Source organism: Bombina bombina, chromosome 1 (genome assembly GCF_027579735.1).
Source record: "Bombina bombina isolate aBomBom1 chromosome 1, aBomBom1.pri, whole genome shotgun sequence".
NCBI classification, from domain to species: Eukaryota; Metazoa; Chordata; class Amphibia; order Anura; family Bombinatoridae; genus Bombina; species Bombina bombina.
In genome coordinates this window covers 1,136,120,581-1,136,264,759 of record NC_069499.1, presented here as the reverse complement: position 1 = coordinate 1,136,264,759, position 144,179 = coordinate 1,136,120,581, and the positions used below count along the sequence as shown (strand labels likewise).

The window sequence follows — 144,179 nt, the reverse complement described above, 5'->3', positions numbered from 1 at the left end:
AATAAATAAATAAATCAAGTCAAAGGGAGCAATTCAAAAGAAGCAGTACTATTGCTGATACATATATATATGGTCAAACTGGCACAATTACGAGTCTATACAACATGATAAAATGAACAAATTCTGCATATGGAATGGAATATCATAAGCATGGAAATAATAATAATAAATAAATTGAAAAGGCTCAATTCCGTATAGAGCTAAAATAAAACTTTTCCTTTATTAAAATGTCCGATGCTTATGTTGGTAACCACCCTCAATCTCTGTATGCAGCGCAGTGTTCATACACACTGTTAAACCGATTTTCACAGTTAAATAAGTGGGGGTAAACAGATAAATAAATGAATGAAATGTCAATCAATACAAAACAACTCTCTTATTTTGGTTGGTATTAATAAACAGTAAAGATGAAAATATACTAGAATGGAAGGACGTTAGTGTAGATTACAGCATAATAATAATAGTCATATGTGACTGTACGTGTATACACTAGTGAAAAATGAATATAACACATTTTAGTATTTGTATTTTGAAATTTGTAGTTGTATTTGGTATTGAATGTTGACTGAATATACAATCAGCCCAAAGGTGGACACAGATATGATAAACCTGATCTATTTCCAATAATTGATTAAGTCATATTCTGAGTTGAGGCCCTTGGGCACACGTGTTTGCAATCTAAAGATCCAAAACATTTCGCGCTTCCCCAAAGCCTCATCTCTATTACCACCTCTAGGGGGGTGTTTAACCCATTCAATAGCTTGCCATCTTAGTGTGTTATTATTTTTATTATGTATGTTTTTGAAATGTTTCACCAAGGGTGTGGTTGCTTCACCAGTCTTAATAGAGGAAAGATGATTCCTTATCCTCGTATTGACATCTGTCGTGGTGAGACCCACATATTGAAGGTTACATTGGATACAAGTCAGGACATAAATGACATAGGAGGATGTACAGTTAAGGCAGGAATCAATGCTAAACTCCTCACCAGTCACTGTTGACTGAAATTTGTTTGAGAGGGTAGCAAATTCACAAGGTCTACATCTAGACTTGCCAGACCTGTACATCCCCCTATGTCTAAGCCAAGACCCACTCGGGGGATCAGCTGGACTAGGAAGTTCAGAGGGAGACAAATAGTTCCCTATGGTCTTACTCTTTCTGTAGGAACAGCGTAATCCTTGTTCCACACATTTAATCAATTTGTTATCAGCCACTAGAAGTGCAAAATGTTTTTTCACTATTTTGCATATACTTCTATATTCTTCGCTGTACTCAGTTACAAAAGTAACCTGGTCACTTTGAGTGGAAACACATTTTTTGTTTTTGGACTGTTGTAACAATGTCTGTCTGTCAAGTCTGTCTACTTGTGTTTGTGCTCTCTCTAATACATGCTTCGGATAACCTCTATGTTTTAATCTCTCTTTCATTTCAGTTCTTTGTTTTATATAGGCTTTTTCCTCGGTACAGTTTCTTTTGATCCGTATAAGCTGTCCCTTAGCAACCGCAAAAGGCACATGCCTGGGGTGACAACTCCTAGCATGTAAAATTGTATTTCTGGTAATGGGTTTTCTATACAGATCACTGACTATCTGTCCGTTACTTTTATTCATTAAAGTGAGATCTAAAAAATTGATACAGGTTTCATGTTTTTCAAATGTAAATTCAAGTCCCATCGAATTGTTATTCAGACCTTGTACAAACAAATCCACAGATTCGGTTTCTCCCTGCCAAATAAATAGCAGGTCATCGATATAACGTCTATAAAAAATTTGCCCCCTCTTACGCCAACCTTTTTATGGGTTGGTGGGAGCTGTCCCACATCTATGGAGATAGAAATGCCTACAAGAATAACATCGTCTTTTATAGACGTTATATCGATGACCTGCTATTTATTTGGCAGGGAGAAACCGAATCTGTGGATTTGTTTGTACAAGGTCTGAATAACAATTCGATGGGACTTGAATTTACATTTGAAAAACATGAAACCTGTATCAATTTTTTAGATCTCACTTTAATGCATAAAAGTAACGGACAGATAGTCAGTGATCTGTATAGAAAACCCATTACCAGAAATACAATTTTACATGCTAGGAGTTGTCACCCCAGGCATGTGCCTTTTGCGGTTGCTAAGGGACAGCTTATACGGATCAAAAGAAACTGTACCGAGGAAAAAGCCTATATAAAGCAAAGAACTGAAATGAAAGAGAGATTAAAACATAGGGGTTATCCGAAGCATGTATTAGAGAGAGCACAAACACAAGTAGACAGACTTGACAGACAGACATTGTTACAACAGTCCAAAATCAAAAAATGTGTTTCCACTCAAAGTGACCAGGTTACTTTTGTAACTGAGTACAGCGAAGAATATAGAAGTATATGCAAAATAGTGAAAAAACATTTTGCACTTCTAGTGGCTGATAACAAATTGATTAAATGTGTGGAACAAGGCTTACGCTGTTCCTACAGAAAGAGTAAGACCATAGGGAACTATTTGTCTCCCTCTGAACTTCCTAGTCCAGCTGATCCCCCGAGTGGGTCTTGGCTTAGACATAGGGGGATGTACAGGTGTGGCAAGTCTAGATGTAGACCTTGTGAATTTGCTACCCTCTCAAACAAATTTCAGTCAACAGTGACTGGTGAGGAGTTTAGCATTGATTCCTGCCTTAACTGTACATCCTCCTATGTCATTTATGTCCTGACTTGTATCCAATGTAACCTTCAATATGTGGGTCTCACCACGACAGATGTCAATACGAGGATAAGGAATCATCTTTCCTCTATTAAGACTGGTGAAGCAACCACACCCTTGGTGAAACATTTCAAAAACATACATAATAAAAATAATAACACACTAAGATGGCAAGCTATTGAATGGGTTAAACACCCCCCTAGAGGTGGTAATAGAGATGAGGCTTTGGGGAAACGCGAAATGTTTTGGATCTTTAGATTGCAAACACGCGTGCCCAAGGGCCTCAACTCAGAATATGACTTAATCAATTATTGGAAATAGATCAGGTTTATCATATCTGTGTCCACCTTTGGGCTGATTGTATATTCAGTCAACATTCAATACCAAATACAACTACAAATTTCAAAATACAAATACTAAAATGTGTTATATTCATTTTTCACTAGTGTATACACGTACAGTCACATATGACTATTATTATTATGCTGTAATCTACACTAACGTCCTTCCATTCTAGTATATTTTCATCTTTACTGTTTATTAATACCAACCAAAATAAGAGAGTTGTTTTGTATTGATTGACATTTCATTCATTTATTTATCTGTTTACCCCCACTTATTTAACTGTGAAAATCGGTTTAACAGTGTGTATGAACACTGCGCTGCATACAGAGATTGAGGGTGGTTACCAACATAAGCATCGGACATTTTAATAAAGGAAAAGTTTTATTTTAGCTCTATACGGAATTGAGCCTTTTCAATTTATTTATTATTATTATTTCCATGCTTATGATATTCCATTCCATATGCAGAATTTGTTCATTTTATCATGTTGTATAGACTCGTAATTGTGCCAGTTTGACCCTATATATATGTATCAGCAATAGTACTGCTTCTTTTGAATTGCTCCCTTTGACTTGATTTATTTATTTATTTATTAACTTGATACATAATTACTAAGTATTATATAGATCTTAAGTTTAAAAGTTTATGTACATTACTCATGTAATTGTCCTTCAGGCTAAAATGTCTATAATTTAAGTATGCATTTTTGTATTTATGAAAAAACGATGTGCAAAGTTTTCTATGTATCTTTTTGGTAACTAACGGGTTAAATGTCTGAATTCACACACACTTAAAATGAAGCTTCATGATTGGTTTCTATTTGACCTATCATTGAACAGATGTCCCTTTAAATGCTTCACACGCTTGCATTACTCCAGCTACGACTACGGCATCAGGCCGAAACATGTTAGCCTATGCTTTCGTGTGATTATTCTTTTTATGTGTTTTGGTACCTCCTTATGCTTTTACCACAAGTGGAATCTAATAAAGACTTTTTGTGCTTTTAAATACCTCGCCTGGGATCAAGTTCTTTACCGTTGTCTATATATATATATATATACATATATATATATATATATAATTTGCCAGTAGGTTAAATCCCAAGTCCTCATAAAAACACTGCAGTGAGCAATATCCCTTAGTATAAGACCCAGTGCTGCTAAAAACAAACAAACTGTGACTACACTGACACATGATAATATGATAAATACAATGAAAATATATATATATAAACATTTTCTGTAACATTCCTGTGCAACCCAGGGAGAGTGGGGATATTTACATTTACAGAAAATGTCAGTCTGTTATTTACTCCCACTTTATAGATACTAGTTTTAGTGCAGTATAAGAGTACTTGTACAACTCATGTAAAGATATCCTGCTGAAAAAGTATTCATGTATTGTTGATATTGTGTCAGCAACAGGACATTTTTTCATAAGTTGCACAAGTATTACTACACTGCAGAAAAACGAGGATATTAATTGGCAATAAATCATATGGGACCACCAGACGTTTTATTTATACATTTCCTGACCTGTTGGTAACTGCTTGATGACCGTCACCTGAACTGAACACCAAATGTTACAGACTGTTCCCTGTTTTCCAGCGGAGATTCCACTGTCTCCATACTCTTCACACCTCACAGGTGTGGGTGGCCGCTCAAAATGTGATAGACGGATAGCTCCACTCCTGCAACTAACTAAAGCATAGTTCAATTCTCCTAACTGGCTGACTTATGACTCATCGTAATCCAATCCCACCCACTTTACTCTATTCCACTTCACTCTATTCCAGCCCCAGTCCCAGTGGAGCGGCACCGGCAGTAGGTCCACCCCTAATCCTAACTATTGTTTAATAACATATACCTGTATATTGAAAAATTTGTTTATTATTATATACTAGTCCTAAAGCCCGTTCACACGGGCCATTTTTTGCAGTACAGTGGTCCCACCCCTGGCGTTCTCTCCCTCCCACTCTCTTTTGCTTTCTCTCTCTCCCCCCTCTCTTTTGCGCTCTCTCCCCCTCTCTCTCTCCATCTCCCCCTCTCTCTCTCTCTCTCTCTCTCGCTCCCCTCTCTCTCTCCCCCCTCTCTCTCTCTCTTTCTCTCTCTCCCCCCTTTCTCTCTCTCTCCCCTCTCTCTCTCTCTCTCCCCTCTCTCTCTCTCCCCTCTCTCTATCTCACCCCTCTCTCTCTCTCTCCCCTCTCTCTATCTCCCCTCTATCTCTCTCTCTCTCTCCCCCCCTCTCTCTCTCTCTCGCCTCTCTCTTTCTCTCTCCCCTCTATCTCTCTCCCCTCTATCTCTCTCCCCTCTCTCTCTCCCCCCTCTCTCTCTCTCCCCCCTCTCTCTCTCTCTCTCCCCCCTCTCTCTCTCTCCCCTCTCTCTCTAACCTCTCTCTCTCTCCCCTCTCTCTCTCTCCCCCTCTCTCCCTCCACTCTCTCCCTCCCTCTCCCCCCCCCCCTCTCTCTCTCTCTCTCTCTCTCTCTCCCCCTCTCTTTCTCTCTCCCCCTCTCTCTCTCCCCCTCTCTCTCTCTCTCTCCACCCTCTCTCTCTCTCTCTCTCTCCCCCCTCTCTCTCTCTCCCCTCTCTCTCTCTCCCCCCTCTCTCTCTCCCCCCTCTCTCTCTCTTCTCTCTCTCTTTCTCCCCCCTCTCTCTCTCTCTCTCTCTCTCCCCCCTCTGTCTCTCCTCTCTCTCTTGCCCCTCTATCTCTCCCCCCCCTCTCTCTCCCCCCTCTCTCTCTCCCCCCTCTCTCTCTCCCCCCTCTCTCTCCCCTCTCTCTCTCTCCCCTCTCTCTGTGTCTCTCCTCTCTCTCTATCTCTCTCCCCTCCCCCCCTCTCTCTCTCTCTCCCTCTCTCCCCCATCTCTCTCTCTCCCCCTCTCTTTCTCATTCTCTCTCTCCTCTCTCTCTCTCCCTCTCCCCCCTCTCTCTCTGTCTCTCTCTCTCCCCCCTCTCTCTTTCCCCTCTCTCTCTCCCCCTCTAACTCCCCCCTCTCTCTCCCCCCTCTCTCTCTCCCCACATCTCCCCCCCTCTCTCCACATCTCCCCCCTCTCCCCACATCTCTCCCCATCTCCCCCCTCTCTCCACATCTCCCCCTCTCTCCACATCTCCCCACATCTCTCCCCTTTCTCCACATCTCCCCCCTCTCTCCACATCTCCCCCCTCTCTCCACATCTCCCCCTCCCTCACTCCACATCTCCCCCCTCTCCCCACATCTCCCCCCTCTCTCCACATCTCCCCACATCTCTCCACATCTCTCCCCTCTCTCCACATCTCCCCCCTCACTCCACATCTCCCCCCTCACTCCACATCTCCCCCCTCACTCCACATCTCCCACATCTCTCCACATCTCCCCCCTCACTCCACATCTCCCCCCTCTCCCCACATCCCTCCACCCTCTCTTGAGCTGTTTGAGCTCTCTTCACGGGCCTTCACGCTAGGCTCCGCCCCTTCACGGGCCTTCACGTTAGGCCACGCCCCCTTCACGCTCGGCCACGCCCACTTTTGCTCAGCGCAGTCGGCAGAACAGGTAGGGACTTAGGCCAGTGTGTTTGTCGCGTGCTGTCTCTACTGCGCATGACAGCTTCGGACAAACACACTTGGCCTTTTATAGTATAGGATGGTAGTTTATATAATATACATAAACAAGAAAGTACATTTTATTGAATAAATTTATGATAGATTATGTAGTAAATAATTTATTAGAACATTATTTTGGGAAATTTATATCAAGGATCAATAATAGTTACAATGAAATGTGCACATATGCTTTACACATTTTAATAATGTTTTATTTTAAAATATTCTTTCATTATCAAATTTTTTTTGTAGGAAGATGTATTACTGTTCAGCAGCATACAAACATATGTTATGGATGGTCTGCACAACTATAATCAAACACCACACATTTATAGAGTGCTAAGACTCATTAACTAATAACACTAATTAAGCTCTAATAAGTTGTGGTTGAAAACATGGTATGCACAGAAAACATATGTTTGTCACTGATACAGCTTTTATTATAGTAATTTCAGGTAATACAAACTTTATATTGCAAATAAAAGGACACTTGTACAAGTTTAGTATTTTGAAACATATATTTCTTTCATGTAATTGGCAAGAGTCCATGAGCTAGTATGGAATATACAATCCTACCAGGAGGGGCAAAGTTTCCCAAACCTCAAAATGCCTATAAATACACCCCTCACCACTTCCACAATTCAGTTTTTACAAACTTTGCCTCCTATGGAGGTGGTGAAGAAAGTTTGTGCTTGATTTTTATGATTTCCTATATGATAAGCGCTTCTAAACATTCTGAAGCCCAGTTCCTCTCAGAGTACAGTGTTTGTCAGAGGGATGAGAAGAGAGTATCGCCTATTTGATTTTATGGTTTCCCTCGTGGGAAATCTTTTCAATGGTTCTCTGTTATTGGTCGTAAGGATTCATCTCCTACCTCCCTTTTCAGATCGACGATATACTCTTATATACCATTACCTCTGCTGATAGTTTTCAGTACTGGTTTGGCTATCTGCTATATGTGGATGGGTGTCTTTCGGTAAGTATGTATCATTATTTAAGACACTTTCAGCTATGGTTTGGCGCTTTATGTATTATTATAAAGTTTTAAATATATGTATTTTACTTATATTTGCCATGAGTGAGGTCTTTGTATATTTCCCGTTATGGGAATCATGTTTTAGGAAGTTTGTCTTACCTGGGGTATAGTCTTTTTTTCAACTTGTTTTTTCTTTGGAAAACTTGCGGGCAAATTAGGCTTGCGAGGGCGCAAAATGCTGTTATTTATTGCGTCATTCTTGGCGCGAGAATATTTTTTGGTGCGAATGTGCGTCTGTAATTATGCAAGTTCGTCATTTCCTGCGTCTTAGTTAATGCTCGGTTGTTTGGCGCAAAATTGTGTTTGTTATGACGTGAGTTCCGTCATTTCCGGATGTTTGTTGGTGCCAAAAAATGTCTCAACTTCCTTTTGCGTCGTGCGTAATACTTGGAGCCAAAATTTTTTGTTTTATTTAACCCCACTTCCTATATGCTCCTTGTCTTCTTTATGCTTAGAGGGCTATGCTATTTGCTTTTTTTTTGCCAATTTTAGCATTTACATTTTGTCCCATTCCTGAAATTGCTATATGTGGAAATAAGATATTTCTGTTTACATGTTATTTTTTCTTTTTTACATTTTACAAGATGTCTCAATCTGATCCTGTCTCAGAAGCTGCTGTAGGAACCATGCTACCGGAACACAGTTCTACCAAAGCTAAGTGTATCTGTTGTAAGCTAGTGGAGATTATACAGTATCTCCAGCTGTAATATGTCATAGTTGTCATGATAAGCTTTTGCATGCAGAAAAGGTTTCTATTAGTGCTAGTACAGAAACTGTTGTTCCTTCAACATCTAAAGTACATGATATCCCTGTTGATATGAAAAATTATATTGCTGATGTGATGCAGAAGGCTATGGCTGCTATACCGCCTTCAAATAAACGTAGAAGGTCTTTTAAAACTTCTCATAATACTGATGAAATATGTAATGACCGGCAATATACTGATATATCCTCCTCTGATGAAGATCTCTCTGACTCAGAAGATCCTACTTCAGACATTGACACTGATAAATCATCTGATCTTTTTAAGATTGAGTATATTCGTTCTTTGTTATAAGAAGTGATGATAACTTTGGATATTGAGGAGTCTGGTCCTCTTGATATTAAATCCAGTAAATGTTTAAATTATGTATATAAACATCCTGTGACTACTCCTGAGGGTTTTCCTGTTCCTGATGCTATTTCTGATGTGATTACTAAGGAATGGTCTAAGCCTGGTACTTCTTTTGTTCCTTTTTCAAGGTTTAAAAAGTTGTATCCTTTACCAGTGGCTAAATTAGAGTTTTGGGAAAAAGTCCCTAAGGTACTCTTGCTAAGCATACTACTATTTCTATGGAAGATAGTACTTCTTTTAAGGATCCATTAGATAGGAAGAACCATTCATTTGTTTTCAGATGGACAATATCACAACTGTGGCATATGTTAATCATCAGGGTGGGACTCGCAGTCCCCTAGCTATGAAAGAAGTATCTTGGATACTTTCTTGGGTAGAATCCAGCTCTTGTCTAATTTATGCAGTGCGTATTCCAGGTGTAGACAATTGGGAAGCGGATTATCTCAGCCGTCAGATCTTACATCCGGGGGAGTGGTCTCTCCATCCAGATGTATTTTGTCAGATTGTACAGATGTGGGGTCTTCCAGAAATAGATCCTGATGGCTTCTCATCTAAACAAGAAACTTCCCAGGTACCTGTCCAGGTCCGGGGATCCTCAGGTGGAGATGGTGGATGCTTTAGCAGTTCCATGGTTTTACCAACCTGCTTATATCTTTCTGCCTCTAGTTCTTCTTTCAAGATCATTATGGAAGAATTGTATGTGTTTTTAATAGCACCAGCGTGGCCTCACAGGTTTTGGTATGCAGATCTTGTTTGGATGTCCAGTTGCCAGCCTTGGTCACTTCCTTTAAGGCCAGACCTTCTGTCTCAAGGGCCATTTTTCCATCAGGATATCAAATCGTAAAATTTGAAGGTATGGAAATTGAATGCTTAGTGCTTTGTCATAGAGGTTTCTCTGACTCAGTGATTAATACTATGCTACAGGCTCGTAAGTCTGTTTCAAGGAAGATTTATTATTGTCAGGCGAACTAGAACACTAAAGAAATAAGTGTTACATATATTGTGAGCCTCAGCTGCTGAGATACTTATAGTATATGGTTTGTAGCTAGAATGTGTGGGATGAGCAAATGAATCACCTGAGAGGTGATTTGCAAACCCCATTAACAAATAGCAGTTGTTGTAATTGGAATAATGGTAAATAGAACTCTATTCCTGCATCAAGTATCACAGTGTGAAATATGTGCAGCAGGAAACTATTCTGCAAACCAATAGGAAAAACGTAATATGCAAAAGAAAAAATAGGCAAAAATATATTAAGGCAGTAAATGTATTCTTAACCGGCATTAGTAGTAACAATCTTTCTTAAGGCAAAAATAAGAGAATATGGTATGTCACTAGATTTATATATACACAGGTCGTAGGTGGTGTAGCGATAATTATGACAAGAGAAAAGCTAGCGAGTACTAGAGAGTTTTCTTCGGTACTCAGGAAGGCAAGAGGACTGACCTGTGTGAAAAAATCCGGAGCGGTAGAAGCAGTGAGGAGCTGGTGAGTTCCGTGAAGCTGGCGTGTGACGTCACCGCGGAGGAATCCCAGTACTGCTGGCTGTAGAAGGAGATCCGGAAAGGAACGTAGTAAAGGTGCTACGTATAGCGGTAATAGCGAAGCCTGAGTGTGGTAAGCAGGCGAGTGAGAACAATAACTTTAGAACTTGTCAAAAGTTGAATTACACAAAGTTCAAGGTGGTTTTAAAGTAATAACAACTGTGAGTTGTTCAGTAGCTAGATCAGGAGAAAATCCAATACCAAGCAATGAAGTAAAGGATACTGGGAAATTTATAGGCTGGATGGAAAAGATAATTGAAATTTAAAGAAACAGTATAACGACACAGAAAAATAGGTTGTCAGCTAGGAGGATCCTGACAGGACCCCCCCTTCAAGGAGCAACTCCGGTGCTCAGGGTCGAGGACGATCTGGGTTCCTACGATGGAACAAGGCAACAAGTCTGGGAGCAGATATGTTGCAGGCAGGCTCCCAGGAGTCATCCTCTGGAGAATAGCCCTTCCAGCGAACCAGATATTGGAGAATTCCACGGGAAAGTCTTGAGTCCTGGATGGAGTGTACCTCATATTCGGTATTTGGATCCACTACCAAGGGAACAGCCAATGAAGAAGGAAGAGAATCCCTGAGAGCTCTGTATGGTTTTATCAGTGAAACGTGAAAAGTTGAATGAACCTTGAACGAATCTGGAAGTCAAAGACGAACAGCATTCTGGTTAACGATATGTGATATAGGATAAGGCCCAATGAACAGAGGAGAGAGTTTTTTAGAAGGAGTGTTCATGTTGAGGTTTTTCGTGGATAACCACACCAAGTCACCTACAGAATAAACCGGTGGTGGAGTCCTTTTCCTATCGTAGTAATACTTTTGAATTCTTTTAGCCTCATCGATACGGGCCTTTATGGTAGTGAAATTAGAAGAAATCACATCTGCTAGTTCTGAAACAATCAATGAAGGAGTCTGGAGATTGGGTAGAATTTGAAACCTCGGATGGAACCCATAATTCACGAAGAAGGGGGTTTCTTTTGTAGTGGAATGGACGGTGTTATTAAAACAGAACTCAGCGTATGGTAGAAGAGTGGACCAATTTTGAGGTTGAGATGAGCAGTAAGTCCTGAGAAATTGCTCCAGCCACTGGTTTGACCTTTCAGTTTGGCCGTTTGACTGAGGATGATATGCGGTGCTTAATCTTTTATTTATTCCAAAGGTTTTACAAAATTCAAACCACAATTTACTAGAGAATTGAGTTCCTCTGTCACTGGTGATGCTATCAGGTATTCCGTGGTATTTGAAGACATTAGAGATGAGAAGTTGGACGGATTCAGATGCTGTGGGAAGTTTGTGATATGGAACAAAATGACACATTTTGCTGAATAAGTCAACAATAACCAGGATGGTTGTGTTATTGAATGATTTAGGTAAGTCAACGATAAAGTCAACGGCAATATCTAGCCAAGGCCTACTGGGTGTAGGAAGAGGAATTAACAACCCATAAGGAGAATGTTTTGACCTTTTTGATATGGTACATTTTCTACAGGAGAGTATATGGGTCCTCACGTCTCGCGACATTACCCGGCCACCAGTAATTCCTTCCTAAAAGTTCTTGAGTCTTCCTAACACCAGGGTGACCTGTGAGTACAGAGTCATGTGAGGATTCAAGAACCATCTGACGTAGAGTGGGTGGAATGTACAATTTGTCCTGAAAATAGTAGAGACCGTTATGTCTTTTCTGTAGTAGCTGTAAAGGTTTGTTTGTATCATGTAGTTGTTCTCCTTTTAGGTAGGATTCAGAGTCAATAACGAAGGAGATGAAATTTTCAGGAGGTATAATGCTTTCTTCTGAGGATTTTGAGCGGATATAATTCGGAAGCCTTGAAAGTGCATCTGCCTTATGATTTTTGTTTGCGGGACGGTAAACAATCTGATAGTTGAATCTAGAAAAAAAAAGGTTCCATCGTACTTGTCTAGCCGAGAGAGTCTTTGTAGATTTGAGATATTGCAGATTACGGTGGTCCGTATAAATTAAAGTTGGTATCTTGGTACCCTCCAAGAGATGTCGCCAGTGTTCAAGTGCCATCTTAATGGCCAAAAGCTCTTTATCTCCAATAGGATAGTTTTGTTCAGGAGGGGACAAACCGTGAGAATAGAAGGCCACTGGATGTAGAGGTTGATCTAAGGCTTGGCGTTGAGAGAGGACGGCTCCCACGGCGACATCAGAAGCGTCTACCTTGAGAACAAAAGGCAAATCAGGATTCGGAAATTTGAGGATAGGAGCTGTTGTGAACCTGCTTTTCAAATGATCAAAAACCTCTTGAGTAAGCTGATCCCAATGGAAAGGTATATTTTGTTTGGTAAGATTTGTTAAGGGTTTAACAATATTAGAGAAGTTTTTGATAAATTTGCGATAGAAGTTCGCGAAACCGAGAAAACTCTGAACCTCTTTTCTGCATTTGGGGATAGGCCAATCAATAATAGCCTGAATCTTAGCTTCCTCCATACGTATACCCATAGAACTTATTTCGTAGCCTAAAAAGGTTATTTTATTCGAATTGAATATGCATTTCTCAGGTTTTGCATACAGGTAGTTAGTTCTTAATCTCGAGAGTACCTGTCTGACATGTGATATGTGCTGAGTTAGAGTTTTTGAGTAGATCAGAATGTCATCCAAATAAATGACTAGGAAAACGTCAAGAAAATCTCTGAATAAGTCATTTATTAGGTGCTGGAAGGTGGCCGGGGCGTTACATAGCCCAAACGGCATTACGGTATATTCGTACAGACCGTAGCGAGTACGAAAAGCCGTCAGCCACTCATCACCACTTCTTACTCGGATTAGATTGTACGCTCCCCTTAGATCTAATTTTGTAAAAAATTTAGCCCCTTCCAATCTCTCTATTAACTCTGGGATAAGCGGTACCGATTTTTTATTGTCACCTTATTTAGCTGTCGGTAGTCAACTATAGGGCGTAAACTGCCGTCTTTATTTTTTACAAAAAACATACCGGCACCTGCTGGTGAAGTAGATGGCCGTATGTATCCCTTCCTTAAGTTATCCTCAAGATAGCTTTTAAGGTGTGTAAGTTCAGGTTTAGATAGAGGGAAAATGTGGCCATAAGGAATCTGTGCTCCAGGGACTAGCTCTATGGGGCAGTCGTATTTCCTGTGGGGTGGAAGTGTTTCTGACTCAGTTTTGGAGAAGACATCAGCAAAATCCCTATACTCATTAGGTAGGTGGAAATCTAAATCAGTGGTGGAAGTATGCATAATACTGATTGGGAAACAAGTTGTTAAACAGAATTTTGAGTCAAAAGTTACAGAGAGAGTATCCCAGGAGATACTAGGATTATGTAAGGTTAGCCAATTTAAACCAAGTATAACCGGAGATACCGGAGAGGAGATTACATCAAATGTAAGGTATTCTCTGTGATGATCTGTGGAACTAACTAAGAGAGGGATAGTTTGATAGGCTACTGGACCTGATGAGATAGGGTTACCATCAATACCTCTTAATAAAACGGGAGACTTTTTCTACATAAGTGGAATTTTATTTTTAAGGGTATATTCTTTATCAATATAGCAAGCAGTAGCTCCTGAGTCAATAATTGCGGGGACGTGGAGACGATGGAGATCCCACTGGAAAAGAAGTGAAAGTTTACAGTAGGCACTTCTATTATCATAAGTATTGCAACAGGTGGAAAATAGTAGGGACTTACCCCTGTTAGATTTCTGGAGAACTGGGCATTCTTTTACTGTATGCTCATCTGATGCACAGTAGAGACAAAGGTTATTTTCTCTCCTTCTGGTCTTTTCTTGTGCGGTTAAAGGGGCTTTGAGAAACCCAATATCCATCGGTTCAGAGTGTGACTTAGCAGTGGAGATAGAAGGTGTAACACTAGTGGTTTTCTTTGTGTAAGAATCAGGATATGATCTTTCATGTTGTCTTTCTCGTAAGCGTCTATCTATTGTGATGCTTAGATTTATCAAACCCTCTAGAGTGGGGGGCATGTCAGTTCGGGACAATTCATCCTTAACCGCGTCTGAAAGACCCAGGCGGAACTGATTCCTTAAGGATAAATTGTTCCACTCTGAGTCTTTTGCCCACCTCTTAAAGTCAGCTATATAATCTTCCACCATTCTTTTTTTCTGTTTAAGTGCCCTAAGGGCAGTTTCTGCAGTTTGTTGTTTGAATGGGTCTTCGTATAATTGACCCATTGCAGAGAAGAAATTCTCCACAGAGTCTAATATGGTGTCATTAGATTCAAAAAAACTGTTTGCCCAACTTCGTGGTTCCCCCCTTAGGAATGATATAGTTGTTAGGACTCTAATTCTGTCAGTGGGGTAAGATTGAGTTTTCAATGTAAATAAAAGTAAGCATGAATTCTTAAAGTCCCTATAGTGTGCCCTATCACCATAGAATTTTTCAGGTAAACTGACTTGTGGTTCAGGAGTATGTAATTTTGTCTCAATATAATCCTTAATGTAAGCTTTAAGTGCAGTGTTTTCAGCTCTAAGTGTATTTAAACCTTCAGTCAAGGAATCTACTCTTTGAGTTAGAGTCTGCAGAAGTGTAGTCATCTCAGCTGGGTTCATTTTGTTAAATGGCTTGGTATTCTGTCAGGCGAACTAGAACACTAAAGAAATAAGTGTTACATATATTGTGAGCCTCAGCTGCTGAGATACTTATAGTATATGGTTTGTAGCTAGAATGTGTGGGATGAGCAAATGAATCACCTAAGAGGTGATTTGCAAACCCCATTAACAAATAGCAGTTGTTGTAATTGGAATAATGGTAAATAGAACTCTATTCCTGCATCAAGTATCACAGTGTGAAATATGTGCAGCAGGGAACTATTCTGCAAACCAATAGGAAAAACTTAATATGCAAAAGAAAAAATAGGCAAAAATATATTAAGGCAGTAAATGTATTCTTAACCGGCATTAGTAGTAACAATCTTTCTTAAGGCAAAAATAAGAGAATATGGTATGTCACTAGATTTATATATACACAGGTCGTAGGTGGTGTAGCGATAATTATGACAAGAGAAAAGCTAGCGAGTACTTGAGAGTTTTCTTCGGTACTCAGGAAGGCAAGAGGACTGACCTGTGTGAAAAAATCCGGAGCGGTAGAAGCAGTGAGGAGCTGGTGAGTTCCGTGAAGCTGGCGTGTGACGTCACCGCGGAGGAATCCCAGTACTGCTGGCTGTAGAAGGAGATCCGGAAAGGAACGTAGTAAAGGTGCTACGTATAGCGGTAATAGCGAAGCCTGAGTGTGGTAAGCAGGCGAGTGAGAACAATAACTTTAGAACTTGTCAAAAGTTGAATTACACAAAGTTCAAGGTGGTTTTAAAGTAATAACAACTGTGAGTTGTTCAGTAGCTAGATCAGGAGAAAATCCAATACCAAGCAATGAAGTAAAGGATACTGGGAAATTTATAGGCTGGATGGAAAAGATAATTGAAATTTAAAGAAACAGTATAACGACACAGAAAAATAGGTTGTCAGCTAGGAGGATCCTGACAATTATCGAGTTCTTCTCATAAATTTTCCTGGCATTCTTTTATAATTCCTAGAATTTTACAGTTTCTTCAGGATGGTTTGGATAAAGGTTTGTCTGCAAGTACTTTGAAGGGACAAATCTCTGCTCTCTGTTTTATTTCATAGAAAGATAGCTAAGCCTGTTATTATATCAATCTCTCCTCCTTGGAGTCTTAATTTGGTTTTGAAGACTTTGCAGGCTCCTCCTTTTGATGCTATGCATTCTTTGGATATTAAACTACTTTCTTGGAAAGTGTTGTTTCTTTTGACTATCTCTTCAGCTAGAAGAGTTTCCGAATTGTCTGCTCTCTCTTGTGAGTTTCCTTTTCTGATTTTCCATCATGATAAGGCTGTTTTGCGGACTTCGTTTAAATTTCTTCCTAAGGTTGTGAATTCTAACAACAATAGTAGGGAAATTGTTGTTCCTTCCCTGTGTCCTAATCCCAAGAATGCTCTTGAAAGATCTTTGCATTCTTTGGATGTTGTAAGAGCTTTGAAATATTATGTTGAAGCTACTAAAGATTTCAGGAAGACTTCTAGTGTATTTCTTGGTTCTAGGAAAGGTTAGAAAGATTCTGCCATTTCTTTGGTATCTTGGTTAAAGCTTTTGATTCATAAAGATTATTTGGAGGCGGGACAGTCCCCACCTCAGAGGATCACAGCTCATTCTACTAGATAAGGCTCCACTTCTTGGGCTTTTAAGAATGAAGCTTCAGTTGATCAGATTTGCAAAGCAGAAACTTGGTCTTCTTTGCATACATTTACAAAATTTTACCATTTGATGTATTTGCTTCTTCTGAAGCAGTATTTTGTAGAAAAGTTCTTCAGGCAGCTGTTTCAGTTTGATTCTTCTGCTAATGTTTTAAGTTTTTTTTCTTTCAATTTATGAGAAAAACTTATTTTTTGTGGATTTTATTTTTTTAAGTGGAAAATGGCTGTTTTTATTGTATCACTCCCTTTCTGGTGACTCTTCTGTGGACTTCCACACCTTTGGTATTTGTATCCCATACATCACTAGCTCATGGACTCTTGCCAATTACATGAAAGAAAACATAATTTATGTAAGAACTTACCTGATAAATTCATATATTTCATATTGGCAAGAGTCCATGAGACTCATCCTTTTTCTGGTGGTTATGATTTTTTTGTATAAAAGCACAATTATATTTCCAGTTCCTCTTTTTTGTATGCTTATTTACTCTTTTTTCTATCACCCCACTACTTGGCTATTCGTTAAACTGAATTGTGGGTGTGGTGAGGGGTTTATTTATAGGCATTTAGAGGTTTGGGAAACTTTGCCCCTCCTGGTATGATTGTATATCCCATATGTCACTAGCTCATGGACTCTTGCCAATATGAAAGAAATTAATTTATCAGGTAAGTTCTTATATAAATTATGTTATCTCCCTACCCCCAAAGAAACATCCTGGGTTGGCTGTAGGAGGGATAGCCAGATCAGTTTTATATACATAGATCTGAGAGCGGAAGCAACAGTTCTGGGGACTGCTGAGAGTTGAATGTTGGAAAGGCAGTAGCTTTGGGACAGTGCAGAGTTGAACTCCTTAGAGAACCGTGAACCAGATACCAGTCCTAGAGAAGTCCATACAGCTCAGAGACCCACAGCCAGGAAGTCTAGGAACACTAGCCCATCAGAGAATGAAATCCCAAAAAGATATTGGTTTAGAATTAGTATTTATAAAGGACTATTATAGAGGTAAGGTATCATATTAATAGTTTTGTTAATGTAGTATAGTTGTTTATATTGAATTGCACTATTTGTATGTTATTTTGTTTCTTCTACATAACTCATGTACCAGTCTTTTTAATGACCACTTGTTTGTATGTCTTGAGTTTGTCACCTGTTCCTTAAAGAGCAATAGTAGTACTAGAACAGGTTGTAACTCAGCTCCACTGTCAGGTGCAGGCCAAAATGATTATTGTATGATTAAGGGTGTTCCACCCGAAAAGTCACTGTTTTATTCCAGCATGTGGAAATAAAGATATATTTTTATACTGCAAGGTGCTGCCTTCTTCTGTGGATTCATTGTTCCTTAAAGAGTGGTAATTTCTTACAATATTTAGGTCAAGGAAATCAATCTGTGATGCCTTATAGTTAATAATAGTGGGATGTACTCTGTTCAGATTCTCAAACTATACTATTAATTCCTGTTCTGTCCTTCTCTATAATAGGAACCGGTCTTCTATATTATTTTAATAGTATTACCCATGTTTACCGAAGCAAGGTGGTACAAACTATTTCAAACTTTGTCATGAATATATTGCCATATTGCCATTGTTTTTCAAGTACAGTGCCTTCCCATTCTAACTTATCTACATTTTTTTGAAGTGTATCCCTGGTGACTGAAAGGACTCTTTCTTTCATGTAATTAGCAAGAGTCCATGAGCTAGTGACGTATGGGATATACATTCCTACCAGGAGGGGCAAAGTTTCCCAAACCTTAAAATGCCTATAAATACACCCCTCACCACACCCACAATTCAGTTTTACAAACTTTGCCTCCGATGGAGGTGGTGAAGTAAGTTTGTGCTAGATTCTACGTTGATATGCGCTCCGCAGCAAGTTGGAGCCCGGTTTTCCTCTCAGCGTGCAGTGAATGTCAGAGGGATGTGAGGAGAGTATTGCCTATTTGAATGCAGTGATCTCCTTCTACGGGGTCTATTTCATAGGTTCTCTGTTATCGGTCGTAGAGATTCATCTCTTACCTCCCTTTTCAGATCGACGATATACTCTTATATATACCATTACCTCTGCTGATTCTCGTTTCAGTACTGGTTTGGCTTTCTACAAACATGTAGATGAGTGTCCTGGGGTAAGTAAATCTTATTTTCTGTGACACTCTAAGCTATGGTTGGGCACTTTGTTTATAAAGTTCTAAATATATGTATTCAAACATTTATTTGCCTTGACTCAGAATGTTCAACTTTCCTTATTTTTCAGACAATCAGTTTCATATTTGGGATAATGCATTTGAATTAATCATTTTTTCTTACCTTTCAAAAATTTGACTCTTTTTTCCCTGTGGGCTGTTAGGCTCGCGGGGGCTGAAAATGCTTCATTTTATTGCGTCATTCTTGGCGCGGATTTTTTTGGCGCAAAAATTCTTTTCCGTTTCCGGCGTCATACGTGTCGCCGGAAGTTGCGTCATTTTTTTGACGTTATTTTGCGCCAAAAAAGTCGGCGTTCCGGATGTGGCGTCATTTTTGGCGCCAAAAGCATTTAGGCGCCAAATAATGTGGGCGTCTTGTTTGGCGCTAAAAAAATATGGGCGTCGCTTTTGTCTCCACATTATTTAAGTCTCATTATTTATTGCTTCTGGTTGCTAGAAGCTTGTTCACTGGCATTTTTTTCCCATTCCTGAAACTGTCATTTAAGGATTTTGTTCAATTTTGCTTTATATGTTGTTTTTTCTATTACATATTGCAAGATGTTCCACGTTGCAACTGAGTCAGAAGATACTTTAGGAAAATCACTGCCGGGGCTGGAGCTACCAAGCTAAGTGTATCTGCTATTCATTTTTGGTATCTGTTTCTCCAGCTGTTGTTTGTATTGCATGTCATGACAAACTTATTAATGCAGATAAAATTTCCTTTAGTACTGTTATATTACCTGTTGCTGTTCCGTCAACATCTAAATTTCAGAGTGTTCCTGATAAACATAAGAGATTTTATTTTTTAAATCCATTTAGAAGGCTATGTCTGTTATTTCTCCTTCTAGTTTACATAAAAGTCCTTTAAAACTTCTCTTTTTTTCAGATGAATTTTTAAATGAACATCATCATTCTGATACTGATAATGGTTCTTCTGGTTCAGAGGTTTCTGTCTCAGAGGTTGATGCTGATAAATCTTTGTATTTGTTCAAGATGGAATTTATTCGTTCTTTATTTTAAAGAAGTATTAATTGCTTTAGATATAGAGGATTCTGGTCCTCTTGATACTGAATCCAAACATTTAAATAGGGTTTTTTAAATCTCCTGTAGTTATTCCAGAAGTGTTTAATCTCCCTGATGTTTTTTCTGAAGTAATTTCCAGGGAATGGAATAATTTGGGTAATTCTTTTACTCCTTCTAAACGTTTAAGCAATTATATCCTGTGCCATCTGACAGATTAGAGTTTTTTGGGACAAAATCCCTAAGGTTGGAACAGGGACTAGGGTTTTATTTTATCTCTTCATTGTACCAAAGAAGGTCAATTCCTTCAGACCAGTTCCAGATCTATCAATATTGAATCGTTATGTAAGGATACCAACATTCAAGATGGTTACTGTAGGACTATTCTGCCTTTTGTTTAGTAAGGGCATTATATGTCTACAATAGATTTACAGGATGTGTATCTGCATATTCCGATTCATCCAGATCATTTTTAGTGTCTGAGATTCTCTTTTTAGACAAGCATTACCAGTTTTGTGGCTCTACCGTTTGGCCTAGCCTCAGTTCCAAGAATTTTTTTCAAAGATTCTCGGTGCCCTTCTTTCTGTATTCAGAGAACGGGGTTTTGGTATTTCCTTATTTGGACGATTATCTTGGTATTTGCTCAGTCTTCTCATTCGAAGAATCTCATGCGAATCGATTTGTGTTGTTTCTTCAAGATCATGGTTGGAGGATCAATTTACCAAAAAGTTCATTGATTCCTCAGTCAAGGGTAACCTTTCTGGGTTTCCAGATAGATTCAGTGTCCATGACTCTGTCTTTAACTGACAAAAGACGTCTAAAATTGATTTCAGCTTGTCGAAACCTTCAGTCACAATCATTCCCTTCCCTTATGCATGGAAATTCTAGGTCTTATGACTGCTGCATCGGACGCGATCCCCTTTGCTCGTTTTCACATGCGACCTCTTCAGCTCTGTATGCTGAATCAATGGTGCAAGGATTACACAAAGATATCTCAATTTATATCTTTAAAAACCGATTGTTCGACACTCTCTAACGTGGTGGACAGATCACCATTGTTTAATTTAGGGGGCTTCTTTTTGTGCTTCCGACCTGGACTGTAATTTCAACAGATACAAGTCTCACAGGTTGGGGAGCTGTGTGGGGATCTCTGACGGCACAAGGAGTTTGGGAATCTCAGGAGGTGAGATTACCGATCAATATTTTGGAACTCCGTGCAATTTTCAGAGCTCTTCAGTTTTCGCCTCTTCTGTAGAGAGAAGCGTTCATTTGTTTTCAGACAGACAATGTCACAACTGTGGCATACATCAATCATCAAGGAGGGACTCACAGTCCTCTGGCTATGAAAGAAGTATCTCATTTTTTTTTTGTTTGGGTGGAATCCAGCTCCTGTCTAATCTCTGCGGTTTATATCCCAGGTGTAGACAATTGGGAAGCGGATTATCTCAGCCGCCAAATGTTCCATCCGGGCGAATGGTCTCTTCACCCAGAGGTATTTCTTCAGATTGTTCAAATGTGGGAACTTCCAGAAATAGATCTGATGGCGTCTCATCTAAACAAGAAACTTCCCAGATATCTATCCAGATCCCGGGATCCTCAGGCGGAGGCAGTGGATGCATTTTCACTTCCTTGGAAGTATCATCCTGCCTATATTTTTCCGCCTCTAGTTCTTCTTCCAAGAGTAATCTCCAAGATACTGAAGGAATGCTCGTTTGTTCTGCTGGTAGCTCCGGCATGGCCTCACAGGTTTGGTATGCGGATCTTGTCCGGATGGCCTCTTGCCAACCATGGACTCTTCCGTTAGACCAGACTTTCTGTCGCAAGGTCCTTTTTTCCATCAGGATCTGAAATCCTTAAATTTATAGGTATGGAGATTGAACGCTTGATTCTTGGTCAAAGAGATTTCTCTGACTCTGTGATTAATACTATGTTACAGGCTCGTAAATCTGTATCTAGAGAGATATATTATAGAGTCTGGAAGACTTATATTTTTTGGTGTCTTTCTCATCATTTTTCTTGGCATTCTTTTAGAATGCCGAGAATTTTTTTCAGTTTCTTCAGGATGGTTTAGATAAGGGTTTGTCTGCAAGTTCCTTGAAAGGACAAATCTCTGCTCTTTCTGTTCTTTTTCACAGAAAGATTGCTATTCTTCCTGATATTCATTGTTTTGTACAAGCTTTGGTTCGTATTAAACCTGTCATTAAGTCAATTTCTCCTCCTTGGAGTTTGATTTTGGTTCTGGGAGCTCTTCAAGCTCCTCCCTTTGAACCTATGCATTCATTGGTCATTAAATTACTTTCTTGGGAAGTTTTGTTCCTTTTGGCCATCTCTTCTGCCAGAAGAGTTTCTGAATTATCTGCTCTTTTCTTGTGAGTCTCCTTTTCTGATTTTTCATCAGGATAAGGCGGTGTTGCGAACTTCTTTTGAATTTTTACCTAAAGTTGTGATTTCCAACAACATTAGTAGAGAAATTGTGGTTCCTTCATTATGTCCTAATCTTAAGAATTCTAAGGAGAAAGCATTGCATTCTTTGCATGTTGTTAGAGCTTTGAAATATTATGTTGAAGCTACTAAGTCTTTCCGAAAGACTTCTAGTCTATTTGTTATCTTTTCCGGTTCTAGAAAAGGCCAGAAAGCTTCTGCCATTTCTTTGGCATCTTGGTTGAAATCTTTAATTCATCTTGCCTATGTTGAGTCGGGTAAAACTCCGCCTCAGAGGATTACAGCTCATTCTACCAGGTCAGTTTCTACTTCCTGGGCGTTTAGGAATGAAGCTTCGGTTGATCAGATTTGCAAAGCAGCAACTTGGTCCTCTTTGCATACTTTTTCAATTCTACCTTTTTGATGTATTTTCTTCTTCTGAAGCAATTTTTGGTAGAAAAGTACTTCAGGCAGCGGTTTCAGTCTGAATCTTCTGCTTATGTTTTTTTATTAAACTTTATTTTGGGTGTGGATTATTTTCAGCAGGAATTGGCTGTCTTTATTTTATCCCTCCCTCTCTAGTGACTCTTGTGTGGAAAGATCCACATCTTGGGTAATCATTATCCCATACGTCACTAGCTCATGGACTCTTGCTAATTACATGAAAGAAAACATAATTTATGTAAGAACTTACCTGATAAATTCATTTCTTTCATATTAGCAAGAGTCCATGAGGCCCACCTTTTTTGTGGTGGTTATGATTTTTTTTGTATAAAGCACAATTATTCCAATTCCTTATTTTATATGCTTTCGCACTTTTTTTATCACCCCACTTCTTGGCTATTCGTTAAACTGAATTGTGGGTGTGGTGAGGGGTGTATTTATAGGCATTTTAAGGTTTGGGAAACTTTGCCCCTCCTGGTAGGAATGTATATCCCATACGTCACTAGCTCATGGACTCTTGCTAATATGAAAGAAATGAATTTATCAGGTAAGTTCTTACATAAATTATGTTTTCTGTATTTATGAGTGCTTAACCCTCAGCTGGATTTTATACATACATGTACAGATACACCATTGACCCATTCCCAGTCATAATAAACCTTTGTTTCCTAAGTATTAAAGGGACATGAAATCCAAAAATTTTCTTTCATGATTTAGGTAGAACATAAAATTTTAAACAACTTTCCCATTTACTTATATTATCAAATTTGCTTCATTATTTTGGTATCATTTGTTGAAGGAGCAACAAGCACTACTGGTTTCTAACTGAACACATGGGTGAGCCAATGACAATCGGTATATATATATTTATATATATATATATATATATATATATATATATGCAGCCACCAATCAGCAGCTAGAACCTAGGTTCTTTGCTGCTCCTGAGCTTAGTAAGATAAACCTTTCAGCAAAGAATAACAAGAGAAGGAAGCAAATTAAATAATAGAAGTAAATTGGAAAGTTATTTAAGCTCACATGCTCTTTCTAAATCATGAAATAAAAAATTTGAGTTTCATGTCCCTTTAAGTGTAAATATAACTTAAATACTTTATTTTCATAGCATTTTCTTGTGTTTTGTTATGCAAACCAGCAAACGATAGTTGTTTAGCTCAGGTCTCAAAAAGGGAACATTTTTAAAGCAGTATTTTGGATTGTGCTCGAGTACAACGCTTAACTTACCACTTGTAATATGCTAATAGCGCCCTCTGCACTAACCATTAAAAGTATAGGGTGCGCTAAAAAAAGTTCAAGCTGCATTAAAGGGACATGAAACCCAATAGGTTCCAATGTATTTTTTGTTGAAGAGATACCTAGGTAGGTAGCGTGCACATGCCTGGGGCACTACACGGCAGGAAAAAGTGCTGCCATCTAGTGCTCTGGCAAATGTATAACATTCTTGCAAAACTGCAGCCATATAGTGCTGCAGACACACGCACACTCCTCAGCTTACTTTACTGCTTTTCAACAAGAAATACCAAGAGAACGAAGAAAATTGGTTAATGCTTTTAAAATGGAAAGTTGGAAAATTAAGTTTTTTATCTAAATCATGAAAGAAAAATTCTGGGTTTCATGTGTCATTAAGATGCATTGGTAAACATTTTAACTATTCACTAGTAATACCAGATTGTGTGTTATTCTTTGCATGAGGATGAGCGCAAGATAACGGACCCTGCCATTTTAATTAAGCTCCACTTGTAATTTAGGCATATGTGTATTATATATTGATATTTGCAAATTATAAAACAATTCTTTTATGAGCTTTCAATCTTTTATTTTGTAGTTGCACATCAAAATTAGAGATAAGTGTTGATTTGTTCTTTCTGAGCAGTATACTCTCGAATGTTGCTGAGTCCAGATACCACACAACAGCTTAGAGCACTGCGGTAAACACTCATATCATGGGCATTATACCACTCACTTTTCTTCTCATCATAATATTCCACATTAAAGACTGTGGTGAATCCGTTGAAACCTCCAACTACAAAGAGCAGATCATCCACCACTTCAATGCCAAAGTTGCTACGTTGGTTGAACATGTTTGTTATATTGCGCCAAGTGTCAGATATAGGACAATACGCTTCAGCAGTCCGCAGTCTGTTAGCACCATCAAAGCCGCCTACCTAGAATAGATTAACAATAAAATTTTAATTGAACAATATAACAGAATTTGCTTGTAAAGTCTTACAGCTAGATTTAGAGTTTGGCGGCCAAAGGGGTGCGTTAGCTACGCGTGTTTTTTCCCCCCGCACCTTTTAAATAACGCTGGTATTTAGAGTTCTCTGAAGGGCTGCGTTAGGCTCCAAAAAGGAGCGTAAAGGCATATTTACCGCCACTTCAACTCTCAATACCAGCGTTGCTTACGGTAGCGGCTAGCTGGAAAAACGTGTTTGTGCACGATATCCCCATAGGAAACAATGGGGCAGTTTGGGCTGAAAAAAAACCTAACACCTGCAAAAAAGCAGCGTTCAGCTCCTAACGCAGCCCCATTGTTTCCTATGGGGAAACAGTTTCTAAGTCTGCACCTAACACCCTAACATGAACCCCGAGTCTAAACACCCCTAACCTTACACTTATTAACCCCTAATCTGCTGCCCCCACTATCGCTGACCCCTGCATTATATTATTAACCCCTAGTCTGCCGCTCCGGACACCGCCGCAACCTACATTATAGCTATGTACCCCTAATCTGCTGCCCCTAACATCGCCGACCCCTATATTTATTAACCCCTAATCTGCCGCCCTCAACGTCGCCGCTACCTACCTACACTTATTAACCCCTAATCTGCTGACCGGACCTCGCCGCCACTATAATAAATGTATTAACCCCTAAACCGCCGCACTCCCGCCTCAAAAACCCTATAATAAATAGTATTAACCCCTAATCTGCCCCCCCCTAACATCGCCGACACCTAACTTCAAGTATTGGCCCCTAATCTGCCGACCGGACCTCGTCGCTACTCTAATAAATGTATTAACCCCTAAAGCTAAGTCTAACCCTAACACCCCCCTAAGTTAAATATAATTTTATTCTAACGAAATAAATTAACTCTTATTAACTAAAGTCTTACTATTTAAAATGAAATACTTACCTGTAAAATAAACCCTAATATAGCTACAATATAACGAATAATTATATTGTAGCTATTTTAGGATTTATATTTTTTTACAGGCAACTTTGTATTTATTTTAACTAGGTACATTAGCTATTAAATAGTTATTAACTATTTAATAGCTACCTAGTTAAAATAATTACCAAATTACCTGTAAAATAAATCCTAACCTAAGTTACAATTAAACCTAACACTACACTATCAATAAATTAATTAAATCAATTAACTACAAGTACCTACAATTAAACAAACTAAACTAAATTACAAAAACAAACACTAAATTACAAAAAATAAAAAAAGATTACAAGGATTTTAAGATAATTACACCTACTCTAAGCCCCCTAATAAAATAACAAAGCCCCCCAAAATAAAAAAATTCCCTACCCTAATCTAAATTAAAATAGTTAACAGCTCTATTACCTTACCAGCCCTTAAAAGGGCTTTTTTTGCGGGGCATGCCTCAAAGAAATCAGCTCTTTTGCCTGTAAAAAAAACACAATACCACCCCCCAACATTACAACCCAACACCCACATACCCCTACTCTAGCCCAAACCCCCCTTAAATAAACCTAACACTACCCCCCTGAAGATCTCCCTACTTGAGTCGTCTTCACTCAGCCGAGCACCGATGGACCAAAAGAAGACATCCGGAGTGGCAGAAGTCTTCATCCTATCCGGGCAGAAGAGGACACCCGGACTGGCAGACATCTTCATCCAAGCGGCATCTTCTATCTTCATCCATCCGACGAGGAGCAGGTCCATCTTCAAGACCTCCTGCGCGGAACATCCTCTTCCTACCGACGAATGAAGGTTCCTTTAAGTGACGTCATCCAAGATGGCGTCCCTCGAATTCCGATTGGCTGATAGGATTCTATCAGCCAATCGGAATTAAGGTAGGAAAAATCTGATTGGCTGATTTAATCAGCCAATCAGATTCAAGTTCAATCCGATTGGCTGATCCAATCAGCCAATCAGATTGAGCTTGCATTTTATTGGCTGATCGGAACAGCCAATAGAATGCAAGCTCAATCTGATTGGCTGATTGGATCAGCCAATCGGATTGAACTTGAATCTGATTGGCTGATTCAATCAGCCAATCAGATTTTTCCTACATTAATTCCGATTGGCTGATAGAATCCTATCAGCCAATCGGAATTTGAGGGACACCATCTTGGATGATGTCACTTAAAGGGACCTTCATTCGTCGGTAGTCATCGGTAGGAAGAGGATGTTCCGCTCCGGAGGTCTTGAAGATGGAGCCGCTCCTCGTCGGATGGATGAAGATAGAAGATACCGCTTGGATGAAGATGTCTGCCGGTCCGGATGTCCTCTTCTGCCCGGATAGGATGAAGACTTCTGCCGCTCTGGAAGTCTTCTTTTGGTCCATCGGTGCTCGGCTGAGTGAAGACGACTCAAGGTAGGGAGATCTTCAGAGGGGTAGTGTTAGGTTTATTTAAGGGGGTTTGGGTTAGAGTAGGGGTATGTCGGTGGTGGGTTGTAATGTTGGGGGGTGGTATTGTGTGTTTTTTACAGGCAAAAGAGCTGATTTCTTTGGGGCATGCCCCGCAAAAAGCCCTTTTAAGGGCTGGTAAGGTAATAGAGCTGTTAACTATTTTAATTTAGATTAGGGTAGATTTTTTTTTTATTTTGGGGGGCTGTTATTTTATTAGGGGGCTTAGAGTAGGTGTAATTAGCTTAAAATCCTTGTAATCTTTTTTTATTTTTTGTAATTTAGTTTAGTTTATTTAATTGTAGGTACTTGTAGTTAATTGATTTAATTAATTTATTGATAGTGTAGTGTTAGTTTTAATTGTAACTTAGGTTAGGATTTATTTTACAGGTAATTTGGTAATTATTTTAACTAGGTAGCTATTAAATAGTTAATAACTATTTAATAGCTATTGTACCTAGTTAAAATAAATACAAAGTTGCCTGTAAAATAAATATAAATCCTAAAATAGCTACAATATAATTATTTGTTATATTGTAGCTATATTAGGGTTTATTTTACAGGTAAGTATTTAGTTTTAAATAGGAAGACTTTAGTTAATAAGAGTTAATTTATTTCGTTAGAATAACATTATATTTAATTTAGGGGGGTGTTAGGGTTAGACTTAGCTTTAGGGGTTAATACATTTATTATAGTAGCGGCGAGGTCCGGTCGGCAGATTAGGGGTTAATACTTGAAGTTAGGTGTCGGCGATGTTAGTGAGGGCAGATTAGGGGTTAATAATATTTATTATAGGGTTTTTGAGGTGGTTTAGGGGTTAATACATTTATTAGAGTAGCGGCGAGGTCCGGTCGGCAGATTAGGGGTTAATAAGTGTAGGTAGGTGGCGGCGACGTTGGGGGGGGCAGATTAGGGGTTAATAAATATTATGTAGGTGTCGGCAATGTTAGGGGCAGCAGATTAGGGGTACATAGGGATAATGTAGGTGGCGGCGGTGTGCGGTCGGCAGATTAGGGGTTAAAAAATTTATTAGAGTGGCGGCGATGTGGAGGGACCTCGGTTTAGGGGTACATAGGTAGTTAATGGGTGTTAGTGTACTTTAGAGCACAGTAGTTAAGAGCTTTATAAACCGGCGTTAGCCCAGAAAGGTCTTAGTGGGTAGAGGGTCTACTGCTCACTTCAGCCAAGACTCTAAATACCAGCGTTAGGAAGATCCCATTGAAAAGATAGGCTACGCAATTAGCATAAGGGGATCTGCGGTATGGAAAAGTCGCGGCTTGTAAGTGAGCATTAGACCCTTTCCTGGCTGACTCTAAATACCAGCGGGCGGTAAAAAGCAGCGTTAGGAGCCCTTAACGCTGCTTTTGACGGCTAACGCAGAACTCTAAAACTAGGCGTTAATTTGTGTGGTCGTATCGTAATCAAACCATTATTTTTTAGTGACAATGTTTGTCACTGAATAACACCCACTCCTTATAGCTGGGCACTATGAACAATCCGGGAAGGTGCTTGCAACCCAAACTAATATAAGACCAAAACCCCAACTTTAGTGGAACTAACCATAAATCAGCCCCACTACACATCTATTAACCCAAATAGTGATCCAGCACCCACCATAATAGAACCTATTATCCTGCCACCACAACAATAGATTTCAGGGTTTATTAGAGTTTTGCCTAAATGTTCTTTAGTCATATTTTGGGAGGTTCAGTGCTCCAAAGGTAGCCTTTAGGTTTTGGGAGTGCTTAGTTTTTGGTGGTTAACATAATGGTAAAGGGGCAGGCTTGTTGGACTAGGTTGAGTAGGGTTATCGAATTGTGATGGGGACAAAGTTGTGATTTGGGTTAAAGGGACATGAAACCCAATTTTTTTCTTTCATGATTCAGATAGAGTAGACCATTTTAAACAACTTTTCCAATTTACTTCTAATATTGAGTTTGCTTAACTCTCATGGTATCATTTGAAGAAGGAGCAGCAGTGCATTACTGGGAGCTAGGTGAACACAAAAGTTGAGTCAATGACAACAATCATATACGTGCAGTTACCAATCAGCAGCTAGCTCCCAGTAGTCTACTGCTACTCCTGAACCTACCTAGGTACGATTCTCAACAATGGATACAAAGAGAAGGATGTAAAATAGATCATTGGAAAAAAATCTGGATTTCCTTAAAGGAATTTCAAAAGCATCATCACAACAGTCTATATATGAAAATCTCTGTGTATTACAGTGTATGATAATTCCAAGCAAAGAAACAGATTTGATGCTAGCGGACATATAAACAATTTACATACAGCATAGACATGGTTTCCATAAGCAGTCACTCCTACTCCACTACGTCTGCTCTTCATGTTGGCGATCAAACTCCACTGGTTGTTCATGGGGTTGTAGACCTCAGCTGTGAATAGGTACTCTTTGCCATTAAACCCTCCACATATATAGACCTGAACAAAAAAACAAAATTCCATAAAATAGCAAAGAAGTTAATTTCTGACAAATATGTCTGCATTGTCGATATTAACATTTCTAACTACACGTGTGGCTCATTATTATTTGTATCGTTTTAAATTATGGTAACAAAATGGTTCTGACCAAAGGGTTGCATATGTTTAGAATTAGGCTTAGGTTGGGCTTAAGGTAATGTTTGGGTTAACTCCAAATTTGCAACCTTTTCTGGAAGCCAAGTGGTTAACATAAGTTTGCCACCTTTGCTAAAGTTTTAACGTAACGTTAAAGTCCTAACTAATCATAAGTGCAATTATATTAGATACAACAGTCTTAATTTGTCTTCAGGACTCAAAGCTTACATCATAATTAATGGACTGAACTGGGAATAAAGAGGAAAAAGCAGGAGAATAGGAGCTGGAGGTAATATAGAAATAATTGTAGATGAATGATGACAACTGAGATGAGGACAAGAGAGGAGTTACATCATACTGAATAGCTGAGAAGAATGTGAAAGATGATATTGAAATTATGGTAACAGAGGCGATAAATAAAAATGAGACAGTGGCAACATATGGTTGGTAACTATTACTAGGACACTTAGGAATAAAAAATGGAGAGGGAAATAGAAAGCTGAGAAGAGGAAAAAGATAGACGAGTGTCAATATTCAGGAATGGAGACAATGTACTTACAGCAGCATATACAAGAAAGTGGAAAATTTCACCCAGGGTATAGCTCAGGTAACTTATAACTAGACTGTGCATAGAACTAAATAAATAATTGTTGTGCGGCACATTTTGAGAGGCTTAGCAATATGTAACTTGCCCCTATATTGCTTTTATTATTATTATTTTTTATTAGAGGCCTCAGGCCTGTAAGCATCACCACTGTTTTATTTTTTAATGAAGCAACTCACCAGCTCATTGCTTTATAAATAGCTGGCAAAATATAAATAACTACAATATATATTTTGCTGGCATTAGTTGGGAAGGTTTAATCACTGATGTATATGTGGCTGACAGCTGGGATTAATCATGTTCTATGTGCAGAGGTAAAATAGAGTTTGTTAGTTGTATGGAAGTCTCAGATAAGGGGTTAATCACTGTTCTATATGTGTCTTAAAGAAATGTGTACAGTTGTAAAAAATAAGTTTATGAAGCAAATTTAATACAAAATATGTGGATCAATAAAGGGGCAGAAATATTTATATATTCAACAGAATCTTACTTTTCCATTGAACGTGGTTGCACTGGCATCACTTCTCTGCTCATGCATGGGTGCTATCAAAGTCCACTGGTTGTCCTCTGGTTCGTAACGTTCTGCTGAGCTGAGTCGTACATAACCATCAAACCCTCCCATAGCATAGATTAATTTATCCAGAATAGTGACACTAACATAACACCTCCGAGAATGCATAGGGGACAACTGATGCCATGTTTTCTCGACTGGGTCAAATCGTTTCATGCTGTTGAAGTAGTCCAAGCTATCAAACCCACCAATGACATAAACAAAGCCGTTTAGGTATACAGCACCATGATATGCTCTTGGACTCTCGTCTTTACCTGTAACATTTACCCAGCAATTAGCTCTGATATCATAAGCTTCGATAATGTTTGTTGGACTACTACCACTCCAGCCACCAATAGCAAACAAGATGGCAAAAGGGAGGCGTGGCCTGGAGAAGTGGGTTGAGAAATTCAATGTGGATTGCCCATGCATATTGAGGTTAAATAAACTTTGCAGTGCATTGATGATAATGGGTTTGCATTCCTCACAGTTTTTTACATAATCATTACTTTTGACGTTGTTCATAAAGAAATCTGCGTGCATCAATCCAAAGCGAACCTGCCAGACAGAAAATAATTAAATTACTTAATGATAAAAAAGTTTGAAATGGTCCACTAAACCCAGAGTAAACCATAAAACATGTTACACAAGAAGGCTTTCAATATGCACAGGTGATAAGCAACTAAATAATTATTTCTTAAATATAAATTAAATGTGTTAAAAATAATAATAATGGAACAGTTATGAGTAATATAACAGAGAATCCTTATATTGCATTAAAGTTTTAAAACTTGAGTGGCTATGGATACCGCAAAACATGGCCCCACTTGACAAATATTTGATATAATAATATATATAACGGCCTAGTTTAAGAGTGGAGCGCACTATTGCGCTTTTACAACGTGATATTTGCTCTCCACTCAGTAATAACATCGCTTGTAAATTACAAGTTAGGCGCAATGTGAATGCGACCTCAGGTCCAATGGGAGCCTTGTTCTCATGCCATGAGACACAGCAAAGCACCTAGCAGAGCACAGGGGTAATTCACGCAGCCAATTAAAAATATATATGTATATGAATATATAAATATATATTTATGTGTTTATATGTGTATATACACACATTAATACATAAATATATATTTATATAAGCATATACATATAGATTTACAGTGAAAACACAGTCCCCATTCACCTATATTTAAAGACACTTTTCAGTGACTTTTTTTTTTAACACCCCACATCCACTCCCTTTAACCCCTTGTGCAGTTTTTTTTATGATTTTTTTTTTAAAAAGGTCATTTCTTATTTATATAAAACAACTATCCACTTTATTTTGGGTGCAATTAGGCCACATTTTTTAATTAACCAGAGGTCTGACTTCTGAATTGCACTAAGCACAAAGTGATTCCATGAGCTTGTGGGTGCATTAACCAGCCACTTTTAATGGCTGGTTATTTAACGTGTGCCGTTAAAGGGGCAGATTTGCCTTTTTACGGAGCGCATGTTAAAATAGTGCTCCACTTGTAATCTAACCCAATATTTATTAACACTGTGGATAGCTCCAGAAATTGCCTTAAAGGGACACTCAATCAAAATTAAACTTTCATTATTCAGATAGAAAATGCCATTTTAAACAACTTTCCAATTTACTTCCATTAACAAAATGTGCACAGTCTTTTTATATTTAAACTTTTTGAGTCACCAGCTCCTACTGAGCATGTGCAAGAATAAGTGTGTATGCATTTGTGAATGGCTGATGGCTGTCACATGGTATGTGTATGCATTTGTGATTGGCTGATGGCTGTCACATGGTACAGGGGGAGTGGAAAAAGGCATAACTTTTAAAATTGTCAGAAAAAAAATCTACTACTCATTTGAAGTTCAGACTAAGTGCTATTGCATTGTCTTGTTATCTTGCATGTGTTGATTATGCAAATCTACTGTGTTGACTGGTCCTTTAAGTATAACGCTTAAAAACAAGAGGGGTCAATCCAAATACATACATACATATACAAAAATACATAAATAAATATGTAGATAAATAAATAAAATAAGAGTGAGAAGTACCTGCAAGACCACCACTAGAGATGTTGGAGCTTCTTACTAAACCATTTATTGGGGCCCCCTTACCTCCCCTTTTGAACTGTGACTAAAATGTGTGTGGACTGTATTCTTGAGTGTAGTCATACTTGAGAATGTTGTAAAAGGTAATAACACACAAACAGAAATACACCCAGAACACACTCACACAGACACCCAGAAACACACAAACTCACAGAAACACTTATAGAAACACACACAGACACACTCATAGACACACACACACAAATACATTTAAACACACACCCAGAAACACACACACTCACAGAAACACTCATAGACACACACACACACTCACACACACGCAGAGACATTTAAACACACACACAGAAACACTCACAGAGACACTCAGAAATACACACACACACTCATGGGAGCATATTTATCAATATGCAAGCGGACATGATACAAAGTAGCGTATCATGTCTGCCACACATAGATAAATGCCGATAGCATACGCTGTCAGCATTTATCATTGCATCAGCAGTTCTTGTGAACTGCTGGTGCAATGCCGCCCCCTGCAAATTTGCGGCCAATCAGCCGCTAGCAGGGGGTGTCAATTAACCTGATCGTATTCAATCAGGTTAATTTCTGCCCGCCGCCTTAGAGCCTTAGACCGCTGCTTCATAACTTCTGTTTCCAGCGAGCCTAAAGGCTCGCCGGAAACAAGGGGCATCAAGCTCCATACGGAGCTTGATAAATATGCCCCATGATCTCATCTCATCCCTGGTCAAATCATTAAACTCAAAAATAACTTCACCTTCCAGATTTGTCTCAGGAGGGACACTAATTAAAGGGCACAGCAGCCATCAATACTATCTACTTAAGATTATGCTCTTACGAAACATTACTTCATCTCCACAGACACAGATCTACAAATATTATAACACAGAAAACAATCTACATATTTCTTTGAGGGCATTGTTAGTGAAAGCCAAACACAGGCCCACATTTATCATACTGCAGATGGACAAGTTTCTGCTTTTGGGGCGAGCAGCATCTACTGGCCATATCATTATTGCACATGCTAAGCAGGTGCCCCATAAAGTGTGCATATAAAAAGACTGTGAGCAATTTGATAATGGAAGTAAATTAAAAAGTCTCTCTTAAAAATTCATGCTCTATCTGAATCATGAGAAATTACTTTCTTTCTTTAGTGTCTCTTTAAATCAAGGTTGCAGACTCGAATGAGCGAGCCTGCTCATATCATAGGTAAAGGTTTCTTCATTCTGTTTGGGTGATGTCTTGGGGTGATTGGCAAAAGAGAGAATAATCTTAAAGGGACACTGAACCCAAATTTTTTCTTTTGTGATTCAGATAGAGCATGACATTTTAAGCAACTTTCTAATTTACTCCTATTATCAAATTTTCTTCATTCTCTTGGTATCTGTATTTGAAGTGCAAGAATGTAAGTTTAGATGCCGGCTGATTTTTGGTGAACAACCTGGGTTGTTCTTGCTAATTGGTGGATAAATTCATCCACCAATAAAAAGTGCTGTCCAGAGGTCTGAACCAAAAGAAAAGCTTAGATGCCTTCTTTTTCAAATAAAGATAACAAGAGAAGAAGAAAAATTGATAATAGGAGTAAATTAGAAAGTGGCTTAAAATTGCATGCTCTATCTGAATCACGAAAGAAAAACATTTGGGTTCAGTGTCCCTTTAAGGATATGGCCACATTCTTTGCAAAATGTACATGCAAATTGTCTCTATTAGAAATTATATTTATATATATTAATTTTTATTTATTTTTTATTTTATTTACGTGTACACCATGTACACACCAACAGTATAGGATTAATGAAAACAAATATTAGATCAACAATGAAATCCATTGGAACTAAATTCCTTTGTTGGGTCGCCACAAGGAGTGGTTCAAGAAGACTTTAAAGGGATATAAAACCCAAAATGTATCTTTCAAAGTCTTTTTCTAAGAAGCCCTTTCAGTTTTATCCCTTGTGGAGGGAAGAGGAGGCTTTATCCGGTGTTAGAGAAATTTGACAAAAGTGTTGTCTACTTTGAGATTTTCAGGATGTGTTATCTTTATTTTTATTTATTTATATTTTTTTTCTGATTTCCTTTTTTGTCAAAATGTAATTGCATAGGTTTAGGATATATAAAGCTGTAAACTTGATATTTATAGTCATTTAGCCATAAAAGTTGTAAGGCTTCCATAGTCCTTTACTATACTAAGTACTTTATAAGCTAAAGGAAGAGAATAAGTAAAGTAAGCAGGAGTAAAAGGATACTTGAAAGTAAAAGTCATTGACCTAGATTTGGAGTTTGGCGTTAGCCGTGAAAACCAGCGTTAGAGGCTCCTAACGCTGGTTTTAGGCTACCGCCGGTATTTGGAGTCACTCAAAATAGGGTCTAACGCTCACTTTTCAGCCGCGACTTTTCCATACCGCAGATCCCGTTACGTAAATTGCGTATCCTATCTTTTCAATGGGATCTTTCTAACTCCGGTATTTAGAGTCGTGTCTGAAGTGAGCGTTAGACATCTAACGACAAAACTCCAGCCGCAGGAAAAAAGTCAGTAGTTAAGAGCTTTCTGGGCTAACGCCGGTTTATAAAGCTCTTAACTACTGTACTCTAAAGTACACTAACACCCATAAACTACCTATGTACCCCTAAACCGAGGTCCCTCCACATCGCCGACACTCGAATAATTTTTTTAACCCCTAATCTGCCGACCGCCACCTACGTTATCCTTATGTACCCCTAATCTGCTGCCCCTAACACCGCCGACCCCTGTATTATATTTATTAACCCCTAACCTGCCCCCCACAACGTCGCCTCCACCTACCTACACTTATTAACCCCTAATCTGCCGACCGCAAAGCGCCGCCACCTACGTTATCCTTATGTACCCCTAATCTGCTGCCCCTAACACCGCCGACCCCTATATTATATTTATTAACCCCTAATCTGCCCCCCTCAACGTCGCCTCCACCTGCCTACACTTATTAACCCCTAATCTGCCGACCGGACCTGAGCGCTACTATAATAAAGTTATTAACCCCTAATCCGCCTCACTAACCCTATAATAAATAGTATTAACCCCTAATCTGCCCTCCCTAACATCGCCGACACCTAACTTCAATTATTAACCCCTAATCTGCCGACCGGAGCTCACCGCTATTCTAATAAATGTATTAACCCCTAAAGCTAAGTCTAACCCTAACACTAACACCCCCCTAAGTTAAATATAATTTACATCTAACGAAATTAATTAACTCTTATTAAATAAATTATTCCTATTTAAAGATAAATACTTACCTGTAAAATAAATCCTAATATAGCTACAATATAAATTATAATTATATTATAGCTATTTTAGGATTTATATTTATTTTACAGGTAACTTTGTATTTATTTTAACCAGGTACAATAGCTATTAAATAGTTAAGAACTATTTAATAGCTAAAATAGTTAAAATAATTACAAATTTACCTGTAAAATAAATCATAACCTAAGTTACAATTAAACCTAACACTACACTATCAATAAATTAATTAAATAAACTACCTACAATTACCTACAATTAACCTAACACTACACTATCAATAAATTAATTAAATACAATTCCTACAAATAAATACAATTAAATAAACTAGCTAAAGTACAAAAAATAAAAAAGAACTAAGTTACAAAAAATAAAAAAATATTTACAAACATAAGAAAAATATTACAACAATTTTAAACTAATTACACCTACTCTAAGCCCCCTAATAAAATAACAAAGCCCCCCAAAATAACAAAATGCCCTACCCTATTCTAAATTACTACATTTCAAAGCTCTTTTACCTTACCAGCCCTGAACAGGGCCCTTTGCGGGGCATGCCCCAAGAAATTCAGCTCTTTTGCCTGTAAAAAAAAACATACAATACCCCCCCCCAACATTACAACCCACCACCCACATACCCCTAATCTAACCCAAACCCCCCTTAAATAAACCTAACACTAAGCCCCTGAAGATCTTCCTACCTTGTCTTCACCCTACCAGGTTCACCGATCCGTCCTGAAGAGCTCCTCCGATGTCCTGATCCAAGCCCAAGTGGGGGGCTGAAGAGGTCCATGATCCGGCTGAAGTCTTCATCCAAGCAGGGCAGAAGAGGTCTTCCATCCGATTGAAGTCTTCATCCAAGCGGCATCCATCCGGAGCGAAGCGGCAGCATCCTGAAGACCTCCACCGCGGAACATCCATCCTGGCCGACGACTGAACGACGAATGACGGTTCCTTTAAATGACGTCATCCAAGATGGCGTCCCTCGAATTCCGATTGGCTGATAGGATTCTATCAGCCAATCGGAATTAAGGTAGGAATATTCTGATTGGCTGTTCCGATCAGCCAATAGAATGCAAGCTCAATCTGATTGGCTGATTGGATCAGCCAATCGGATTGAACTTGATTCTGATTGGCTGATTCCATCAGCCAATCAGAATATTCCTACCTTAATTCCGATTGGCTGATAGAATCCTATCAGCCAATCGGAATTCGAGGGACGCCATCTTGGATGACGTCATTTAAAGGAACCGTCATTCGTCGTTCAGTCGTCGGCCAGGATGGATGTTCCGCGGTGGAGGACTTCAGGATGCTGCCGCTTCGCTCCGGATGGATGCCGCTTGGATGAAGACTTCAATCGGATGGAAGACCTCTTCTGCCCCGCTTGGATGAAGACTTCAGCCGGATCATGGACCTCTTCAGCCCCCCGCTTGGGCTTGGATCAGGACATCGGAGGAGCTCTTCAGGACGGATCGGTGAACCTGGTAGGGTGAAGACAAGGTAGGAAGATCTTCAGGGGCTTAGTGTTAGGTTTATTTAAGGGGGGTTTGGGTTAGATTAGGGGTATGTGGGTGGTGGGTTGTAATGTTGGGGGGGGGTATTGTATGTTTTTTTTTACAGGCAAAAGAGCTGAATTTCTTGGGGCATGCCCCGCAAAGGGCCCTGTTCAGGGCTGGTAAGGTAAAAGAGCTTTGAAATGTAGTAATTTAGAATAGGGTAGGGCATTTTGTTATTTTGGGGGGCTTTGTTATTTTATTAGGGGGCTTAGAGTAGGTGTAATTAGTTTAAAATTGTTGTAATATTTTTCTTATGTTTGTAAATATTTTTTTATTTTTTGTAACTTAGTTCTTTTTTATTTTTTGTACTTTAGCTAGTTTATTTAATTGTATTTATTTGTAGGAATTGTATTTAATTAATTTATTGATAGTGTAGTGTTAGGTTAATTGTAGGTAATTGTAGGTAGTTTATTTAATTAATTTATTGATAGTGTAGTGTTAGGTTTAATTGTAACTTAGGTTATGATTTATTTTACAGGTAAATTTGTAATTATTTTAACTATTTTAGCTATTAAATAGTTCTTAACTATTTAATAGCTATTGTACCTGGTTAAAATAAATACAAAGTTACCTGTAAAATAAATATAAATCCTAAAATAGCTATAATATAATTATAATTTATATTGTAGCTATATTAGGATTTATTTTACAGGTAAGTATTTATCTTTAAATAGGAATAATTTATTTAATAAGAGTTAATTAATTTCGTTAGATGTAAATTATATTTAACTTAGGGGGGTGTTAGTGTTAGGGTTAGACATAGCTTTAGGGGTTAATACATTTATTAGAATAGCGGTGAGCTCCGGTCGGCAGATTAGGGGTTAATAATTGAAGTTAGGTGTCGGCGATGTTAGGGAGGGCAGATTAGGGGTTAATACTATTTATTATAGGGTTAGTGAGGCGGATTAGGGGTTAATAACTTTATTATAGTAGCGCTCAGGTCCGGTCGGCAGATTAGGGGTTAATAAGTGTAGGCAGGTGTAGGCGACGTTGTGGGGGGCAGATTAGGGGTTAATAAATATAATATAGGGGTCGGCGATGTTAGGGCAGCAGATTAGGGGTACATAGGGATAATTTAAGTAGCGGTGGTTTACGGAGCGGAAGATTAGGGGTTAATAATAATATGCAGGGGTCAGCGATAGCGGGGGCGGCAGATTAGGGGTTAATAAGTGTAAGGTTAGGGATGTTTAGACTCGGGGTACATGTTAGAGTGTTAGGTGCAGACGTAGGAAGGGTTACCGCATAGCAAACAATGGGGCTGCGTTAAGAGCTGAACGCGGCTTTTTTGCAGGTGTTAGGTTTTTTTTCAGCTCAAACAGCCCCATTGTTTCCTATGGGAGAATCGTGCACGAGCACGTTTTTGAGGCTGGCCGCTTGCGTAAGCAACTCTGGTATCGAGAGTTGAAGCTGCGTTAAAAATGCTCTACGCTCCTTTTTTGGAGCCTAACGCAGCCTTTATGTGGACTCTCGATACCAGAGTTATTTTTATGGTGCGGCCAGAAAAAAGCCGGCGTTAGTTTTTCGGGTCGTTACCGACAAAACTCCAAATCTAGCCGATTGTAAGGAGAAGTAAACCCCTACATACAGTATATAATTTAAGACACCCCGTGTATTTTTTGGGGCACAGTTAGCTTTTTTTTTTTTACACTAAAAGAAACCCACAAAAACCCTCCCCTGTACTACATTCACAGATTTAGGGGATTATTGTTTTTTGTTTTTTTTTCATCACTAATATCACATGGAAAGATTTGGATCACTCACCAAAACAAAATCTCCAACAATGCCACCAAAGAGCAAAGAAAAGTTAGCAATACCAGGCCTAGCTAACCAGGCTCCTAAGAGAATATTGGAGTGGATATTTCCTCCCCAAATGTTGGTTAAGATGCACAAATTATTATTGTAATGCTCGTGGGATATTTCCCTATCAGACCAAACTTGGCCAGTAGTCTTCTTATCCAGGCGTCAAGGGGAAGGTTAAGGAAATATCACAGAACAAGAGAAGAGGTAAGTAAATGAGGTAAGCAGTACTCACAGTAGAGAGGGCAATCCTTCACAGCACTACAGAGGATAACTGGAGAGTAGTCAGACAAGCAGAGTTCGGCAACAATAAGGCAATCCAGAATACCAGCAGTACAGGGGTTAAACAGTAGAGAGGTCTGGAACAGGCAGAGTTCAGCAACAATAAGGCAAGCAGCAGTTCAGGGGTTAATCAATAGAATGGTCTTGAGACAGGCAGAGTTCAGCAACAATAAGGCAGTCAGCAGTTCAGGGGTTAATCAGTAGAGTGGTCTTGAGACAGGCAGAGTTCAGCAACAATAAGGCAAGCAGCAGTTCAGGGGTTAATCAATAGAATGGTCTTGAGACAGGCAGAGTTCAGCAACAATAAGGCAGTCAGCAGTTCAGGGGTTAATCAGTAGAGTGGTCTTGAGACAGGCAGAGTTCAGCAACAATAAGGCAATCAGCAGTACAGAGGTTAACCAGCAAAATAAGCACCCAGGAGCACAAACAGTAACACCTATACTTGGGCAATGTAAGTGAGGGAGAAAGTACTTATATAGACCCAGGTTCGTGCCAAGGGAGACATCCAGGAGTGGTGGTGATGTCAGATCCAATGCGATAGACCACCGCAAAGTACATGGCAACAGCCAGGGAACAGGAAGAAGCCGCCTGAATCCATGGCAACGGCCATGGGAAGTGGAAGGAGCCGCCTGTGTCCGTGGCAACGGCCACAATGGAGCAGGCGGCCTGGCAATTATTGCTAAGATAACAGATATAATACTACCCCAATTTGATAAGGTCAGACAGGATCTTGCATCTTTGTCTGCTGAGTAAGTAAGGATTGTCTAAAAACTTATTCAAACAGCACTTGCCTTCCCAGCAGCTACACCTCTCACAGGGTGCAACCCAAAATGACCAACAGCTCAGAATAAAAGAAAGATTGTGGGAGGCGCCCAAGGCAGTCTGTTCACTATGATCACCGTTTTAAAAAAACCGAGCTACCCAATGGGTTAATTTATATGCAAGAAAGTTCAAATTCTACTCAATGTTAAATAATTTATTGTACACAACATTAATAAATACAATATTATGAGTTAAAAAACACAATTTATCTTCCTAATCTTATTTAAAAATGTATCGACACCGGTGTCATAATCTCTCTATTCACTATCGGCTAGATTTAGAGTTTTGCGGCCAAAGGGGTGCGTTAGCTACGCGTGTTTTCCCCCCCCCCCACACCTTTTAAACAACGCTGGTATTTAGAGTTCTCTGAAGGGCTGCGTTAGGCTCCAAAAAGGGAGCGTACAGGCATATTTACCGCCACTTCAACTCTAAATACCCGCGTTGCTTACGGTAGCGGCCAGCTGGAAAAACGTGCTCGTGCACGATTCCCCCATAGGAAACAATGGGGCAGTTTGAGCTGCAAAAAAAACCTCAGACCCATTGTTTCCTATGGGGAAACACTTCCTAAGTCTGCACCTAACACCCTAACATGAACCCCGAGTCTAAACACCCCTAACCTTAAACTTATTAACCCCTAATCTGCCGCCCCCGCTATCGCTGACACCTGCATTTTATTATTAACCCCTAATCTTCCGCTCCGGACACCGTCGCAACCTACATTATCCCTATGTACCCCCTAATCTGCTGCCCCTAACATCCCCGACACCTACATAATATTTATTAACCCCTAATCTGCCCCCCCAACGTCGCCGCTACCTTACCTACACTTATTAACCCCTAATCTGCCGACCGGACCTCGCTGCCACTATAATAAATGTATTAACCCCTAAACCACCGCACTCCCGCCTCAAAAACCCTATAATAAATAGTATTAACCCCTAATCTGCCCTCCCTAACATCTTTGACACCTAACTTCAAGTATTAACCCCTAATCTGCCGACCAGACCTCGCCGCTACTCTAATAAATGTATTAACCCCTAAAGCTAAGTCTAACCCTAACACTAACACCCCCCTAAGTTAAATATAATTTTTATCTAATGAAATAAATTAAATCTTATTAAATAAATTATTCCTATTTAAAGCTAAATACTTACCTGTAAGTATTTAGCTTTAAATAGGACACCTACATCTAACGAAATTAATTAACTCTTATTAAATAAATTATTCCTATTTAAAGATAAATACTTACCTGTAAAATAAATCCTAATATAGCTACAATATAAATTATAATTATATTATAGCTATTTTAGGATTTATATTTATTTTACAGGTAACTTTGTATTTATTTTAACCAGGTACAATAGCTATTAAATAGTTAAGAACTATTTAATAGCTAAAATAGTTAAAATAATTACAAATTTACCTGTAAAATAAATCATAACCTAAGTTACAATTAAACCTAACACTACACTATCAATAAATTAATTAAATAAACTACCTACAATTACCTACAATTAACCTAACACTACACTATCAATAAATTAATTAAATACAATTCCTACAAATAAATACAATTAAATAAACTAGCTAAAGTACAAAAAATAAAAAAGAACTAAGTTACAAAAAATAAAAAAATATTTACAAACATAAGAAAAATATTACAACAATTTTAAACTAATTACACCTACTCTAAGCCCCCTAATAAAATAACAAAGCCCCCCAAAATAACAAAATGCCCTACCCTATTCTAAATTACTACATTTCAAAGCTCTTTTACCTTACCAGCCCTGAACAGGGCCCTTTGCGGGGCATGCCCCAAGAAATTCAGCTCTTTTGCCTGTAAAAAAAAACATACAATACCCCCCCCCAACAGGACAACCCACCACCCACATACCCCTAATCTAACCCAAACCCCCCTTAAATAAACCTAACACTAAGCCCCTGAAGATCTTCCTACCTTGTCTTCACCCTACCAGGTTCACCGATCCGTCCTGAAGAGCTCCTCCGATGTCCTGATCCAAGCCCAAGCGGGGGGCTGAAGAGGTCCATGATCCGGCTGAAGTCTTCATCCAAGCGGGGCAGAAGAGGTCTTCCATCCGATTGAAGTCTTCATCCAAGCGGCATCCATCCGGAGCGAAGCGGCAGCATCCTGAAGTCCTCCACCGCGGAACATCCATCCTGGCCGACGACTGAACGTCCGAATGAAGGTTCCTTTAAATGACGTCATCCAAGATGGCGTCCCTCGAATTCCGATTGGCTGATAGGATTCTATGAGCCAATCGGAATTAAGGTAAGAAAAATCTGATTGGCTGATTGAATCAGCCAATCAGATTCAAGTTCAATCGGATTGGCTGATCCAATCAGCCAATCAGATTGAGCTCGCATTCTATTGGCTGATCGGAACAGCCAATAGAAATAGGTCTGCATTGATTTATAAGCGTTTTCTTCTCCCAAAACTGACTTATTCTCAGATGTATGTTTAGTCACTTAGATAACATGATAATGGTTCATTCCATGAGCAGGGTTATAAATAATAATTGCAGATTTTTAGCAGATTGCTCAGTTTCTACCATAAGGTTATAAATCTGTTATTGTGATGATCTGCTGTAGCAGATATTGTTGCAGTGAAAATATTAAGTTTGTATCTCTTTTCCTGAATATAGTCAAGCAATATGGTCTTGATAACCTGACTAGTCAGTAGTGAGAGTTACTGTTATAGATATAAGCGTAAAGTCTTAATCTGAATTGTCTTTCCAGATTACATAATATAAGTGCATCAATAAATAATAAGACAAGTTATGATAAAGTACAGATCAGATGAGATATGATCACACAGGTGGTTAAAGAATTAACTTCAGCCGAGATATAACTTCTGTTAAATATGTATCCTCTTCACGCACTCACACATACAACCATAAAATATATACAAGTCCAATCACATATCCTTTCGTCAGGTATTTAGGCAAACGTAGAGATGATGATTATTTAGATTCCTGAGGTAAGTAACATAGAATCAGGATAAAGATATATGCAGCGTTTTGTAACAGAGAGAACTTGTACCTGACGACAGGTTCGGTCGGCGTCTACAGTGTGAGTGCGGCTTCCGGATTGCGGTAAGTAGTTCCGGCGGCTTCGTGATCCAAAAAAGCAAGTTAAGTCCGAAAAAACAGACAGGTTATGAAAGCTGAAAAGTTTGTTACAACTAATGATAAGTGATAACGAAAACCAAGGAGAAAGTAACAGTCCAATAATGAGAATATATTATGAGAGTAAAGAGTCAAGTAGCAAATATTAACTAGAGAAAACAAAATCACTCTAGTAACAGCAATTTCCAGACAAGGAATGCCTGACCCAAAGGTTCTATAAATAGGGAGTTACCTGTAAAAGGCGGGATATACCTTAAAGGTATATCACACACTCCCCCCTTCAAGGTCTCCCCACATCAGCAATGGTTGGTTTTAATGGGTACCGTTTGTGAAAACACTGTATCAAACGCAGTGCATGGATCTCAGATTGTCTTTGCCATGAATTATCCTCAGGTCCAAAACCTCTCCACTTCAGAAGGTATTCCAGGTGACGACCACGAATTCTTGAATCCAAAATCCTCTCAATTTCATATTCCTCCTGATCATCTATTTGAATAGCAGGGGGTTTAAGGTTTTCATCCTTATTTGTTGCTTTGTATGGTTTTATTAATGATACATGAAATGTGGGATGTATCTTATAGGAAGGTGGTAATACCAATCTGACAGTAGAAGGATTTACAATTTTGTCTATCTCAAAAGGGCCAATAAACTGGTTTGCTAATTTCTTTGAAGGTACATGCACCTTTAGGTTTTTAATCGATAATAAAACCTTGTCACCAATTTTATATAAAGGACTAGGTCTATGATGCATGTCATAATACCGCTTCTGATAATTCTTGGCTTCCATGAGGTGAGTTTTAACCAATGCTAAACGTTCCTGTAGCTTACTTGAGTAATCTTTGGCAACTGTTGAATTCACCTCAGTATTGGTAATCAATATGTTAGTTGGATGATATCCATAAGTTACATAAAAAGGAGTCATTTTTGTTGATGTTGAAATTGAGTTGTTATATGAAAACTCGGCCATAGGTAAATAATTAATCCAATCATCTTGAAGATGGGATACGTAACACCTTAGATATTGTTCTAATGTTTGGTTTAATTTTTCTGTCATTCCATTGGTTTGTGGGTGAAATGCTGTTGAATACCTGGAGTTTATTTTCAACAACTTACATAAGGATCTCCAGAATGCTGAAGTAAATTGTGTTCCCCTGTCTGTGATAATTGTTGTTGGAAGCCCATGTAACTTTACAATATGGTTTAGAAAAACATTGGCAGTGATGTAAGCGTTAGGTAAACTTTTCAATGGTATAAAATATCCCATTTTTGTTAAGTGATCTATTACTACTAATATTGTATTATATCGGTGTGATAGAGGTAAGTCTACAATGAAATCCATTGAAATTGTGGACCAAGGCCTATCAGGAACTGGCAGTGGGTTTAACAATCCAATCGGTCCCCTGTGATCAACTTTATTTCTAGCGCAAGTATCGCAAGAGGTAACATATTGTTGGATGTCTTGATCCATTTGTGGCCACCAGAAACTTCTTCTTGTTTTTTCTATTGTTTTTTGTATACCTGTATGTCCAGATAAGGGTTCGTCGTGAGTGTTTTTTAATATATGGGTTCTCATTACTTCCGGAACATATAACTTGTCTTTGTGATAATAAAGACCTGTTTCTGGGTTTTTAATACAATTCTTAGGATAATCATCCTCTTTCTGTATTACCTTTATTATTTCCTTCTCCAGAGGAGTTAGTACTCCAATGAATCTTTCAGATGGTATAATAGGAACTATTGCATCATGATGTGATTCTTCTTGTATTCTCGATAGTGCGTCTGCCTTTACGTTCAAGTGACCGGGTTTGTATGTGATTATAAAATTGAATCTGTCCAAAAATAAGGACCATCTTACTTGTCGAGCAGACAAGGTTTTGCTTTTCTTTAAGTATTCTAAATTCTTGTGATCTGTGAACACTTTGAATGGTTTCTCAGTTCCTTCTAATAAATGCCTCCATTGTTCAAGAGAAGTTTTTATGGCTAATAACTCCTTATCTCCTATGCTATAGTTAATTTCAGCAGGAGAAAATCTTCTGGAGTAGTAACCAACTGGGTTCATCTCTGTCTGTTCCTTATTGTATTGTGAAAGGATGGCTCCAATTCCAGAACTGGAAGCGTCTACTTCAAGTACATATTGAAGATTGTTATCTGGTATGTGTAGCAGTGGAGCTTTAGAAATTTTTTCTTTTAAGAAATCAAAAGCTATCTGTGCCTGTTCTGTCCACTTATACCTTTGTTTCTTACTGGTTAGTTAAGTCAAAGGTTTAACGATGTTAGAAAAATTATCAATAAATTTTCTATAGTAATTCGCAAATCCGATAAATCTTTGCAGAGCTCGTATCGATTTTGGTATAGGCCATTGCAATATAGCAGATACTTTTTCGGGATCCATTTGAATCCTGTTGGGTGTTATGATATAACCGAGGAACTTTATCTTATTCACATGAAAAAGACATTTTTCTTGCTTTGCGTATAGTTTATGCTCTTTTAATCTTGTTAAAACCCATCGAACATGTTTTTCATGTTCTTGTGGATTCTTCGAGTAAATAAGTATATCATCTAAATATACAATGACACAAACATCCAGTAAATCATAGAATATTTCATTAATGAAATGCTGAAAGGTCGCTGGGGCGTTGGTTAACCCAAATGGCATAACATTGTATTGATATAAACCGTATCTGGTCCTAAATGCAGTCTTCCACTCATCCCCTTTTTTGATCCTAATAAGGTTATACGCACCTTTCAGATCTAGCTTGGTGTAAATGTTTGCTCCTTTCAAACACTCTATGAGCTCTGGAATCAATGGTAATGGATATCTGTTTTTTATTGTAATGGCATTAAGAGCCCTATAGTCAATTATAGGTCTTAACGATTTATCTTTATTTTTAACTAAAAACATGCCTGCCGCTGCTGGGGAAGTTGAATGAGAAATGAATCCCTTTCTTAAATTCTCATCCAAGTATGTCCTCAGGAATTTTAATTCTTCTTGGGATAATGGATAAATTTTCCCATGTGGTATCTGCGACCCTGGAACAAGGTCTATAGGACAATCGAAACTCCTATGTGGGGGCAAATTTTCTGCTTCCTTTAGATTGAAAACCTCTGCCAAATCCTGATACAAACCTGGTATCCCTTCTTCAAGTGAAGCTATAACAGTATGAGGGTAACAAGTTTTATTGCAATAGGAAGAGGTTAGTGTAAGTTCTGAGTGTTTCCAGTTTATTACCGGATTATGTAGTTGTAACCATGTGTACCCTAAGATTAAGTTATGTAATGCAATTGGTATTACATCAAATTTTATGTATTCTGTGTGACCTGTATTGGATTTGACTAATAAAGGTACAGTATGATGTGTAATAGGACCTTTTTTTTATCAAAGTTCCATCTATAGACTTAACATACACAGGTGTTTGCTTGCACACTAAGGGTATTTTATTTTTTTCAACAAACACAGAATCAATATAGCTTCCTGATTCCCCGGAATCAATCAACGCCCTGGTTAGAATATTTTCCTGATCCCACTGTAAAGAGAGAGTTAATGTCAATTGTTTATCATCTGAGATGTGACAAATGTGATTTGGGTTTTTATGCTTACCCTTCTTTTGTTTCTGAAGTATTGGACACTCAGACACAGAATGCTCCTTGTTTGCACAGTATAAACACAATTTTTCTACCCTCCTCCTTATCTTTTCTTCATGACTGAGAGGTCCTTTAATCGCTCCAATTTCCATAGGTGTGGAATATAGTTGTGGTTTTTCTGAAGTTGAATTATAAGTGATGGTTCGCCTTGTTGATGAATCATATGACACCCTTTCTGCACGCCTTTCTCTAAGCCTTCTATCAATAGATGTACTTAATTTTATTAGAGCTGGTAAAGTATCTGGCAACTCCTGACGTGAAAGCTCATCTTTTAATGTTTCAGATAGACCCAGCCTATACTGATTTTTAAGGCTAACCTGGTTCCATTGAGAATCTACTGCCCACATTTGGAAGTCAGTAGTATATTCTTCTACTGTACGCTTCCCTTGTTTAAGTGAGCGTAACTTGGATTCAGCTATTATCTGTGTGTCAGTATCTACATATAAGTTAGACATGGCTTGGAAAAATTCTTGTAATGAATCCAGTATGGGATCATTGTTCTCATAATATCTGTTTGCCCACGTTCTAGGTTCCCCTTGTAGAAAAGAAATAGTGGTGCAAACTTTGATGCGGTCAGTATGGTAAGTACGTGGTCTTAAAGAGAAAAGAAGATGGCAAGCATTTTTAAAATCTCTGAATTCATGTCTCTTGCCTGTAAAAGTTTGTCAGGTTTAGCAGTTACATAGTCTTTGACTATAGTTTTTAGTGCTGCATTTTCTGCTTGAACCTCAGTTAACCCTCTTGCAAGATAATCTAATTTTTGTTGGATATTAGTAAACTGATTTTTTATTTCAGTTGTATCCATTGTATGAAAATCTATAACAGTATACAACTTAATTCACTGTGGTCTGGAAATTATGTGATGATCTGCTGTAGCAGATATTGTTGCAGTGAAAATATTAAGTTTGTATCTCTTTTCCTGAATATAGTCAAGCAATATGGTCTTGATAACCTGACTAGTCAGTAGTGAGAGTTACTGTTATAGATATAAGCGTAAAGTCTTAATCTGAATTGTCTTTCCAGATTACATAATATAAGTGCATCAATAAATAATAAGACAAGTTATGATAAAGTACAGATCAAATGAGATATGATCACACAGGTGGTTAAAGAATTAACTTCAGCCGAGATATAACTTCTGTTAAATATGTATCCTCTTCACGCACTCACACATACAACCATAAAATATATACAAGTCCAATCACATATCCTTTCGTCAGGTATTTAGGCAAACGTAGAGATGATGATTATTTAGATTCCTGAGGTAAGTAACATAGAATCAGGATAAAGATATATGCAGCGTTTTGTAATAGAGAGAACTTGTACCTGACGACCGGTCCGGTCGGCGTCTACAGTGTGAGTGCGGCTTCCGGATTGCGGTAAGTAGTTCCGGCGGCTTCCTGATCCAAAAAAGCAAGTTAAGTCCGAAAAAACAGACAGGTTATGAAAGCTGAAAAGTTCGTTACAACTAATGATAAGTGATAACGAAAACCAAGGAGAAAGTAACAGTCCAATAATGAGAATATATTATGAGAGTAAAGAGTCAAGTAGCAACTATTAACTAGAGAAAACAAAATCACTCTAGTAACAGCAATTTCCAGACAAGGAATGCCTGACCCAAAGGTGCTATAAATAGGGAGTTACCTGTAAAAGGCGGGATATACCTTAAAGGTATATCACAGTTATCCGTGATTTACACAGACTACTAATAACGGTTCAAATCCTTACCGCCTCCCTCTGACAGGTCCTCCGATTCCTCTTACTTGTATCAGCGGTTCTTTTTAGTTAGGACTGACAGCTCTGTGTCTCACTGCTTAGTCCACTCGATTCCTTTTGGTTTCTGACCACTGTTCAGACGGCTATGCACAAGCTGATGTCGGTGGTTCCAATTACCCCAAATTTTCTCTCCGCCAAAGAACAGCTGATGATCATGATCATATCTTTGATATGTAAAATTTGTGCATATGTAAAGATTTGTATAAATCTGTGCAAAGTATATTCAAAGAGTATCCCTTGTAAAAATGTGTGCATAGTGTGAACTAAAAATATCACGTAAAGTGTTACAAATACATTGAAGTCAAATACTGCCACATATTGTATCATTTACTAGAGAGGGATTCAGTTCTATATTCATGTGAAGTACTATATCAAATATATAAATATTTAAATTTGTTTACCTTTTATAGCGAATAGAGAGATTATGACACCAGTGTCGATACATTTTTAAATAAGATTAGGAAGATAAATTGTGTTTTTTAACTCATAACATTGTATTTATTAATGTTGTATACAATAAATTATTTAACATTGAGTAGAATTTGAACTTTCTTGCATATAAATTAACCCATTGGGTAACTCGTTTTTTAAAAACGGTGATCTTTGTCTGCTCAGCTGCGTCAATTCTCCATAAGAATCGATGAAGCAGAATGGCGTATACATCAGCAAGATGTGCAAATACAGAAACTTCAAGGCAAAAATTGAGGATCTTGAAGATAGATCCAGACGAAACAACACAAGGATAATAGGATTACCTGAAAGTAATACAGATAAAAACCTAGTTAAATTTGTTTCAGAACTTCCTAGGATTTTAAATATGCCAGAACAATTTACAAAACTGAAAGTAGAAAGAGCATATAGGATAGGTAGAGAAAATATCAGACCAGATTGTTCAAGAATAAGCAGACCAATAATGTGAAATTGCGAAACTGCTTGATTTTCAAGATAAAGTCCAGATTCCTAAGTTCTATAGGAAACTGCAACCATTAAAAATAGATGTGCATTAACTCTTGATATTTCAGGATTATTCTATAGAAACTTCAAAACAGAAGAAAAGAGATGTCTCCATTTTGCTCAAACTTGATTAAAAAAAGGTATGATGCAAGGTTAATTTATCCAGCTAAGATCAAAATGTTGTACAAATAAGCAATACTAAAAAAGCTAATGCTTTTGAAAAAAGTATAGGAGAAAGATTGCAAATTAATTAATCATGCCTTTTCTGTTTTTTCTGTTTTTCTCTCCAATTTCTGCTGAATTAACCTTTATATTTAAACCTGAGCAAATCTGTCTTTCTAGTGTATATATCTGTCTTCTTTTGGTTTTATAGAAGGATGGTTGAATCTGTATTAAGATTAAAATATAATAAGAAATGGGAAGAGGTGAAAGGAAAATTATTTTTTTTTCCTTCTCCCTTTGGCGGAACATCTTAAATTGTGTTTTTTATATTTAGTAAAATGATTAATATGATTTACTGGAATGTGGGAGGGATTACCTCACCAATTAAAAAAAAAACCCATAATTTATCACCTTAGGAAATTAAAAGCTAATATAGCCTTATTACAAGAGACACACCTTAAACAATCTGAAATCATAAAATTAAAGCAGGGATGGGCAGGTGAAGTAATAGCAAAAAGGGAGTAGCTATTTTAATACATAAACATTTAGATTACAAAATACTTTCAAAAGAGATAGATAAGAAAAAGAGATTTATCATATTAAAAATAGAATTTTCAGATCAAACCTATGTGATATGTAACGTATACGGACCAAATAAATTAGATCAGGTTTTTTGTGATGCATTACGAAAAAAGACTTTCTTTCATGTAATTGGCAAGAGTCCATGAGCTAGTGACGTATGGGATATACAATCCTACCAGGAGGAGCAAAGTTTCCCAAACCTCAAAATGCCTATAAATACACCCCTCACCACACCCACAATTCAGTTTTACAAACTTTGCCTCCTATGGAGGTGGTGAAGTAAGTTTGTGCTATCTCTACGTTGATATGCGCTTTTCAGCATTTTGAAGCCCGGTTCCTCTCAGAGTACAGTGAATGTCATAGGGATGTGAAGAGAGTATCACCTATTGAATGCAATGTTTTTCCTCACGGGAGATCTATTTCATAGGTTCTCTGTTATCGGTCATAGAGATTCATCTCCTACCTCCCTTTTCAGATCGACAATATACTCTCATATTCGATTACCTCTACTGATAACTGTTTCAGTACTGGTTTGGCTATCTGCTATATGTGGATGGGTGTCTTTTGGTAAGTATGTTTTCATTACTTAAGACACTCTCGGCTATGGTTTGGCACTTTATGCATTAATATAAAGTTCTAAATATAAGTATTGTACTTATATTTGCCATGAGTCAGGTTTGTGTATTTCCTTTTGCAGACTGTCAATTTCATATTTGGGGAAAAACATATTTAGGAAATATTTTTCTTACCTGGGGTTTAGTCTTTTTTTCAAATTGACTGCTTTTTTCTTTCAAAAATTGCGGGCAAAATTAGGCCCGCGAGTGCGCAAAATGTCAAAGTTTATTGCGTCATTTTTGGCGCTGGAATTTTTTTGGCGTGAAGGTATGTCCGATGATGCAAATTCGTCATTTACGGCGTCTTAGTTGATGCCGAGTTCTTTGCACAAGGTTGCGTCATTGGTAACGCAAGTGTGTCATTCAGGATGTTGCTAGCGCCAAAAAAATTTCAGTTACGTTGTGCTTCATACTTGGCGCCAAATAATTTCATTATTTAAAACCCCATTCCTATATGTCTCTTGCCTTTTTCTATGTCAGATGGTTATGCTGTTTGCATTTTTTTCCCATTCCTGAAACTGCCATATAAGGAAATTGATCATTTTGCTTTATATGTTGTTTTTTCTCTTACATTTTGCAAGATGTCTCAATCTGATCCTGTCTCAGAAGTATCTGTTGGAACCCTGCTGCCTGATAACAGTTCTACCAAAGCTAAGTGCATTTGTTGTAAACTTGTGGAGATTATGGGGCATATGTATCAAGGTCTGGTGGACCTGATCCGACACTGCGGATCAGGTCCGCCAGACCTCGCTGAATACGGCGAGCAATACACTTGCCGTATTCAGCATTGCACCGTCAGCTCACAAGAGCTGCTGGTGCAACGCCACCCCCTGCAGACTCGCGGCCAATAGGCTGCCAGCAGGGGGGTGTCAATCAACCCAATTGTACTCGATCGGGTTGTATTGTGGCGATGTGTGTCCGCCTGCTCAGAGCAGGCGGACAGGTTATAGAGCAGCGGTTGTTGTGACCGCTGCTTCATAACTGCTGTTTCTGGTGAGCCTGCAGGCTCACCAGAAACACTGGGCATCAAGCTCCAATCGGAGCTTGATAAATATGCCCCTATATCTCCGGCTGTGGTTTGTAATAGTTGTCATGATAAACTTTTACATGCAGATAATTTGTCCATCAGTAATAGTACATTGCCTGTTGCTGTTCCTTCAACATCTAATGTACAAGATATACCTGTGAATTTAAAAGAATTTATTGCTGATTCTATTCAGAAGGCTTTGTCTGCCATCCCGCCTTCTAATAAATGTAAAAGGTCTTTTAAAACTTCTCATAAGGTTGATGAAATTTCAAATGACCGACAACATACTGAATTATCCTCCTCTGATGAGGATCTATCAGATTCAGAAGATCCTTCCTCAGATATTGACACTGACAAATCTACTTATTTATTTAAAATGGAGTATATTTGTTCTTTGTTAAAAGAAGTGTTGATTACATTGGATATTGAGGAGACTAGTCCTCTTGATATTAAAACTAGTAAACATTTAAATTCTGTTTATAAACCTCATGTGGTTATTCCAGAGGTTTTTCCAGTTCCTGATGCTATTTCTGATATGATTTCTAAGGAATGGAATAGGCCTAGTACTTCTTTTATTCCTTCTTCAAGGTTTAAAAAATTGTATTATTTGCCAGCAATTACAATGGAGTTTTGGGAAAAAATCCCCAAAGTTGATGGGGCTATCTCAACTCTTGCTAAACGTACTACTATTCCTATGGAAGATAGTACATCTTTTAAAGATCCTTTAGATAGGAAACTTGAATCTTATCTAAGCAAAGCCTATTTATATTCAGGTAATCTTCTCAAGTCTGCAATTTCTTTGGCTGATGTTGCAGCTGCATCAACTTTTTAGTTGGAAAATTTAGCGCAACAAGAATTGGATTCTGATTTGTCTAGCATTGTTCTCTTGCTGCAACATGCTAATCATTTTATTTGTGATACCATTTTTATATCATCAAAATTGATGTTAAATCTATGTCTTTAGCTATTTTAGCTAGAAGAGCTTTGTGGCTTAAATCTTGGAATGCTGACATGACTTCTAAGTCTAAAATGCTATCTCTTTCTTTCCAAGGTAATAAGTTATTTGGTTCTCAGTTGCATTCGATTATTTCAACTGTCACTGGGGGGAAGGGAGTTTTTATGCCTCAGGATAAAAGACCTAAGGGTAAATCTAAAGCTTCTAACCATTTTCGTTCCTTTCGACAAAATAAGGAACAAACACCTAATCCTTCCCCCAAGGAATCTGTTTCCAATTGGAAACCTTCTTCAAATTGGAATAAATCCAAGCCATTTAAGAAACCAAAGCCAACCCCTAAGTCCGCATGAAGGTGCGGCCCTCATTCCAGCTCAGCTTGTAGGGGGTAGATTAAGATTTTTCAAGGATGTTTGGATAGATTCTGTCCAAAATCAATGGATTCTGAGTATTGTCTCTCAGGGGTACCGAATAGAATTCAGAGTAAGACCTCCTGTGAGAAGATTTTTTCTCTCACGCATCCCAGCAAATCCAGTAAAGGCTCAGGCTTTCCTGAAGTGTGTTTCAGACCTGGAGTTTTCAGGGGTAATCATGCCAGTTCCGTTTCAGGAACAGGGTCTGGGGTTTTATTCAAATCTATTCATTGCCCCAAAGAAAGAAAATTCATTCAGACCAATTCTGGATCTGAAAATTTTGAATTGTTATGTAAGAGTACCAACTTTCAAAATGGTGACTATAAGGACTATTCTGCCTTTTGTTCAGCAAGGAGATTATATGTCCACAATAGACTTGCAGGATGCATACCTTCATATTCCGATTCATCCAGATCATTATCAGTTTCTGAGATTCTCTTTTCTAGACAAGCATTACCAATTTGTTGCTCTTGCTTTTGGCCTGGCGACAGCTCCAAGAATCTTTTCAAAGGTTCTTGGTGCCCTACTCTCTGTAACCAGAGAGCGGGGTATTGCGGTGTTTCCTTATTTGGACAATATCTTGGTACTAGCTCAGTCTTTACGTTCTGCAGAATCTCACACAAATCAACTAGTGTTGTTTCTTCGAAAACATGGTTGGAGGATCAATTTACCAAAGAGTTCCTTGATTCCTCAGACAAGGGTCACCTTTTTAGGCTTCCAGATAGATTCAGTGTCCATGACTCTGTCTCTAATAGACAAGAGACGTTTAAAATTGTTTGCAGCCTGTCGGAACCTTCAGTCTCAGTCATTCCCTTCAGTAACTATGTGCATGGATGTTTTAGGTCTCATGACTGCAGCATCGGACGCGATCCCCTTTGCTCGTTTTCACATGAAACCTCTTCAGCTTTGTATGCTGAACCAATGGTGCAGGGATTATACAAGGATATCACAAATAATATCCTTAAATCCCAATGTTTGACTATCTCTGACTTGGTGGTTAGATCACCATTGTATAGTTCAAGGGGCTTCTTTTGTTCGGCCAACCTGGACTGTGATCACAACAGATGCAAGTCTTTCAAGTTGGGGAGCTGTTTGGGGATCGCTGACAGCACCAGGGGTTTGGAAATCTCAAGAGGCGAGATTAACAATCAATATTTTGGCACTCCGTGCGATTTTTAGGGCTCTTCAGATTTGGCCTCTGTTGAAGAGAGAACCGTTCATTTGTTTTCAGACAGACAATATTACAACTGTGGCATATGTCACTCATCAGGGTGGGAATCGCAGTCCCCAAGCTATGAAAGAAGTATCTTGGATACTTGCTTGGGTGGAATCCAGCTCCTGTCTAATTTCTGCGGTTCATATCCCAGGTATATACAATTGGGAGGCGGATTAGCTCAGCCGTCAGACTTTACATTCGGGGGAGTGGTCCCTCCATCCAGGTGTTTTCTCAAGTTGTTCAGATGTGGGGTCTTCCAGAAATAGATCTGATGGTTTCTCATCTAAACAAGAAACTTCCCAGGTACCTGTCCAGGTCCAGAGATCCTCAGGCGGAAGCAGTGGATGCATTGACACTTCCTTGGTGCTATCAACCTGCTTATATTTTCCCACCTCTAGTTCTTCTTCCAAGAGTGATCTTCAAAATCATCATGGAACAATCGTTTGTGTTGCTGGTGGCTCCAGCATGGCCTCACAGGTTTTGGTATGCGGATCTTGTTTGGATGTCCAGTTGCCAACCTTGGCCACTTCCATTAAGGCCGGAGCTTCTGTCTCAAGGTCCATTTTTCCATCAGGATCTGAAATCATTAAATTTGAAGGTATGGAAATTGAACGCCTAGTGCTTAGTCATAGAGGTTTCTCTGACTCAGTGATTAATACTATGTTACAAGCTCGTAAATCTGTTTCTAGAAAGATTTATTATCGAGTTTGGAAAATTTATATTTCATTGTGTTCTTCTCATAAATTCTCTTGGCATTCTTTCAAAATTCCTAGAATTTTACAGTTCCTTCAGGATGGTTTAGATAAGGGTTTGTCTGCAAGTTCCTTGAAGGGACAAATCTCTGCTCTCTCTGTTTCATTTCACATAAAGATTGCTAAACTTCCTGATATTCACTGTTTTGCACAGGCTTTGGTTCGTATCAAGCCTGTCATTAAATTAATCTCTCCTCCTTGGAGTCTTAATTTGGTTTTGAAGGCTTTACAGGCTCCTCCTTTTTAGCCTATGAATTCTTTGGACATTAAATTACTTTCTTGGAAAGTGTTGTTCCTTTTGGCCATCTCTTCTGCTAGAAGAGTTTCTGAATTATCTGCTCTTTCTTGTGAATCTCCTTTTCTGATTTTTCATCAGGATAAGGCGGTTTTGCGAACTTCATTTAAATTTTTACCTAAGGTTGTGAATTCTAACAACATTAATAGAGAAATTGTTGTCCCTTCCTTGTGCCCTAATCCTAAGATTTCTTTGGAGAGATCCTTACATTCTTTGGATGTGATAAGAGCTTTGAAATATTATATTGAAGCTACTAAAGATTTCAGGAAGACTTCTAGTCTATTTGTTATATTTTCTGGTTCTAGGAAAGGTCAGAAGGCTTCTGCTGTTTCCTTGGCTTCGTGGTTAAAGCTTTTGATTCATCAAGATTATTTGGAGTCGGGTCAAGCCCCCGCCTCAGAGAATTACAGCTCATTCTACTAGATCAGTCTCCACTTCATGGGCTTTTAAGAATGAAGCTTCAGTTGATCAGATTTGCAAAGCAGCAACTTGGTCTTCTTTGCATACATTTACTAAATTCTACCGTTTTGATGTATTTGCTTCTTCGGAAGCAGTTTTTGGTAGAAAAGTTCTTCAGGCAGCTGTTTCAGTTTGATTCTTCTGCTTATTTTTTAAGTTTTTCTTTTCATTTATGAGAATAAACTTATATTTTGGGTTGTGTCAGCGATAGCGGAGGAGGCAGATTAGGGGTTAATAAGTGTAAGGTTAGGGGTGTTTAGACTCGGGGTACATGTTAGGGTGTTAGGTGCAGACTTAGGAAGTGTTTCCCCATAGGAAACAATGGGGCTGCGTTACGAGCTGAACGCTGCTTTTTTGCAGGTGTTAGGTTTTTTTGCAGCTCAAACTGCCCCATTGTTTCCTATGGGGGAATCGTGCACAAGCACGTTTTTCAAGCTGGCCGCTACCGTAAGCAATGCTGGTATTGAGAGTTGAAGTGGCGGTAAATATGCCTCTACTCTCCCTTTTTGGAGCCTAACGCAGCCCTTCAGAGAACTCTCAATACCAGCGTTATTTAAAAGGTGCGGGGGGAAAAAACACGCGTAGCTAACGCACCCCTTTGGCCGCAAAACTCTAAATCTAGCCGTAAATATTTTCAGGACATATATTCATCTGATGAGATTAGTTTTTACAAATAAATTAAGGTTCTGGGAAGGGTGTAAAACCCCACTATTGAAATTAATATTATAAAATCCTATCAGAAAATATTATACCTATTTTGCTCAAGATATTTAATGAATATTATGATGAGTGCAAAGAAATAGCATCCTGTTTCACCAAATCTGTGGTAGTGCTTATATTAAAGAAAGGAAGGGATCCAGAGAAAATTGACTCAAGCATATTAGCAATTATAAATAGATTATACGCAAAACCAATATCTGCCCTATTAACTAACAGTGATATTTCATCAGATATTACCCTATCAAAGTGTGCAAGGCAGGGCTGTCCTTTATCGCCTCTCATTTAATTTTTCTATTGAAGCTTTAAAGATTGTTTTAAGGGATCAGATCTAAGGCATCTTTGTTGGTACTGCGGAGCTACAAATTGCACTATATGCGGATGATCTGCTTATGTTTGTAAGGAACACTAAAGAAAACATACCTAAATTACTAAAAAAAAATTGAATCCTTTGGTTCATTCTCAGATTATAGAATACATTTCCCTAAAACAGAAATTTTATGGGTTAAAAAAAATTCTACCTCAGCTGAAATTCCCTTTAAAGAGATCAAAGACTATATGAAATACTTAGGATTGAAGTTTAGTCAATTTCCTAATTATTGGCATGATCAGAATTTTAAACCTCTATGGAACCAGTTTAAAGAGGCGCTTTTGAGATGGGCACACCAATCCATATCTCTTTCATGCAAAGTTAACATTATAAAAATGATAATTTTTCAAAATCTATGATATATTTTGCAGAAAGTGAAGATCACATGTGTCTTAAGGGGGAGTTGTAAACCATAAAATCTTTTTTGTTTGAAAATAAATCTGAGGTGCTATTAGACTAGACAGGCCTTTTACTTGGCCTATTACAGGACATAAACCCAATCACAATATATAAAATAAACTAAAAGTTGTGAAAACGATAAAAAACAATAAAAAATGGTAATAAAATGTCTTAAAAGTCCAACAGATATATGCTGTGTAAATAGAAACACCACAAGTCAGTTCCTCCTCATGCTGGTTGGTCTGTTGGTTGGTATCCATTCCAGATATATTATGCAGAACTTACCTATATTCATAAAAAATAAAGATCTGATGAATATTAATAAAGTATTCAAAGAATTTCTTTGGGGTGGAAGAAAACTAAGATTATCACTGTATAAGCTTTCTCAGAGTAAATATTTTGGGGGTCTTGGCTTACCGCACATTAAATGGTACAATTGGGTCTTTATTGCTAAAACAGCTATAGAGTGAATTACAATGTATGGATAGTACTTTTTAACTGAATTACAAATGAGCAAAGCCAAACCTCTTTCTTTGAGGGCTTTGCTACATATAGATATGGAATACATACCTAAAGTTAGCAGGAAGATGATGTCTATGGAAAATCCTATTTGGGCATGGCATAAGTTATGTAAACTCTGGGGAGTAGATTTTTATTTTTCTAAATATCTATCTATAACTGGTAACCCAGAATTTATGCCAGGGGTAAACTCTATATTATTTGAGAAATGGAAAGAACAAAGATTGGAGTTTTTATATCAATTGTTAGATATAGATGGTGTACAGATACAGCCTTTGAACTTTTGAAGTCTCAATTTAATATACAAAATAAAGACTTTTTCATGTATCTGCAAATAAGGCATCTATTAGAGACAATTAAAAATAAATGTAATATTAGGAGTGTCTGAAATTACATAGTTTCAGGCCTGAGGCTGTATAAAATGGATACACATTTATATCCTTCTAGTACAGTATGACACTTATTGTTGTAGGTGACAATAATTTGTCAAAACTGACAAAAACAAAACATCGGCATTACTAAAATTCAAATTACTAAAAGATGTGAAAGAATCAAGGAAACTACACTCTCTCTTTTTTGGCGGGAAATAAGTTGATTAATGGGGCATATTTAACACCGCAAGAAATGTCCAAATGGTGTCAGGACAATATATATTACTGTACAAGTTGCTATCTAGCAAGAGCGAATATTGTATATGGTATATGGCAGTGTCCTAAAGTAAGTAGGGTTGGTATAAAATCTTATATTGGTTATCAAAGTTAACAAATCAACAAATACAATTTAAGTTTGAGGATATTTTGCTTACAAAAGGGACAGTCAAGTCCAAAGAAAACTTTCATGATTTAAATAGGGAATGTAATTTTAAACAACTTTCCAATTTACTTTTATCACCAATTTTGCTTTGTTCTTTTTGTATTGTTAATTGAAAGCTAATTCTAAGAGGTTCATATGCTAATTTCTTAGACCTTGAAGACTGCTTCTAATCTGAATGCATTTTGACCACTAGAGGGCATTAGTTCATGTGTTTCACATAAATAACATTGAGCTCATGCACGTGAAGTTACCCTGGAGTGAGCACTGATTGGCTAAAATGCAAGTCTGTCAAAACAACTGAAATAAGGGGGCAGTCTGCAGAGGCTTAGATACAAGGTAAACACAGAGGTAAAAAGTGTATTTCTATAACAGTGTTGGTTATGCAAAACTGGGGAATGGGTAATAAAGGTATTATCTTTCTTTATAAACAACAAAAATTCTGGTGTTGCCTGTCCCTTAAAGAACCAAACCCTAGTCTTGTGGATATTTAGTTAATCAATAATGCTATTTTATGTGGCCATGCTATTAAACTTGCTAGCTGGAAAGATAAGAAGGTGCAAAGTTTTAATAACTTTATAGGCAGATTGAGATTCCAATTGATAATAAAGCAGTTTGATTTACTGGTTAATCCTGGTTTAGACATCAAAAATATTTTTCCAAATGGTATTCCTTTTTTAAATCAGAACCAATAAATATCCAAAAACAATTAGTATACCCATTCAGTGATACACCTCGTTTAAAGAATTTATATTACGAGGAGATTTCGATTTTTTATTAGTTTTTTTTTTCTTTTTGCTCCTCATCTTCCCTCCCTTCTTGTATAAAGAAAAAGATTGTGTTATTTTTTTATTATTATTATTTTTTTGCTATTTGGATTGGGTTTTGATCATTTCAAGGATCATATAAAAACAAAATATAGAAAATATAGCAGATTTATAAATTTGAAGCGATATAGTCAAATATCAGCTAGATTTTTGAGCGCTATAGGGAAATTAATGAGCACCACAAAAGCGTTGTTATTTCACCTCCTTATAGCGCTGCTATTACAGGTTTTAAAAAAGCAGGCTTGTGCGGGCGATATGGTGGCCTTGAGCTCCATACCACACCGAAATACAAGCGCTGCTTTGACGTGCTCGTGCACGATGTCCCTATAGACATCAATCGGGAGAGCCGGCAAAAAAAAAGCCTAACACCTGCGATCGCGGAAACAAAAGCTCCGTAACGCAGCCCCATTGATGTCTATGGGGAAAGAAAAAAAATGTTTAAACCTAACACCCTAACATAAAAACCACATCTAAACACCCCTAATCTGCTGCCCCTAACATCACCGCCACCTACATTACAGTTATTAACCCCTAATCTGCCGCCCCCGACATCGCCTATACCTACATATGTTAATAACCCTTAATCTGCCGCCCCTAACATCACCGCCACCTAAATTACACAAGGATGGATGTCCGATCTTCGAAAACTAAGTGGATCGTCGGGGGTTAGTGTTAGGTTTTTTTAAGGGTTTATTGGGTGGGTTTTAGTTTTAGATCAGGGTTTTGGACAATGTAAAAGAGCTAAATGCCCCTTTAAGTGCAGTGCCCATCCAAATGCCCTTTTCAGTGCAATGTTTAGCTTAGGGTTATTTTTGGGGGTTTGGTTGTGTGGGTGGTGGGTTTTACTGTTGGGGGGTTGTTTGTATTTTTTTTTAAGGTAAAAGAGCTGATTTCTTTGGGCCAATGCCCCGCTAAAGGCCCTTTTAAGGGCCATTGGTAGTTTAGTGTAGGCTAGGGTTTTTTTATTTTGGGGGGGGCTTTTTTATTTTGATAGGGCTATTAGATTAGGTTAATTCGTTTGAACTTTTTTTAATTTTGTTTTTATTTTGTGTAATTTAGTGTTTATTTTTTTGTAATTTAGATAATTGTATTTAATTAATTTAATTTATTTAATTGTAGTGTAAGGTTAGGTGTTAATGTAACTCGGGTTAGGTTTTATTTTACAGGTAAATCTGTATTTATTTTAACTAGGTAGCTAGTAAATAGTTAATAACTATTTACTAACTAGTCTACCTAGTTAAAATAAATACAAACTTACCTGTGAAATAAAAATAAAACCTAAGATAGCTACAATGTAACTATTAGTTATTTTGTAGCTAGCTTAGTTTTTTTTATACAGGTATTTAGTTTTAAATAGGAATTATTAAGGTAAGAATTGTAAGTTTAATTTAGATTTATTTTAATTATATTTAAGTTAGGGGGTGTTAGGGTTAGGGTTACGCTTAGCGTTAGGGTTACGTTAGGGTTAGGTTTAGGGGTTAATATATTTATGTAGAGTTAGTGATGTTGGAGGCCAGAGGTTTAGGGGTTAATAATTTATTATAGTATATTTCGTTGTGGGGGGCTTGTGGTTTAGTGGTTAATAGGTTTATAATAGCCGCAGTGTGGGCGGACGACAGATTAGGGATTAATAATTTTTAAATAGTGTTTGCGATGCGGGAGTGTGGCGGTTTAGTGGTTAATAGGTTTATTATAGTGGCGACGATGTCGGGGAGCGGCGGAATAGGGGTTAATAGATATTTTAAGTGGCGGCGATGTCCGGAGCGGCAGATTAGGGGTTAATAAATTTATTATAGTGTTTGCGATGCGGGAGGGCCTCGGTTTAGGGGTTAATAGGTAGTTTATGGGTGTTAGTGTACTTTGTAGCACTTTAGTTATGAGTTTTATGTTACAGCTTTGTAAAACTACTGACTTTAGATGGCGGTACAGATCTTGTGGTTTTAGGCTGTGCCGCTCACTTTTTGGCCTCACAGCAAAACTCGTAATACCGGTGCTATGGAAGTCCCATTGAAAAATGACTTTTTTAAAGTGCAGTACTGACGTTGCATGACGGTCAAAAAGGTGTGCGGAACACCTATACCTGCAAGACTTGTAATAGCAGCGTTAGGGAAAAAGAAGCGTTATGAAGCATAACGCTGCTTTTTCACTCATAACGCCAAACTCGTAATCTAGCTGTGTGTAAATACTTTGTCCACATTATTTGAAAAGAGAATGTATTTTTGTTGACTTCCGGTAGGAGGAGCAAGTGAGCAAGTGCACGCTGCTGGTTTGTGCCCTCCTACAAACCGACGAGAGTTCCAGACATCGTCAAACTACTAGTTTCCTTGACCGAGATGCTGAACCCCGGTCCAGATACCTTTGATGGCCTACACTAGTGGGGCCTGGTGTGTGGAAGCCACCGAAACGGCTACAGGCCAGTTAGCCACGGTCCAATAGCTCCAGAAAGCCAACTGCTGCAGCACACCTCTGAAACAGAGTGGGCAGATATCTGAATACACAAGTCCAGTAACGGTGAAAAGCTCCTAAATATACGATCTTTCGGCCTAGGACGCCAAGTTGCACTCCGGTGGAGGAGGTGAGGGCATTGCTAGGGAGTCCAGATCGCTGATGCCGGAATACACAGACTAAGTGGGAACAAAGCTGGGAGCAAAAGTCCCTGTGATACACAGGGTGAAGGTAAGCCAAGCTGCTTGTGCAACATTTGCAGTTAAAATGGCAGGGAAGACCCCAGTAAGTTTGGCTAGCTATTGACCCATGGGTTTAAAGGGACATTTGCTATGATCGACAGTAACATTCTGTGGGCCCAGGAGTAAGACCAGCACAAAGTTGTCCTAAATTGTTCACTGTGGAGACCTGTTCACCCTCCCTAAGGAAAAAATGATATATTAGGGAGGCCTGGAATAGTAGGAGGAAGCTCCAAGTTTATAAATAACCCCCAATCGTAAAAGGAGTGGGGAATTCAAAACCGTGCTAACAGAAGGGGACTTTTCATCAGTTATTACTGAGCTATTAGCTCTCAAAAGGTATCGTGTGTGGTGGATATCTTTGTCGTCTCACAGGACCAATTCTGTAGTGCTCTGCTGGAACCTGTCCAATCTGAACTCTCTGTTTAAAAAAAAAAGGGCAGTCATCTGAGTCCAAAGAGACTGTTGCAATGCAAGTAACAAGAAAACACATAGCTAGATTATAGGAATATTGTTTAAAAGATGCAGAAACACATACTGGAAATTGAAGAATTACTTGAGAAGCTTTGTTGAGAAGCTGCAGATATCCTTACCCCTATTTATCCTAAAATATATGTAAACTGTTTATTATGAGCAACATCAGGAAATGGTGTGAAAATAATTATAGAGGTGCCTGTGTTTTTTTTTTTACAGGTAAATTGCCTATTGCAAGAATGGGCAAGATAAAAATTGTATTGTTGTAAAAATGTATTCTATGAGGTCCTAGCGAATTGTAAATATTGTATTTTTGAGAAAAAGAGGTTCTGTATATCATGAGCAACATTAGGAAATGGTGTGAAAATAATCATAATTGAAAATATACTATATTGTATTAACCATATATAGCCATAGTCACTTGTAAGAGAGACTTTTCTTTAGAGGCCCCCATCTCTCTTTTTTTTCCTTTCAACCACTGCTTCCACTGTTTTTTCACCATCCTTTTTTTTTTTGGTAACTGGCTCCTAACCTTGTTTAGGGCCCTTAAGGCACTATACGCAATTTTTTAGACCTGGGTAGGTATAGTAAAAATTGTTCCTTTTGTTTTGTTGTGTTGAATGGACAAATTTATGACACTAACCACTAGTAAATCACCAGCTATGCCCCCTAAATCCAAAGAGAAAAAATTGCTCAAAAATGTTGATACTAGTTTAAAGGGACACTAAACCCAAAACTTTTCGTTCATGATTCAGATAGAGCATGCAATTTTCAGCAAATTTCTAATTTATTCCTATTATCAATTTTACTTTGTTCTCTTGCTATCTTTATTTGAAAAAGAAGGCATCTAAGATAAGGAGCCAGCACATTTTTGGTTCAGAACCATGGGCAGCATTTGTTTATTGGTGCTGTCCAATCAGCAAGCACAACCCAGGTTGTTCACCAAAAATGGGCCGGCATCTAAACTTACATTCTTGCTTTTCAAATAAACATACCAAGATAATGAAGAAAATTTGATAATAGGAGTAAATTAGAAAGTTGCTTAAAATTGCATGCTCTATCTGAATCACGAAAGACAAAATTTGGGTTCAGTGTCCCTTTAAGTATCCAGGATGAAACATTTCCAACCTCTATAGTGAATAAACAGCTATTAAAGCAGATGTCTGATCTATTTAAACCACAGTTTGAAGGGATCAAGTCTGAGCTCTCTAATCTTACTTTGGAGATTAGACAGTTTGCAAGTAGGCTAGATGAAACAGAACTTAGAATCTCTAACCTAGAAGACCAAGCGAATAATAATGATACAATTGTTATTACACATGAAAGGAAAATAGTCACACTGCAAGCTAGGATAGAAGACCTTGAAGGAATATAGTGATCTTTTGTCTTTCGCATCAGTTTTGTTACCGCAGTGTGTGGGTATATGAAATCAAGCACCCATATTAGTAGAAAGAGCACACAGAATAGGATCAGGTACGGATAATGCCAGTGGGTACTGCAAACCTAGAATAGTTATAATCAAGTACATCAATTTCCAGGATAAGATAAGTATCCTGAGAAATTATCGTAAAATGAAAGAATGTAAAATTGAACAACATAAGTTACTACTTTTTCAGGACTTAGCGAAGAGGAGAACTATGGCCCCTTTTTGTACAAAATGTATTAATGCCAATTTTCAAGCAAGACTAATTTACCCAGCTAAGATTATTATCGATGTAAATGGTACTACCAAGTAATCAATGAGTCAGCACAGGTTCTGTGTAAGGAACTAAAAATAAGCCAGTAAGAATTGAAGGATTTTCCTTTTCCTTTTATAAGAAATATCGATGGTGACTGGGCTATTTTGGGGTTTTAAGCGTTTGTCTGTGTTTTTTTTTTTTTTTTCTTCTTCTCCTCTTGCTGCCCGTTGCCCCACATGCATTCTCCCCTCCCCACTTTATATAGGATACAGGGTAAAAAATATGCATAATTATTTGCAGCCAAAGGATTTTTAATAAGATAAATATTCTATCATGGAACGTGGGTGGGATAAACTCCTCCATTAAAAGGAAATTAATATTGAAACATTTAAGTTTACTCAACCCACAAATTGTTTTTTTGCAAGAGACCCACCTAAAATCAGATTAGGCGCTTAAATTGAAATCTAAATGGGTGGGAAACATTGTTTATACACCATTTTGTGGGAGAAAAAAGGGAGTAGCAATTCTATTCCATAAGGGTTTGCAGTGTGACATTTCGACACAAGTCATAGATCCACAGGGTAGATATCTTATAATAGAAGTAACGATCCAGGGTGTAAAAATGGTTTTATGTAATGTCTATGGCCCAAATAAACCTGGGATAGCCTAAAAGTAAAACTGATGAGTTATAGTAATAAAAAAATTATTGGGGGGTGGAGCCTACTCTGAATGCGGCAAGACACGTCTTAGTGAAGCTCTCTGAGCCTGAATCATTTTCTATAAGTTAATTATAGCAAACTTTTGATATTTGTTGCTCTGAAACAGATATTTGTTAAGATGAACAGATGTACTGTAAGATTGGATGTTTTGACGGAGCTCCTGCCTATGTTCTTTGAGTCAGCTACGAGACAGACCTATTTTCAGGACAGGAAGCCATTTTTGTAACTACGCAGCACTTTGTGGAACAGAAGTAGACCCTGTATAGGTTTTGGAGCGTAGGTCTGGGGCTGCCGAGATTTTACCCCCCCCCGAACTCTGGGGTTACGATATCCTCTAATAGGATAACAACTGAGGGAAGTCACACCCTGTGCTACTGGAGCAGTCACGCACTACCACTTACCATTTAGACACTCATGCTAAACAGACAGGAAAGTTGTGGACGGCTATTTGGTGGTGACGTAACATGGAATCTGTAATGACCGCTGTTGACCGGTGGGAATATGAGATACAATCTCTACTCAAGAGTCACTTTGAAGAGCTGGAGCTGGAACTATACCAGATTTTGGAGCTGCCGATCTCCCCAAGGTCTCTACATGGATCAGGTTCACTAAGTGAGGCCGACTCTGGAGGAGGACCGACAGTTGAACCAGTATTGGGTGCTTTGCTAAAACCGACACCTACAACAGCTCTTCTACAAGAGGTTAATGCCCCCACTCACTTGCGCACTCCTGCGACTGTACCTTTGCTGCTGAAGCCACCTGATGGTCACCTACAGTTCCCAGACGAGGATTGCAGACTGACAGACGATACCCGGCTGCTGCCAGATATGAAAAGTCACCGACATTGTTACCTCCGTGGGAATCAGACAGGGTAAGAAGCCTATACCTCTGGAAATATCTGTCCCCCATTACCGGACTGGAGACGCAGATTTCAGGAACTCTTAACTCGGCACCTAAGTTGATCGATTTCAAGCTCTTCTGGTACCTCCACTAAAGTAGCAGTTTCGACACTCCATGGTCCTTACAGAGAAACGGAATAGGCTAAAGCAACACAATTTTATTGGTATTTATCTATTCCTCCTACAAGTAACTTATGGGACTCTGAGGGGACTTATTTATGACAACTGTAACCGTTTGAGTTTGAAAGCACTTCACTAACTTAAGCTATGGTCACTGTTCATGATGCCCTCACTTCAATCCATAGAGGTTGGCTAGACAATATTGATATATTTACAATGTTAACATCTTAAACTGTTCTTTGTTTCTATAGTTAATTAACCCAGTTTTTGACCTATGTCGCTGTAATCCTAATGCAGCATTTAGATGCTCTGATGTCAGATACAATTGCAGAGCACTGTACATCATTACAGGACTACAAACGCCTCTGTGGACTTTTCTAGTTTGTACCCAGCAGTCTAATACAGCTCATATAGTTTTCTGTCACTGCATGTTAGCTGTATTGTTCTATTTGTTATTGTGTGCCAGGCCCTCCTCTCATAAATACTTTTCAATGTTGACATGATCCCTCTTAGCTAGAGATAGGCAACCCTATTAACCTACCAGCATATTGGGATCATATTCGTAGGATGGCTAGTTGCATCTCCCTTTACTACACAACAGCAGGCATCCAGTTATTCTCTCTCCATAGAGCCCCAAATAGTATATTCTGCCACTGCATGTTAGTAGTATTGTTCTAATTGGTATTGTTAACCAGGCCCGCCTCTTATAAGTACCTTTCAATGCTGGCATGACCTCTCTTAGTTTGAGGCAGGCAGCCCTGGTAACCTACTAGTATATTGAGATGATATTAGACATTATAGTTAATTAAATTCCCCTTTAAAACACAACAGCATGTGTTCAATATTTGTCTCTCCATAGAGCTACAAATATAGTGTGTATGTCTACATTGCCAGTGGTACATCCCCCCCCCCAATTAGGCTTCAGCTAAGATTATGCAATCCTGTTTAACTCTCTCCCACTATGCACCTCTTATGGTTTCACATTATTATTATTATTATCACTTATTTGTATAGCGCTGCCAAATTCCGTAGCCCCACTGTGCTACTAGTCTCCATTGCCATTACATTAGTGGACAAATGTTACTATCACAGGGGGAGAAGACCTTGAGGCTGCTTATATTACCCATTACATTAGAGTTAATGCCCCGCAAAATTATGGAGTAAGGTAGTAGATAATCTAACTAGACATACTTTCCTTGTGCTTATATAGAGCTGCTAGTATTTTATGTATTCTATTTATTTTTTCTGTATTGATTTGTCCATGCTTCATAGTATCTGAGTATCCAGGGCTTAGAACAGCGCCACCTAGCTCCAGAGATAGGGGCAACACTATTAAATTTTATAATAATTTCTATAGATGGTGGATAGTAACGTTTTCTGTTGTTTTTTTTATCTGTTGTCAGTTAAGGCTGTTATAGCATAGTGACCTCCCTCTTCCTTCTTTATCTGATATCTGTATTTGTCTGTAAGTCAACTGACCAAGGCTCAGAATAAGTTTCCTACATTAGCCCCAGTCATGACTTTTATTATTACAGATAACACTTTACACTTATTATAATATCTGAGGTTACTGTTAGGAGATCCAAGAGTGGTCTCTTTACTCCATTATACCTTCCCTTATATCTATATATGTTCCTTGATTTAAGGTCTAAGAGTGACCATTTAGGTTTCCTAGGGAAGGTTCCTTTATGAACAGGCATCGTATTCTATTTCTGCCATCTATAATTGTACACTATTCTGTTGTTGCGAAGTGCAAAAGGTATGCCATATTACTATGGATTTATGTGGGCATGTTTATTTTATCTTTTGAACTGTATGGCAATCTGTGTTATATGTTTCACTGTCTGTATGCCTGACTTATGTACCTCAATAAAAACAATAAAAAAAAAAAAAAATTATTGTTGGTGGAAACTTTAATATAGCCCCCAAACTCCGATTGGATAGATTTAAGTGTTTGAATAAATGTGAGCAAGGGAGAAATAGGATACTTTCTAGTCTTATGACAGATCCAAACTTGTTTGATATATGGCGCACCCATTTCCCTGCCGTAAAAGCTTATACCTGCGAATCCAAATCATATGGCACATTCTCATGTATAGATCTCTTCCTTGTTTCAGAATATTTATTAAATCAAGCTATTAGTACAGATATAAATAATATCTCTATTTCGGATCATGCGGTTATGTCGCTCCAGATTAAGATTGGTCCAAATTTTAGGTCAAATTTTGTCAGACTTTCCTTTCCCACCTACTTAACGAATAACATACAATTTAAGAATTGGTTGATAGTCAAGTGGAATGAATACTTTTATAACATTAGAGAATATACAACTAAACCAGAGGTGCTTTGGGAAGCCTTTAAGGCGATTATAAGTGGGGAGATAAGGGCATATCTGTGTAAATGGAAGAAAAAATATAAAGCAAGAGAAATTCAACTGACTAATCAAGTCAGAAACAGCTATGAAGTATACATTTCTACCCCCTCTAAACAATGCTGGAATAAATATAAAGAAAAAAAAACAGGAGAGGGATCTATTTCTTAGACAAAAAGTTATACGAGAGGATCTAAAACAGAAAGCGAAATTTCGCGGAAACTATGGAAAGTCAGCCAAATATCTTTCAGCCTTGATTAAGAGTAGACAAAATAATAAAACAATAAAAAAAAATTGGAATGAAGGTAAAGTCGTTACTAACCCTTGTGAGATTAGAGAAATCTTCTATAATCACTATAAACAGATCTATACGAGGGACGATGTTAATATACAGAATAAACAAACTTTTTGTAACAATTGTAGGGTCCCTAAGGTTTTGGAGCAAGATTTAGAGGAGTTCAATTTTCCAATCTCAGCGGAAGAGGTGGTAGCTCAGATTAAAATAGGCAAAACAAATAAAGCGTCTGGACCAGACCAACTCCCGATTGAACTGTACAAAATTCTAAAAGACCATATTACAGGTACTCCAGTGAACCTTTTTAATGTATATTTTGTGGAAAATAAAAAGCCCTCAAAATACTTTTCGGCCTCTACCATTACCTTGATACCCAAGAAAGATAAAGATCCAGAAAATGTGTCATCCTTTTGGCCGATATCACTTCTCAATAGTGATTACAAAATCCTTATGTCTTTTGTAGCAAATAGACTAAAAAATATCTGGGGAAAATAATCCATGGGGTTTATGACGGGTAGAAATATAGCCAAAATTATTCGTAGGGTTTTAACGATACTTGAATATTTTTGGACCAAAAATAAAGACAAGGAAAAAATAAATAAACTGAACCTAGCACTATTAGCGGTTGATGCCGAAAAGGCTTTCAACCTTATAAATTGGGATCATCTGTTTACTTCACTCTCCCAATTCGGGTTTAAGGGGAATTTCGTAAATCTAATTCAAGCAGTATACTAGAACCCGATCTCTAATCTGTTACTCAAGTTTGAGACCACTAATGATATTATACTAGAGAAAGGCACTAGACTGGGTTGTCCCCTGTCCCCCATTTTGTTCAATTTATCGCTAGAACCCTTTGCAATTAGACTACGACAAGAATTGGCAGGGATTAGGATTGGGTTAGTTAAAACTGTTCTCACACTCTTTGCGGATGACTTACTACTATTTTTATGTGATACTGATAATTCGATTCCACAATTTTTAACACTTGCAGCGCAATTTGGTTCCTTCTTAGGATATAAAATCAACACAGATAAATCAGAAATTGTATGGATTGTTGAAGACACGTGCACAAGATATACCTGTCCCTTTAAAATAGTAGAAACATTAAACTATTTAGATATTAAAATCCACAATGATCCAGCTTATTGGTACAAATTAAATTTTATACCCTTTTTTGAAAAGTATAATAGAGATCTAGATAATTGGATGACGCTACCTATTTCACTCTCAGCTCGGATTTCTTTGGTTAAAACTATATTTTTTCTGCAATTATTATATTTGTTGCAAGGCTAGAGATATTACTCTTTTTAATAGGATAGCGGCGAGATTTGTATGGAAACAAAAGCGCAAGCAGATTTCCATTCATAAGCTTAGTTTACACGTTAAAGTAGGTGGATTAGTTCCTCCTAATCTTAAGTATTATAACCTAGTATCTCTAAGTAAATTTATTATAGACTGGATAATAGAAAAAGAAAATATAAGAAAAAGAAGCACAGAGGCGCCAACATGGCCTAGTAACGTCACGGCAGTCGGATACAAAACATCAGCAGGATAGGAAATATACTCACAAACGTGGCGCACCCAAATGGTGCTATTGTGGCAACCTGGAACTTCAAACAGTGGTCCAGCTCACTGGTATCTCCAGCCAGATAAAGATGATCCTTGGCGGGGGCCTATCCTATGATGCCTATAAGGGCAAAAAAGGCACACACATAGCTCAGTAACGTTTGTACACCAGATAAGAAAGGATTCAAGGTTGTACTTACAGGAAACAAAGCACCACCAGGTGCAATATCAGCAGTACTGGGACCTCTCAGCGCCCAGTGGACTGTGGAATCCAATTAGCAGGATGCAGAAAATCACCACTTAGGAAGATAGGACTAGCATAAAAAATATATATATACACACACACTCTGCCCCCAACAGGAGCAGAATAAATATGAAAAAGCAAGTGTATATTTAAAAACTTTTATTTAAAACAGCGACATGTTTCTCAGCCACCACAGGGCTGTTTCCTCAGGCTATGTTAAAATGTTAACAGCACTTGCTTTATAAAGACAATAGAACACATGAAACTAAATCTGATAGGATAATTAATTTCTAAAGTGTGAGCACCTGTTGCACAGGTCAGCAGTTGGTAGGCATGGAAACCCCTATATACAAAGCTCTCATATGTAACACAAACCATTTTGAGCAAATCCCAAATAAATATAGATATCTCTGTATCAACCTCCATACCATTGCCAACCCATAATAGACAATAGCAATAACCTTGTAACCCTTCATATTTATATTAAAAATAGAAAATACAAAATATAAAAAATAATAAATAAAAAAACAGTAATATAACAATCACAATAAAAACATTTGTTATGCACCTCAAAATAAAATAATCACAATGTGTACAACAATATAATATACCCACATAAAAAACATAAGCAAGATACATGTATTTTAATAGTCTCTATTCTACATGTAATCACTTAAATTAAAATATCATCACATTATCTTTTCAGTTACGAATAGGATTATTATTGTTATTTTCGTTAGGGTAAAGAAATAAATGTCACACTTCAAATGAGGATACAATGTAGATATAACACTAAGTAAGGTCTGTAATACTAAAGGAAAAATATAGATCTATTGTGTTATAAAACATACATGTGGTCAGGCATAATAAGTGATTACATGTAGAATAGAGACTATTAAAATACATGTATCTTGCTTATGTTTTTTATGTGGGTATATTATATTGTTGTACATATTGTGATTATTTTATTTTGAGGTGCATAACAAATGTTTTTATTGTGATTGTTATATTACTGTTTTTTTATTTATTATTTTTTATATTTTGTATTTTCTATTTTTAATATCAAACTGAAGGGTTACAAGGTTATTGCTATTGTCTATTATGGGTTGGCAATGGTATGGAGGTTGATACAGAGATATCTATATTTATTTGGGATTTGCTCAAAATGGTTTGTGTTACATATGAGAGCTTTGTATATAGGGGTTTCCATGCCTACCAACTGCTGACCTGTGCAACAGGTGCTCACACTTTAGAAATTAATTATCCTATCAGATTTAGTTTCATGTGTTCTATTGTCTTTATAACGCAAGTGTTGTTAACATTTTAACATAGCCTGAGGAAACAGCCCTGTGGTGGCTGAGAAACATGTCGCTGTTTTAAATAAAAGTTTTTAAATATACACTTGCTTTTTCACATTTATTCTGCTCCTGTTGGGGGCAGAGTGTGTGTGTATATATATATATTTTTTCTGCTAGTCCTATCTTCCTAAGTGGTGATTTTCTGCATCCTGCTAATTGGATTCCACAGTCCACTGGGCGGCTGAGAGGTCCCAGTACTGCTGATATTGCACCTGGTGGTGCTTTGTTTCCTGTAAGTACAACCTTGAATCCTTTCTTATCTGGTGTACAAACGTTACTGGGCTATGTGTGTGCCTTTTTTGCCCTTATAGGCATCATAGGATAGGCCCCCGCCAAGGATCATCATTATCTGGCTGGAGATACCAGTGAGCTGGACCACTGTTTGAAGTTCCAGGTTGCCACAATAGCACCATTTGGGTGCGCCAGGTTTGTGAGTATATTTCCTATCCTGCTGATGTTTTGTATCCGACTGCCGTGACGTTACTAGGCCATGTTGGAGCCTCTGTGCTTCTTTTTCTTATAGATCACGCTACACCAGGATGACCGTCCTATGACAGAGAGCTGCCTTCTATCTTTTGGATCATTTTTTGTGCGGACATTTTGTTATTTGAATATACCAATATCATCTGGGTCCACTTGTGAGCATATCATCTCTAATAATCTGATATAAGTGTGCTAGGTTTATTGTATATTCTCTTAATTATCTGTATAATTCTATTTACCTGTTTGCTGCATATTGTTAGCGCCCCCTAGGAGTGTGGTGTATATTTTGTATGCACCACCCTCCTTATATCTTTTGAAAAAGAAAATATAACTAATTTGCAGTTGGAAGTTGGGATAGTGACACCATTTTCCTTGAAGGCACTTTTACATCTCTCTAAGACAGGAATTCCCAAGTGGATAGCTAAGATGAGGATATTTTTGCATCCTATTTTGGCTTGGCAAAAATTTTGCAAAGAATTAAATATTAATTGGAAATCATCCAATCCATCCAGGGATTTCATCAAAAACGTTTAAGCTTTGGTTTAATAAAGGTTTTCAAAACATGGTGCAAATAAGGGAAGAAACTTCAGATGTGGTTAAACCATTTGCAAAGTTGTAAAATGAATTATCCTTACATAAGCATAGCTTTTTTGCTTACTTACAATTGAGACACTACTATGGAAAACTCAGGGAGGATAATAACTCGGATTGGAAGCTGGGAGATATTAATTCAGCTATCAATATTTATAAACAAGGAAAATATTCTCCTTTATGTATAATATTCTACTTAACCGGGCTGACCACCAGGTACATTTAAAGCAGTGTTTTTCAACCAGTGTGCCGTGGCACACTAGTGTGCCGTGAGAGATCCTCAGGTGTGCCACGGCAGACTGACAACAGTGTGACATATTTTATAAACTTCGCTTGTTTTTTACTCCCAGTGCAGGGGTAGTTTGTAGGAGGCATGGCATAACAGCACAATACATACAGTATGTGTGTGTTTGTGTGTATGTGTATATATATATATGCTGTATTAGGCTACAATGTGTGATTTTTTTAAAATTTTGGGATGGTGGTGTGGAACAGGATTTTTTAATGTAAAAAAGTGTGCCACGGCAAAAAAAGGTTTAAAAATCAATGATTTATAGGGCCACTAAACCCAAAATCTTTCTTTCATGATTCCGATAGAGAATACAAATTTAAACAACATTACAATTTACTTTTATTATTTATTTTGCTTCATTTTTGAGATATCCTTATTTGAAGAAAAAGCAATGCACATGGGTGAGCCAATCACATGAGACTTCTATGTGCAGCAACCAATCAGCAGCTACTGAGCATATCTATATATGCTTTTCAGCAAAGAATATCAAGAGAATAAAACAAATTAGATAATAGAAGTAAATTAGAAAGATGTTTAAAAATGCATTCTCTTTCTAAATAATGAAAGAAAAAATGTGGGTATCATGGCCCTTTAAGTGGTCTGTTGACTAAGTGGAAAAAAGATTTTCCATCTGTTACAATGGAAGAGATTGAGGGAAGTTTTAGGTTGGTCCAAAAAGCAACTTCTATTGTCTCGTGGAGGGAATCACACTGCAAGCTCTTAAACAGGATCTATATAATGCCATCACAGCTTAAAAAATGGTTTTGGGAGGATACCTATGTATGTATAAAATGTAGCAATTCCAATGCAGATTTATTGCATTGTTTTTGGGGTTGCCCGAAAATTAAACAGTTTTGGAATAAAGTGAATTACTGGCTATGCAAAAGTCTGGAACAAGAATTTACTATAAATTCACAAGATATATTCTTCTTGTGCACTCACAAAAGAAATAGACAATATAACACAATTAATACAATAATCTTGAATGGACGTAACCTAATACTGCTGAATTGGAGAGCCAGAAATTCACTATCTTTTCAAACCTTCAAAGCTATGATCGCTAATACAATAATTTTAGAACAGTACTATATTGATAACAACTCAGAGGAAAAAATGGAGAAGTATATCTACAAGTGGTTAGGCCCAATGAAAACATTTCCCCAGCGATACAACAATTTATATTTATTCTTATAAAACTACCTTCTTTGATGTGTGGATACAAGCAGGTAAACTGCCAGTGCAGTGCGCATGATTTTTGGATAATAAGAGGGATAATAAGAGCAAATAGGGTGGGATGGTGAGCACAGGGAGACATGGGGGGGGGGCATCGGCACAGAGGGGGGGAGAGAGGAAGGACAACTTTGTTCCCCTTTTTTTTTTCTTTCTTTGTGTTTGTTCTTTTATTTATTTTTTGTTTTGTGTCTTTTCCTTGCAATTATGTTTTGTGATGAAAGGGAAAAGAAAAAAAAAGTAAAAATTCTCCAACATCATAAAGATATATGAGAAGGATTGATTGGTTATATTTTCTGATACTATTAAATATGAGGATTAGGTTAATGTTGCATTACTAGATATATTCGCCAAACATTACTATCGAGTTATGTTAATCGTTCTGTAAGGGGTAGTGCAAGTAGGGTTGGCCTCATATCTTTTGATTAGGTTTAGGTTAATAACTCTATGTAATAATACATTTGTTTCTGTTGATACCTAAAGCACCCTGCAAGGTGTAATGAAAATATGAAAGCTGGATTTTTGTTTATTGTGCTTTAATCACCCTGCGAGGTGATATGAAATTGTGAAATTAACCTATCTTATTTTTTCTTTTTGTTATTCTGTTAGATTATAAATAAAGATTTTTTTAAAAAAAAATGTATTTTTGTCTTCTGTAATCTTTCTTATTTCTGAATTGTAAACTGCTATAATTCATAAATAAAATATTTTTTTAAAAAATGTATCTGTCAGATAGAGCATGCAATTTTAAAACATTGTTTTTTTGGTATCTTTTGTTAAAAAGCAGGGACATATAAAGCAAGAACGTTATCCATTTGCAAGAGCTATTTTCTGCCATGTAGTGCTCCAGAATATCACGGGAACAAAGCAAATTTGATAATAAAAGTGAATTGGAAACGTTTTAAAATGGTATGCTCTGTCTGAATCACAAACAAAACCTTTTGGTTTTCATATCCCTTTAAGCAGTGTAGCTATAGTTGGAGTAATACTGGAATATAGTGTATGCAGAAAAAGCATCTGACTGCTGTTTGCACAAAACCATGAAGCAGGCTGTAACATATTCACTGCAGTTGACACACAATCAGGTGTTTGAAAATAATTAGTTACTGAGGAACTGCAGTTTACTCTGGAATGGGGAGAAAACTAGTAGAGCCAAGAACTTGTTCAGATTCACTTAAAGGGACAGTAAACCCAAAATTTTTCTTTCATTATTTAGATAGAGAATACCATTTTTTAAAAAGTTTCCAATTTACTTCTATTATCAAATTTGTTTAGTTCTCGTGATATTCTTTGTTGAAGGGATACCTAGGTAGGTAGAGTGCACATGCCTGAAGCACTAAATGACAGGAAATAGTGCTGCCATCTAGTGCTCCTGCTAATGTATAACATTGTTTCAAAACTGCTGCCATATAATGTTGTGGACACGTGCACACTCATGAGCTTACATCCCAGCTTTTCAACAAAGGATAACAAGAAAACCAAGAAAATTTGATAACAGAAGTAAAATGGAAAGTTGTTTAAAATAGTATGCTCTATCTGAATCATGAAAGAAAAAAATGGGTTTTATGTCCCTTTAATGCAGATGGGATAATTATATATAGGGTGCAGAGGTAAAACATCAGAATGTTCCAGAATAACTGGTGCAATCTTAGCTCTAGCATCTATGATTCAAGAATTGATTATCAAAGTGAGTAGATATCTGGCCAAAAGATAGATGGCAATTTTGTTCATAATAACTGGAAGCAAAGTAAACTGGTTGAGTGCTCCAGTTAATCTAAGATCTGGAATTATGTTTTCTAAACAAGAAGAGACCAAGACAATATTATATGATTCTATTACAAATTAGAATAGGTTACATAAATCCCAGTTATCATTTCATATGCCCCATCTTGCTGTAGGTGCAGGCAAATAATCAAATTGATTGCAAACAGTGATAATGAGCAATAGCAATAGCTGGTACTGGACACCAGAAATGAATCAGTAAGGCTAGTAGCCTCAAATAGTAATCAGACATCTAAAAGAGATGAGAGGTTAAATTAGTGTTTTCAGGATGACATTTGTCAGGAAGATGAACATATTTGAGAGGTTGCACAGTGGTTATAGCAGGAAATCATTATTGATTTATACTGGGGTAAAGGATGACACAGCACACACACAAAATCATGTCATTAATATAAAAGGGCAGCATTTAAAAAAAAGTCTGAAAATAATAAGTAGAGGGTGTTAAGGTTTAAATGAATATACTGATATGAGTTGTGTACTTCCTGCTAATGTCAATGGCTTATAGGAACTTCCTACTAATGCTTAGTGATATTAAGAATTAACAGGAAGTACTTATCAGCAAGTGAGCATTAGTAAGAAGTACATAATTCAGCTATAAGAGTACAGTATTCCTTTAAGTCTTCTCCACCTTTGTGTTCATTTTTACACTTTTGTGGAGACTCACTAACATTTAAAGGATTTCAGCTGCTAGAAAAAGTTACGCTATATCAATAATTCACTGGTTTACCAGCTCCACAAAATTACTGGTTGATCATATAGTGATCCAGGGAAAAGGGGTAGGGGGGATCAGATCTACAGTAATTTAAGACCCCATGGCCATGTAGATGAATCAGCCATGTCCACATGTTACCTGTGACCCTGTAGCTCCTTTTAGCTATGTGCCCACATCAGAACTCGAACCCAATCAGTTAAGTGTCAAGTTTTTATATAAAATATTTGGACAGCAAGTTGAAATATTGGACCGTCCAGCTAAACAATGGACACTTGCCAATCTAACGTTCCATCTCCCATATGCCCCAATCATGCCTTGTCTTACTGTGCCAGCATGGAGGTATTCATACACTCAAGAATAATTACAGAATTAACTCATTATTCCACTTTACCTTTGTGAGCAAGAATGAGATACAATTCTTCCGACTTTCCTGATCATGTCCAATCCATTTCACAATGGCGTCAAAAACAGCATCTTCTTTCTTAACATTAAGTTCGTCTTGCTCTATAATATTGCTGAACTCCATCAATGACAGTTCCAAGAATTCATCTGAGGCTTTAACAATGTCTGTAAAGTTTTGTAAGATGTATGTTTGAGCTTTCTGCTGCAGTTCAGGGCAGTAATAATAGTCTGTGAACTTATAAAGGCCAATGCAGTTTTTCAAGCACATATGAGATTCCATAAATGTACAACAGGCTCTGACAATGCCCATAACGTTGAACTGGTCTGCAGCGGCCAACAGTTCCTCTACATTTTCAGCTGTAACAGGTACTGTTCTGGTGTAGGCATAATCTATAATCAGTTTCATCATGTCAGGGGAGATCCCAGTAATGGTGTATACATTATGCTTTCTCTCAGCCCAACCACTTGTAAATAAAACTCTGCAGGGGAAAGGAAAGAAAACGTAAATATATTTAGTATTTATAGATATAGGACAAGTGTGAACAACTGGGGAACATAACTCTGTTCTCAATTATCCCAGAAGGATAACTTGGAGTTCCCCAACATTTTGCCTAAGTAGTGGCACTGATTTTCTTTTCTGCAGTTAGCTTGGGTTTCATTCAGTCATCTCTCATTATTATCTGTTTTTCTTTATTGTCTTTTTACTTTTTCTATTTTACTTTTATCATATTCTTCCCGTAAGCATAATGACAAAGAAATAGGACTAAGCAAGCATAGTATGGTAACAGAGGGTAAACTGTGGACTATAAGTAAAATTGTAAAAATAGTGAGGGAATAAAGATAATGGTGAAAAACAGGGAGATACAATGATTTAAAAAAACAAAAAATACCATAATTTATGCTTACCTATTAAACTAATTTCTTTCATGGTTATGAGAGTCCACAATCCATTACTCCTGGAAATTACTCTTCCCTGCCACTAAGAGGAGGCAAAGATTCCCAAACCCCAACAGCTCTATAAAACCCCTCCCACCTCACTGGTAACTGATTACATGATTTCTTCCCCTGGCATGCCTTGTTCTGATATCTATTTGATAACCCTGAGAGACTATAGTTAGAACAAACTGAAAACAAGATTCCTGAAAAAGGAAAAACCTGCCCCCTACTAGAGCCTCTGGATCGGAGGCCATACCTTCATGCAGACTTGGATGAGGGAGTAGATTTTCAGAACTGCGTAGACTTATTGCAGTTAGTAGAACTTGGCCTCCAGACAGAATAAGAGGCAACTTGTTTCTGAGAGGAGAAATCATATTTCTGTGCCCTGCTCTGACAAAAGGGGTGAAAATAAATAGGAGCTTTGAACTTCTAGTCGTGGAGAAGAAAAGATTCTTTACCTCCAGTCGCAGTAGAAATAATAGAATCCAAACCAGAACCAAACAATATATTCCCCTGAAAAGTGAGAGATAAAGCCTGGATTTAGAAACCATATCAGCAGACCACAAATTTAACCATAAATCTTGTCCGCACCTCTTATTTTCTAGACGTTTTTGTAGCATAAAATTCCTCACTCTACATAAATCTTGCAATAAACAGTAATTACTAAACAATCTATTTCTATTTCTATGCTACTTTTTCCGCACCTAGCTCATGAAAAATCCCTCGCCAGCTTAAAGGTGGCGAGCACAATAATAAACAATAGGGTCTATAAGATGTACGCCTACAAGTCATATAAAAGAAGGTCAATAGACTATATTGTTCGAATGATAAAAATAGAAAATGTGTCATAAAATATGGGCAGGATGTGAGATGACCAAAAATGTGGCCAATAACATGGATTTTCAGACGTGTTGACCTAATACGAAATTACCTAAACTAACAGTACTATATAATTGTAATATGATTAACATGTAATTAAAAGATTTAAAATGAAAGAAAATAGATTTATTAAAAATGATACCTCTTAGGTCGCTATCACAGTCGCCTGTAATCCCGATGATAACTTCGGGGGCTAAACGCTGCACTAGTCTGTGCTCATAATCAGTCAGATCGGCAACATAAGCTGTTCCTCCTCCGGTAGCACGGGAAGAATTTTGCCAATTTCGCTTTGGTGAATCTTTTGTCGTACCTCTTCTTTATCTGGTCAATGTCCTTTTTTCCGGGTCCCTGGGCACTGACAGCATCACTTATACGAGTCCAGATACTCTTTTTCCGGTGACTGGAAGTTTGCTTCGCACGACAACCGAATATATATTCATAAGAGTCCAGTACCATGTTAACAAGAACCAGGTTCTGCTGGTGTGAGAAGTGTGGATTTCTGGATTTGGTTGTCTGCAAATCAGATCCTGAAGTTGCCATACTGAATTTTATAAAAATAAATATATAAGCTTGAAATGCTTCAGGTACAATACATTTTCTGTCTGAATAATTCGATAAAGTGGACTTTATATAGTGCTAAAATAACTTCCTGTAACCAATGTGACATTTCTGACACCTTACATTCACGTGGGACAAACATGACTGACAGGTTGTAAGGAGATAATAGTACATTCGCTACTAGTGAGGCGTCAGATGTATGAATCATTTGCCTGTACTCAATGCGGAAGTGATGGATAACATTTTACGAAGGAAAAAAAATATCTTCTCATTCTCTCCCTCCCCCCATAACCCACTCCCTGTCCCTTTTGACCCAATCAAAATGAATCCAAAAAATCTCTATTGGATAGTAACCAATGGGCAGGAAATGTATCATTTCAATAGAATTCAAAAAGCGAAAAATAATCTGTTTTATAGTCAGATAGGTTCTAATTATAGGGATCCAACATAACAGAAAATTTGTTATTCTTTTTTTCTGATGCTGTTTTAATGTGAAAAGACTCAAATATAGTTTGATTTTTAATTTCCTTAAGAAAAAGAGAAAAACCAAGGGCAGAATGTGCTTTCCAATTTTTAAGAAAAAGATTTCTTGCCGCTAGTATTTAAGACCTTTTGAAGAGAGGTAGAAGTTTGTTCCGGGGAAAATAGAAAAATCATATTTAAAGGATTAAGGGAAATAGTGTCATTATACAATTTATTATACCAGAAAATAATTTTCTTCCAAAATTGTAGAATTTTTGGACAATACCAGAACACATGTAGCATATCTGCCTCAAGTGACCTGCAGCATGGGCAGGAGAACTGTTAAAATGGAAAGAATCTTGCCATCTTAAAAGGTGATAAGTAGTAATTATTCACAAGTTTCATATGTGATTCCTTCCATGACATTGAAATCTCACAGTTACCTAGAGCTGCAAAACTTTATCTAATAAAATTTGGTTCTAAGGTAGGAAAAAAAAGAATCCAATAATGGAAAAGTTTATTAAGACATATTTGGCTTTATTTGTTGAGCATAATATTATAGATAAGTGAGGATGAAGAACTGCCTGCTGCAATTTTTTTGATACAGGATTTAATATCAGACTAGCAATCTAACGTGCCCCTGTCCCAATCTTGATTATTAACATAATGTCTTACATTACAAGATATGCAGCTCTTGGAAGATTAAATTGCTGTATAATATTGGGGAACGCTAAAATATGACCATACTTCAGCGATTATTTGATTAATACATTTAAGTTCTTTTTCTGCCTATAGTACAAAATCTTTCTGAGAATTTCCTGGAGTAAATAGTGGATTACGAACTATGGGAAGATATTCAGAGTATCTAAAGTCAACTGCTAGAATGGAACAGAATTTTTGCCAAGCAATAATTATGTTTTTGGAAGATATTTGGCATTGTATAATTAGAGGTAGTTCATTATAAGAGCATTGCAAAATATTCTTTAAAGATAATGGAGCAATGAAGTGACTTTCTAGGTCGAATACGGTAAACACCTCAGTTTCGGCAAGCCAAAGGTAATTTTAACTAGGGTGGCTATATTATATAGCTTAATGTCTGGTAAATAAAGTCCAGCTGAAATACGAGATTGGTTTCCCTTTCAAATAAACTTTGACATCCAAGAATATAATTTACGACAATCAGTATTGGTTATAAATAACGGTAAATTCTGAAGTAGTAATAATAAACAAGGAAAAAATAGTTTTTATAAGATTAACTCAGGCAGAGATTGATAAAGGAAAGGCTATCCAAACTTCTTGATCAGACTTTTATTCCAGTTTGTTGGGTCCCTATGTAAATAAATGCCAAGGTATCTAAAATAATCCACAGTTTTAAATGGGTGACCTTGATAACTAAGGATGATCTTACTGACCCATAGAAGTTCACTCTTCTCGTAATTTATCTTATATCCTGAAAAGGAACTGAATAGAGTAAATAGTTGAAGAACTAAAGGAATAGCATAGGATGTATTATGTAAAAAGAGAAGAAGATCATCAGCATACAAAATAATTTTCTGGGAGTGATTACCCAACCGGATTCCTTCTAAAGTATGCCTTAAACAAATAGCAAATGGTTCCAAAGCAATAATGAACAGAAGTGGGGATAGCGGACAACCCTGCCTCGTGCCTCTTTTAAAAATAAATTTATGGGTAAAGTTTCCCATTATTAAGGAGGTATGATATAGGGTTGTTATAGATATTGTGGATAAACTGTGTGATCTGACTATTAAATCCAAAGTTATTTAATGCCTTAAAAAGGTGTCCCCAGATGACCAAATCGAAGGCTTTTTCAGCATCAAGTGTAAGTATTGCAGTATCTTTGATCTTTCGATTCTTCTATTAACTTCATTCCAGGAATAATCTAAAAAGGTGACAACTTTGCTGAGGTTCTTAGTTAGGTTTCTCCCTTTCATAAAACCAGTTTGATCTGGATGAATAATTTTATCAAGACAAAGATTCAATCTATCCTTAATAATAGCAGTTAAAATTTTGTAATCTACATTAAGGACCAATATAGGGGTGTATGAAGTTAAATCTTCAGGGTTTTTACCTTTTTTGAGAATCAGAGAGATATTAGCAGCTGTAAAATAACTAGACATAGAAAAATTGAATGAATAATAACTATTATATAGTTTTACAAGTGTATCTTTAATCTCATCTGATAGAATTCTATAATATTCGGCCGGAAGAAAATCCGGGCTGACTGCTTTATTTAATTTAGTCTTTTTTATAGCAAGATCAATCTCATCGGCCAATTTAGAATAGACAATTCCTCATTAGTAATTTTTGGGGTCTTAATTTTGGACCAAAACAATTCTTGATTATTGAGATTGGGAACAGTCTCTGAATATAATTGTTGATAGAAAGAGAAGAATGCGTTACCAACATCCTTAGCATCAGAATATCTATTGTTGCAAGATTTGATAGCAGAGATATAATTTTTCTCTTACTATTTTTTGTAAGTTTCGCCTAATATTTTGCAGAGGAGCTGTAGAAACCTCTATGATTACTCATTTTTAATTCTTCTGCCTGAGATTTTTTTTTAAGAATATATCTCTCTCCTTTCTGGCTTCAGCATATTTGTTCCAGTTAATCCTAGAATGGACCAACTGGAATTCCCTAAAGACATTTTTAACCCAATTGGCTATTTGGATTTCTGAGGCTATTATTTTCTTATTCCAAAAACTAAGATATGATTTGATTTCAACACATAATACCGCCTTGGAAGCTTCCCTGAAAGTTTCTATCATATTATAGGAAGAGATATTAAAAGTACAGAAATCCTTCCATTTTTGTTTCAGACAATTCGTGAATCTAGGATTATTCAAGAGAAAACGTGGATAAAAGAAATATTGTTTTTTATCTTTAGCATTAAAAGAAGAGAGAGACAGGGAAACGAGTGCATGGTCTGATATCACTATCTCACTTATTTCTGCTTTCGTTCTTAAAAAAGATTTAAGTTTCTCTGAAACAAAAATAAAATCGATCCTGGAAAAGGTCTTAAAAGACTTAGATTCACATGAATATACCCGATTATCCGGGTTTTTGACCATCCAGATGTCGATTAATTTGAGATTATGACTTTTATGAATTTATAGCCTTATTATTCTCTTTCAATTTATTATTAGAAAATCTATCCAGTTCTGGGCATAACAACATGTTAAAATCACCTCCTAAAATAAGATTCTCTCCAATAGAAGGAAACCGTTTCAATTTAATTTTCTCCCAAAATAGAGGGGAGACTATATTAGGGCCATAAGTGTTACAGATTATCGGCTAGAGTTAGAGTTGGGCGGTAGCCGTCAAAACCAGCGTTAGATGCTCCTAACGCTGGTTTTTAACGCCCTCTGGTATTTGGAGTCAGTCAGGAAAGGGTCTAACGCTCACTTTGCAGCCGCAACTTTTCCATACCGCAGATCCCCTTACGCCATTTGCGTATCCTATCTTTTCAATGGGATCTTCCTAACGCCGGTATTTAGAGTTGTGGCTGAAGTGAGCGTTAGAAATCTAACGACAAAACTCCAGCCGCAGAAAAAAGTCAGTAGTTAAGAGCTTTCTGGGCTAACGCCGGTTTATAAAGCTCTTAACTACTGTGCTCTAAAGTACACTAACACCCATAAACTACCTATGTACCCCTAAACCGAGGTGCCCCCACATCGCCGCCACTCTATTAAAAACTTTTAACCCCTAATCTGCCGACCGCACACCGCTGCCACCTACGTTATCCCTATGAACCCTTAATCTGCTGCCCCTAACACCGCCGACCCCTATATTATATTTATTAACCCCTAATCTGCTGCCCCCAACATTGCCGCCACCTACCTACACTTATTAACCCCTAATCTGCCGACCGGACCGCGCCGCTATTATAATAAAGTTATTAACCCCTAATCCGCCTCACTCCCGCCTCAATAACCCTATAATAAATAGTATTAACCCCTAATCTGCCCTCCCTAACATCGCCGACACCTAACTTCAAGTATTAACCCCTAATCTGCCGATCGGAGCTCACCGCTACTCTAATACATTTTTTAACCCCTAAAGCTAATTCTAACCCTAACCCTAACACCCCCCTAAGTTAAATATAATTTTATTCTAACGAAATAAAGTAACTCTTATTAAATAAATTATTCCTATTTAAAGCTAAATACTTACCTGTAAAATAAACCCTAATATAGCTACAATATAAATTATAATTGTATTGTAGCTATTTTAGGATTAATATTTATTTTACAGGCAACTTTGTATTTATTTTAACCAGGTACAATAGCTACCTAGTTAAAATAATTACAAAATTACCTGTAAAATAAATCCTAACCTAAGTTACAATTAAACCTAACACTACACTATCAATAAATTAATTAAATACAATACCTACAAATAAATATAATTAAATAAACTAACTAAAGTACAAAAAATAAAAAAGAACTAAGTTACAAAAAATAAAAAAATATTTACAAACATTAGAAAAATATTACAACAATTTTAAACTAATTACACCTACTCTAAGCCCCCTAATAAAATAACAAAGCCCCCAAAATAAAAAAAATGCCCTACCCTATTCTAAAATTAAAATAGAAAAGCTCTTTTACCTTACTAGCCCTGAAAAGGGCCCTTTGCGGGGCATGCCCCAAAGAATTCAGCTCTTTTGCCTGTAAAAAAACCCCCATACAATACCCCCCACCAACATTACAACCCACCACCCACATACCCCTAATCTAACCCAAACCCCCCTTAAATAAACCTAACACTAAGCCCCTGAAGATCTCCCTACCTTGTCTAACGATCGGAACAGCCAATAGAATGCGAGCTCAATCTGATTGGCTGATCGGATCAGCCAATCGGATTGAACTTGAATCTGATTGGCTGATTCCATCAGCCAATCAGAATTTTCCTACCTTAATTCTGATTGGCTGATAGAATCCTATCAGCCAATCGGAATTCGACGGACGCCATCTTGGATGACGTCATTTAAAGGAACCGTCATTCGGCGAGTAGGCGTCGGTAGAAGAGGATGTTCCGCGTCGGCTGGAAGATGATGGCTCCGGAAGAAAGAAGATTGAAGATGCTGCTTCATAGAAGACTTCATCCCGATGATGGACTTCTTCAGCGCCCGCTTGGATCAAGACTTCAGCCCGATGATGGATTTCTTCAGCCGCCGCTTGGATCCAGACTTCAGCCCGAGGATGGACGTCACTCTTCAGCCCCCCGCTTGGGCTTGGATCAAGACATCGGAGGCTCTTCTGGACAGATCGGGACCCGGTGTGGTGAAGACAAGGTAGGGAGATCTTCAGGGGCTTAGTGTTAGGTTTATTTAAGGGGGGTTTGGGTTAGATTAGGGGTATGTGGGTGGTGGGTTGTAATGTTGGGGGGGTATTGTATGTTTTTTTTTTACAGGCAAAAGAGCTGAATTCTTTGGGGCATGCCCCGCAAAGGGCCCTTTTCAGGGCTGGTAAGGTAAAAGAGCTTTTCTATTTTAATTTTAGAATAGGGTAGGGCATTTTTTTATTTTGGAGGGCTTTGTTATTTTATTAGGGGGCTTAGAGTAGGTGTAATTAGTTTAAAATTGTTGTAATATTTTTCTAATGTTTGTAAATATTTTTTTATTTTTTTGTAACTTAGTTCTTTTTTATTTTTTGTACTTTAGTTAGTTTATTTAATTGTATTTATTTGTAGGTATTGTATTTAATTAATTTATTGATAGTGTAGTGTTAGGTTTAATTGTAACTTAGGTTAGGATTTATTTTACAGGTAATTTTGTAATTATTTTAACTAGGTAACTATTAAATAGTTATTAACTATTTAATAGCTATTGTACCTGGTTAAAATAAATACAAAGTTGCCTGCAAAATAAATATTAATCCTAAAATAGCTACAATATAATTATAATTTATATTGTAGCTATATTAGGGTTTATTTTACAGGTAAGTATTTAGATTTAAATAGGAATAATTTATTTAATAAGAGTTAATTTATTTCGTTAGAATAAAATTATATTTAATTTAGGGGGGGTGTTAGGGTTAGGGTTAGAATTAGCTTTAGGGGTTAAAAAATTTATTAGAGTAGTGGTGAGCTCCGATCGGCAGATTAGGGGTTAATACTTGAAGTTAGGTGTCGGCGATGTTAGGGAGGGCAGATTAGGGGTTAATACTATTTATTATAGGGTTATTGAGGCGGGAGTGAGGCGGATTAGGGGTTAATAACTTTATTATAATAGCGGCGCGGTCCGGTCGGCATATTAGGGGTTAATAAGTGTAGGTAGGTAGCGGTGACGTTGGGGGCGGCATATTAGGGGTTAATAAATATAATATAGGGGTCGGCGGTGTTAGGGGCAGCAGATTAGGGGTTCATAGGGATAACGTAGGTGGCAGCGGTGTGCGGTCGGCAGATTAAGGGTTAATAATAAAATGCAGGGGTCAGCTATAGCGGGGGCGGCATATTAGGGGTTAATAAATATAATATAGGGGTCGGCGGTGTTAGGGGCAGCAGATTAGGGGTACATAGCTATAATGTAGCTTGCGGTGGTGTACGGAGCGGCAGATTAGGGGTTAATAATAAAGTGCAGGGGTCAGCGATAGCGGGGGCAGCAGATTAGGGGTTAATAAGTGTAAGGTTAGGGGTGTTTAGACTCGGGGGACATGTTAGGGTGTTAGGTGCAGACATAGGAAGTGTTTCCCCATAGGAAACAATGTAGCTGCGTTAGGAGCTGAACGCTGCTTTTTTGCAGGTGTTAGGTTTTTTTTCAGCTCAAACAGCCCCATTGTTTCCTATGGGGGAATCGTGCACGAGCACGTTTTTGAAGCTGGCCACATCCGTAAGCAAAGCTGGTATTTAGAGTTGCAGTGGCGGTAAATATGCTCTACGCTCCCTTTTTGGAGCCTAACGCAGCCATTCTGTGAACTCTAAATACCAGTGGTATTTAAAAGGTGCGGGGGAAAAAAAGCATGCGTAGCTAACGCACCCCTTTGGCCGCAGAACTCTAAATCTAGCCGTATGAATTTAATATTTTGAATTAAGATTTGTAAAATGATGTAACGTGATTCGTGTTATATATCAACATTAATTGATTGTAATCTAGTATTTTATGTAACAGAATAGCAACATCACATTTCCTGCCTAAACATGGGGTGGCGAGGACCTCTCCTACCTATTTTGATTTTAATTTAGGAAATTTTACTTCTTTGAGATGGGTTTCTTGGAGTAGAACAATATCCGGATGATATCTCGCTAAGTGTTTTATAATTAATTTGCGCTTTATTGGAGACGTAATGCCCCCAATATTTCAAGAAAGAATGTTAAGGTTTTACTTTAGTTTTAATCACAATAGATGCAAACATTTCAGGTTAGGGAGCTGTCTGGGGGTCTCTGACAGCACAAGGGCTCTGGAAACCTCAAGAGGCGAGGTTACCAATTAATATTTTAGAATATTGCTATTTTCAGGACTCTTCAGATTTGGCCTCTGTTAAAGAGAGAACCATTCATTGTTTTTCAGACAGACAATATCACAACTGTGGCATATGTCAATCATCAGGGTGGGACTCGCAGTCCCCTAGCTGTGAAAGAAGTATCTCTGATACTTGCTTGGGCGGAATTCAGCTCTGCGGTACATATCCCAGGTGTAGACAATTGGGAAGCGGATTATCTCAGCCGTCAGACTTTACATCCGGGGGAGTGGTCTCTCCATCCAGATGTGTTTTTTCAGATTGTTCAGATGTGGGGTCTTCAAGAAATAGATCTGATGGCTTCCCATCTAAACAAGAAACTACCCAGGTACTTGTCCAGGTCCAGGGATTCGCATGCGGAGTCAGTGGATGTGTTAGCAGTTCCTTGGTTTTACCAACCTGCTTATATCTTCACGACTCTAGTTCTTCTTCCAAGAGTGATTTCCAAGATCATCATGGAGCAATCGTTTCTGTTTCTGGTAGCACCAGCATGGCCTCACAGATTCTGGTATGCGGATCTTGTCCGGATGTTCAGTTGCCAACCTTGGCCACTTCCTTTAAGACCAGACCTTCTGTCTCAAGGACTGTTTTTCCATCAGGATCTCAAATTATTAAATTTGAAGGTATGGAAATTGAACGCTTAGTGCTTAGTCATAGAGGTTTCTCTGACTCAGTGATTGATACTATGTTACAGGCTCGTAAATCTGTTTCTAGGAAGATTTATTATCAAGTTTGGAAGACTTATATTTCATGGTGTCCTCATAAATTCCCCTGGCATTCTTTTAGAATACCAAGAATTTTACAGTTTCTTCAGGATGGTTTGGATAAGGGTTTGTCTGCAAGTTCCTTGAAGGGACAAATCTCTGCTCTTTCTGTTTTATTTCACAGAAAGATTGCTAAGCTTCCTGATATTCACTGTTTTGTGCAGGCTTTGGTCAGTATCAAGCCTGTCATTAAATCAATCTCTCCTCCTTGGAGTCTTAAATTGGTTTTGAAGGCTTTACAGGCTCCTCCTTTTGAGCCTATGCATTCTTTGGATATCAAATTACTTTCTTGGAAAGTGTTGTTCCTTTTGACTATATCTTCTGCTAGAAGAGTTTCTGAATTATCTGCTCTTTCTTGTGAGTCTCCTTTTCTGATTTTCCATCAGGATAAGGCAGTTTTGCAGACTTCATTTAAATTTTTACCTAAAGTTGTAAATTCTAACAACATTAATAGGGAAATTGTTGTTCCTTCTTTGTGTCCTAATCCTAAGAATTCTTTGGAGAGATACTTACATTTTCTGGATGTTGTAAGAGCTTTGAAATATTATGTTGAAGCTACTAAAGATTTCAGGAAGACTTCTAGTCTATTTGTTGTCTTTTCTGGTTCTAGGAAAGGTCAGAAATCTTCTGCCATTTCCTTGGCGTCCTGGTTGAAGCTCTTGATTCATCAGGCTTATTTGGAGTCGGGTCATGCCCCGCCTCAGAGAATCCCAGCTCATTCTACTAGATCAGTTTCCACTTCATGGGCTTTTAAGAATGAAGCTTCAGTTGATCAGATTTGCAAAGCAGCAACTTGGTCTTCTTTGCATACATTTACTAAATTCTACCGTTTTGATGTATTTGCCTCATCGGAAGCAATTTTTGGTAGACAAGTTCTTCAGCAACTGTTTCAGTTTGATTCCTCTGCTTATGTTTTAAGTTTTTTCTTTTCAATTATGAGAAAAACTTACGGCTAGATTACGAGTTGTGCGTTAGGCTTAAAAAGCAGCGTTGGCCGGTCCCAACGCTGCTTTTTAACGCCCGCTGGTATTACGAGTCTTGAAGGTACAGGTGTACCGCTCACTTTTTTGGCCAGACTTGGAAATACTGCAAATCCACTTACGTCAATTGCGTATCCTATTTTTTCAATGGGACTTGCATAGCGCCGGTATTACGAGTCTGACAAAAAGTGAGCGGTAGACCCTCTCCTGTCAACACTGGTACCGCATTTTAAAGTCAGTAGTTAAGAGTTTTACATTACAACGCCGTAGCATAAAACTCTTAACTAAAGTGCTAAAAAGCACACTAACACCCATAAACTACCTATTAACCCCTAAACCGAGGCCCTCCCACATCGCAAACACTAAAATAATTTTTGAACCCCTAATCTGCCGAACCAGACATCGCCGCCACTATAATAAATATATTAACCCCTAAACTGCCGCACCCCCGCCTCGCAAACATTAGCTAAATATTATTAACCACTAATCTGCCGTCCCTAACATCGCCGACACCTACCTACATTTATTAACCCCTGATCTGCCGCCACTATACTATTATTAACCCCTAAATCTAAGTCTAACCCTAACCCTAAACCCCCTAACTTAAATATAATTTAAATAAATCTAAATAAAATTACTATCATTAACTAAATAATTCCTATTTAAAACTAAATACTTACTTGTAAAATAAACCCTAAGCTAGCTACAATATAACTAATAGTTACATTGTAGCTAGCTTAGGGTTTATTTTTATTTTACAGGCAAGTTTGTATTTATTTTAACTAGGTAGAATAGTTACTAAATAGTTAATAACTATTTAATAACTACCTAGCTAAAATAAATACAAAGTTACCTGTAAAATAAAACCTAACCTAAGTTACAATTACACCTAACACTACACTATCATTAAATTAATTCCCTAAATCAAATACAATTAAATACAATTATATAAAATTATCTAAAGTACAAAACCCCCCCACTAAATTACAGAAAATAATAAACAAATTACAAGATTTTTAAACTAATTACACAAATAAAAAAGCCCCCCCCAAAATAAAAAAACCCTACCCTACACTAAATTACAAATAGCCCTTAAAAGGGCCTTTGGCGGGGCAAAGCCCCAAAGTAATCTCTCTTACCTGTAAAAAAAATTACAAATCCCCCCCAACATTAAAACCCACCACCTACGCAACCAACCCTACTCTAAAACCCACCCAATACCCCCTTAAAAAAACCTAATACCGGGAGAAGTGGTCCTCCAGACGGGCTGAAGTCTTCATCCAGATGGCATCTTCTATCTTCATCCATCCGGCGCGGAGCGGGTCCATCTTCAAGACATCAGGCACGGAGCATCCTCATCAATCGACAGCTAACACAGAATGAAGGTACCTTTAAGTAACGTCATCCAAGATGGCATCCCTTCAATTCCGATTGGCTGATAGAATTCTATCAGCCAATTGAAATTACGGTAGAAAAAATCCTATTGGCTGATGCAATCAGCCAATAGAATGCAAGCTCAATCATATTGGCTGATTGGCTGATAGAATTCTATCAGCCAATCGGAATTGAAGGGATGCCATCTTGGATGACGTCACTTAAAGGTACCTTCATTCTGTGTTAGCCGTCGATAGAAGATGCCGTCTGGATGAAGACTTCTGGAGGACCACTTCGCCCAGCTTGGATGAAGACTTCTCCCGGCTTCAATGAGGACTTCGGCCCGGTTGGGTGAAGACTTCTCCCGGTAAGGTGACCTTCAAGGGATATCATGAACTAAATTTCTGACAGTTTAAAATATTAGGTTTGTAGCTGATTCCTTATATTCAGCTCATATAGCTTTAGATGAGTGATGCATAAGGTATTAGCAGATTTATATTAGTAGTTATTTGAATAAGGTTACCCCACAAGTTATAGCTTGATACTCTAGGGTTAATGGAGGTAATGATTTGTGAAATAGACACATAAACTCTCTAGAGATAATTATAGATAAGACTGAGGTCAAATGAGAAACAAGGAAGTTCTGTTACATACGGCAAATGTGATTCAGGCTTGAGAGACAATATGCACAGGTAACTAATAGCATTTACTTGAGGAATAGTTCAAATTGAGAGTGCAAACAAAAAGATACTTGCGGTTACTGAGCAGTGGAGAAGCGTGGGGTGTTTAACCGAAGCGGCGTCTGGCTTTGTGACAGAGACGCTACTGGATGTTTGCAGTGAAGCATGTGCCGCGTAAGCTCTGAGCAGCGTCTGTTAGGTGGTTGTGACTCAGACGCGAGGCGGTGAAGGATGACGTCAGGATTCCAGCTACGGCCAAAAGAGAACTCAGATCTGTTGATAAGTGTGCTGAGTGAGAGTAAGCTGAGAATTCAGATTAGATGTGCAGGGTGAAATATACATAGGTATATCAGGCTGTGAAGGTAGAGGCTTGAAATTAGGATAAGTTGAGAGTACAAGGATACAATCCAGATCACAACTTCAATAATCAAGCAACAACCAGGTGTTGCTGATAGACTTATATAGGGCAACAATAAAGGTGGACAGATGGAAGTTAAAGTGGAATTATGACAAGGGGTTAGTGTTAGGTTTTATTAAGAGGGTATTGGGTGGGTTTTAGAGTAGGGTTAGAGTAGGGTTGGTTGTGTGGGTGGTGGGTTTTAATGTTGGGGGGATGATTACTTTGGGGCAATGCCCCGCAAAAGGCCCTTTTAAGGGCTATTTGTAATTTAGTGTAGGGTAGGGCTTTTTTTATTTGGGGGGGGGCTTTTTTATTTTGTTAGGGGGATTAGATTAGGTGTAATTAGTTTAAAAATCTTGTAATTTGTTTATTATTTTCTGTAATTTAGTGGGGGGGGGTTGTACTTTAGATAATTTTATTTAATTGTATTTAATTGTATTTAATTTAGGGAATTAATTTAATTATAGTGTAGTGTTAGGTGTAATTGTAACTTAGGTAGGTTTTATTTTACAGGTAAAACAGAATTTATGCTTACCTGATAAATTACTTTCTCCAACGGTGTGTCCGGTCCACGGCGTCATCCTTACTTGTGGGATATTCTCTTCCCCAACAGGAAATGGCAAAGAGTCCCAGCAAAGCTGGTCACATGATCCCTCCTAGGCTCCGCCCACCCCAGTCATTCGACCGACGGACAGGAGGAAATATATATAGGAGAAACCATATGATACCGTGGTGACTGTAGTTAGAGAAAATAATTCATCAGACCTGATTAAAAAACCAGGGCGGGCCGTGGACCGGACACACCGTTGGAGAAAGTAATTTATCAGGTAAGCATAAATTCTGTTTTCTCCAACATTGGTGTGTCCGGTCCACGGCGTCATCCTTACTTGTGGGAACCAATACCAAAGCTTTAGGACACGGATGAAGGGAGGGAGCAAATCAGGTCACCTAAATGGAAGGCACCACGGCTTGCAAAACCTTTCTCCCAAAAATAGCCTCCGAAGAAGCAAAAGTATCAAATTTGTAAAATTTGGCAAAAGTGTGCAGTGAAGACCAAGTCGCTGCCTTACATATCTGGTCAACAGAAGCCTTGTTCTTGAAGGCCCATGTGGAAGCCACAGCCCTAGTGGAGTGAGCTGTGATTCTTTCAGGAGGCTGCCGTCCGGCAGTCTCATAAGCCAATCGGATAATGCTTTTAAGCCAAAAGGAAAGAGAGGTAGAAGTCGCTTTTTGACCTCTCCTTTAACCAGAATAAACAACAAACAAGGAAGATGTTTCTCTGAAATCTTTAGTAGCCTCTAAATAGAATTTTAGAGCACGGACTACGTCCAAATTGTGTAACAAACGTTCCTTCTTTGAAACTGGATTCGGACACAAAGAAGGTACAACTATCTCCTGGTTAATATTTTTGTTGGAAACAACTTTCGGAAGAAAACCAGGCTTAGTACGCAAAACCACCTTATCTGCATGGAACACCAGATAGGGCGGAGAACACTGCAGAGCAGATAACTCTGAAACTCTTCTAGCAGAAGAAATTGCAACCAAAAACAAAACTTTCCAAGATAGTAACTTAATATCTACGGAATGTAAGGGTTCAAACGGAACCCCTTGAAGAACTGAAAGAACTAGATTTAGACTCCAGGGAGGAGTCAAAGGTCTGTAAACAGGCTTGATCCTAACCAGAGCCTGAACAAATGCTTGAACATCTGGCACGGCTGCCAGTCTTTTGTGAAGTAAAACAGATAAAGCAGAGATCTGTCCCTTTAGAGAACTTGCAGATAATCCTTTCTCCAAACCTTCTTGTAGAAAGGATAGAATCTTAGGAATTCTTATCTTGTTCCATGGGAATCCTTTAGATTCACACCAACAGATATATTTTTTCCATATTTTATGGTAAATTTTTCTAGTTACAGGCTTTCTAGCCTGAATCAGAGTATCTATTACAGAATCTGAAAACCCACGCTTTGATAAAATCAAGCGTTCAATCTCCAAGCCGTCAGTTGGAGGGAAACCAGATTCGGATGTTCGAATGGACCCTGAACAAGAAGGTCCTGTCTCAAAGGTAGCTTCCATGGTGGAGCCGATGACATATTCACCAGGTCTGCATACCAAGTCCTGCGTGGCCACGCAGGAGCTATCAAGATCACCGAGGCCCTCTCCTGATTGATCCTGGCTACCAGCCTGGGGATGAGAGGAAACGGTGGGAATACATAAGCTAGGTTGAAGGTCCAAGGTGCTACTAGTGCATCTACTAGAGTCGCCTTGGGATCCCTGGATCTGGACCCGTAGCAAGGAACCTTGAAGTTCTGACGAGACGCCATCAGATCCATGTCTGGAATGCCCCATAATTGAGTTATTTGGGCAAAGATTTCCGGATGGAGTTCCCACTCCCCCGGATGGAATGTCTGACGACTCAGAAAATCCGCTTCCCAATTTTCCACTCCTGGGATGTGGATCGCAGACAAGTGGCAGGAGTGATCCTCCGCCCATTGAATTATCTTGGTCACTTCTTTCATCGCCAGGGAACTCCTTGTTCCCCCCTGATGATTGATATATGCAACGGTCGTCATGTTGTCTGACTGAAACCTTATGAATTTGGCCTTTGCTAGTTGAGGCCAAGCTCTGAGAGCATTGAATATCGCTCTCAGTTCCAGAATGTTTATCGGGAGAAGAGACTCTTCCCGAGACCATAGACCCTGAGCTTTCAGGGATTCCCAGACCGCGCCCGAGCCCACTAGGCTGGCGTCGGTCATGACAATGACCCACTCTGGTCTGCGGAAGCTCATTCCCTGTGACAGATTGTCCAGGGTCAGCCACCAACGGAGTGAATCTCTGGTCTTTTGATCTACTTGAAAGTCTGTATAATCCCCATTCCACTGTCTGAGCATGCACAGTTGTAATGGTCTTAGATGAATTCGTGCAAAAGGAACTATGTCCATTGTTGCAACCATCAATCCTATTACTTCCATACACTGTGCTATGGAAGGACGAGGAACAGAATGAAGTACTTGACAAGAGCTTAGAAGTTTTGATTTTCTGACCTCTGTCAGAAAAATCCTCATTTCTAAGGAATCTATTATTGTTCCCAAGAAGGGAACTCTTGTTGACGGGGACAGAGAACTTTTTTCTTTGTTCACCTTCCATCCGTGAGATCTGAGAAAGGCTAGGACGATGTCCGTATGAGCCTTGCTTTTGACAGGGACGACGCTTGAATCAGGATGTCGTCCAAGTAAGGTACTACTGCAATGCCCCTTGGTCTTAGAACCGCTAGAAGGGACCCTAGTACCTTTGTGAAAATCCTTGGAGCAGTGGCTAATCCGAATGGAAGTGCCACAAACTGGTAATGCTTGTCCAGAAAAGCGAACCTTAGGAACTGATGATGTTCCTTGTGGATAGGAATATGTAGGTACGCATCCTTTAAATCCACGGTAGTCATAAATTGATTTTCCTGGATAGTAGGTAGGATCTTTCGAATAGTTTCCATTTTGAACGATGGTACCCTGAGAAATTTGTTTAGGATCTTTAGATCCAAAATTGGTCTGAATGTTCCCTCTTTTTTGGGAACTATGAACAGATTGGAATAAAATCCCATTCCTTGTTCTCTTATTGGAACTGGATGTATCACTCCCATCTTTAACAGGTCTTCTACACAATGTAAGAATGCCTGTCTCTTTATTTGGTTTGAAGATAATTGAGACCTGTGGAACCTCCCCCTTGGGGGTAGTTCCTTGAATTCCAGGAGATAAACTTGAGAAACTATTTCTAGCACCCAAGGATCCTGAACATCTCTTGCCCGAGCCTGAGCAAAGAGAGAAAGTCTGCCCCCCACTAGATCCGGTCCCGGATCGGGGGCTATCCCTTCATGCTGTTTTGGTAGCAGTGGTAGGCTTCTTGGCCTGCTTACCCTTGTTCCAGCATTGCATTGGTTTCCAGGCTGGTTTGGGTTGTGAAGTATTACCCTCTTGCTTAGAGGATACAGAATTAGAGGCTGGTCCGTTTCTGCGAAATGGACGAAAATTAGGCTTATTTTTAGCCTTAAAAGACCTATCCTGTGGGAGGGCGTGGCCCTTACCCCCAGTGATGTCTGAAATAATCTCTTTCAAATCAGGTCCAAATAATGTTTTACCTTTGAAAGGAATGTTAAGCAATTTTGTCTTGGAAGACACATCCGCTGACCAAGACTGCGCGCCACGATAGCAAACCCTGAATTTTTCGCCGCTAATCTAGCTAATTGCAAAGCGGCATCTAAAACAAAAGAGTTAGCCAATTTAAGTGCTTGAACTCTGTCCATAACCTCCTCATACGAAGATTCTTTACTGAGCGACTTTTCTAGTTCCTCGAACCAGAAACACGCTGCCGTAGTGACAGGAACAATACATGAAATTGGTTGTAGAAGTTAACCTTGCTGTACAAAAATCTTTTTAAGCAAACCCTCTAATTTTTTATCCATAGGATCTTTGAAAGCACAACTATCTTCGATAGGAATAGTAGTGCGTTTGTTTAGAGTAGAAACCGCCCCCTCGACCTTGGGGACTGTCTGCCATAAGTCCTTTCTGGGGTCGACTATAGGAAATAATTTCTTAAATATAGGGGGGGGAACAAAAGGTATGCCGGGCCTTTCCCACTCTTTATTTACTATGTCCGCCACCCGCTTGGGTATAGGAAAAGCGTCGGGGGGCACCGGAACCTCTAGGAACTTGTCCATCTTACATAATTTCTCTGGAATGACCAAATTGTCACAATCATCCAGAGTAGATAACACCTCCTTAAGCAGTGCGCGGAGATGTTCTAATTTAAATTTAAATGTCACAACATCAGGTTCAGCTTGATGAGAAATTTTTCCTGAATCTGAGATTTCTCCATCAGACAAAACCTCCCTCATGGCCCCTTGAGATTGGTGTGAGGGTATGTCAGAACAGTTATCATCAGCGTCCTCTTGCTCTTCAGTGTTTAAAACAGAGCAATCGCGCTTTCTCTGATAAGTAGGCATTTTGGATAAAAGATTTGCTATGGAATTATCCATTACAGCCGTTAATTGTTGCATGGTAATAAGTATTGGCGCACTAGATGTACTAGGGGCCTCCTGTGTGGGCATAACTGGTGTAGACACAGTAGGGGATGATGTAGTATCATGTTTACTCCCCTCATTTGAGGAATCATCTTGGGCAATATCATTATCTGTGGCATTACTGTCCTTACTTTGTTTGGACACTATGGCACAATTATCACATAAATTTAAATGGGGAGGCACATTGGCTTTCATACATATAGAACATAGCTTATCTGATGGTACAGACATGTTAAACAGGCTTAAACTTGTCAACAAAGCACAAAAAACGTTTTAAAATAAAACCGTTACTGTCACTTTAAATTTCAAACTGAAAACACTTTATTACTGAATATGTGAAAAAGTATGAAGGAATTGTTCAAAATTCACCAAAATTTCACCACAGTGTCTTAAAGCATTAAAACTATTGCACACCAAATTTCAGAGCTTTAACCCTTAAATTAACGGAACCAGAGCCATTTTCAAATTTAACCCCTATACAGTCCCAGCTATATGCTTTGCTGAGACCCAACCAAGCCCAGAGGGGAATACGATACCAAATGACGCCTTCTAGAAGCTTTTTTAGTGATTCTTAGATCCTCACACATGCATCTGCATGCCTTGCTCTCCAAAAACAACTGCGCAGTAATGGCGCGAAAATGAGGCTGAGTCTATAACTAGAAAGGCCCCCAGACTAAAAAAGGTGTCCAACACAGTGCCTGACGTTTTTTAAACGTTCCCCAAGATTATAATGCCAATTATAAGCTACAATCTGCATAATATGCCCCAATAAAGTAATCGTTTTAGCCCATAAAAATGTCTACCAGTTTTTAAGCCCTTTTTTAAGCCCTTTATTCTTTTATATTTGACTAAGAAAATGGCTTACCGGTCCCCATGAGGGGAAATGACAGCCTTCCAGCATTACATGGTCTTGTTAGAAATATGGCTAGTCATACCTTAAGCAGAAAGGTCTGCTAACTGTTTCCCCCAACTGAAGTTACTTCATCTCAACAGTCCTGTGTGGAAACAGCAACCGATTTTAGTTACTGTCTGCTAAAATCATCTTCCTCTTACAAACAGAAATCTTCATCCGTTTCTGTTTCAGAGTAAATAGTACATACCAGCACTATTTTAAAATAACAAACACTTGATAGAAGAATAAAAACTACATTTAAACACCAAAAAACTCTTAACCATCTCCGTGGAGATGTTGCCTGTGCAACGGCAAAGAGAATGACTGGGGTGGGCGGAGCCTAGGAGGGATCATGTGACCAGCTTTGCTGGGACTCTTTGCCATTTCCTGTTGGGGAAGAGAATATCCCACAAGTAAGGATGACGCCGTGGACCGGACACACCTATGTTGGAGAAATTTGTATTTATTTTAGCTAGGTAGTTAGTAAATAGTTATTAACTATTTAGTAACTATTCTACCTAGTTAAAATAAATACAAACTTGCCTGTAAAATAAAAATAAACCCTAAGCTAGCTACAATGTAACTATTAGTTATACTGTAGCTATCTTAGGCCTAGATTTGGAGTTCGGCGGTAGCCGTCAAAACCAGCGTTAGAGGCTCCTAACGCTGGTTTTGGCCGCCCGCTGGTATTTGGAGTCAGTGATTAAAGGGTCTAACGCTCACTTTTCAGCCGCGACTTTTCCATACCGCAGATCCCCCTACGCCAATTGCGTATCCTATCTTTTCAATGGGATCTTCCTAACGCCGGTATTTAGAGTCGTTTCTGAAGTGAGCGTTAGAGCTCTAACGACAAGATTCCAGCCGCCTGAAAATAGCAGGAGTTAAGAGCTTTCTGGCTAACGCCGGTTCATAAAGCTCTTAACTACTGTACCCTAAAGTACACTAACACCCATAAACTACCTATGTACCCCTAAACCGAGGTCCCCCCACACCGCCGCCACTCGATTAAAATTTTTAACCCCTAATCTGCCGACCGCCACCTACGTTATACTTATGTACCCCTAATCTGCTGCCCCTAACCCCGCCGACCCCTGTATTACATTTATTAACCCCTAACTTGCCCCCCACAACGTCGCCGCCAGCTACTTAAAATAATTAACCCCTAATCTTCCGACCGCAAATCGCCGCCACCTACGTTATCCCTATGTACCCCTAATCTGCTGCCCTAACATCGCCGACCCCTATATTATATTTATTAACCCCTAATCTGCCCCCCTCAACGTCGCCGACACCTGCCTACACTTATTAACCCCTAATCTGCCGAGCGGACCTGAGCGCTACTATAATAAATGTATTAACCCCTAATCCGCCTCACTAACCCTATCATAAATAGTATTAACCCCTAATCTGCCCTCCCTAACATCGCCGACACCTAACTTCAATTATTAACCCCTAATCTGCCGACCGGAGCTCACCGCTATTCTAATAAATGTATTAACCCCTAAAGCTAAGTCTAACCCTAATACTAACACCCCCCTAAGTTAAATATAATTTTTATCTAACGAAATAAATTAACTCTTATTAAATAAATTATTCCTATTTAAAGCTAAATACTTACCTGTAAAATAAATCATAATATAGCTACAATATAAATTATAATTATATTATAGCTATTTTAGGATTAATATTTATTTTACAGGCAACTTTGTTATTATTTTAACCAGGTAAAATAGCTATTAAATAGTTAAGAACTATTTAATAGTTACATAGTTAAAATAATAACAAATTTACCTGTAAAATAAATCCTAACCTAAGTTATAATTAAACCTAACACTACCCTATCAATAAAATAATTAAATAAACTACCTACAATTACCTACAATTAACCTAACACTACACTATCAATAAATTAATTAAACACAATTCCTACAAATAAATACAATTAAATAAACTAGCTAAAGTACAAAAAATAAAAAAGAACTAAGTTACAGAAAATAAAAAAATATTTACAAACATAAGAAAAATATTACAACAATTTTAAACTAATTACACCTACTCTAAGCCCCCTAATAAAATAACAAAGCCCCCCAAAATAAAAAATTCCCTACCCTATTCTAAATTAAAAAAGTTACAAGCTCTTTTACCTTACCAGCCCTGAACAGGGCCCTTTGCGGGGCATGCCCCAAGAATTTCAGCTCTTTTGCCTGTAAAAAAAAACATACAATACCCCCCCCCCAACATTACAACCCACCACCCACATACCCCTAATCTAATCCAAACCCCCCTTAAATAAACCTAACACTAAGCCCCTGAAGATCTTCCTACCTTGTCTTCACCATCCAGGTATCACCGATCCGTCCTGGCTCCAAGATCTTCATCCAACCCAAGCGGGGGTTGGCGATCCATAATCCGGTCCAGAAGAGGCTCCAAAGTCTTCCTCCTATCCGGCAAGAAGAGGACATCCGGACCGGCAAACATCTTCTCCAAGCGGCATCTTCGATCTTCTTCCATCCGGAGCGAAGCGGCAGGATCCTGAAGACCTCCAGCGCGGAACATCCATCCGGACCGACGACTGAACGACGAATGACTGTTCCTTTAAGGGACGTCATCCAAGATGGCGTCCCTCGAATTCCGATTGGCTGATAGGATTCTATTAGCCAATCGGAATTAAGGTAGGAATTTTCTGATTGGCTGATGGAATCAGCCAATCAGAATCTAGTTCAATCCGATTGGCCGATCCAATCAGCCAATCAGATTGAGCTCGCATTCTATTGGCTGATCGGAACAGCCAATAGAATGAGAGCTCAATCTGATTGGCTGATTGGATCAGCCAATCGGATTGAACTTGATTCTGATTGGCTGATTCCATCAGCCAATCAGAAAATTCCTACCTTAATTCCGATTGGCTGATAGAATCCTATCAGCCAATCGGAATTCGAGGGACGCCATCTTGGATGACGTCCCTTAAAGGAACGGTCATTCGTCGTTCAGTCGTCGGTCCGGATGGATGTTCCGCGCTGGAGGTCTTCAGGATCCTGCCGCTTCGCTCCGGATGGAAGAAGATCGAAGATGCCGCTTGGAGAAGATGTTTGCCGGTCCAGATGTCCTCTTCTTGCCGGATAGGAGGAAGACTTTGGAGCCTCTTCTGGACCGGATTATGGATCGCCAACCCCCGCTTGGGTTGGATGAAGATCTTGGAGCCAGGACGGATCGGTGATACCTGGATGGTGAAGACAAGGTAGGAAGATCTTCAGGGGCTTAGTGTTAGGTTTATTTAAGGGGGGTTTGGTTAGATTAGGGGTATGTGGGTGGTGGGTTGTAATGTTGGGGGGGGGGTATTGTATGTTTTTTTTTACAGGCAAAAGAGCTGAAATTCTTGGGGCATGCCCCGCAAAGGGCCCTGTTCAGGGCTGGTAAGGTAAAAGAGCTTGTAACTTTTTTAATTTAGAATAGGGTAGGGAATTTTTTATTTTGGGGGGCTTTGTTATTTTATTAGGGGGCTTAGAGTAGGTGTAATTAGTTTAAAATTGTTGTAATATTTTTCTTATGTTTGTAAATATTTTTTTATTTTCTGTAACTTAGTTCTTTTTTATTTTTTGTACTTTAGCTAGTTTATTTAATTGTATTTATTTGTAGGAATTGTGTTTAATTAATTAATTTATTGATAGTGTAGTGTTAGGTTAATTGTAGGTAATTGTAGGTAGTTTATTTAATTATTTTATTGATAGGGTAGTGTTAGGTTTAATTATAACTTAGGTTAGGATTTATTTTACAGGTAAATTTGTTATTATTTTAACTATGTAACTATTAAATAGTTCTTAACTATTTAATAGCTATTTTACCTGGTTAAAATAATAACAAAGTTGCCTGTAAAATAAATATTAATCCTAAAATAGCTATAATATAATTATAATTTATATTGTAGCTATATTATGATTTATTTTACAGGTAAGTATTTAGCTTTAAATAGGAATAATTTATTTAATAAGAGTTAATTTATTTCGTTAGATAAAAATTATATTTAACTTAGGGGGGTGTTAGTATTAGGGTTAGACTTAGCTTTAGGGGTTAATACATTTATTAGAATAGCGGTGAGCTCCGGTCGGCAGATTAGGGGTTAATAATTGAAGTTAGGTGTCGGCGATGTTAGGGAGGGCAGATTAGGGGTTAATACTATTTATGATAGGGTTAGTGAGGCGGATTAGGGGTTAATAACTTTATTATAGTAGCGCTCAGGTCCGCTCGGCAGATTAGGGGTTAATAAGTGTAGGCAGGTGTCGGCGACGTTGTGGGGGGCAGGTTAGGGGTTAATAAATATAATATAGGGGTCGGCGGTGTTAGGGGTAGCAGATTAGGGGTACATAGGGATAACGTAGGTGGCGGCGGTTTACGGAGCGGCAGATTAGGGGTTTAAAAAAATAAGCAGGGGTCAGCGATAGCGGGGGCGGCAGATTAGGGGTTAATAAGTGTAAGGCTAGGGGTGTTTAGACTCGGGGTTTATGTTAGGGTGTTAGGTGCAGACGTAGGAAGTGTTTCCCCATAGGAAACAATGGGGCTGCGTTAGGAGCTGAACGCTGCTTTTTTGCAGGTGTTAGGTTTTTTTTCAGCTCAAACAGCCCCATTGTTTCCTATGGTGGAATCGTGCACGAGCACGTTTTTGAGGCCGGCCGCGTCCGTAAGCAACTCTGGTATCGAGAGTTGCATTTGCGGTAAAAATGCTCTACGCTCCTTTTTTGGAGCCTAACGCAGCATTTGTTTGAACTCTCGATACCAGAGTTAATTTTATGGTGCGGCCAGAAAAAAGCCCGCGGAGCGTTAACAGCCCTTTTACCGCCGAACTCCAAATCTAGGCCTTAGGGTTTATTTTACAGGTAAGTATTTAGTTTTAAATAGGAATAATTTAGTTAATGATAGTAAATTTATTTAGATTTCTTTTAATTATATTTAAATTAGGGGGTGTTAGGTTTAGGGTTAGACTTAGGTTTAGGGGTTAAAAACTTTAATACAGTGGCGGCGACATTGGGGGCGGCAGATTAGGGGTTAATAAATTTAGGTAGGGGGCGGCGACATAGGGGGCGGCAGATTAGGGGTTAATAAATATAATGTAGGTGTCGGCGATCTTGGGGGCAGCAGATTAGGGGTTCATAAGTATAATGTAGGTGGCGGCGGTGTCTGGAGTGGCAGATTAGGGGTTAATAATATAATGTAGGTTGCAGTGATGTCAGGGGCGGCAGATTAGGGGTTAATAAGTGTAAGATTATGGGTGTTTATACTCGGGGTTCATGTTAGGGTGTTAGGTGTAGACATAAAATGTATTTCCCCATCGGAATCAATGGGGCTGCGTTAAGGAGCTTTATGCTGCTTTTTGGCAGGTGTTAGATTTTTTTGAGCCGGCTCTCCCCGTTGATTCCTATGGGGAAATGGTGCACAAGCACGTTACACCAGCTCACCGCTAACGTAAGCAGCGCTGGTATTGGAGTGCGGTAAGGAGCAGAATTTTGCTCAACGCTCACTTCTTGTCTGGTTTGTAAAAACCCATAATACCAGCGCTGTCTGTAAGTGAGCGGTGAGCATAAACTGCTTGTTAGCACCGCATAGCCTCTAACGCAAAACTCGTAATCTAGGTGTTATTTTTTTGGATGTGGATTTAATTTTTTCAGCGGAAAATGGCTGTTTTTATTTTATCCTTCCCTCTCTAGTAACTCTTCTGTGGAGTTCCACATCTTGGGTGTTACTATCCCATACGTCACTAGCTTGTGGACTCTTGCCATTTACATGAAAGAAAACATAATTTATGTAAGAACTTCAATATATTTAAGGGGAAAGTAGGATTTAAGGGCTTGGTGACCCTAATGTTGAATTACACATTATATGAAATAGAAATTTGGTTTTAAAATTCTAACACTTTATTTAACATTTATGCTCAAGTAGACAATACAATACATATACTTCTGGTGGAGACTATCATGTGTGGGCATATCACTTCCACTACAAATTTTTATTTCATTTAGTTCTTCCACCAAATAATTAAAAACAAAACACACAGTTTAAAAAGGGGCCATAGGGCTAGTTATATATACACAGTGAGTCTATATCTGTATATAGTAATTTATTATCCACTCTTGATTCCGTATTTAATGGATAGTTATTATGATGAACCTATACTTTTATCATATATAGTTGTCATGTACCAGTGTCTAAGTAATGCTATATATCAGTGTATCGGGTGAAATGGAGTGATTATTAGCATAAATAGTCACTAGATATTCAGCAGTGTAATGTTTCAGATAACACGGTATCTCATTTCTTTAGTGATCTCCATCTATTGATAAGGAGACCATCAATCTGTGTGTGGTACACATGCTGCTTTATAGTTGGAGTGTGAACAATAATCACCTTTGGTTACGTTGTAGATATAAAAGTCTATACGGTCTATAAAAGCTTAGCTTGTTCAGTGAGTAACACTATATCTTCATTTGCTGAAGTGTACAGTAAATCTATTTCCAAACCTAACTGGTTCTAGTATTAGCTATGTTAAATGTTCAGCTTTTATTCCTTTACTTCCACATTTATCAGTGTGTCCTTAACTGAGATTTACTTAGTAACTTGATTTATATCCCCAATTTTCTCTAGTGTGATTTATCGTTGTTCAACTCTCAAATGATATCTCTTTTCAGAGTTTCTATCAGTTGTTTACTTAACTATATTATTATGCTATTCCATATCTTGTATCAAATACTCATTCATTCACTCTAATACAATGTTGCAGCTCGTGGTTTACACACTAGCCCCGCCCACTGACGCATTTTGTCACTAACGTGACTTCGTCAGGGCTTATGGGGCGGCTCAGCCCAACTCAATTCTTTTATTGGTATTGGTTGCCATAGTAACCTGCTTTTTGTGACGGAAGTGTTACCCGTCTGGCGTTTCAATTAATAACGGATTCCCAATGTTAGGTAAATGATGTCCACATATCTTTCTCAAGATTGTTAAATATGTGAATCATTAGAGAATATATCAAATTGTCTGCTTGAATTTTCTCTCGAGCGATATTACATTAATGTCGAGAATGTCTCAACGATCTGTTCTCCTTTTATGTACTTCTCTTCAGAATTGTTTCATTAGACTTAACTAGTATTATTTTTATACTAGTCTCTCATGGGTTTTTTGTTAGACTAGATTTATCTATATTCATATGTCATATTTGTATTTTGTGTACATGTTGTGATACCATTAGGGATCAGTTCTTATGTAGGGGGGCAGTACTTTATCATAGTACACATATTGTACCCAGAATTAGCTAGAAGTATTGTTCTGATTTATTATCATGCACTGATAGTTGCATTAAGAGCATCTTAAAGTTCACATCATTGTCAGTGTTACTTATGTATTTAATAATAGCAATGAATTACTCCATCTGTCATTCTTTTTATATATAGAGATATCTTGATACATTTCTGTAATCTCCGGTCAAGAATACCATATATCATTCAAAGCGCAGACCCTTGTCTGTTACATGATTCATTTGTGTACTTAATTTTGTCCCATAATTGTATTATATGTTACTGTCTCAAAATCCCAAATGTTTCTATCCCTTTTTAAACTGTCCACAAGCCTCCAATACAGGGAGTGCAGAATTATTAGGCAAATGAGTATTTTGACCACATCATCCTCTTTATGCATGTTGTCTTACTCCAAGCTGTATAGGCTCGAAAGCCTACTACCAATTAAGCATATTAGGTGATGTGCATCTCTGTAATGAGAAGGGGTGTGGTCTAATGACATCAACACCCTATATCAGGTGTGCATAATTATTAGGCAACTTCCTTTCCTTTGGCAAAATGGGTCAAAAGAAGGACTTGACAGGCTCAGAAAAGTCAAAAATAGTGAGATATCTTGCAGAGGGATGCAGCACTCTTAAAATTGCAAAGCTTCTGAAGCGTGATCATCGAACAATCAAGCGTTTCATTCAAAATAGTCAACAGGGTCGCAAGAAGCGTGTGGAAAAACCAAGGCGCAAAATAACTGCCCATGAACTGAGAAAAGTCAAGCGTGCAGCTGCCAAGATGCCACTTGCCACCAGTTTGGCCATATTTCAGAGCTGCAACATCACTGGAGTGCCCAAAAGCACAAGGTGTGCAATACTCAGAGACATGGCCAAGGTAAGAAAGGCTGAAAGACGACCACCACTGAACAAGACACACAAGCTGAAACGTCAAGACTGGGCCAAGAAATATCTCAAGACTGATTTTTCTAAGGTTTTATGGACTGATGAAATGAGAGTGAGTCTTGATGGGCCAGATGGATGGGCCCGTGGCTGGATTGGTAAAGGGCAGAGAGCTCCAGTCCGACTCAGACGCCAGCAAGGTGCAGGTGGAGTACTGGTTTGGGCTGGTATCATCAAAGATGAGCTTGTGGGGCCTTTTCGGGTTGAGGATGGAGTCAAGCTCAACTCCCAGTCCTACTGCCAGTTTCTGGAAGACACTTCTTCAAGCAGTGGTACAGGAAGAAGTCTGCATCCTTCAAGAAAAACATGATTTTCATGCAGGACAATGCTCCATCACACGCGTCCAAGTACTCCACAGCGTGGCTGGCAAGAAAGGGTATAAAAGAAGAAAATCTAATGACATGGCCTCCTTGTTCACCTGATCTGAACCCCATTGAGAACCTGTGGTCCATCATCAAATGTGAGATTTACAAGGAGGGAAAACAGTACACCTCTCTGAACAGTCTCTGGGAGGCTGTGGTTGCTGCTGCACGCAATGTTGATGGCAGGCTTTTGAGTGTCCTTGCAAAGAAAGGTGGCTATATTGGTCACTGATTTGTTTTTGTTTTGTTTTTGAATGTCAGAAATGTATATTTGTGAATGTTGAGATGTTATATTGGTTTCACTGGTAAAAATAAATAATTGAAATGGGTATATATTTGTTTTTTGTTAAGTTGCCTAATAATTATGCACAGTAATAGTCACCTGCACACACAGATATCCCCCTAAAATAGCTAAAACTAAAAACAAACTAAAAACTACTTCCAAAAATATTCAGCTTTGATATTAATGAGTTTTTTGGGTTCATTGAGAACATGGTTGTTGTTCAATAATAAAATTAATCCTCAAAAATACAACTTGCCTAATAATTCTGCACTCCCTGTATAGAAGAGGCATTTAGAAGTATAGCGAAAATTATGAAAAAACAAGTAAAATCTTTTTGGGAAATTTTCAGCTTAGAGAATTATGTCAAAAATAAACTCATACCAAGTGGTTTACGTATACAGTTAGCCCCTTCTTTTCATATCAATAACGAAATCTTTATACAGAAATGGCAAGAGATATTAAAGGGACACTGAACCCAAATTTTTTCTTTAGTGATTCAGATAGAGCATGCAATTAAAAGCAACTTTCTAATTTATTCCTATTATCAATTTTTCTTTATTCTCTTGCTATCTTTATTTTAAAAAGAAGGCATCTAAGCTTTTTTATTAGTTCAGAACTCTGGACAGCACTTTTTTATTGGTGGATGAATGTATCCACCAATCAGCAAGACGAACCCAGGTTGTTCACCAAAAATGGGCCGGCATCTAAACTTACATTTTTGCATTTCAAATAAAGATACTAAGAGAATGAAGAAAATTTGATAATAGGAGTAAATTAGAAAGTTGCTTAAAATGTCATGCTCTATCTGAATCACAAAAGAAAAAATTTGTGTTCAGTGTCCCTTTAACAAGGTGTTCTTTGGATCTGATGCAATTAACACTAGATTTTTAAAAAATACAATACGAACAGCTAACAAAATTGGTGGAAGACGCTATGGTACAAACAAACAAATTTATTTCACATAAAGAATTTGACACACTAGACCAGAAATTAAAATATCACATTGATAAACTAAAAGAAGAATTGAGTGATACTAAGAATAGAAAGTTACAGAGAGACTTGGTCAGACCACCAAAAAGGAAGCATATACAAAAAAAACTATATGAGGAGAAATCCAAGATTTGTACAAGATAAAAATTAGAAAAAAGAAAGAACTAATACCTCAGATAAGTCTTCTACAGATACAGATACATCTGAAGAACACACAGTGTGCGGTGAAAAATAAAAGTACATTCATGCCAAATATATCCACATACCCTGCTATAGATAAATTTGTATCTCTAGTAACTACAGAGTTAGATAATATCAATTCTGTAAGTAAGACCAAGAAAAATCTAACATTTATGGAAAGGACTGCCTTAAATGAATTAAGAAATAATAAAAACATTACGATCAAGAATGCGGATAAGGGTGGGAACACAATCATAATGAATAATGAGGAATATGTGACCATGTGTTTGAACATTTTAAATGATACAAACAACTATAGTATCATCCCATATGATCCAACTGAAAGATTCACTAAAAAACTGATTTCCCTTCTAGATGAAGGTTTCAATGAAGGATTAATTACTAAAAATTAATATCACTTTATGTGCAATAAAGTTGCAAGAGTTGCAACATTTTACAGTCTACTGAAAATACATAAAGACAAACTAAATCCACCAGGGAGGCCGATTGTCTCAGGAAATGGTTGTCTCACTGAGAAAGTGAGTATTTTTATTGATAAAAAATTAAGACACTTTGTCCACACATTAACATCTTTTGTACAGGACACTAAAGGGACAGTCAAGTCCAAAAAAAACTTTAATTTTTCAAATAGGGCATGTAATTTTAAACAACTTTGCAATTTACTTTTATCAACAATTTTGCTTTGTTCTCTTGGTATTCTAGTTGAAAGCAAACCTAGGAAGGCACATATGATAATTTCTAAGCCCTTGAAGGCCGCCTCTATTTTATTTACTTTTCACAGCAGGGATGAGCAAGCTCATGTAGGCCATATAGATAGCATTGTGATCACCCTCGTGGCTAGTGGCAGACACTGCACTAATTGGCTAAAATGCAAGTTAATAGATAATAACTAAAAGTCATGTGATTAGGGGCGGTCAGAAGATGCTTAGATACAAGTTAGTCACAGAAGTAAAAAGTGTATTATTATAACAGTGTTGGTTTTGCAAAACTGGGGAATGGGTAATAAAGGGATTATCTATCCTTTTTAAACAACAAAAATTCTGGTGTTGACTGTCCCTTAAGGATGTACTTAAAAGTCTTGAGAATCTGACAGTAGAGAAAGAGACTCTCCTAGCCAGCATTGACGTGGAAAGCCTGTATTCAAATATACAACATGAACTTGGAACGAAAGCTATTCAATACTTCCTAAAAACTGTAAATCCAAGAGGAAGTGCGCAAGATGATTTTATAGTAGAGCTTTTGGAATTCCCTATAAAACATAACTATTTTCTCTTTAATAACAAAATGTATTTACAGAAAAGGAGCACAGCTATGGGCACATGCTGTGCACCAACATATGCTAACCCTTTTCTGGGGTGGATAGAAAATACAAGTATATTGAATGCAGAAGTAAACCCATATATGAAGTACATTGATTTCTATATTAGGTATATTGATGATGTACTAATCCTTTGGTCACGGTCTAAAAAGGACTTTGGTGAATTCATGACATTGCTGAATGAGAATAAGCATGGTATGAAAAATACACACGAAATAAAAGAAACAAGTATCTCTTTTCTTGATCTCCTAATTACAAAGAAATGGATGGCAGTTTGAATACCAAACTTTTTAGAAAAAAAGTACGGCTACAAATAGCCTTTTACAATGGAAAAGCTACCATCCAAAGAATCAAAAATTGGGAATTCCAACAGGCCAATATTTAAGAGCAGGAAGAAATTGCAGTATGGATGAGGCATTCGAGAAAGAGGCTAAAGAACTGCAAAAGAGATTCAGAGAACATGGGTATCTGAATAGATGTCTAAAAAGAGCCTATCAAAAGGCAAAAGAGATCAGTAGACCAATTTTACTGGAAGAAAAAAAGATCACTAATAAAGATACTGATACAAATAATGTGGTAAGAATCATTGGCACATTTAATGATAAACACGATCAAGTAAGACAAATTTTCCAAAAACATTGGCATGTCTTACAAAATGATCCTGACCTTAAGGATGTAATCAATATTACACCTACAATCACAAACAGAAGATCAAGAAATCTAAAAGACTTGGTGATAAACAGCCATTTCAAACCCTCTGAGTCAACAACATGGCTGAGAAGCACAAAGGGCTTCTTTAAATGTGGTAGATGTAAGGCATGCAAGAATATGAGACCAACAAAGATATTTCAAAATCCAAACACAGGAAAAACATATGAAATAAAAACCTTTATGAACTGCCGCTCTGAGAGAGTAATATATGTCGCAATGTGCAGTTGTCCCAGAATTTACGTCAGAGAAACGACAAGAGAGTTAAGAACAAGGGTCCTTGAACATATATGAGACATCAAATGGAATAGGTCCGTCCCAGTAGCCCAGCACATGAATAGCTATCATAGAGATAAGAAGTATGACATACAATTCTGTGCTATTGAACAGGTCAATCTAAGGGGACGTAAGGGTGACCTTAATAAGATACTCCTACAAAAGGAATGTCGCTGAATACATGACTTAAAATCTGCCTCGTCAAATGGACTGAATGAAGCAATATCCTATAAATGCTTCCTATAATCTCCTGACTGGGACAAAAAGACTGTTTACAGTTTAAAAAGGGATATAAACATTTGGGATTTTGAGGCAGTAACGCATAGTACAATTATGGGACAAAATTAAGTACACAAATGAATCATGTAACAGATAAGGGTTTGTGCTTTGAATGATGTATGGTATTCTTGACCCGAGTTTACTGAGATCTATCCAGATGTCTCTCTATACAAAGAGAATGACAGATGGTGTAATTCAGGGTTATTATTAAATAACAATGATGTGAATTTTAAGATGCTCTTAATGCAACCATCAGTGTATGATAATATATCAGAACAATGCTTCTAGCTAATTCTGGGTAGAATATGTGTAATTTGAGAAAGTACTGTCCCCCCACAAAAGAACTGATCCCTAACGTCATCACAACATGTACACAAAATACAAATATGACATATGAATACAGACAAATCTAGTCTAACAAAAAATTCATGAGATACTAGTATAAAAATAATACTTGTTAAGTCTAATGAAACAATTCTGAAGTCCTATAAATGCTTCCTATAATCTCCTGACTGGGACAAAAAGACTATTTATAGTTTAAAAAGGGATAGAAACATTTGGGATTTTGAGACAGTAACGTATGATACAATTATAGGACAAAATTAAGTACACAAACGAATCATGTAACAGACAAGGGTCTGCGCTTTAAATGATATATGGTATTCTTGACCGGAGAATACAGAAATGTATCCAGATGTCTCTATTTATAAAAAGAATGACAGATGGCATAATTCATGGCTATTATTAAATACATAAGTAACACTGACAATGATGTGAACTTTAAGATGCTCTTAATGCAACCATCAGTGCATGATAATAAATCAGAACAATACTTCTAGCTAATTCTGGGTACAATATGTGTACTATGATAAAGTACTGTCCCCTACATAAGAACTGATCCCTAATGGTATCACAACATGTACACAAAATACAAATATGACATATGAATATAGATAAATCTAGTCGAACAAAAAATCCATGAGAGACTAGTATAAAAATAATACTAGTTAAGTATAATAAAACAATTCTGAAGAGAAGTACATAAAAGGAGAACAGAACGTTGAGACATTCTCGACATTAATGTAATATCGCTCGAGAGAAAATTCAAGCAGACAATTTGACATATTCTCTAATGATTCACATATTTAACAATCTTGAGAAAGATATGTGGACATCATTTACTTAACATTGGGAATCCGTTATTAATTGAAACGCCAGGCGGGTAACACTTCCGTCACAAAAAGCAGGTTACTATGGCAACCAATACCAATAAAAGAATTGAGTTGGGCTGAGCCGCCAATAGAGCCCAGATGAAGTCACGTTGGTGACAAAATGCATCATTGGGCGGGGCTAGTGTGTAAACCACGAGTCTGTCTGTTTGTATGTTGAAGTGCCGTAATGCTAGATTACATTAAATAAGGATAGCGGTGTTTTGTATGCCGGTTTATTTGTGAAAATACTTGGAAGCATTGACAATAGAATACCAGTCCTGTGTTTTATACAGGCAAGGTTACTTACTAGACTAATATACAATACTGGCTTCGTAACCGCTTAATAATTAACTATCATATGTACAAGGTGGTGGAGTTGAAAGCTGCAACATTGTATTAGAGTGAATGAATGAGTATTTGATACAAGATATGGAATAGCATAATAATATAGTTAAGTAAACAACTGATAGAAACTCTGAAAAGAGATATCATTTGAGAGTTGAACAACGATAAATCACACTAGAGAAAATTGGGGATATAAATCAAGTTACTAAGTAAATCTCAGTTAAGGACACACCACTGATAAATGTGGAAGTAAAGGAATAAAAGCTGAACATTTAACATAGCTAATAATAGAACCAGTTAGGTTTGGAAATAGATTTACTGTACACTTCAGCAAATTAAGATATAGTGTTACTCACTGAACAAGCTAAGCTTTTATAGACCGTATAGACTTTTATCTCTACAACGTAACCAAAGGTGATTATTGTTCACACTCCAACTGTAAAGCAGCATGTGTACCACACACAGATTGATGGTCTCCTTATCAATAGATGGAGATCACTAAAGAAATGAGATACCGTGTTATCTGAAACATTACACTGCTGAATATCTAGTGACTATTTATGCTAATAATCACTCCATTTCACCCGATACACTGATATATAGCATTACTTAGAAGCACTGGTACATGACAACTATATATGATAAAAGTATAGGTTCATCATAATAACTATCCGTTAAATACGGAATCAAGAGTGGATAATACATTACCATACTATATACAGATATAAACTCAATGTGTATATATAACTAGCCCTATGGCCCCTTTTTAAACTGTGTGTTTTGTTTTTAATTATTTGGTGGAAGAACTAAATTAAATAAAAATTTGTAGTGGAAGTGATATGCCCACACATGATAGTCTCCACCAGAAGTATATGTGTTGTCTTGTCTACTTGAGCATAAATGTTAAATAAAGTGTTAGAATTTTAAAACCAAATTTCTATTATGTAAGGACTTACCTGATAAATTAATTTCTTTCATATTAACAAGAGTCCATGAGACCCACTCTTTTTATGGTGGTTATGTTGTTTTGTATAAAGCACAATTATATTTCCAGTTCCTTTTTTTGATGCTTTCTATTCCTTTTTCTATAACTCCACTACTTGGCTATTTGTTAAACTAAATTGTGGGTGTGATGAGAGATGTATTTATAGGCATTTTGAGGTTTGGTCAACTTTGCCCCTCCTGGTAGGAATGTATATCCCATACGTCACTAGCTCATGGACTCTCGCCAATATGAAATAAATTAATTTATCAGGTAAGTTCTCACATAAATTATGTTTTTAAGTAGGGTATAACAGAAGGCTATCTGGGTGGGTTAAGTACTGATCAGGATAGACCAAACAGTCACCCCAGGATATTTAAGTCTTCTTCTTTCTCTCTTCCTCTTTTATCCCGGAGGAGTGAATATGAATATCCCAATTAAAAGGGGAAAAGGAGAAAATAAAGATGAAGCTTCACAGGATCTTTAGGTTAGCTTGCTGAAATGAAGGGAAAAGCCTCAGACTGAGGCTAAGGCAGTATTAATTTATCTTCCTTTATAGTAAGGGATTGAGAAAATGGTGGTGATCCCGGGGGGCCATTTTATTGAGGAGTATAGTTACGACCCTTAAAGGGCAGCAAATACAGTAGACAAGTCCCTCCAGCTGTATAAACAAGCCCTTCCAGCTGTATAAACAATAATAACAAGGCAAAGCAAGTTAAAAAGGAAGATATATTTGCGGCTTGAAATATAGAAGACACTCTAGCTATGTGCTGGGTTTCCGTTGTGCCTTCAACGAATACAATCAGCTGTGAGCAAGGCGGCCATGGAAATTGCAGGATATGTTGCAGGGTAGATGACCAGTACCTCTTGTATCCGAGAGGAAGGAGTGCAGTGCCCAGGAACCACAAGCACAAACAATTCTGACCTACGAGTGGCGTCCTCAGGATTTCAACCCTGCTTGCGTCACCAGGGACCTGTATCAAACAGACAATTTGCAATGCGTGGTGTCCAGCTGTAGTGTTGTCAGCGGAAGCCGACCTACGCTTCGTCAAGAGAACACTCTGCACAGATGTTGCGGATCCTGCCGCCGGCAAAAACTGTCAATGGAGATGTCCACCGCTGGGGCCCACGAGAGGTCCGGCACCCAAGCAGCCCCAAAACAAATCCGGAGCCAAGGGCTGTAGCGGTGTGGAGCACAATTTTTCAAATCTACAGGTCTATGCTAGCACATTCATGATGCAGACACACAGCATGCACTTAGCTCCACCCACAACAGAAGTCTCCACTCTACACAGCCAGGATTGTTTTTTATCTACCCAGAAAGACATTTTAAAGAAAAAGAAGAAGCAGCTACATCAGCAGTGAAAAACTGTTGGTCTAAAAAAAATATCCTGCTTGCTGAAAAACCCTCCTATGGAAGGACTCTCACTATCTAAAATGACCTTTAAAAGAAGAGCTATCTTCCAAAGAATAGTAGTATGTTGAGCCAAAAAGAAATGGCCTGATCAACTTTGGGAACAGTTTCCCAAAGCTCAATGTTAGAAGGATACAATTTATTAACCCTTACAGAAAGATTAAAAGGAATATCTCAGAGACTGCATCGGGGATAGGAAACACCTCAGGAGATTTAACCATAGGTTTAAGAATAGTATGACGATTAACAGATTAATCCCCATTTTACTTTAGGATAATCTCCTATAAAAACATAACAAATATGTTCAACTTAAACAACAGGTGTAGACAATTGGGAAGCAGATTATCTCAAGCAATACTCTGGAAACAGGCTTCTGACGAAGCCATTGAGTGACTGCACTCTCTTTTTTAGAGACTCATCACTAGATCCAGGTACGGATGCCTGTGTGATCACGCAACTATATTGGCTGACAGGCTGACATACAGGATACTTCAACACTATTCACCCAGTGGTGTTAAGGTACTTTATATCACCATTTGATCGCATTTGGAATAACACTCCCATCACTTAAAGGACACCTTCCTATGTATGTGCACAACCATTGGAAAATCAATTTATTCTTATCACTGACTCTGTTCCTTATATTTTTGGAAACTAAAATAGACAAATAGCACTATTGCACTTTTGCTGGCTTACATTTCATCTCTCCCCATTGTTTTTATATATTTTTTATATATATTTTTTCATATTTTTTAGATATCTTATACCACTTGGTCCATCAGAGACTATTGCAATAGTTTCATTTTCTGTGTAGAGGATTTGGATCCTTATCATTGTTTTATTGTAATATTTTATTGTGATACAGTATTGTTAAGAATAAACTCATTCTCTTTTCCACACTCAATTGTTTTATATATCTTATATATATCTTGGCATACTATAATTGTTTAATCTATCTTCTCTTAGCAATGCTCCCCTTCTTTGCTATATGTTTTTCAATTAACCCTTAGGGAGATTAGTTTTCTTTTTGGGAGTCCTAGCAATATTAGGGATATAGTGCGAGGCACTATTCATGTTTCCTTTTTTCCCCAGAATGTAAAATATGAGTAACGCGTTTTGGGTTTCACGCTTTAGGTCTAACGAGGTGTCGGGTTAACGCACATGAAGAATTTGTTATCTTAAGGCATCATGGAAATATTAAATATTAAAAAAAATATTAATAATTATTATAGATACTGTAAAATTATGTTGGTGGGGGGCTAGCGCCCCTCCAGGTGATGCCACTGGCTATAATATTATGTAGGTGTCCACCGGTACTTAGAAGCACTCACTATGGGACTAAAGGTGTTATGCATTTAAAACAAAAAGCACCTGATACTATGCTGATATGTCATTTAAAAGATAATTAAATAGAACCTATTTTTAATAAGTCCCTTAAATGCTTGTTGCTTGTGACTGCTGATGGATATTACACATAGGGGCATATTTATCAAGCTCCAAATGGAGCTAGAATCCCTGTGTTTGGCTCGCCAGAAACACCAGTTATGAAGAAGCGGTCTAAAGACCGCTGCTCCATAACCTGTCCGCCTGAGAAGGCGGAAATACATTGCGGGAAATCAACCTGATCGAATACGATCAGGTTGATTGACACCCCTTGCTAGCGAATCTGCAGGGGGCGGCGTTGCACCAGCAGTTCACAAGAGCTGCTGGTGCAATGCTGAATGCGGAGAGAGTATTGCTCTCCGTATTCAGCGATGTCTGTCGGACATGATCCGCTGATCAGATCATGTCCGACAGAGGGTTGATAAATCGGCCCCATAGGCTAGTGTGAAATAATGAGTGCTGACATTATATTTAACTGTTATAGATATACATGACATGATTTATTTGCTAAACAAGTTATTGTGGGTTTTCTAATTCTGAAAACTAGATATGCACACTTCAGACCACAAGCCTAGCCCTGCTACATATCTGTACATACCTGGCCTTAACAGGAGATTATGTGAAATAATGAGTGCTGACATTATATTTAACTGTTATAGACTTACATGACATGATTTATTTGCTAAATCTGTTTAATATAATTATCAAGTCACAAGAGTTTAAATTGTAATGAATCATATTATAATTTATATTTCTGACCACAGAAATTAAAGGGACAGTAAACACCCTCAGATTATAATATAAAATGTATAAAGGTAAACAATGCTTTGTAATGTTATTTTTTATTTTGTCCCATATTCATGTAATTTGCTTTTAACAAGTGATTGTGGGTTTTCTAATTCTGAAAACTGGATATGCACACTTCAGACCACAAGCCTAGCCCTGCTACATATCTGTACATATCTGGCCTTAACAGGAGATTATGTGAAATAATGAGTACTGACATTATATTTAACTGTTATAGACATACATAACATGATTTATTTGCTAAATCTGTTTAATATGATTATCAAGTCACAAGAGCTTAAATTGTAATGAATCAAAGGAATTTATATTTCTGACCACAGAAATTAAATGGACAGTAAACACCCTCAGATTATAATATAAAATGTATAAAGGTAAACAATGCTTTGTAATATCATTATTTATTTTGTCCCATATTCATGTAATTTGCTTTTAACAAGTGATTGTGGGGTTTCTAATTCTGAAAACTGGATATGCACACTTCAGACCACAAGCCTAGCCCTGCTACATGTCTGTACATATCTGGCCTTAACAGGAGATTATATAGCAAACTACAAATCACAGCAGGTTTTGATAATAAAATGACAGGGGCTAGCATTATCTACTACAAGTTTGGTGTGGCTCCTCCAATTATGGAAAGTGGTGGGATGAGATTGGCTATTAAAAACAATTGCAGCAAACAAGGAATTAATTTGTTTTAAAAATGTTTACAGATGGCTAATATTCTTTTATGAACCAAGACCACCGAAATTATTTGTAATTACAATCTGTTTTGCCTGTTTGTGGAAATTCAATTTTAGAACTGCAAGAAGAGTTTGAGTAACCCATATTCTATTGTTTAACATCTTGGTAATTTTTAGAAGTAACCTAGCCCGATGGAGTAAAAGACTTGTTTTGTGCATGCCGTATTTAATGGCTATTGGCCAGTTGAATAGAAATAACACCAGCTATGTAAAAACTATCTAAGTCTTGTCTTGAGCATTCTGAGAGCCTTCCTTGGCTTCTTGTGTTTGGTTTAGAAACAAATAACTCGTTCTTTTATACTGACCTAAAATAGTTGCTACATGTGCAAAGGATGTTCTTATGGGCATTAAAGTCGACACCATTGACCCTGATGATAACATCACAGAGCTTCTCCTCCATCCTCAACTCATTGAAGATACTGCAAGCCATAATACTCATTTTACCCTCCATGTTGTTCTACAGACTGTGAGTAGCTTGAGCATCTGTTCACTACAGGCTGCAAATGCTTCTTCACCCAAGAGGACTGATCCTTCAGGCTACTTAGATCAAGCATTTGTGATGTCATGTTCTATATCTGATGTCATAATGCAGTTCGTATAGCTGAACATCCCCTCTGTTCCATTGTGACCCTCCTCAGCAGACAAAGGGTTACAACAAGTCAGTTTGGATGGACATTTTTGCTTTATTCAAATTGAATTTACTGTGTTTAATATCTAACTTTAGTTGCAACATGACAATACACAGACATTCAAACACCAGTCACTTCCTGTTAATAAGACCAGCACTCTTACCAACATTCACTCACCAACTTGTTTTATTTATTTAGCTACCATATTTAATGCCTCCTATTTACTTTAGCAGTGTACCATAACCCCCCCCCCCCTCCAAACCAAACACACTCCCAAACACACTCACACACACAGAATATTGCAGAGCCTCACATTTCTACATAAACATACACAGTAAATTCCAAAAATATTAGGAGCTAGTAGTAACATTGCCTGGATGCCGGACACCCAGGATTTATCAAATCCTGCAGTAGGGCTAATATATATATTATTACACAAATCTTATGACTTCTATCTCCTTAATTTACATTGCAGTTTTTTCTCTCTAATGCTTCCCTCCAGCCCTGCCTTTAGCATGTCCCTGTGAATATTGTCAGGACATTCTGCTATTACAGACTTCAGTACATAATGGCAGGTGTGGGGGGAGTGTATTTTTTATTTAAACATCCCAGTAACACTAATCAACTGTTGTACTAATCACCTTCTAAAACACAGACCATAAAATGCACAACGCAACAGTTTCTATCACAGAGCTACTAAGGAATCCGTATACACACTTCACTCAGCAACTCCCAAACAAGGATTTCTTGTTTATTATACCTAGTTACATCTTACCTTTCAACTTGTACACAGTGACATTACTATTAGAAGAGGGCACCCAATCATACTGCTGTCCATAGGTGAAGGAATGGGGTGATAGATCCCCCAGGTAATAATGTAGGGGGGTCAAATGGATAAATCCCCCCAGACTTTAGTAAGGGACTGGTAGAAGAAAAATAAATAATATATATATATATATATATATATATATATATATATATATATATATATATTTATTTATAAATCAATAAACAATGGATTGCACATTAAAAAATGTGCCTTTATTGTAACGTTTCGGGGACCGTATCCCTTTCCTCAGACAATGTACCACAGTGAAAGGAACACATTTATACAACCCACAACCAATAGAAACAAACCCCAAAGACCCCCTATAGACCAAAAAAAATGCCAAATAGTAGTTATATTAACACAAATAAATTAAACACCCACATTTCCTCACATCAATATGGAGGGCAAAAACATGAACATGCATCATAACATCAGACACCTTATAGAGAATAAAAGAATTACATGTGAAAATTAAAACTTAGCCAGAGATCACAAGCGCTGCCTTCAACTAAAATAAACAATCGCATATTGGCATTGAAATAAATACGGAATCAGAATCACACAGGTACACAGGCTACACAATCGTGTCTATTTATGATTCTGATTCCGTATTTATTTCAATGCCAATATGCGATTGTTTATTTTAGTTGAAGGCAGCGCTTGTGATCTCTGGCTAAGTTTTAATTTTCACATGTAATTCTTTTATTCTCTATAAGGTGTCTGATGTTATGATGCATGTTCACGTTTTTGCCCTCCATATTGATGTGAGAAAATGTGGGTGTTTAATTTATTTGTGTTTATATAACTACTATTTGGCATTTTTTTGGTCTATAGGGGGTCTATGGGGTTTGTTTCTATTGGTTGTGGGTTGTATACATGTGTTCATTTCACTGTGGTTCACTGTCTGAGGAAGGGGATACGGTCCCTGAAACGTTACAATAAAGGCACGTTTTTTAAAAGAAAAAAAGTGAGTGCAAGCCATTGTTTATTGATGTTTTTTTCTGCATGCACCCTGGCAAGTTGACCTATGAAGTGAGAGTGCTCTCCACCTGCTAAACTAACCTATATATATTTATATATAAATATATATGTATTAGACTATATCAGTGCAGTGCAATCCTATGAGGCTGCGAACCACTCCTCCCTAAAGATCTTTCTTTGCACCTCATTGTAAACTGCAGTTAAGAAGTATAATTTGGGGGTTATTGTTATTACCTATGCTGGTTGCACTGTTCTGCTGCTTCTCAGTGGGACTCCTACTGGGTCTACCTGAAGTTCTTTTTATATAGTTTTGGTGCCATCAGCATTGTCATTCTCCTCCTGGCTGTCATCAGCAGAGAGTATCCTAATGGGATATATACAGCTGAATGTATTTTGTAAGGATAGCTTTGTATTATTATTTATTCCTGATCATTGGAGATCGGTTTCCATGCAGTTTTGTCCAACAAATGCTTTTCTATACCTAAGCTAATGCATTTTATACTAGGGTGACCAGACGTCCAGTTTTAAATGGGATTGTCCCATTTTTTTAACACACCGTCCCTTTGTCCCCAGAACTTTTTGTAGGGATGTCCCGTTTTTTTATCATGACTGTTTACTTATTTCATTTTTTATTATATATGCGCAAAACCTGCGCTGATATTATTTTTATGTCCATTTACATCTGCAGATTGAGAGCAATTGAACATCAGAGAGCAGTTGAACATTAAAGAGTGAGTTGAAAAGTAGAGGGAGGGCTGAACAGGAGAGAGAAACAGTTAAACAGCAGAGAGTTTACTCTTTGAGATTATGGTTAATAACTACTAATCGCTAAATTATGAGTCTTGCGTTATGAGTAGAAAAGCAGCGTTAAGGCTTATAACGCTGCTTTTTACTACCGCTGCTATTATGAGTCTTGCAGATTTAGGGGCACCGCACACTTTTTTGGCCTTACCGCAAATCAACTTACGAAATTTGCGTATAGTCTATTTTCAATGGGACTTTCATAGCACTGGTATTACAAGCTTGTCCTGGGAGGCCAAAAAGTGAGCGGTACACCCTATACCGTCAAGATTCGTAACGCATTCTAAAGTCAGTAGTTATGAGTTTTACACTACAAAGCCATAGCATAAAACTCATAACTAAAGTACTAAAAAGTACACTAACACCCATAAATTACCTATTAACCCCTAAACCGAGGACCTCCCGCATCGCAAGCACTAAAATAAAAATATTAACCCCTAATCTGCCACTCCGGACATCGCCGCCACTATAATAAACATATTAACCCCTAAACCACCGCACTCCCACCTCGCAAACATTAGTTAAATATTATTAACCCCTAATCTGCTGTCCCTAACATCGCCACCACCTACCTAAATTTATTAACCCCTAATCTGCCGCCCCCAACGTCGCCGCCACTATATTAAATTTATTAACCCCTAAATCTAAGTCTAACCCTAACCCTAACACCCCCTAACTTAAATATAATTAAAATAACTATAAATAAAAATTACTATCATTACCTAAATAATTCCTATTTAAAAATAAATACTTACCTATAAAATAAACCCTAAGCTAGCTACAATAACTAATAGTTACATTGTATCTATCTTAGGGTTTATTTTTATTTTACAGGCAAGTTTGTATTTATTTTAACTAGGTACAATAGTTATTAAATAGTTATTAACTATTTAATAACTACCTAGCTAAAATAAATACAAATTGACCTGTAAAATAAAACCTAACCTGTCTTACACTAACACCTAACCTAACCCTACAATTAAATAAATTCCCTAAATTAAATACAATTATCTAAATTTGATACAATTAGCTAAATTACTACAACCCCCCCCCCCACTAAATTACAGAAAATAAAAAACAAATGACAAGATCTTTAAACTAATTATACCTAATCTAATAAAAAAAATCCCACCCAAAATAAAAAAAAACCTAGCCTAAACTAAACTACCAATATCCCTTAAAAGGGCCTTTTTGCGGGGCATTGCCCCAAAGAAATCAGCACTTTTACCTGTAAAAAAAAATACAAACCCCCCCAACAGTAAAACCCACCACCCACACAACCAACCCCCCAAATAAAACCCTAACTAAAAAAACCTAAGCTCCCCATTGCCCTGAAAAGGGCATTTGGATGGGCATTGCCCTTAAAAGGGCATTTAGCTCTGTTGCAGCCCAACCCCCTAATCTAAAAATAAAACCTACCCAATACACCCTTAAAAAATCCTAACACTAACCCCCGAAGATCCACTTACAGTTTTGAAGAGCCGACATCCATCCTCAACGAAGCCGGGAGAAGTCTTCATCCAAGCGGCAAGAAGTCCTCAACGAAGCCAACAGAAGTGATCCTCCAGACGGGCAGAAGTCTTCACCCAGACGGCATCTTCTATCTTCATCCTTCTGGCGCGGAGCGGCTCCATCTTCAAGACATCCGGCGCAGAGCATCCTCTTCAATCGACGGCTTATTCTGGAATGAAGGTTCCTTTAAATGACATCATTGTATTGTATTGTATTTAGTTAATTGTATTTAATTTAGGGAATTTATTTAATTGTAGGATTAAGTTAGGTGTTAGTGTAAGACAGGTTAGCTTGTATTTTACAGGTCAATTTGTATTTATTTTAGCTAGGTAGTTATTAAATAGTTAATAACTATTTAGTAACTATTCTACCTAGTTAAAATAAATACAAACTTGCCTGTAAAATAAAAATAAACCCTAAGATAGATACAATGTAACTATTAGTTATATTGTAGCTAGCTTAGGGTTTATTTTTGTAAGATTTGGAAACCTCTTTTTGGATTTATTTCACTTGTAAGGGAATCTCAGTTGCGGAACAAAGTGATAGTTTGTATCACAGATTATTTTAGCTGTAACTAAGGGAAAAGTAACAGCAGTAAATGATTAGTGACTTACTTTAGTAATTTCCTGCTATTCCAAAGCTAAAGATTAAGCAAAAGGAATAGTTGTAGCAGAAAAATTAAACTGAGAGAATACAAGCATAGGATGCTTAAATACCCTAAGTTAAACTATTCTATAACTAAACTAACTGTCTCTGAAAACTCTATCTTCCTGTTGCGTCACAGGAGCGTGATAACCACTGCAGAGTTATAACAAATAAACAGAGGACTCCTCTCCTAAACTTGAGTATAGCAAAGTGTAAAGTTCTCTGTATAATGCACTGTGAATGTGCAAGCTGCAGTAGCTCAGAGCGAGTGTGTCCGCTATGCCCGATACCTGTTACGTCACAGGGGGGCGTGGACTTATGCCGTGAACCGGCGTGTGAGAGATCCGGTTGTATGAATGCTAGTAACAGCGTAAAGCTGAATGGCAAAACTAGCAGTTAACTTTAGCGGTGCGTTACAGCTTCACTGATTCTGAGGAATTTGGGGTAAGCGGTGCTCTTTATTTGTAATCCGTTAGTACAGGCTTCAGAGAAGAGTCCGGTTAGGTTATTTTCCACACCTCAGATGAACTGTAGAAGCTGATTGAGGAATTGAGTAATAATACTCTTGTAAATGCTGGTTCTCAGAGAAATGCTTAATGCGCAAGGGCTTGTAGTCAGCAAACTGTGCAGAGAGGCAAACAGGTTGATTTACCAAAATACTAAGCACCTGTCTGAACTTGAGTGACAGGATTTATAGAGGAAGTGGGTGGAGAAAAGAAAAGGTGAAATCCTGACATCACCCCCCCGTCAAAGAAGCGCTCCCAGAGCTTGGGGTCTTGGCCGATCGGGATTCCTGCGGTGAAAAAGGGAGACAAGAGCCGGGGCATGCAAATGAGAGGATGGCTCCCACGAATCCTCGTCTGCAGAATAACCCTTCCACCGTATAAGATACTCTAGAGCACCACGACGGTATCTAGAGTCAAGAATCGACTGCACTTCGTATTCCTCAGAGGTAGGTAAATGAGAGGCGGGTGGCAACACCAACTTGGCATCCCTCATCTTGAGAGCAGGCTTGAGTAGGGAGACGTGGAAACTGGGGTGGATACGCATAGAAGCAGGTAAGTCCAACGTGACCGCGTTGGGATTTATCACCTTTGCGATGGAGAAAGGTCCGATGAAGAGTTTACCTAGTTTTTTGCTGGGCAAACGTAGGTTGAGATTCTTTGTAGACAACCACACAAGGTCACCGACCGAATAGGACGGAGGAGAACAATGCCTGAGGTCGTAGTGTTGTTTTTGACTGTTTTGGGCATGTTGGATATTAGTGCGGAGTGTACGGAAGGTCTCCAATAAAGAATTGGATAGCTCATCGACTTTAGGTGAAGTCGAGATAGTTCCAGGAGAGTAATGGATAGTAGGATGAAAACCGTAATTGGCATAGAAAGGAGTCATCTTTGTGGTGGAGTTGAGAGAATCGTTAAAAGCGAACTCTGCCATAGGAAGAAACTGAGCCCAATTGTCCTGATGTTGAGAACAATAGGCACGTAGGTACTGTTCCAGCCACTGGTTGGCACGTTCCGTTTGGCCATTAGTTTGGGGATGGAAGGAGGTGCTGTATCGATGATCAATCTGTAGGAGGGAACATAGCTGTCTCCAGAACCTAGACGTAAATTATGTACCACGATCTGATGTTATGATCTGTGGTACACCATGCAACTTGACTATATGTTGTAGAAATAGATGGGCCGTTTCAAGAGACGTTGGCAACTTGTGGAACGGGATAAAATGTGCCATCTTGCTGAACAGGTCAATAGCGACCAAGATGGTATTGTTTTTATTAGAGAGGGGAAGTTCAACTATGAAATCCAATCCAACATGCTGCCAGGGTCTGTCCTGGACCTGGATGGGCATGAGGAGACCATAGGGCGCTCTTTTTTCAGGTTTTGTCGTTGCACAGACAACACAGGATTTAACATACTGGGAGACAGTGTTTCTTATATGTGGCCACCAGAATTCACGTGTAATCTTTTCAGCTGTTCTGTTGATACCTTGATGTCCAGAAGTCGGTGGATCATGGAAGCACTGTATGATGGAACTCCTAAGAGAAGGAGGAATGTAGAGTTTGTGCTGGTGGTAATAAAGTCCGTTTGGCCTCTCAGTGAGCTTGTTGAGAGGAATTAGTTGATCCTTTCGTAAGGAATCTTTTAACTGGGTAGTGAGGGCGTCAGAAAGTCCAATAAAACATTCACTGGGAATAATCTGTGTCGTGACCTGAGGACAAGTAGGAATGTCATCCATCCGGGAGAGCGCGTCAGCTTTGTGGTTCTTGTTTGCCGGTCTATAGACTATGACGAAATTCAATCTTGAGAGAAAGAGGTACCACCTAACCTGTCGGGAGGAAAGGGTCTTATTTGACTGCAGATACTGAAGATTTTTGTGATCTGTATATATTGTTATAGGCTGTTCAGTCCCCTCTAGGAGATGCCTCCAGTGTTCGAGTGCCCGTTTAATAGCTAGGAGCTCCTTCTCCCCAATTGGGTAGTTGCGTTCAGTGGAGGACATGATTTTGGAATAGTATGCGACTGGATGTAAAGGTCTGGATAAGGAAGGTCTTTGGGAAAGAACTGCACCAACAGCGTAGTCAGATGAATCGACCTCCAGGATGTATGGTAATGAAGGATCTGGGAAAGATAAGATTGGAGCTGTAGTGAATCTTTGCTTTAGGTTGTTGAATGCTTCGGTAGCCTCTGTAGTCCATTCAAATGGAGACGTTACTGCTGTAAGACGGGACAGAGGTTTAGCGATATGTGAGAAGTTTTTGATGAACTTCCTATAATAGATCTGAATTGGAATAGATGAGAATATTATGTAAGATTTGGAAACCTCTTTTTGGATTTATTTCACTTGTAAGGGAATCTCAGTTGCGGAACAAAGTGATAGTTTGTATCACAGATTATTTTAGCTGTAACTAAGGGAAAAGTAACAGCAGTAAATGATTAGTGACTTACTTTAGTAATTTCCTGCTATTCCAAAGCTAAAGATTAAGCAAAAGGAATAGTTGTAGCAGAAAAATTAAACTGAGAGAATACAAGCATAGGATGCTTAAATACCCTAAGTTAAACTATTCTATAACTAAACTAACTGTCTCTGAAAACTCTATCTTCCTGTTGCGTCACAGGAGCGTGATAACCACTGCAGAGTTATAACAAATAAACAGAGGACTCCTCTCCTAAACTTGAGTATAGCAAAGTGTAAAGTTCTCTGTATAATGCACTGTGAATGTGCAAGCTGCGGTAGCTCAGAGCGAGTGTGTCCGCTATGCCCGATACCTGTTACGTCACAGGGGGGCGTGGACTTATGCCGTGAACCGGCGTGTGAGAGATCCGGTTGTATGAATGCTAGTAACAGCGTAAAGCTGAATGGCAAAACTAGCAGTTAACTTTAGCGGTGCGTTACAGCTTCACTGATTCTGAGGAATTTGGGGTAAGCGGTGCTCTTTATTTGTAATCCGTTAGTTCAGAGAAGAGTCCGGTTAGGTTATTTTCCACACCTCAGATGAACTGTAGAAGCTGATTGAGGAATTGAGTAATAATACTCTTGTAAATGCTGGTTCTCAGAGAAATGCTTAATGCGCAAGGGCTTGTAGTCAGCAAACTGTGCAGAGAGACAAACAGGTTGATTTACCAAAATACTAAGCACCTGTCTGAACTTGAGTGACAGGATTTATAGAGGAAGTGTGTGGAGAAAAGAAAAGGTGAAATCCTGACAATTTTATAGGTAAGTATTTAGTTTAAAATAAAATCAATATAAATATTTGCATAGGAAATTAGCACATCTATGCAAGATTCCCCGCTTGCTTTTTCCCAGAAATACTTCATATACAATGTTACCAATGCACAAGAGAATTCTGGGTAAGATATGCAAATTAGATATGCAAATTTTCAGTTTTTTTGCTTCAAGTACTGTTTTAACACAGCGATCCTTTTAACAGGATTATTGCAGCAAACCAGAATTTTTAATGAATTTTAGTTTAAAATAGGAATTATTTAGTTATTAATAGTAGGTTTTATTTATATTTATTTTAATTATATTAAAGTTAGGGGGTGTTAGGGTTAGACTTAGGTTTAGGGGTTAATACATTAAATATAGTGGCAGTGACGTTGGGGGCGGCAGATTAGGGGTTAATAATATTTAACTAGTGTTTGCGATGCGGGAGTGCGGTGGTTTAGGGGTTAATATGTTTATTATAGTGACGGCGACGTTGAGGGCCGCAGATTAGGGTTAATAAGTGCAGGTAGGTTGCGGCGACATTGGAGGCGGGAGATTAGTGGTTAATAAATATAATGTAGGTGTCGGCGATGTTGGGGGCAGCAGATTAGGGGTTCATAATTATAATGTAGGTGTCGGCAATGTCCGGAGCAGCAGATTAGGGGTTAATAAGAATAATGTAGGTGTCAGAGATGTCGGGCAGCAGATTATGGGTTAATTAGTGTAAGATTAGGGGTGTTTAGACTCAGGGTTCATGTTAGGGTATTAGGTGTAAACATAAAATTTGTTTCCCCATAGGAATCAATGCGGCTGCGTTACTGAGCTTTATGCTGCTTTTTAGCAGGTGTTAGATTTTTCTCAGCCGGCTCTCCCCATTGATGTCTATGGGGAAATCGTGCACGAGCACGTACAACCAGCTTACCGCTGACTTAAGCAGCGCTGGTATTGGAGTGCGGTATGGAACACAATTTTCCTCTACGCTCACTTCTTGTCTCATAATGCCGGGTTTAGAAAAACCTTTAATACCAGCACTGTAAGTAAGTGAGCGGTGACAATAACGTGCAAGTTAGATCTGCACCCCTCATAACGCAAAACTCATAATCTAGCCGAATGTATTTTATTGTGAATTGATATCTGTGAATATTATGCTTTACGCTCATGCTTGCACATTTACTCCGCTAGAGGGAGGTGTTTTGCTCATGTAGGGTAGCGTATTACAAGTTGAAAGTACAATGTTTTCACACGAGTGCTAACCTAACGTACACAAAAAGCAGAAGTTCAAAGATCATGACAGTGTCAGCATATTCCCCCATAGACTACAATGGAGTGAAAAAAGTTGAAAAAACCTAACACCCTTACTCGCACGCAAACCAGATAGAGTTTAACCAAAGTGCTCTAACTGACATGAAATATGAATATTTCACATTCCAATGTTCTTCACATTGAAGAATATGTTCCATTTATTCATAAAACATAATTTATGCTTACCTGATAAATTTATTTCTCTTGTAGTGTATCCAGTCCACGGATCATCCATTACTTGTGGGATATTCTCCTTCCCAACAGGAAGTTGCAAGAGGATCACCCACAGCAGAGCTGCTATATAGCTCCTCCCCTCACTGCCATATCCAGTCATTCGACCGAAACAAGCCGAGAAAGGAGAAACCATAGGGTGCAGTGGTGACTGTAGTTTAATTAAAATTTAGACCTGCCTTAAAAGGACAGGGCGGGCCGTGGACTGGATACACTACAAGAGAAATAAATTTATCAGGTAAGCATAAATTATGTTTTCTCTTGTTAAGTGTATCCAGTCCACGGATCATCCATTACTTGTGGGATACCAATACCAAAGCTAAAGTACACGGATGATGGGAGGGACAAGGCAGGAACTTAAACGGAAGGAACCACTGCCTGTAGAACCTCTCTCCCAAAAACAGCCTCCGAAGAAGCAAAAGTATCAAATTTGTAAAATTTTGAAAAGGTGTGAAGCGAAGACCAAGTCGCAGCCTTGCAAATCTGTTCAACAGAGGCCTCATTTTTAAAGGCCCAGGTGGAAGCCACAGCTCTAGTAGAATGAGCTGTAATCCTTTCAGGGGGCTGCTGTCCAGCAGTCTCATAGGCTAAGTGTATTATGCTCCGAAGCCAAAAGGAGAGAGAGGTTGCCGAAGCTTTTTGATCTCTCCTCTGTCCAGAGTAAACGACAAACAAGGCAGATGTTTGACGAAAATCTTTAGTAGCCTGTAAGTAAAACTTCAAGGCACGGACTACGTCCAGATTATGCAAAAGACGTTCCTTCTTTGAAGAAGGATTAGGACACAATAATGGAACAACAATCTCTTGATTGATATTCCTGTTAGAAACCACCTTAGGTAAAAACCCAGGTTTGGTACGCAGAACTACCTTGTCTGAATGAAAGATCAGATAAGGAGAATCACAATGTAAGGCAGATAACTCAGAGACTCTTCGAGCTGAAGAAATAGCCATCAAAAACAGAACTTTCCAAGATAAAAGTTTAATATCAATGGAATGAAGGGGTTCAAACGGAACTCCCTGAAGAACTTTAAGAACCAAGTTTAAGCTCCACGGGGGAGCAACAGTTTTAAACACAGGCTTAATCCTAACCAAAGCCTGACAAAATGCCTGGATGTCTGGAACCTCTGCCAGACGCTTGTGCAAAAGAATAGACAGAGCAGAGACCTGTCCCTTTAAAGAACTAGCTGATAATCCTTTATCCAAACCCTCTTGGAGAAAAGACAATATCCTAGGAATCCTAACCTTACTCCATGAGTAACTCTTGGATTCACACCAATAAAGATATTTACGCCATATCTTATGGTAGATTTTCCTGGTGACAGGCTTTCGTGCCTGTATTAAGGTATCAATGACTGACTCTGAGAAGCCACGCCTTGATAGAATCAAGCGTTCAATCTCCATGCAGTCAGTTTCAGAGAAATTAGATTTGGATGATTGAAAGGACCTTGTATTAGAAGGTCCTGTCTCAGAGGCAGAGTCCATGGTGGAAGAGATGACATGTCCACTAGGTCTGCATACCAGGTCCTGCGTGGCCACGCAGGCGCTATCAGAATCACTGATGCTCTCTCCTGTTTGATCTTGGCAATCAGTCGAGGGAGCAGAGAAAACGGTGGAAACACATAAGCCAGGTTGAAGAACCAAGGAGCTGCTAGAGCATCTATCAGCGTCGCTTCCGGGTCCCTGGACCTGGATCCGTAACAAGGAAGCTTGGCGTTCTGGCAAGATGCCATGAGATCCAGTTCTGGTTTGCCCCAACGATGGACCAGTTGAGCAAACACCTCCGGATGGAGTTCCCACTCCCCCGGATGAAAAGTCTGATGACTTAGAAAATCCGCCTCCCAGTTCTCTACGCCTGGGATGTGGATCGCTGACAGGTGGCAAGAGTGAGACTCTGCCCAGCGAATTATCTTTGAGACTTCTAACATCGCTAGGGAACTCCTGGTTCCCCCTTGATGGTTGATTTAAGCCACAGTCGTGATGTTGTCCGACTGAAATCTGATGAACCTCAGGGTTGCTAACTTAGGCCAAGCTAGAAGAGCATTGACTATTGCTCTTAACTCCAGAATATTTATTGGGAGGAGTTTCTCCTCCAGAGTCCACGATCCCTGAGCCTTCAGGGAGTTCCAGACTGCACCCCAACCTAGAAGGCTGGCATCTGTTGTTACAATCGTCCAATCTGGCCTGCGAAAGGACATACCCTTGGACAGATGGACCCGAGATAGCCACCAGAGAAGAGAATCTCTGGTCTCTTGATCCAGATTTAGTAGAGGGGACAAATATGAGTAATCCCCATTCCACTGACTTAGCATGCATAATTGCAGCGGTCTGAGATGCAGGCGCGCAAATGGCACTATGTCCATTGCCGCTACCATTAAGCCGATTACTTCCATGCACTGAGCCACTGACGGGCGTGGAATGGAATGAAGGACACGGCAAGCATTTAGAAGTTTTGATAACCTGGACTCCGTCAGGTAAATTTTCATCTCTACAGAATCTATAAGAGTCCCTAGGAAGGAGACTCTTGTGAGTGGGGATAGAGAACTCTTTTTCACGTTCACTTTCCACCCATGCGACCTCAGAAATGCCAGAACTATCTCTGTATGAGACTTGGCAATTTGAAAGCTTGATGCCTGTATCAGGATGTCGTCTAGATAAGGAGCCACCGCTATGCCTCGCGGTCTTAGAACTGCCAGAAGTGAGCCCAGAACCTTTGTAAAAATTCTCGGGGCTGTGGCCAACCCGAAGGGAAGAGCTACAAATTGGTAATGCCTGTCTAGTAAGGCAAACCTTAGGAACCGATGATGATCTTTGTGAATCGGTATGTGAAGGTAGGCATCCTTTAAGTCCACTGTGGTCATGTACTGACCCTCTTGGATCATGGGCAGGATGGTCCGAATAGTTTCCATTTTGAATGATGGAACTCTGAGGAATTTGTTTAAGATCTTTAGATCCAAAATTGGTCTGAAGATTCCCTCTTTCTTGGGAACCACAAACAGATTTGAATAAAACCCCTGTCCTTGTTCCGTCCGCGGAACTGGATGGATCACTCCCATTACTAGGAGGTCTTGCACACAGCTTCGGAATGCCTCTTTCTTTATCTGGTTTGCTGATAACCTTGAAAGATGAAATCTCCCTTGTGGAGGAGAAGCTTTGAAGTCCAGAAGATATCCCTGAGATATGATCTCCAACACCCAGGGATCCTGAACATCTCTTGCCCACGCCTGGGCGAAGAGAGAAAGTCTGCCCCCCACTAGATCCGTTTCCGGATAGGGAGCCGTTCCTTCATGCTGTCTTGGGGGCAGCAGCAGGCTTTCTGGCCTGCTTGCCCTTGTTCCAGGACTGGTTAGGTTTCCAGGCCTGTCTGGAATGAGCAACAGTTCCCTCTTGTTTTGAAGCAGAGGAAGTTGATGCTGCTCCTGCCTTGAAATTTCGAAAGGCACGAAAATTAGACTGTTTGGCCTTTGATTTGGCCCTGTCCTGAGGAAGGGTATGACCCTTGTCTCCAGTAATGTCAGCAATAATTTCCTTCAAGCCAGGCCCGAATAAGGTCTGCCCCTTGAAAGGAATGTTGAGTAATTTAGACTTTGAAGTCACGTCAGCTGACCAGGATTTAAGCCACAGCGCCCTACGCGCCTGGATGGCGAATCCGGAATTCTTAGCCGTTAGTTTAGTCAAATGAACAATGGCATCAGAAACAAATGAGTTAGCTAGCTTAAGCGTTCTAAGCTTGTCAATAATTCACATTCAATGGAGCTGTATGGATGGCCTCTTCCAGGGCCTCAAAACAGAATGCCGCCGCAGCAGTGACAGGCGCAATGCATGCATGGGGCTGTAAAATAAAACCTTGTTGAATAAACATTTTCTTAAGGTAACCCTCCAATTTTTTATCCATTGGATCTGAAAAAGCACAACTGTCCTCAACCGGGATAGTGGTACGCTTTGCTAAAGTAGAAACTGCTCCCTCCACCTTAGGGACCGTCTGCCATAAGTCCCGTGTAGTGGCGTCTATTGGAAACATTTTTTTAAATATAGGAGGTGGGGAAAAGGGCACACCGGGTCTATCCCACTCCTTGCTAATAATTTCTGTAAGCCTTTTAGGTATAGGAAAAACATCAGTACACACCGGCACCGCATAGTATTTATCCAGCCTACACAATTTCTCTGGAACTGCAACTGTGTTACAGTCATTCAGAGCAGCTAATACCTCCCCAAGCAATACACAGAGGTTCTCAAGCTTAAATTTAAAATTAGAAATCTCTGAATCAGGTTTCCCCGAGTCAGAGATGTCCCCCACAGACTGAAGCTCTCCGTCCTCATGTTCTGCATACTGTGACGCAGTATCAGACATGGCTCTTACAGCATTTGCATGCTCGGTATCTCTCCTAACCCCAGAGCTATCGCGCTTGCCTCTTAATTCAGGCAATCTGGATAATACCTCTGACAGGGTATTATTCATGATTGCAGCCATGTCCTGCAAGGTAATCGCTATGGGCGTCCCTGATGTAATTGGCGCCATACTAGCGTGCGTCCCCTGAGCGGGAGGCGAAGGGTCTGACACATGGGGAGAGTTAGTTGGCATAACTTCCCCCTCGATAGAACCCTCTGGTGATAATTCTTTTATAGATAAAGACTGATCTTTACTGTTTAAGGTGAAATCAATACATTTAGTACACATTCTCCTATGGGGCTCCACAATGGCTTTCAAACATAATGAACAAGTAGGTTCCTCTGTGTCAGACATGTTTACACAGACTAGCAATGAGACTAGCAAGCTTGGAAAACACTTTAAAACAAGTTTACAAGCAATATAAAAAACGTTACTGCGCCTTTAAGAAACACAAATTTTGTTCAAATTTGAAATAACAGTAAAAAAAGGCAGTTACACTAACGAAATTTTTACAGTGTATGTAATAAGTTAGCAGAGCATTGCACCCACTTGCAAATGGATGATTAACCCCTTAATACCAAAAACGGAATAATAAATGACAAAAACATTTTTCAAACAGTCACAACAACTGCCACAGCTCTACTGTGGCTTTTTACCTCCCTCAATACGACTTTTGAAGCCTTTTGAACCCTTCAGAGATGTCCTGGATCATGCAGGAAGAAGCTGGATGTCTGTGTCTGATATTTTTCTGCGCAAAAAAGCGCTAAAATAGGCCCCTCCCACTCATATTACAACACTGGAAAGCCTCAGGGAACTGTTTCTAGGCAAAATTCAAGCCAGCTATGTGGAAAAAAACTAGGCCCCAATAAGTTTTATCACCAAACATATATAAAAAAATGATTAAACATGCCAGCAAACGTTTTAAATTACACTTTTATAAGAGTATGTATCTCTATTAATAAGCCTGATACCAGTCGCTATCACTGCATTTAAGGCTTTACTTACATTACTTCGCTATCAGCAGCATTTTCTAGCAAATTCCATCCCTAGAAAAATATTAACTGCACATACCTTATTGCAGGAAGACCTGCCCGCCATTCCCCCTCTGAAGTTACCTCACTCCTCAGAATATGTGAGAACAGCAATGGATCTTAGTTACTTCTGCTAAGATCATAGAAAACGCAGGCAGATTCTTCTTCTAAATACTGCCTGAGATAAACAGTACACTCCGGTACCATTTAAAAATAACAAACTTTTGATTGAAGAAATAAACTAAGTATAAAACACCACACTCCTCTTACGACCTCCATCTTTGTTGAGAGTTGCAAGAGAATGACTGGGTATGGCAGTGAGGGGAGGAGCTATATAGCAGCTCTGCTGTGGGTGATCCTCTTGCAACTTCCTGTTGGGAAGGAGAATATCCCACAAGTAATGGATGATCCGTGGACTGGATACACTTAACAAGAGAAATACATATTTATATATGTGAAAAGGGTATATAAACAGCACTGTATACAGCTAAAAAAAGATTTCAAATACACAATGTATTATTAAAAAATCAATATTGTTTTATTTTCTAATCTCATATAATAAAAAGATATAGAAAAAAACTTAAACAATTATTTTGCAAACACAAATCAGCATAAGGTTATTGCATAATATTTAACATTGCTATATATTAGTTTCGTTACAATGTTCCTTATGTATCAGATTGCTGCAATTTTTTTAAACTTTCAACAGTTTTCAACAAAAGCCCAATGGCGTATTTCAATTGCTACTCTCAAATATATGCAAATGACGGTGTCTAATTAGTAGCCCGCAATACATGTAAAGTACAATGTGTGTATGTGTGTATATATATATTCATTATTTGTCAATATACTTCCCCCAGACCAGTGTTCCCTCTAAGGACAGTTTTGTGTGCAGCCCAGCAGTGAAACAGTTAACAAGAGAACGATACTTTGCCATCTGCATTGTGCAGTGTTTGCTAATTGCAGGGTGTGGTTACCTAATTAACTGTTTCACTGCTGGGCCGCACACAAAACTGGCCTTAGAGGGAACACTGCCCCAGACCCCCCATTCCAGTCAAATATTACTTTGTCCCAGTTTTGTGGAAGAGAAATCTTGATAACCTGCAACAAGTGCCATCTATAACAGTGTTTCTCAACAGCCGGGCCGCGGCCCACCTGCTGGTGGGCCACGACCCGACATAACCTCCAGACACTCGCTCTGACAGGCCCGTCTTTACACATCTCCGAAATTTTGGATATATATATATATATATATATATATATCTCACTGACACCAATGAATAATCATATAATTAACCCACTGTAATATATATATGTCAGTGGGATCCATATATAATATATATAAATGGTTTATAGTGGGTTAATTTTATAATTCATTGGTGTCAGTGGGATATTAATATGATCCCACTGACACCAATTAATTATTACATAATTAAACCACTGTAAAAGAGGGAGGAGAAAGAGAGAGAGAGGGAGGAGAAAGAGAGAGAGATAGGGGAGGAGAGAGAGAGAGAGAGAGAGAGAGAGAGAGAGAGAGAGAGAGAGAGAGAGAGAGAGAGGGGAGGAGAGAAAGAGACTGTATATATATATATATATATTTCTTCCAAGCCTACTGCAACCCACTCCCGATGCTTACCGGGCCCTGGACCGGTCCGGCTAAAACTCGCCGGGCCTTGAGGTCACTTAGGTTGAGAACCACTGATCTATAATATGTAGGGCATAGTGAACATGAGAGGTACATTGAGCAATGTAAAGTATAATAATCCATGCTCACCCCTTTCTAAATATTGTATTAATGTGCATAACTAAATAATGACCTACATTAGTTGGAAGGCCATAGAAAAGGTGAAGGCCAAGGGGTACAGACCAGTCTAGAGAACTTTGTAAACATGAGCATTTTTGAATTTTCAGTTTGTAGACAACATTACCATTATGCCTGGATTTTGATTCTGACCTATTATTATTATTATCATTTATTTGTATAGCGCCACAAGGGGTATACATTGACAAGGATTTGTGATAAAATACAAAACATAACAAACTAAACAAAACTAGTACAGGAGGAAGAGGTGCAGAGACATGGGGGCCGAATTATCAAGCTCGCCAGAAACAGCAGTTATGAAGCAGTGGTCTAAAGACCGCTGCTCCATAACTTGTCTGCCTGTTTTGAGGCTGCGGACATCAATACGCCCAATCCTACAATCGGGCTGATTGACACCCTCATTGGCCACGAATCTGCAGGGGGCGACATTGCACAACCAGTTCACAAGAACTGCTTGTGCAATGATAAATGCCGATAGCGTATGCTGTTGGCATTTATCGATGTGCAGCGGACATGATACGTTACATCGTATCATGTCCGCTCGCACTTTCATAAATCGGCCCATAAGGTTTGGGGTAGCTTGCATGGATTGTAGTTGCAGAAGTGAGTCAAGCAGTTCAATAATTATTTTGGTTAGGATGAGAGATGGAAGAGTGATAGTAAGCCTCTCTGAATAGATGAGTTTTCAAGGAGCATCTGAAGTTATACAAGGTTGAAGACAGTCTTATGGAGCGGGGTAGAGAGTTCCAGAGAAGAGGAGCAGTACGTGAGAAGTCTTGGAGACGGGAGTGGGACATAGAGATAACAGGAGCGGAGAGGCGTAGGTCAAAGGTTGATCAACGAGGACGGGATGGGGAATATTTGGAGATGAGAGAGGAAATATAGTTGGAAATGAGGCTGTTGAGTGCTTTGTAAATTATGGTTAATATTTTAAATGTTTGCGTAGGTGTGCACAGCAGGATTTGGTAAGTGCTTGTATATGTGGGTTGAATGTGAGTTCTGAGTCCAGTGAGACCCCAAGACAGAGGACCTTGGGTGAGGTGTTGAGAATAGAGTCTGCGACCATCAGAGAAATGTCAGGTGTCAGATGTCTCAAAGAGGGGGGAATAAGAAGCAGCTTAGTTTTGGACAGATTGAGTTGGAGGTAGTGTGAAGACATCCAAGCGGAAATTGCAGAGAGGCAGTAGGAAATCTGGATGAGTAAAGAGTGAGAGATATCAGGAGAGAAAATAAAGATTTGGGTATCATCAGCATATAAGTGGTACTAGAAGCCAGAGGAGGCTATAAGTTTTCCAAGGGAGGATGTATAGAGAGAGAGAAAAGCAAGGGACCCAAGACAGAGCCTTGCGATACTCCGAGAGAGGCAAACGATCAGAAGATATGTTGTTAAAGGAAACTGAAACTGAGCAGTTTGAGAGATATGAAGCAAACCAGGAGAGGGCTGTGTCTCGGATACCAAATGAATGCAGGATTTTTAGGAGGAGAGGATGTTCAACTGTGTCAAAAGCAGCGGATAGGTCAAGAAGAATTAGTAAGGAGTAGTGGCCTTTTGCTATAGCTGATAACAGGTAATTTGTTACTTTAGTAAGAGCAGATTCTGTTGAGTGTTTATGGTGGTAACCAGATTGCAGTGGATTAAGTAAGGAGTTAGTTGTGAGAAATAGAATTAGCAGATGATAGACCAGTCGTTCCAATAATTTTAAAGCAAAGGGAAGTAAGGAGACTGGTCGATAGTTAGCAGGGGTGGAGGGGTCAAGTGAGGGCTTTTTTATAATTGGTGTGATTGACGCATGCTTGAATGTATCAGGAAATGTGCCAGTGGTGAGGGACTGGTTAAAGAGGTGAGTTAGGGTAGGGGTTAGTGAAGCAGAGAGAAAGGGAAGAAGTTGTGAAGGAATAGGATCAAGTGGGCAGGCTGTGAGATTATCTGAAGATAGGAGTACAAAGACTTCTTCCTCTGTTACAGGAGGAAAGTAGCAGAGATTTTTGTTAATAGAAGGGGTGGGTAAGAGGGCTGGGTTTGAGGGGTGTGAGGTGTAGATATCAATTTTATTTTTGAAGTGATCAGCAATAATCTGAGCAGTGAGTTTAGTAGTGGGTAGTGGGTGGAGGTGCAGGCAGATGTAGAAGGGAGTTAAAGGTTGAGAACAGCTTTCTGGGGGTTGTATACATGAGATGACACAAGGGAGGAGAAAAAGACTTGTTTGGCTAGGCTAAGGGCAGAGTTGTATGACTTAAGGATATATAAATAATAAATTATTGGGAATAAATCTAGTAAGTTATTGTGAATATTACTATCTTGTTTGTTATCACTGCTGCGGTTAACAGCTAGATCAGGGTTCTTCAAACTTTTTTCCCAAGACCCAGTGCCATGATACCACATACCTTCGCAACCCTATTTTTAAACCTGGTCTGAAAATTTCTGAAGAAATATACAATAAACTAGCTGCATTTTTGGCAAAATAGGTGCGTTCTTTATTCCTGATTGCATTCAAACTTAAAAGTGTTGTAAAAGTAATAACACACACACACCAAATACACTCTCATACAAAACACACACACCTTACACTTTCATACAGCACACACACACACTCTCATATAACACACACATGCCACACACACTCTCATACAAAACACACACACACCTTACACTTTCATACAGCACACACGCACACTCTCATACATAACACACACACCTTACACTTTCATACAGCACACACACACACTCATATAACACACACACACCAAATACACTCTCATACAAAACACACACACCTTACACTTTCATACAGCACACACACACACACTCATATAACACACACATGCCACACACACTCTCATACAAAACACACACACCTTACACTTTCATACAGCATACACACACACTCTCATATAACACACACATGCCACACACACTCTCATACATAACACACACACCTTACACTTTCATACAGCACACACACACACTCATATAACACACACATGCCACACACACTCTCATACAAAACACACACACCTTACACTTTCATACAGCACACACACACACTCTCATATAACACACACATGCCACACACACTCTCATACAAAACACACACACCTTACACTTTCATACAGCACACACACACACTCTCATATAACACACACATGCCACACACACTCTCATACAACACACACACAAGTCATGACCCAGTAAACATGTTGTTGCGAGCCAGTAATGGGTCCCGACCTGTGGTCGGAAGAAATTTGAGCTAGAGTGACTGTAATAATAAAAACAAAAGAGTATTTGTATTAATGTATTTTTGTATTGCTTTATATAATGTTCTTCTTTTAACTGATTGGTAACAATATAAGCACAATTGTTATCATGATTGTAATAACATAACTTGTTATGTTTAGTTGGAAAAGAAACATTATTGTAACATATTGCCAAAAAACTTAGTGATATCTAATTTTAAAATGTTCCCCTACTTTTGGTTCGGTTTTACTTGTGCTCAAGTCTATGGTTTGACCATGGCTAGCCTTGTCTGCTCCAGTAATAAGTCTAGATTGGCTCCTCCAAATAAGGAGGATGGAGTTTGGCCACTGAAAAACAATTGCAGCAAACAACATTCTAATTTAAGCAAATTCTCTATAGCCACCAAAGAGGTTTGCCCATCCACTACTGGGTGTATCAGTAGGAGATCATTTGCTTCAATCTGAGGCGATACTGTAGCCATGTTAATAATAGGTCTCATTATTAAAATAACATTTACTGTAGGAGCTTTCAGGACCTCAGAAAAACATCCAAACAAAATTCAGCAACGCTTCATCAAAGTCCGATTAGTTCCTCATTGTTCAAAAATCCACCTACAGGCATCTGTAATGTATATCTGCATATAAAAGCAGGATAGTATACACATATAGAGCACTATTAGTTCACTGCTCACCTGGTCGGGGTGGATTAGGGCTGTTCTCACTAGGGGAGCCGAGAGCTTCAACATTCTGGAATTTTAGAGCTGGAAAATTCCTTTAAAGGGAATTTTAAATTGGTAAATTGTTATTGTTTAAAAAGATAGATGATGCCTTTACTACCCATTCCCCAGCTTTGCACAACCAACATTGTTAGATTAATATACTTTATAACATTTAAACCTCTAAATGTCTGCCTGTTTCAAAGGCTCTATTGACAGCCTCTTAAAGGGACAGTCAAGTAAAAAAAACTTTCATGATTCAAATAGGGCATGTCATTTTAAACAACTTTCCAATTTACTTTTATCACCAATTTTTCTTTGTTACCTTGGTATTCTTAGCTGAAAGCTAAACCTAGGAGGTTAATATGCTAATTTCTTAGACCTTGAAGGCTGCCTCTAATCTGAATGGTTTTTCACCACTAGAGGGCATTAGTTCATGTGTTTCATATAGATAACATTGAGCTCACGCTCGTGAATTTACCGAGGAGTGAGCACTGATTGGCTAAAATGCAAGTCTGTCAAAAGAACTGAAATAAGGGGGCAGTCTGCAGAGGCTTATATACAAGGTAATTACAGAGGTAAAACATGTATTAATATAGCTGTGTTGGTTATGCAAAATTGGGGAATGGGTAATAAATGGATTTTCTATCTTTTTAAACAACAATTCTGGTGTTGATTGTCCCTTTAATCACATGCTTTTGTATTTGTTTTCACAACAGGAGACTGATAGTTCGTGTGGGCCATATAAATAATGTGTTCACGCCCGGGAAGATATTTAAGAGTTACCACAACACAGTACTAGATGCAAGTCAATAGATTTTAAATAGTCACAGTCATGTGATCAGGGGGCTTTCAGAAGATGCTTAGATAGATACAAGGTAATCACAGAGGTAAAAGGTATATTAATATAACTGTGTGTTGGTTGTGCAAACCTGGGGAATGGGTAATAAAGGGATTATCTATCATTTAAAGCAATAACAATTCTATGGTAGACTGTCACTTTAAACTGGCTCAATACAGCAGCAAAAACTATAATGTTTTTTAAAAAGTATGATGATGGAGGTCAGCAAGATCTCAATATATACATAATGTAATTTACTCTTTGTCAGCTGTCTTTAAATCTGTTTCATTGTTATAATAAAAAAAAACACACAAATCAGTGGGTTTTACTTAATGGAAATCATTGCAAAATGTTATTATTATTTTTTTCAGTTTATTTTGTGCATGGTCCATTACATAGAAACATAGATATTGACGGCAGATAAGAGCCATAGGCCCAGCAAGTCTGCCCGACCTTACCTAACAGTATAAACTTATCTAGTTCGTAGGATAGCCCTATGCTTGTCCCATGCATTTTTAAAGTCCCCCACAGTGTTTGTTGCTACTACCTCTTGAGGAAGTTTATTCCATAAATCAATCACTCTTTCTGTAAAGAAGTGCTTCCTCAAATTACTCCTGAATCTACTACCCTTTAGCTTGAGCTCATGACCCCTTGTTCTTGAATTTTCCATTTTATGTAAAATACCCACAGCCTCAGTTTTACTAAACCCTTTAATGTACTTGAAAGTTGCTATCATATCACCTCTTTCCCTTCTCTCCTCTAAGCTATACATATTTAGGTCATTGAGCCTATCCTGGTAAGTTTTATTTTTTAGACCATGTACCATTTTGGTAGCCCTCCTTTGCACAGATTCAAGTTTGTTAATATCCTTCTGAAGATATGGTCTCCAGAACTGCACACAATACTCAAGATGAGGCCTAACTAATGATCTATAAAGTGGCATAAGAACCTTACTATTTCTGCTGCAAATACCTCTACCAATACATCCAAGCATTCTGCTAGCCTTACTCGCTGCATTACTACATTGTTTACTAAGTTTTAAATCATCTGAAATAATAATTCCCAAGTCCTGTTCCTCGTCTGTAACAGTCAGTAAAGTGTCATTGAGTCTGTAATTAACATTTGGATTTTTCTTCCCTAAATGCATTATTTTACACTTTGCTGTGTTAAACTTTAGATCCCAGTCGTTTGTCCAATCCTCCAATTGTTGTATATCACTTCTCATTTTGTCTACCCCCCCTGGAACATCCACTCTGTTGCAAATTTTTGTATCATCTGCAAAGAGACATACTTTCCCCTGTAGCCCTTTGCTGATATCGCAGATAAATATGTTAAACAAAACAGGCCCCAGAACTGACCCCTGAGGAACACCACTAGTAACAGCCCCCTCTGCTGAATGAACTCCATTTACTAAGACACTTTGTTTTCTGTCCTTAAGCCAGCATTCCACCCAGTTCACAATTTTTGAATCTAGACCAAGGAGATATAGTTTGTGAATAAGTTTATTGTGCGGGACGGTGTCAAATGCTTTGCTGAAATCTAGATATGCTACATCAACTGCTCCTCCCTTGTCTAATACTTTTGTTACATAATCAAAGAAGTCAATTAGATTAGTCTGACATGATCTCCCTGAAGTAAAACCATGCTGATTTTGGTCCTCTAAATTGTTTGTCTTTATGTAAGTCATAATTCTTTCTTTTAAGAGGCTTTCCATTAATTTCCCTACTACTGAAGTTAAACTAACTGGCCTGTAGTTGCCAGATTCTTCTCTACTGCCCTTTTTATGAAGGGGTATTACATTTGCTATTCTCCAATCATCTGGGACAGCTTTCTGTCATAGCCTCACAAGGGGGCTGGGGTCTTTACAGGAAAGGCATATATAGCTTGATGTCATAAATCTTCTAAAGCAACATGAGCTGGCTTATTGTTCAGTAAATTCTAGAGAATCAGGAAGTCAGTTTCTTGCTCAGACGAGGCAGAATGCAACGTAAGTTCTCTGTATGTCAGCTTCCATATGTCACTATAGGCAGTTGCTACACTGAGAATGTCTAAGTGCTTATTTTGCAAGAAAACAATTTGAGGCTCCTCTCAAAATTGTCATAAGTAACACCTAATACATTATTTTTAAAGCTTTGAAATGAAGACTTTAAATGCTAAACAGCATTATAAACCTAATAAAATAATCACACAACACAGAATATATAATTAAACTAAGTTAAATGAACAAAAACATTTGCTAAACAGCATTATAAACCTAATAACATAATCACACAACACAGACTTCACTTGCATTTTTCTGCAAACAGTTCTTTCTATGCATTCCAGTATGGACGGATTTATAGACAGGAAGATCTTGTTCCTTTGAAATTTGCTTGATAGCTCTGGTCTGGTTAAACGGATTAATTTCAGATTGCTTGGCTTTGCTGCAACACAAGCGGACAGCTCCACCTACTGGCTATTTTAATAAATGCACTGCTTCTCAATGCTTTTCAATAGCAGTCACATGACTGGAAAAAAGGTTGTTATTCTGAAACGGTGTAAATTGAACTGTTGTAAAACGAGGGCCACCTGTACACTTAATTCGAGGTATTACAGTATAAAGTAGCATAAAGCTGTTTTACTCTCTGCTATTGTATGAATACTTTTCTATGAAAAACTAATATTATTCTAACAATGTCCCTTCTGAAAGAAGTATATGTCATATGTCATCAAGATTGAACAATATCATTCTGAGGATGGGTTAAGGCAGGGTCGCCCCTCGGAAGCAAAGAGAGAATACAAAGGAGAAAGATAAGAAAACAGTCTAATTCATAGTAGAGTGGTTATAATGGTGATCCTACCCTCAGGTCAGTGAAAGGCGGTGGACTACCAGAAATACTTTCTCCTAAACCCTACTGTAATGTCACTATATAATAAAGTTCAAAAGCAAACATCACTGTTAAAGGGACAGTATACTGTAAATTGTAAAATTGTTTTTCCCTTTATGTATTTCAAATTACCTGTTTTACCAGATGCAGAGAATAAAATGTATGATAAATTGCATTTTCAGGTTTATTTGAGTATAGAAAATAGCTGATTTTGTGCTTTGAAACAACAGAATTTTAGAATGGGTTTAGCTTGCAGGTAAAATTAAATCTTATTATGTTATCACTTTGTGTATACACACATGCTTCATTATCTTATATTTGTCTGTAAACCAAAGCTCAATACTCAG

General features: G+C 38.3%; 1 protein-coding gene across 1 annotated transcript; it reads right to left on the bottom strand.

Annotated features, from left to right (window-relative positions):
• Positions 1 to 24,423: 24,423 nt before the first annotated feature.
• KLHL10 (kelch like family member 10) lies at positions 24,424 to 118,747 on the bottom strand. The gene is made up of 5 exons (XM_053717828.1): positions 118,602 to 118,747; positions 78,286 to 78,775; positions 30,862 to 31,479; positions 29,483 to 29,632; positions 24,424 to 24,750 (listed from the first exon to the last, which is right to left on the bottom strand). Exons 1-5 carry the CDS (start codon positions 118,745 to 118,747, stop codon positions 24,424 to 24,426), a joined length of 1,731 nt encoding a protein of 576 aa, XP_053573803.1.
• Positions 118,748 to 144,179: the final 25,432 nt, after the last annotated feature.

Coding starts and splice junctions, on each gene's coding strand:
- KLHL10 (XM_053717828.1), bottom strand. CDS start 118,747: ATGGAGGGTAAAATGAGTATTATGGCTTGCAGTATCTTCAATGAGTTG. Junction 29,633..30,861: donor CAACCACGTTCAATGGAAAA/GTAAGATTCTGT, acceptor TTTTTTGTTCAG/GTCTATATATGTGGAGGGTT. Junction 24,751..29,482: donor ATGGAAACCATGTCTATGCT/GTATGTAAATTG, acceptor AATCTATTCTAG/GTAGGCGGCTTTGATGGTGC.